This window comes from Pipistrellus kuhlii, unplaced genomic scaffold (genome assembly GCF_014108245.1).
Source record: "Pipistrellus kuhlii isolate mPipKuh1 unplaced genomic scaffold, mPipKuh1.p scaffold_m20_p_6, whole genome shotgun sequence".
Taxonomy (NCBI): Eukaryota; Metazoa; Chordata; class Mammalia; order Chiroptera; family Vespertilionidae; genus Pipistrellus; species Pipistrellus kuhlii.
In genome coordinates, this window is record NW_023425562.1 from 64,968,564 (window position 1) to 65,112,742 (window position 144,179).

General features: G+C 42.9%; 1 protein-coding gene and 1 long non-coding RNA gene across 3 annotated transcripts; one reads left to right on the forward strand and one right to left on the reverse strand.

Annotated features, from left to right (window-relative positions):
- The first annotated feature begins 5,248 nt into the window (after nt 1–5,248).
- Nucleotides 5,249–78,780, forward strand: ISM1 (isthmin 1). Of its 2 annotated transcripts, XM_036417755.2 has the most exons (6): nt 5,249–5,388; nt 54,389–54,628; nt 63,727–63,991; nt 72,211–72,354; nt 74,648–74,737; nt 77,064–78,780. In XM_036417755.2, exons 1-6 carry the CDS (start codon nt 5,251–5,253, stop codon nt 77,579–77,581), a joined length of 1,395 nt encoding a protein of 464 aa, XP_036273648.1. In that variant the 5' UTR covers nt 5,249–5,250; the 3' UTR covers nt 77,582–78,780. The 2 variants fall into 2 exon arrangements, with proteins under 2 accessions (XP_036273648.1, XP_036273649.1); XM_036417756.2 differs by lacking the exon at nt 74,648–74,737.
- A 10,807-nt stretch (nt 78,781–89,587) lies between these two features.
- LOC118707459 lies at nt 89,588–103,492 on the reverse strand. The gene is made up of 2 exons (XR_004984293.1): nt 103,110–103,492; nt 89,588–89,769 (listed from the first exon to the last, which is right to left on the reverse strand). It is a non-coding gene; the product is annotated as an uncharacterized LOC118707459 (long non-coding RNA).
- Between the last annotated feature and the right edge of the window lie 40,687 nt (nt 103,493–144,179).

Below are 144,179 nucleotides of genomic sequence, written 5' to 3' on the forward strand. Positions count from 1 at the left end.
CTTTATATATGGAATCTGAGATGAGGTGGTGGCTTGTGTCAGTCTGTTAGAACAAATACTGGCAAACTGAATCATATGGTCCAACACAGTTTTATTGAAACAGCCACACCCATTTGCTGACATATTTTCTTTGAATGCTTTCCCACTGCAGCAGCAACAGTGGGGCTGACCAGCTGTGATAGTGACCTCAAAGCCCACAGAGACAAAAAGCTTTGCTATCAGGCATGCTACAGAAAAGATTTGCCAGCTCCCTCCCAGAACAGTACTAGCATATATTTGTGAGAGTAATGTAAGCTCCTGTAACAAAACTTACAACCTTGGTGGCTTAACACAAATTTTTTTTTTAAGTTTATTTCTCAATCACGCAATAGCTCAGCCAGGGTGTTCTGGGCAGAGGCAGGGCTGGGGTAAGGCTCTGCTCCTAGGACCCAAGCTGATCATTGATCTGAGGCAGTGGCAGCAAACTCATTAGTCAACAGAGTGGCAAACTGCTGCTCATGAGCCACATGTGGCTCGAGAGTTGCAGTTTGCGGACCACTGGCCACTTAGGGCAGAAACATCCAGGCAGCAGACAAGGTGAAAAGAGAGAGATCATGCACAGGACACTGTTATGGGCTAGATATGTAAATGACATGCATCACTTCCACCCACATTCTAGTGGCCAGAACCCAGTCACATGGCTATATCTAAATGCATAGGATACTGGCAAATATAGTTTATCAATATGTCCAGGATGAAGAGAAAACAAGTTTTGATGAACATATAACAGCCTCCACCATAATCCCTGTTAATCACTTTATACCACCCCCCCAAAAAAAAGAGTCTCTAGTTTTGACTTCTCAAAACTGTTTTAAACCTCACATTCAGTAGGCATGTGTTTAATTTTAAAACATTTTTATGTGTTTAAGTTTGTTCTCATTGAACCTGGGGAAGTTCACCTTTACCTTTTGAGATACAAGTGAAATCATATGATGTCATGGAATTGCTTCAAAATAATCTCAGAGGGAGGAACTGTATGATAATATAGATGAGACAAGATTGGCCTTGAGTTTTGTTGAAGTTGAGATATGGGTCTGTAATAATTGATTATATTATTCTCTTTACTTTTGTATATATTTAAAAGCATAATATATATTATAAAAAGTTTTATAAAGATTGTACTAACACTACGCTTTGCTGCTCTGCAATTGATTTTGGGGGAGGAGGGGAGTAAAAACAATGAAATCCTCACTATAAGGTTCTCTTCAATGATATTTACTACAGGTGTTATGGTGTGTTAATTATTTTTACTTTCTCCACGTATTCCAGTCAAATAAGCTTGTCTGCAAGATTAAGAGGCCTCTAGTCAATAATAAAAGACAAAACCTATGAGGGAATAGTACAGTCAAATGACAGAAGAGTTAATATTTGTAGGTCAGCCACTTATAGTAGGAACACTCTCAAGAGAATTCATTCATCAAGTAGGGTCTAGACCACAGTCATTACATTCATTAAACAAACAGTGATTGAGCAACTACTAGATGGAAGGCCTTGTGCTCAGGTCTAGAAATATGTTAATGATAAGGCAGGTGTCCCTGTGTGAAGATGTGCTACTTACTTGTCAGGACTGGTGATACAGTACTAGCTGCCAAAGCCAACATCCCAAAATCACAGTGCCTTGAACAACAAAGCTTTATTTCTCACCACGCAAGTGTAAGTGAAGGCATTCCTGGTCCAGTCATTCTCTTTTGAATCATAGCTCAGAGAATAGGGCTCCTTACACCTCAGAGTCCTTCGCCAGGTAGAAAGATAAGAGGAAGTAGTGTGTAGATGGTCACTCAGGATGTTTCATGGCCAGACATAGAAGAAGGACCAGAATTCTTCCCATCCCACCTAGACTCAAGTGTTGCTGAAAAAAAATGTTTCTTTAGCTTCGAACCCGGGAAGAAGAAACTGGATACCAGAGGGGTGGAGAGTGGGGTGTGGGTGGGAGATAGGCTCTGACACGTTCCACATGATCCCGGTCTGGTAGGAAGACAGACAAACGATCAGACTTTTTACTAGGCAGTAAGATCAATAATAAAGACATAAGGACGGTGCCGTAGGAACGCTGAAGGAGGTAGGATCTTTAAGACATTCATCAGCTATTGGTAACATTTCATAAATATACTTGAAACTTAATTTGTTTAGGCTTTGAAACGTGTCATTCTTTTCCCACAAAAATTATAAGCCCGTGCTCCCCATCTCCTCAAAAGCAGAGCCCTGCTGGCCGACTGGTTTGACAGCTCAGTCACAGAGCAAGGACATTTACAGATACTAGTTATGGGTGCTTACTAGAACATAAACTCACCTGGAATTTGGATCTCACAGTGTGAAAGGGTTTTAAGAGCAGTTACCCGTGCATTTGTTCAACATTTTACAAAGACGTCTGTCCCCAAAATTCAATTTAACAATTTTACAACATCTGACAGACTTTGATCTCCAACTCTCCCTTTACAAATTTATAAGAATTTACACTCACTGCGAGAATTTCTTTCCAGAGGGTTTAAAAAAAAAAGTTATTTTTCCTTAGGATCCAACAATGTTAACTTGAGATGAGAGGAGAGGCAGTTGAGGTTCACATGTGGGGACTGTGTGTGATGAAAACGCAGGACACAGCAGTGCCAGGATTCTAATTTAGAACAGCCTGCCTCGGGCAATAGGAAAGTCATTTGTCCCTGCGCGCCACTTCACAATCTGGCACTCAGGGGCTAGAGCCAGCCCTCAGCTCTGCCTAGTTTGCCTTCTTAATTTATATATTCCACCCATGTGCTGACTCTCCCGCCCCGCCCCCTCTAAGTGATTCTAATTAAAAAACACGCTGGAGGATCCTTGTGGGACCCTCTCTTTGATCTTCCATCTGAACCACGGACAGTCTATTGTTTCAAATTATCCCCCAGCGCTCCAGTTGACAATTATTGGCATTTTAGAGCCTGGAGATTGCAATAAGTTGCCTCACAGGACTGACCGCCTAAAAATCCAAAGCAAGCACTCCCTCCAAACATCCCTCATCCCCCCTCCAAAAACAAACACTGAAACGGAAAATAAATTTCGTGCTTAATAAGCAGCTGCCAATTTATTAACAAGATGCTAGAACTGGTTAGAATTTTAAAGATGATGAAGGCATCTTTAAAGTGGCAAGGAGCCCTTCCTTCCCTGGACATACATAAACCCAACCAGCACTGCTATTTAAATTCTGCAAAAATGCCACCTCCCAGGACCGTGGAACTTTTGTAATGTTGAAGATGTTTCTTGTCTTCATTTGGGTAAGAGTTGGCTGAGGTGTCTTGCGCATAAAAATGTTCATAAAATCAGTTAAAATCGTTGAAAGGTGGCTGAATTAAGAACATTTCCTTCATTTGGGGCACAGGGAGCAAGAGGGCAGAATCCGGGCGGATTGGGGGAAAGTCAAACCGGCCAGAAAGGTTTGTTTATTTATTTTAATATCTGTCACCAAGGGAGCACGGGGAGGACCTGGGTGCGAGATGGGCTTGGAACTTTGCGAAATGCTTGTGCGAGGACGCCAGGATGGAGCCTCCGCGTGCGGGAAAGGAAAGGGCTGGGCGGGCCGAGGCGCTGAGGGGAGGAGGAAACCCGGCGGGAGGCGGGGGGAGTTCGGTATAAAAGGCACCGGGAGTGCAGAGTGCCTGCCACTCCGAGCCGCTTCTGGGAGGCTGGAGCCACTGCAATACCCGGAGGGAGAGAAACGCGCGGTGCCACTGCAGCGATCTGAGCCCACCACCGCTATCTGAGCCCACCACCGAGGGACCCAGTTTGTTCCTGCATCATCGGAGGAGAGGAACCCGCACCCTCCGCCTGACCCAAGCCCCTCCACTCGCCAGCTACCCCTGCGAGGAATGAGCGGGCCGTGGGAGCCCGGGGCTGCAGAGCGGTCATGAGGCGGCGGCTCGGGAACGGCGGCGGTGCGTCTGCAGCCCCCAGGTTGTCCCCGGGCACGGCGCCTCCGGGATGAGCCCCGGGACCCGCGGCTGCCAGAGCTGAGCTTCACCCGCAGTGCCCACCTCGGTTCTGCGCGCGGGAGCCTCCAGCCCGGCCCGGGCAAGCAGCTCCCCGCCGCGACACCTGCGCGCTGGACCGGACCCACGCCCGCCCAGCCAAGCCGGATCGCCGCCCTTCCCAGGCTCTGCGGAGAGACGCGGGTGCAGGAGCAGCTGTGCACAGGAGGCGGGAGGCCCACCGGCCCGGAGCGAGTGTCAGGATCCTTCTGGAACGACTCTGTCATCCCCCCTCGTAGGCGCGCCAGCTTCAGGAGGGGCGCACAGTTGCAGACAGACACCTGGCTGGCCTTGCGCCCCCTCGGTCCTCCATCACCACAACTCCAACTCCACTTTGTCAATAAAGGTTTCCAAATCCGCCCAGGCACCCCACCCACCCACCCACAGCCCCGAGCTGCAGTGCGCATAGGGCTGTGCCCTCGAGGGCCACCGCGACTCAGGCAGAGGTGGCGCCCGCTTGGCACATCCCGGCAGTTGGACGCGGACCCCGGAAGGGCGCCCAGGTCCCTTCCAAATACTGACAACCCCTGTGTCCCCGGGCCCCCGTTTGAAGCCAGTTCACCCTAGCACTCCGCGGCCCCCTAGTAGCCCGGGCAGCAGGGGAGGTGGCTTGTCGGATGAGTGGCTCCGGGCGGGAGAGCCCAGCGTGGAGGTAACTCCGGGCCGCAGCCACTGAAGCCCTCCTCCTCCTTCTTCTCCTCCTCCTCCTCCTTCTCCTCCTCCTCCTCCTCCCCGCGCTCCTCTGGCGGCCGCTCCAGCTCCAGCAGCGGCGCCGCGGCCACATCTGGGGCGCCCATGTGCGCTCGGGGGCTTGGCTGCGCCCGCCCCGCCGCCGCCGCCCCCGCTGCCCCCTGTCCGCAGGGCAGTCCCCGGCCCGGCCTGGGTCCCGGGCAGCCCCCCGTCCCCGCCGCCGCTGCAGGGAAGCTCCGGAGTGTGCTCCGCAGCCGGCTTGGACGCCCCCGGCCCCGCCGTGGCTCCGCCGTGGTGCGGCTGCGGCGGAGGCGGCGGCGGCGGCGGCGGCGGCTCCTGCTCCCCGGGCCCGGCGCGCCCCGCCGTGCCCAGCGCTGGCCCCGCCGGCCCGGGGAGCGGGGGCCCGGCGGCGGGGGCCGAGGCTGGAGCCGCGCTGCCGGGCTCGGGAGCTCCGGCTCCTCCTCCCCCGGCGCCACCGCCGCCGCCGCCCGCCGCGCCGGGTCCTAAAGCCGCGCGTCTCAAGAGGATGGTGCGCCTGGCGGCCGAGCTGCTGCTGCTGCTGGGGCTGCTGCTACTCACGCTGCACATCACGGTGCTGCGCGGCACCGGGGCCGCCGACCGGCCGGACGCCGTCGCGGGCAACGCCAGCGGGACCCAGCGGCAGGTGAGTGCAGCCGGCGCGGGGCGCGTGGCCGAGGGAACCTGTGGCTGGGCGCCGGGCTCGCGCTCGATGGATGCGAGGAGGCGGTTCCCCGCCCCACCCCACCCGGGAGCAACTGTTTTGGCAGCCCTTTTGCCGGGGCCACCCGTCTCAAGCTGAGGCGGAGCGGGAGTGCGTGTTGGGAGGCTGGACCTGGCGCGCAGATCGGACGGACGCGCGCCCCCAGGTCTGCATCAGGGGCGCGAGGCGTGCAGAGGGCAGAGGAAGTGTGGAGCATGGACGTGTTTGCTTTGGGGGGCCGCCAGGCTTCGGTGGCCCTGTAGAGGCCGAGTACTGTTACTCTGGGAGGGGAGAGGGGCGGAGGTTGCGGAAAGAGACTTTATAGGATAATATCCCTGAACGAGAGCCCTGGGGAGTCTGCCTCTTCTGAGAGCAAGACCAATGCCAAAGGTGAGGGGATCATTTCCCCGCGGAGAGTGGCCAGGCATCCTCTCTGCGCCCGCGCGGTCCCGGCGGGTGCCTCCGATGTCCCGCGTGGGCCTCACGGAGGCTCCCTCCCCACTGCGGTCTCGGCCAAGGGCAGGGCGCGAAGTCCAGGCACCTGCCATGCTTTGAGATGGAGTTACTCAGGGTTTTAAACTTATAGCAAAGACTTCTTCCTAGCTCTCTGCCCCTTGAGAAGGGGGTTGTAACGAAGATCGAGTTTAGCTAGGAGCCCAGGGAGGGGTGGGGGAGTCTCCACGGGGTGGGGTGAGTTGGGGGCGAAGTCATATAAAAGGTGAGTTTCGGTTTCCTAATAAAGGATTGCCCAGGTAAGGATTGCCTGCTGCTACCTTGGAAAGCGCTTCTCCTTGGGTCTAGTGATGTGACAACTGTCAACTTGGAGGCATGGGTAAAAGTCAGCAGGGATTTCCTCAGAAAGTAGAGGGAAGTCTCTGGCTTCTAAACATCTCCTCCTCCAGTTAGCCCTTCTAAAGCTCTTTGCTGTCCAAGGCCATACCACCCTGAACGCGCCCGATCTCCTCTAAAGCTCTTTGCTCTGCAATGTCCAGATAAGTGTTGTCTCCAAAGGACTTTACAATCGTCGCTTAGTGTTTGCCTCTTGATGTACTTTGTTGCGGAAAAGTTTACTGTTAGAGAGAGAATTCGCATCTTTAAAACAGTGCTTACTGTGCTACTCTTTTAAGTGCTTTACAAAAATCTAACATTTTATGAGGTACTGTATTATTACTATCTCCCCTTTACAGAACACACACACCAAAAATAAATAAATAAATAAACAAACAAACAAATCATGAGGTTCAGAGAGGTTAAGAAATGCTCCAAAGTTCACACATTCCAAACTCTTGATGAATTACACCCCATTTACTCTCTGCTGGGGTGTCATAGCCTAAAGCAAGGTGACCCTTGTACACAGGCAAAACCAGGAATGGGAAAGTATTCACCTCAGAGCCTAAAGTCCTCTTAATTTGGGGGCCTTTCTGAAAACGTCCTAACTTTGTGGGGTCCGCTCGCCTTCTCCTGTGGGCAAACAGGCACAGAGACACACTGATGGGCTTCCTTTAGGGGAACTGGAAGATACTGCCATTCTATGGACTGCGGCACACCCACCCATCATGTAGGAATCATTCTTAATATCTTCAAGATTTCCGGGAGTCCTATTTTATACATGATGCTTTCTTTCTCGTGGCCTCGCGAAAAGCTGCAAAAGTGATGTTCCATGGAAAAGTAAATTTGGCAGGTTTTTTAATGAGGTGCTTGCTATCATTAGAAGAGCCTGGGGCCGGCCCTTTGCTGCCTGAACAGTAAGGTAATGAGAGAAGCAGCTGGTGGAAGTGGCAACTGCAGAGGGGAAGTGGATTACATTCTCCAAAGCACCTTTGGCTGAAGCACTGCCCCCAGAGAGCGGAAGAAACGGGGTATTTAGAAAGAGCAATGCCCCTGGGAAATGCTTGCTGATATTCCAGCTTCAGTTTACCTTGTAGTATGTTCGGTTATTCTGTCCACTCAATGCCCATATCCAGACAGAATGATGAGTTTAACAGTTTGGTTCATAATTGTACCCTCCTTTGTAATTTGTTAGTATAAAAGTTTTATAGTCTTCCTGACGAAAGCCGTTTCATTGGCCCTCTGATTCCCCAAAGTCATTCTGATTCCAGTGGAGAATGTATGTTCCATCAAGTAAGGAGTTCTGCAAAAGACATCGAGTAGCCTGTTGTATTCTGGCCCTAGGAAGTAAAGGCACTAGGAGCAGGTGTATTTGAAAACAAAACTGCAGGTGATGCATTCTTTCTGCTTACTGGACATTTTTAACCTGCCTTAAATCCTTGTATTGGCTCTGTGTGATCTTAAGCTGCTAACATCATTCTTTGCAACTGGAAAGTGTATCTTTATATTACTTTTTTTTTTTTTTTGTAATCTCTGCTTAAAGCATTCTAAAATAGGAGGTTGATGTCAGAAATACAAAGTGGTAGGTGAATTTACCCAAATTGTAGTATATGTTTGGATCATTTAAAAGAGATACACTCTTATATTTAAGATCTGGTGATTTTGTCATATCAATGACACCCGATAAAATAGTAGTGAGAATAACAACCATAATAGCTAAGATTTGTAAAATGCCTTCATGTGTCAGACACTGTCCTTAGCACTTTAAATATAGTAGCTTTTTAAATGTCTGCAAAAATTCCACATGAATTAGGTATTGTTACCCCTGTTTCAAATGAAAAAAAAAAGGGGGGGGGAGATTAAGTAACTTGCTCAAGGTTGCACAACGAGAAGCTGCTTAATTTGTTTTTGTTGTGTTGTAGTGTAGAACTCTTTGAAGAATATTTGTATTCTAAATTCTTAGAAAAGTCATCATGCTGATCATGAGAGAGAAAGCCTTTTAACAATTTACATTTTCAAATTTCTTGACGGTTTTATTGTGTCAGCTATGAACATATCTACAATATATCTATATCTAGATAGATAGATAGATAGATAGAGAGATAGATAGATAGAAAGAGGCAGTATGCAAATTAGCCGGGACATCGTAACAGCCACAACTGGCTCAGGAGGAGGCTGCGCGTGCAGATGGGTGGATGTGGTGAGGAAAGCCACGGGTGGCGAGGCCCAGAGTGGACACACACGCAGGGGGGGCCTACCCAAGCTGCCATGGCATGGCTGGAGCAGGCCTGAAGCGGACACAGGGCAGTGCACCAGCAGTCCTGCCTCTGGACATGAGCTGCAGAGAAAACACCTTTTCTGACGGCTCGTTGGCTAAGTAAGATCCCTGTCCACCACTCGCAGTCTTCTTGGTAACTTGGGTAATAAGAATACAAGAAGGTGATCTAGGGTTTTTCCACCTCACTCCTAGAGGAAAAAAAAATGAAAGTCCACTGCTTAAGGGGCTAAGAAACTTCATATCCTGCCCTAGCCAGTTTGGCTCAGTGGATAGAGCCTCAGCCTGCGGACCACAGGGTCCGGGTTCGATTCTGATCAAGGGCATGTACCTGGATTACAGGCTTCTCCCCGGCTGGGGCCCAGGTCAGGGCTCAAGCAGGAGGCAACCAATCGAAGTGTCCCTCTCACTTTTATGTTTCTCTCTGTCTTTTCATCGCTCTTCCACGCTCTCTAAAAATCAATGGACAAAATATCCTCAGATGAGGATTAAAAAAAAAGAAAGAAAGAAATGTCATATCCTGTGAAAGAGACATCTTGAAAATGCCTAAAGAAAGTTGTAATTTTTTTCATGGTGAAGTACTTGAGTTCGTGTTGATGAAAACACCTTGGCAGCTTTGGCAGCCAGCAGTGGCAGCAGCAGCGAGGTGATGGGGGTGGCAGGAATGGTCTCCTGGACTGTGAGAGGGGGCAGGCTAGGCTGAAGGACCCCCCCCCCCAACCCAATGCACAAATTTCTTGTACTGAGCCTCTAGTAAGTATATATATAAATACATTGATACATCATATATGCCTACATACATAAACATGACTTAACATGATTTTTTTGGTAATTTCAGCATCCTTGGGGATAGATTTTTTTTTTTTTTTTTTTTTACTCTGTGACTCCCTGTGCTGGCGGTATGCTATGAGGAGGCAGTAAAATGCTTTGAACAGACTATCTCTATTGAATATGTGTGGCTCATGTAAACAATGTTAATCTTTGTACTATTTTTAGTATTTTAAAATATCTATTGATACTAAGAAATTACACAGTTGTTTGCAACAGGTGCAAAAGATGCAGAGACTAACTTTTTTCACTTTTGAATGAAATCTTATCTCCTCATTGAAATAAGTTTAGCTCATGTTGATCAGATATGCAGATTAGTTCTTTCATATGTCTGTAATTTATAATAGTAAGAAAACAATTATATAACTAGAGGCCCAGTACACAAATTCCTGCCTGGGTGGGGTCTGGCCAGCACAGCCCCAAATGGTGCAGATCAGGACTGGGCATGTCAGGATGAGGAGATGGTGGGAGATTGACTGAACAGCCCACCTTAAGTGGGGCCTGATCAGTGCCAGCCAGCTGGGGGAAGGGGCTGAGGGCAATTGGCAGGAGGGCCCGCCCCCTGATTGGTTGGGAGGGCGATCAGGGGTGGGGCCAGCCAGGGGGAGGGGCTGCAGGCCCATGGGGTAGTGGGGGCCCATTGGGGTCAGAGCCAGCCAGGGGAGGGGCTGCAGGAGGTTGGCCCGCTGGCCCCACCTCCTGATTTGGCCAGTTCGCTGGCCTCAGTGGGCATCATTCCAGTCACTGGCTTTTTATATATATAGATAAAAGCAGCCTGGAAGACAGAACATTGCAAATTCTATAACCATAGGTAATAATAATAAAAATATTTTACCTGAAATTCAAATAAGTGCCTCTTTACTAAATCTCAGTCGGATTTAGAACCATGAATTTCTATAGATTTTAAATATTAAAAGTAGAACTCATTAAGACAATGACATTTAAGCAAGTGTTATAAAACATCAAATTGGTTATTTTTACAGTAACATTAAAGCAAACCAAACTCTGAAATGTAACTAAATGTCTTTGTTCTCTAATTCCTAACTACAATCTTATAGGCACTTCCTCTCTTTTATTCCTCTACTTGAACTCAGTAAACCAGCTTAGCTTCTTGTACTCACTGATTCTGTGGATTCAAAAGTTCACCTGAGCTGTTTATAGCAATAAAAGCAAAAGATATCAACTTTATTCACTTTTGAATGAAATCTTATCTCCTCATTGAAAGAAGTTTGGCTCATGTTGATCAGATACACAGATTAGTTCTTTCATATGTCCTTAAATTTATAAGAGTAAGAAAGCAATTATATGTACCAAACATTTATCTGTACTTGATACAAGTAAGTTTCCTTACAATGTCCCTATAGGATAGATAGTATTTATATGCCCACTTCAGAGACGAGGAAATTGAGGCCTGGAGCAAGTTATTGCCCAAGGCTATGTGGTAAGGCAGAGCCAGGATTCAGACCCAGGCCTCAAGTGGAGCCCAAGTTCTTTTTTTTTTTTCTTTTTTAAAAATATATTTTATTGATTTTTTACAAAGAAGAAGGGAGAAGAATAGAGAGTTAGAAACATCTATGAGAGAGAAACACAATCAAGGTACATGCCCTTGACCAGAATTGAACCCGAGACCCTTCAGTCCGTAGGCCAAAGCTCTATCCACAGATCCAAACAAGTTAGGGCAGAGCCCAAGTTCTTGTTTCAGTCAATCAGCAAGACTCCTCCAGCTCTGACTCAAGGCAACAGCCATTGTTTCTTGTTTTGTGACTTGCCTGCCCATTTCCCAGGCAAACTGCTTGCTCTTATCCCTAAAATTCTTTATAATTGTGGTAACCGTCCCACTTAGCTACTGCTGCATAACCACCCCAAAACTTAGTGATTTAACAGCCATTTTGTTTGCTCATGACTTTGTGTGTCAGCAACTTCTCTGGACTCACCTGGGTAGTTCTGCTGATCTTGCCTAGGATTACTCATGTGGCAACAGCCTTCTGTTGGCTTGACATGAGCTAGGATGGTCCAAGATGACATCATATGTCTGATGGTTGGTGCTGGCTGTCACCTTGGCTCTCTATCCACATCATCTTTAATCCTCAAGGAGGATTTAGCCGCATTTCTTTACATGGTGGACTCAGAACAGCAAGAGGCTAAAAGCAGAAGCTGAGAGACCTCTTGATGAACTTGTACAATGTCCCTTCAGCCACATTCTATTAGGCAAACAAATCACTGGGTCAGCTCAGATTTTAGGGGTTTTAGGGGGAGGAAATAGAATCCTCCTGATGGCAGGGCCAGCAAAGTAACATTGCAAAGAACCATATGCAGTGCTGTGCAGGGGTGGGGGTGGGGGTGGGGGCGGTGAGGAGGGGGGAAATAAGAATTACTGTGGCCAACTTTGCTAATTATCAACCATATTGAACTTTTGCCTCATGAACTTTGTAAATGTTTGGACCAATCTTGCACTCACCTTTTAACATTGTTTATGCTGCCTTTGGCCATGCAGAAACTTTCCATTTTAAATGTAATCAACCCTGAATCATTTCCCTTATGACTTTTGATTTTCTTGCCTTATTTTAGAAAGTTTTCATAAAATAGAGATTGTCAAAATATTTAAATATATTTTGTTCTAACACTTTTAATTTTATTTACTTATTTTTGTTTGTTTAAGACTACAATCTACTTTAAAATTGTTTATGTGTGTATGGTTTAAAATAAAGATACAGCCCAGCCGGTGTGGCTCAGTGGTTGACCATCAACCTGTGAACCAGGAGATCATGGTTTAATTCCCAGCCAGGGCAATTCCTGGATTTTGGGCTCCATTCCCAGTGTGGGACATATAGAAGCAGCCAATCAATGATTCCCTCTGATCATTGATCTTTCTATTTCTCTCTCCCTTTCCTTTCCTCTCTGAAATCAATAAATATGTATTTTAAAAGAAAAGATAAAGATATAACTCTGTTTTTTGTCCAAGTGAATAGCCACTTGTCCTATTATATCTGTTAAATACTTCATTCTACATTCATGGATACAAAATAACACTTTTATCACATAAGTAAAATTTTCACTTTCACATAAGTCTTCATTTTATCTATTCATTTACCAATACCACACTAGCTTCATTTTATGTACTTTCATAAAATTTTTTATGGCAAATTTTCTTTCATTTAAATCTCTGATTAAAAATTCACCTTATTCCGGGGTGAGTAATCTATTCAGACAATGTAACTTTAGTCAATTTTGATAATTTATGTTTTTTCATACATTTTAACTGAATTTCAACTTTATCAGTATAAAGTTTGTACATAGCACAAACATATTTTGCAAATGCTTCATGACTTCATGTTCTTTATGATGAATGAAGTCTTACATATTTTTATAAGACCCATCTGATCAACATGTTTAATTATATAATATTAGGTAAACCCTCTAAGTCTTGATTTTTTTATTGTCTACTAATCTGCTGATTCCTCAAAGAACTTAATTGTATTCATACCCTACCTTTGTGGATTTGTCTGTTTCTTATTATCCCATTAATTTTTGCTTCATTTACTTAGAATTCACAAATTTAGGACATAAAATATCCTTTTTATTGGATAAATTTTTATTTATATTTTTATTGACTATTATCTGAAATACTTTTCTTATTTGATATGAGTATTGCAACTGCTGTTTTATTTTTATATTTGTTGAGTGTCCTTTTCCAACCTTTCTTTTTCAAACTTTCTCGGCCTTATTTGATTTAAATATCTCTCATTAATAACCAATAGCTAAATTTTCTTTTTCTATGCAATACATCAATAATCTTAACACATTTATATTATTATGATTACTGGTAGATTTAAAAATATTTTTCCAATATATTTGATGTTCTTAATTTGTAATTTTTATATTGCTTCACACCCCCAATTTATCTATGTTTTCTTTGGCAAAAGAGTTAGCTCATGTCTAAATTTTCTCATCTATTAAATAAACATATAATAACTATTTCCTAGTGTTGTTATAAGAATTTAAACATTGACTACATCATGAGTACTCTATTAGATCTTGGCATTTAAATATTTAATAAATATTTAAATAAGGTTTGTTTTCCTCATTTTCACTAAATTTTGGAAAGACATATTTATGTTACTTTTAACATACTAACAGATTTGCATTTGCATTTTTCTTTCAGTGCTGAGAACCAATAAATATTTGTAACATAATCTCTCCCCCCAAAAAAGATAATATTCTGACATGCTTTTTATCTCTCATGACTACCACATTTTCATCACATTATCCAAATAATTAGTGCTATATTACATCTTTATTTCTGTTGTTGTTGTTTTTATTCTGTCTTTCATTCTTTCTTTTTCAGTATAGTTACCTTAGGAATAATTTCTTAACAGTTTTATTATGTTTCCAATAATTACTTAGTAATTCATTTGTTCATTCCCAATATCCTGTACTCTCCTTCTGAAGCTCCTATTAGAATTTGAAACTAATATTGGAATTTCAAAATCTTTCTTTGATGTCTCTCACTTTTTTCTCTCATATTTCTCTCTCTTTGTGGTTTTTTAGTATGTTTTGTGTCATGGCTCAATCTTTCATGGTTTACAAGCCCAGAGCTCTCTCTTCCACTTCTTGATCAGTAGTTCCCTGTCCTCACTCTTTTCTCTCAGCTTTGATAGTCTCTCTTTTCTTCTCTTCATTCCTCTTCTCTTCCTCACCTTGTCATTCTCCTCCTCCTTTCCACTCTTCTGCTTCGTATTATCTCTTTTTCTCTTTCTCCTTGCATTTAAAAAAATTAATAATAAATAATTTACATACAATAAACTTAATGTGGCTGAAAGGTTCAGTTCCATTTTTGACAATTGTATATGTCCATGTGGCTACCATCAAAATTAGGATATAGAACATCCCCATAATCCCAGATAGTCCTCTAGTGTACCCCTGTACACAACTCATCTCTGTCAGAGACAACCAATGTCTGATTCCTATACCATAGATTAATTTTGGCTATTCCACATCTTCGTATAAATGGAATCATACTGTATGCATTTTGTGTGTGTGTGTGTGTGTGTGTGTGTGTGTGTGTGTTTGGGGGTATGTCTGGCCTCGTTTGCTCAATATAGTATTTTTGAAAATTGTTAATGTTGTTGTAGATTTCACTTTTATGGCTCTGTGGTATTCCATTGCATAGCTATACCACAACTTACTTGCCCATTTCCCTATTGATGGAAATTGGGTTGTTTCCATGACTTTGGATAGCTATATATATATATATAAAAGCCTAAGCGACCAAATAACTGGTCGACCAGTCACTATGGCATGTACTGACCACCAGGGGGCAGCTGCTCAACAACTGCTGTGGTGACGCAAGCTTCTCCCCATTGGGATTGACTGGGCACAAGCCTGCAGCAGGCGCAGCAGGGCCAGGATGACGAGAGTGGCAGGCAAAAGCAGCATGCAGCGTTGGACTGCTGGTTTCAGCCATCCCACAGGCCATGCTAAGCAACCCCCACCAGTGCAGGAATCCGTGCTCTGGGCCTCTAGTTATGACTAAGACCATGTCAATGTTCTTGTACAAGCCTTTCTGAGCACATGTTTCCATGTCTTGCAAGTAAATACTGGTAGTTAAACTAACACAACCTTTATCCTAGATATTACTATGGGAATTCTTCTGGGGAAATTCACTTTTTTTGAGATCTTTCTTTCACTTTCTCAACTCTGTAATGTTTCACTTTCAATGGGTTACATTTGTTTTATATCTACCAGAAGTCATTCCTTCTTCCATGGGCGATCCCGTTTTAGCTTTCCTCTTCTGTAGTGATTAATTTTTATATTTTATCTGACGCTTCAAGAGAATTTGAAGAGGGGAAAGAGGTCAACAAAAATGCTTGGTCCACCACCTTGAACTGAACCATTATAATTGTATTTCTTCATTTTACTTTCCTGTATACAAACCAGAAGGAAGTTATATTATTTGTACAACCTCTTCATTCATATTCTTTCACCCATATTCTAGAAGGCATTGATCTGTGAGGCTGCGGGGAAACCTCAAAACTCATAAGAACGACCCGTTCCATAAAGAAGAATCTGTTTTGGTTTTAAAGCCTGCACAGGAAAGAATCCCACAACCTTCTATATACCATCAAAGTGGGGTTTTTTGTTGTTGTTTATTTGTTTGTTTGTTTGTTTGTTTTATAGCCTTCAGAGTCAGAACATTCTTCCTGTTATGTCTCCTTTAAATCTTATTTCATGTTTGTGTTTTTCTTCCCAGCATTATGAGCAAGTGATTTCTTCTTTTCAAAAACATCTCTTGCAAGTCTTGAAGGTTATTAGTTAATAGTTCCTGTCTTTTCCAGATTTGATTATCTCGGTTCCTGTAACTTGTCTTCGTTGGTCTTATCTTACAATGTTTTAGTGGTTTTTGTGGTTCTCTTGACTCTCTTTCATCTTCTGAGAAAGTCTTTCTTTTGCAACCTTGGCTCAGGACTTTATGATTTATAAAGAAAAGATGGTGATGAAGCCTTTTTCTTCAGTGATGGCTCAGAGCACCCTTCTGTCTGTATTCATCCCCTAAAAGACAGAAGATTACTTAGGTCATGGGATCTGGCATCAGACTAAGACCCAGGATTATATGCAATGAGTTTAAGAAACAGTGAGAGAATGTGTATTGAAAAAACACACACACACACACACACAAAAAAAAACCAGATTCCATTCCACATTTTATTTAAACTGTCTGTATTCCCTTTCCATGATAACTTCATAAGATGCCATGATCATAAAATATATAAAGCTGAACTTATTTCTTTGTGTGCCGTGTCAGTGCAGAGGTTAGGTGGAGCACCATGCTAATAATGTCACCAGGCTAATGCCCAGCATTTCTCTTGGAACTAAGCACTCACTCACTCACTGCCCATGATAATCACTCCCTTGATAACATGACCTTTGGGCCCTTTCTTTTCTCTGCCTTCTTTCTCCTCCCCCTCCCAGTTAACCGGGATCATTTCCCAGGTATACTGCTTGCTCTTTGTCTCAGGTTTTGCTTCTGAGCACTACAAAGCACTACATCATGGCACCTGCTGCTTCTTGTCCTTAACCAAGGTGAAGTCTGTTCGCATCTGAAAGGGGTGTGTTGTGGGCAGCAACTCAATCAGGCCATACCAGTCTGCCAAGAATCTGGGAATTTCAAAATTTTAGAAATGAGAAGGTCAACCCTAGGCAAAACCTACACATTGCTGGTGTTTGGAGAGCTAACTGATCATCTTTCTCCTGAGAGCCTGATCTGGTGCTTGTTTGCTATTTTAGGTGGGAGGATGAGCTGCAGTGGAAAGTCATCAAAAGTGTGTCATCCAATGCCTGAAAAAGGCAGGGGCCACGGTGCCTTGGTAAATATAGCTTTACATCAACTCCCCCAGCACAGACCAGCATGTATCACTGGAAAGTTGTCTCTGTAAACTGAGGAGAAGTAAAAACAGTAGGTTAACTGCCCCTTCTTCCTGTTAGCCTAACCCATGCACACGTTAGTAAACCAAGACATCATTCATAGAGCACTCTCGGTGGCTGGTGCCCCTCTGTAATAGAGCAAACCCTTCCCCCGGGAAGAGGCCGTGCTGCAGGGCCCATGGAGTGGGAGCTTTCTAGCTTCAAGTTTGGGGCCCTGGCTGCCAGACTTGTAGTTTGGGGCACCCCCAACCCCCAGATGTTTAACAGAAGGGGCCTGGAAAAAGGAAGAAACACTGTGAATGCAATAGACCATTTCCTGCTGGATACTACATCTCTATTTTCAAAAATAACAAGGTGTGGCTGGAATCTATATGAGGGATGCAAGGAAGCTGGAAATGATGTCATAGGCCACCTGGCGTTAGCTTACTCCCTCAGGCATCCAGATAGAATATTCATGCCAATGCCAATGAGACACATAACAAACATGCCTTAGCTCCCAGCCATCCTATGGAGATAGAGATGGGAAGAGAATGAGGGGGAAATGGTAGTGTGTTATTATTTTTTTTTTATTACAGCTCTATTGAGCTATAAATGACATACATTGAACTGGAGTTACATATTTAAAGTGAACAATCTGATAAGTTTGACACTCGTGGAACCATCAGAACCAACAAGATGTTGAAGAAACATATTTCCAAAAGTTTTCCATGCTCTTTTGCAGTTCATCCCTCATTCCCAGCAATCTCTAGGCCACCATGGATCTGCCTTTGTTGCTAGATTTTTATATAAGTGAAATCATACAGAATGTACAGAACAGTGACCTTTTTTGCAAAGATGCATCCATGTTATTTTGAGCATAAAGAATTTGATCCTTTTACTTTCAATTGGTATTCCATTGTATGCAATTACAATATGCTTCTCCATTCACCTATTAAAGCACATTTAGATTATGTTCCAATTTGGGCCTATTAAAATAAAAGTGCTGTGAACACACAGGTGTATGTCTTTGCATAAACATATGCTCTTATTTCTCTTGTGTGAATATTTAAGAGTAAAGTGGCTGGGTAATATAGTACAATAGATGTATGTTTAGCTTCTTAGGAAATTATGGCAATCTTTTTAAGGTGCTCACATAACATGTTTAGAATCTATAACAACCCAGGGACATCATTGGAAAACTTCAGAGAATTTGGAAGTTGAATCCCAGGATTACCTTTCTACAGTTAAAATATAGATGTGTGAGCTACAAGAGAGTATGAAAAACTAAGAAAGAAGGTACTGCCTCCTTGGAAAGGATTCTCCTGTTTTTGTTAGCATGCCCAAAGTACAAACATATCACGGGGCCTGATTCTCCAGGGAATGGTGGCGATGGTGGTGGTGAAGGAAAGTTAGGTGCTGGGCAGGAAGACAGGTTGGAAAAGTGTCCCCGCAGAAGACTCGGCTTCCTTGAAGCTCCCTTTCCCGAGGTCCTACCTGACTGAAAAATTAAGGAAATCAGATACAGGGGTCGTAGCTCCTGCCTGGGGACTCCATTACATTGTGGCTTGGAAATATGGTATTGGTTAGGAGCCCAAAATGAACTGGAAGTCAAGTTTATTGCTGGGCACCTTCAATTTTCAGGAAGTAGATAGGACAAAAATAACGGGGGAGATCTCATTAGGTGTTTCTAATTCTTGGCCCAGGAAGTGGGCTGAGGAAATGTCAACATGAGCCAACTTCCTGGCCACTCTGGTTATTAGGAGAGGGCAGATTATTAGACTCCCACAGCGTTCTCACTGGAGGGCAAGAACTGTCCTTCCCTTATACATAGGAGGCCCATCCTCTGCCCTGATGTTCACCAGGTGCAGCTGTGACCCAGAGATGCAGGTGAGAAGCTCCAGAAGACTTCTCCACCCTTGTACCCAGAGCGTGGTCTGTGGAGCAGCAGTGGCAGCAACTCCTGGGAGCTCCTTAGAAAATGAGAATCTCAGGCCCCACCTGGAACTATTGAATCAGGATCTGCATTTTTAACAAGGGCCTCAGGTTAATCATACACAATACAGAAGCACTGGTCAAGATGCTTGTTTTTCTTGCAAGTTACAAGTCTCAGAAAGTACTTGATACAGATCAGGTATTATTTAGCTACTAGAGGCCTGATGCATGAAATTCGTGCTAGGGCTCGGCCCTCACAGCCACAGCTTCATCCAGCAGGTCGTCAGGAAGAACGTCCAGGAAGTCATTTGGCTGTCTGGTCTAATTAGCATATTATGCTTTTATTATTATAGATTGCCCAATTATGCTGCATGGCAAATTACTCCAAAACTCAGTGGCCTATAACAGTAAGCATGTATTCTACACTTGTAGGTTTGTGCAACCAGCAGGTTACCTGCGATGCATCTCTCTCATGACGATGAAAATGCACAGAAAGGTAACCGAAACCGGTTTGGCTCAGTGGATAGAGTGTCAGCCTACGGACTGAAGGGTCCCAGGTTTGATTCCTGTCAAGGGCATGTACCTTGGCTGCGGGCACATCCCGTCCCCGGTAGGGACTGTGTAAGAAACAGCTGATCGATGATTCTCTCTCATGATTCTCTCTCATCGATGTTTTTAACTCTCTGTCCCTCACTCTTCCTCTCTGTAAAAAAATCAATAAAATATATATTTTTAAAAATGCACAGAAAGGTAGAGGTGAGTCCAAATAGATTGCTCACTTCAGCTTTTGCTTGGGTCACTCTATTAGCACCCCATCAGCCAAAACTAGTCACAAGACCCAACAGAGTGGCCAAAGGCATGAGCTATGGATTTGTGTCAATTTCACTTCTGCTTCTCACTTACATGCGTGCCCTTAGGCAAAAGCCTCCTGCTTGTCTGTGCTCTTTGTCCTGTTCAGTAAAATGGGACAATAATAGCTACCTTGCTGGGAGGTTATAATGTTGTGAGGACCGTCGTTGGTGCATAGGAATGGTTTAACTCATAGAAATGGTTTAATACAGAGTAGCGTGACCTTGGGATAATAATTTCAACCCACATTTCATTTTCTATATCTAAGAATAGAAATCCTCATGAGGTAATTCTACTAAATTTTGAAGTTTATCTTCAGAATTGATGATAATGGCCGAAACAGGTTTGGCTCAGTGGATGGAGCATCAGCCTGCGGACTGAAGGGTCCCGGGTTTGGTTCCGGTCAAGGGCATGTGTCTTGGTTGCGGGCACAACCCCAGTGGCGTGGGGGCGGGGGGGTGCAGGAGGCAGCTGATCGATGTTTCTCTCTCATTGATGTTTCTAGCACTCTATCCCTCTCTCTTCCTCTCTGTAAAAAAATTAATAAAATATATTTTAAAAAAAGAATTGATGATGATGATGCAAAAGCCAAACACTGAACTTTTATTCTGTGCCTAGAACTGCTATAAGGACTTTATATGTATTTACACTTTTAAACTTTATCCCCAATGGGGATTATCTCTATTTTGCAGCTGAAGAAACTGAAGCAGAACAATGTCAGGAAAACAAGGTTTAACATCTGATTGTTCTGAGCACCTCACATAGAGAAGTGATGTAGCCCAAGCTAGCTCCATGAGGCTGACACACATTCTGCCTTATGCCAGTCGGTGATGCCTCTAGAAAGGCTTGTCTCTCATATGGGAGAAGGAAAGGAGAGGAGCAGCTCAAGAGAAGAGCCTAGGGAAGCAGCTGGCCCCCTGGTTGAGCAGAGTCTCCAGCTCCACTCTGCCTGACTATGTGACTATATCCCAGCAAGCAGATGTCCAATGAATGTGCTGAACATTTCCAATGCGCCCCAACCATGACATAGGGCTGTGTTGTGGAGCTGTATAGTACAGAGTCAGTTCGAGGGGAAGGATATAGCCCAAAGGATCCTGCCTCTGAGAAATGAGAGCTGGAAAAGGCTGTGGAATGCCCTGATAGCACAGGACTCTGCCCATCAGAGATTGTTTCTGAGTCAAGATACGCATATGCCTCTCTTTCCACCTTCCTTCTGAATGGTCTCCCTTGTGTATTTTCACTGCTGAAAAATCATGCGCTCCATGGTAGGGATGGAACTGTGCCCACCAATATGTTACTCATCACCGTGGAGCTGTAACAATGTACGCCTGCAACCACTTTCACTGAGGAAGGGGCAACCTTTCCTACCTTCCTTTCTCAGATGTAACAAGGGAAACAGGACATGCCTGGGACAGGAGTTCCACAAGCTTTGTGAGCTGGATATTCTGCTTTTTAATCATTGTTGCTGGCCAGAACATCTTCCTTGTGACTAATCAGATGTCTCTTTCCTCAGTTCATCCCAAGGTCAATGGTCAGAGTTTTTTCAATGTTTTCCATAGTTCCCTGTCTTCTTTTTTATTTATGGCATTACAGTGCTATTATCTAATCAGCTTGTGGACCACTTTGGTTCTAGATCATTTTCTGTTGTTCGTGTTGAGTTCCTGACTACCATGGACAGTCAGTGAATTTGATCCTGTTTTGTTTTATTTGTGATGGCTTGTGCTCCACACACTTCAGGGATATTCCACAATGCCCTCTCTTCTGTCCCCTTTGAACCCCAAATGCTGAGTTGGAACCAGTCTCATTTTAAGTATCTTAATAGCTTATTAATTTGGTAAATATCACAAAAGTGAGCACTGATGGGTAGATAGCTAAAAAATAAATTTTAAAATGTATCCCCACTGAAAATATGAAAACAGTCTTTTATCCCATCAGAATGACAAAATGAAAAAAAAAAAAGAAAAAAAAAAACTGAAGACACAAAGGAATGGTGTGAATGTGGAATGCCTATAGGAAAATAAACTGATATGAACACTTTTGAAAATTGTTTCTCCAAAGTAATTACTGAAACAGAATGTAATGTGTACCCTCTCACACAGCCATCCTAGCCATCCTGGGTATATGCCCAACAGAAGCTTTTTCCTGTCTGCACTAAAAGACCTGGAAAAGAATGCTCATAGTAGCACTATTTAAAGCAGCCCCAAACTGGAAATGGCAGAAATGCCCATCAACAATAGGATGGATAATAATGCAGTAAATGCCCATACTCGGAATGAACAGATGACAACTACGGCAACAGGTACAACTTTATAAGTGTAATGTTGTATGAAGGAAGCCAAGGACAAGAGAGTACATGCCATGCATTTCTGTTCCCATGAGGTTCATAACCAGGAAAAACTAATTTATGCTGTTGGAAGATTCATCAGGACAATGGTTATTCTTGTCAAGGAAGTGACCAGCAGGGTCTACAGGGGTTATGTTCTGTTTCTTTTTTTTTTCTTTTTTTAAAATATATTTTATTGATTTTTCACAGAGAGGAAGAGAGAGGGATAGAGAGTTAGAAACATCGATGAGAGAGAATCATCGACCAGCTGCCTCTTGCACACCCCCTACTGGGGATGTGCCCGCAACCAAGGTACATGCCCTTGACAGGAATCAAACCTGGGACCCTTTAGTCCGTAGGCTGACACTCTATCCACTGAGCCAAACCGGTCCCGGCATGTTCTGTTTCTTGATCCAAGTATTGGTGACACAGGTGTGTTCGTTTGTGAAATCCCACTTAGCTGTATAGTCACGTATGTGTATATGCCCATATGTGTGTCATACTTCAGTTAAAAAATAGAGTAAAGAACACAGCATGCAGGGGAGATGGTGCAGAAGAGATGGCCATTTTACTCTGGTATCTGCCTCCCGCAGCCATGGAGCCCACTCCTGGTGCTCCCTGATGCGTGCTCCCCTGCACGCGAGTGTCCGCATTTTAATGAATGTGGACTAGTTTTGATGATGGGGATCTCCCCTGCCTCCGAGGCCCTGTGCTATTGTTGCAACATCAAAGACCAACTGCTGGTTAAGATACAGTCCATATGAAAAGAGTGACCAGCAAATTTACTGCTTGACTTCATTCCCTTTAAATGGAACTGGCCCCATGGTCCTCTTTCAAAGCTTAATTATGGACATATATCTTCTTTATAGGACACTGTGTACAATAAAGAGCAGCAGTAACTTAAATTTTATTTAAAGAATACCTTTGAGGCAGCCGTGAGATGGGCATTCCATCACTGTGGTTACATGTGCCCAACACTCCCGAAAGTCTAGCCATTGGCCTTCTATTCAACATGGTGACTTTTGTTTTAGACTAATGGAGTTATATTTTTATGCTCCAATCTTTTCCTTAAACTTTGCAAGGTCTTGGAAAAGTTATTAACAAGAGGCAATCTACTTCAAACCAGAGAGCCACCTCATGGAAATCAGGCAACATGGTGAAGTTCATATGTCATTACTCATTAACTTAGTTGGGGTTGCCCTTCATAAAGTAAACATTAATTAAGGAGAGAGGCCAGACTAAGGTCCTGGATCAGTTACATGCAGCTCTCCCCCATCTCCCCCCACCCCCCTCCCCCAATATCTATGTGGACAGCATCCCTTCACTCAGCCCTGCTGTAGAAATCTCAGGGAGTCACTGACATTTACAAATACTAGAACTGGGTGAGAAAAGAACAGAGTTGTTTCTATGACTTCCAGAAAATGAAGGATATTATGACCCTTCTAAGAGGGAAAACAGTTCTACAGTACACAAGTAAAATTGCTTATCACATAAAGGATGTCTTTGACTCAACTTGGAGTCTGACCCAGGTGCTGGAGAAAGAGGCATCTAAGATAAAAATTACCAGTCCAAACAGTCTAGAATGATCCTTTCAATATGCAATCACTTATTACAGCAGTGAACCTGCCCCCAGGGGGTAAAGCATTTTAAAGAGTTGTCCAAGCTTCCACTGGCTCATAGCTTCCACTTCTGTTTACTCTATTGCTCTCACATAATTCAGCACTCCGAGAAAAGCCTGACTCCTGCCTGTATCTCCTTTCTGCTCCCCTCACTGGCACATGTAGGAAGACACATCAACCACTGAAACAGTTACAATTTTCTTGCTGAAATTTGATTATGGAAAAAGACACTTATGAAATGAGATAATCTTATTTATAAATAACAGTAAGCATCAACTAGAAAAATCTATGGAATCACTGGAAAGTGACTCTAAATACTTGAACAGCAGGTAGAAATAATGGGACCTGGGCTCTTCTGAAGGTACCTGTAAGATGGCTTTTCTATTCCAAGTCAACCCTGCTAGCCTCGTTGCCCTGAGGTGCAGTCCAGTGCAATTCCTGTGCTGCACAGTGGTTCACTCAATGCTTTTTCTTCAAAGGCCAGCCCAATGCCAAGCTCTGGGATAACCCACAAAGGAACATCAATGTCCTTGGCCTTAAATTTGTACATAAATGGGGAAGAAGAAAAAGGAAGTGGGCCAGACCAGACCCACGGAACTCAATTACAGAATGATATGGCACCAAATAAGTAGAGGATTGTGCACCATGGTACAATTCCCATTTTCCTATCATGAGTGAAGAACAGGGATCGAGGCAGAGGGGAAAAAGAAGAGAAGAAATCACAGCTTTAAAGAACTGCCCTTTAATTAAGGAGAGCATTGCTTCTCTGGACCTCTGAGTAGTTGTTATAAGATTGCTCAAATTATTAACTCAATTTACTTTACTTTGAGGGCTCCTGTGTGTCTCTATTGTTTCTTTGGGTTGGAGTTTTTTATGCCACTTAGGATGCGGTATAAACAGAAGTGCTGTGGAAACCTTCCAGTGAGATGGAGCCTGCCCAATTGGCCAGAGCTGTCTGCAGGCTACGCAGACTCCCTTAAAAGAAAAACTCTGCACCTACAAAACCCCAAGTGTTCAGCCTGAAGCAACATGAGGGGCCATCTGTGGGCTCCCCATTGAGGTCCAAGGAAAGGTGGATGCTGGCCAGAGGTTTTCTGTGGCCGAGCCCCTGAAATGTCTTGTTCCTAATGGCCTAAGTGGAGTGCCTTTTGTGTCACCAGGATGCCGGGGCACATGACAGGTGCTCATACACAGAGGGGTCACCACCATGGCTGCAGGCGTGGTCACTATAGGTGTGGTCACTGTCCTGCTCACTGGGCCTAACCACAGCTTCATCTAAGTGCTACACCACCCCCGCAGCCACGGTGAGGTGTTCTGCTTAGAAGGCAGGCTGTGGACACTCACCAAATCCTAGAATTTTGTTGTTGCCAAACAACTTGGAAAACTAAGTTCCAACTTCTCATTTTATATGTGAGAAATCCAAAACCCAGAAAAATGGAAGGACTTGTCCAAGGTTGTACTCCACACAGTTGGCTGACTTGCAAGCCAGTCCTCTTTCATGAAGCCATTCAGAGTCCTATATCTGAACATCTTTAAGAGTTTTCATCGTCTTTCTTTGCTAAAAAGCATTGCAGCAAGATGTACATCTAAAATGTTCAGACTCTGTGACGTTACAGTTGCTGTTGGGTGGTTTGGGGATTTAAAAGAAATTTAAATGAATATGAATCATGTCTCTTTTATTTCAGAGACAATCGGGTTGCAGTCAGATAAAAAAATGTACATTTAAGTATAGAGTATGGCCCCACCATATAGTAGCATTCCACGATGCATTTCTTCCTTTCAGCCCTTACATACTGAGTGTCTCTTAGGTGCAGGTGTTGGGCTTGACATTGGATATTCAATAGACAACAAGCTTATGTTCTAGAAAGAGAGATTGATTATAACTAATTCATAAATAAAGTAATTATTATAGACCATTGTAGGTGCTTAGCAGGACAATAAAAGGAAGCAGAGGTAAGGAACACCTGGGGTACATACTAAACCAGTTGTCCAAGTAAGGACTTGATAGAAAAGTGACTCTTAAGTTTCAAACTGGGGAACAGGAAAAGGCCCACTGTATAAAGAACTAGGAGGAGAGCAGGTCAGGCAGATGGGTCAAAAGCACCAAAGTTTTGAGGTGGGAGTGTAGGCAGATGGTCTTACCATTAGAAACTTTTATGAAAAGTTTCTAATATCAACAAAGCCTAGAAAAAAGCATATACACAATGGCTCCTGTTCCTGCAATGAAATAAGCAGTGAGGACAATGAGGAAGAGTAGGAAATTTGGAGAGAGAAGACATGAAGTAGTTATCTTGGATACTGGAGAAGGCGAGATTGTGAGGGAAGGGCAGTTGATTTTGGAACAGAATGAGTACTCGTTTGAGGTTTGAGAACATGAATCTAAAATTGAGCAGTTTTGGGCTCTTTGTTTTTATCACCAATCTGCCTGCCTGCCAATCTAGAGAAGTTGGGTCATTAGGTTCAACCAGAATTGAAGTTTTACAAATGAAATAGATCGGAGGGAGAGAAGTTGGCAGAAGGGTTGAAGGAAGTTGCAGAGGAATGGTTATTACCAGGGAACATATGAATAAGAAGGAAAGTCAAAGTTAGAGAAAGCTGACGGTTGGTGAGAAAATGTGCATAGACTGAGACCTCACAGAGTTTGAAAACCAGAGAAATGCATGAGCAGAACAGGAAGCATCTTTGTGTAGAAGATTTGCTGACAAAAGGGCTGAGGGTTGCTAAGGTGCAGAGGAGGCAAAGTCTGGTGGTGATGAGGTCAAAGAGCCTGAAAGGCCATCTACATGGATGTCCATTTGATGCTGAAGTCACCAAATAGAATAAGAGGAGACTAGTGAATGAGACTGAGACAGAAGCTTAAATTTTCAGTGAACGAGAGAGAATGAATGGGAGCTGCACATAAAAGTTAGAACATCCAGCATTCTGAAAGGAGCAAGGTGGGTTTTTACCCTAATTTTTTTTTTTTTTTTTTTTTTTAGAAGAGGGGAAAACTGGTCAGGAAGCCGCTATCAGGACCAGGAAGTCTAGAAAGAGCTTGAAAGGATATTCAGAAAAGAGATTGAAAATGAAAGGAGATTGCTTATCATGAAGTGAAATTCGTGGAAGGTTCAGTAGGAAAAAGGTTTTGGAAGGTGGAGGTGGACAGGTTAAGTCCAATTAAATGACATTCAAAACGTTGTGAGGTGAAGAGCCTACAGTTATGGAAGATCTCCTCAATGGCCACTGGACAAACCATGGTGAAAATGGTCTTAAGCTTCTCTTGAATGAAGGTGCCACCCTTTGCTCAGTGGTAAGGCGGTTTTGTACTTTGTTTTTCTCACAGCAAGAAGATTGGCAACAAGAATTTAATTACAAGTAATCGCATTTCATATAAAAATCCATTGCAAAGGTTTAGCATGAAGATTTATTCCACAGTTCACAGGCATGGTTATTAGCTTTGCTGGATAGCACCATAATTCAAGCATAAATGCAGAGATAACGCAGTTTCTTAAAAATCCCAGGCTAACTGTTTTGTTAACTACCATTCAAGTATTTTGGAGTTGTAAATGTATTTGTAGGATGACTTGTTTTATATTGGGAGAATATTTCCCCCCTTCCCAGGCTCCTAAAATCAAACTACAGATGAAAAATCAAAGGAGGGTAAGATGTACACAAAGGAAAGGTGTGTTTCACCCATGTGTCAGATTCAGAAGCATCTGCCTTGTCCGGCGTGCATGGCATTAATTTCCTGCCAGTTTTCTATTGGAATGCCCCCCTGAGTCGCTTGAAATTGAAAATCAAGTCATGTTTTATTAATCAGCTCTAGGAAATGGTGAAAGAGGTGGCAGAGAGGTTTCTTTTTATGAAAAGTTTCTAATATCAACAAAGCCTAGAAAAAAGCATATACACAAATTTGGGCCATGAATCTGGGATTTTAATCTCAAAGAACATTTGTCCCCTACCATCTTCATGTCAGTAAGTAGATAAACTTTCTGGGCCTCAGTTTCTTCATCTATAAAATGAAAATAATGCTATCTTCTCAAATGTGCTGAGGACATTTGGGGAAGCACAAGTCCCAGACTTTAGTGAACACGTGCCACATGCAAGGGTTATACCACTTGCCCTGGGGTATAAAGGGGAGTGAGAAGCAAGCGACCATTCCTACTCTCCCTGTATGAGATATCTTTAGTTCCAAAATTTAGCAGCTTAAAAAGCAGGCGTTTATTATCCCAGGATTCCTGTGGATCAGGAAATCGGGCAAAGCTTAGCTGGTCACCTGTGGTCCAGGGTCTCTCATAGGCTGCAGTTGAGTTTAACTTATGGGGCAGCAGTTATCTCAAGAGGACTAGCTTCCAGGTTCACTCACTTGGTTATTGGCGAGATTCAATTCCTCACAGGCTCTTAACTTGAGGCCCCCAAAGCTCCTTGCCCTGTGGGTCTCTCTATGGGATGCTCACACAGGGCAACTGATTTCCTCAGAGCAAACAGGGGGGTAAAACCAGAAAGAGAACGTGAGACAAAAGCAGGCGTCTTCAAACTACGGCCCGCGGGCCACATGGGGCCCGCAGAGGAGTCTGACCCGGCCCGCCAGGTTTTTTGGGCAGTGAGCGCAGCCGAGGTGTTACAGTAGGAATTAGTAGTTCATATAGTCCGGCCCTCCAGCTCTCTGAGGGACCGTGATCTGGCCCCCACTTTAAAAAGTTTGAGGACCCCTGATGGTCTTTTGTAACCTAACCTCAGGGACACCCCATCACTTTTGCCAGCTCCTATTTGTTAAAAGCAAGTTGTTTATTTCATCCCACACTCAAAGGAAGGGGATGGCACCAAAGTGTGAATTCAGGAGATGGAGTCATTGAGGACCTTGCAGAGGCTGTCTTCCTTTCCCCCTCCACACGTATGTGGGTTCCTGATCAGTCCTGTTTGCTTCACTGTCTGGTGGGTGATCTGGGCCCTTACTTTCCCAGAACTTGTTAATTTCAATTCTAGTCTCTCTCTTCATGTCCATTCAAAACATAATATTCAAAGTCATCTTCTTAAAAATGCTGCTGTAGCCCTAACTGGTTTGGCTCAGTGGATGGAGTATTGGCCCACTCATGAGCCGTGGTTTGCTGCTCTGTTGACTAATGAGTTTGCCAATCACTAGGATAGGGGCTTAATCACAAGGAACAACAGCCTGTAATTATTGGAATTGAGAGTCTACATCAGTGGTCGGCAAACTCATTAGTCAACAGAGCAGCAAACTGCGGCTCACGAGCCGCATGTGGGTTCTGGGTTTGATTCTGGTCAAGGGCATGCACCTCAGTTTGCAGGCTTGATCCCCAGCCCTGGTCAGGATGTGTGGAGGGAAGCAACCAATCATTGCATCTCATATTGATGTTTCTCTCTCCCTGACTCTCCCCATCCCTTCCACTCTGTCTAAAAGTCAATGAAGAAAATATCTTTGGGCGAGGATGAACAACAACAACAAAACTGCTGCCCTCCCCTGCTTAAGAACTCCCAACAATTCCCTCATTCCTTGCCTCAAAACAGGTATTGAAGCATATACCTGGAATCAATCAACTTTTCTGGCTCTTTCCTTTATTAGCATTTGCAGCCAGATGGGACTGTTACTACTCCTTGAGCCCACCCCATGATACTTTCCCTCCCTGCTCTGGCACTTGCCTTGGCTAATATGGCCTTCCTCTTTCCTGCTGCAAACATTCTGGACAAGCCCCAAAAGCTTTCCTGTGAACTGTTGAGGAGGACGTGGGCCATATCTAAACCCTCATGGCATTGTATGTCCAGGATGATTGCACTCTTTCACATATATGATTATCTGGAGGTACGACACATCCCTACTGACCACTCTGCCTGCCAAAACCGAGCCAGGGGCTGGAGAATAGGAATGGTCGCTTGCTTCTCACTCCCTTTTATACCCCAGGGCAAGTAATATAACCCTTGCATGTGGCACGTGTTCACTAAAGTCTGGGACTTGTGCTTCCCCAAATGTCCTCAGCACATTTGAGAAGATAGCATTATTTTCATTTTATAGATGAAGAAACTGAGGCCCAGAAAGTTTATCTACTTACTGACAGAAAACAACAGCAGAGCCCAGCTTCATTTCCCTGGTTCCAAGATGTCATTTAATCTCCTAAAGCACAGGCCTCTAAGAAGGAAGTGACTCCATTCATATCTTTTTTTTTTTTTTTTTTTCAGTATAGAATCACCTAACTTGACCTGATTTTTAATAACATAATTCAGTCACTCAACAGCCCTGGCATGTAATAACATTCCAACTCTTGGATTTATTTTTATTATTATTTTTTGTTAATCTTTACCTGAGGATAGTAGGGAGGGGGAGAGACACAGAGAGAGAAACATCAATGTGAGAGAGACATATCAATTGGTTGCCTCTCGCACACATCCCAACTGGGTCCAGGAATCAAACCTGCAACCCAGGTACATGCGCTTGCCTGGAATTGAACACATGACACTTTAGTATGTGGGCCAAAGCTGTAACAAGCAAACCCAGTGAGGGCTATTTTTATTTCATTGCTTATTTTTCATTTTGTTTTACATTTTAAGTTAAAAGAGGGAATAGAAGAGTGAGTTTTTATAAATAAATAAATAAATAATAAGCAAGCAAGCATTAGGGCAGGAGAAAGGCCTGGATATGCAAGTTTTTGTTACTCTGTGTCTTAAACTTTTTAACTAGCTGAAAAAAGCAGCTGTAGGAAACATGCTTTGAAATGCCACCTTGTGCGTCTCTTGCTGTCCCCTGATTCACCCTGACCATCTCATGAAGTTATCATGCAGTTTGTGGCCTCCACAGGTCAAGAGGATTCTAGTGACCTGTGACACCTTTGCCAGATGCCTTTGTTGGAACTACAGGCATTTCTGTCAGGAAAGTGGTGTGTAGTATTTTGTGTGTGTGTGTGTGTGTGTGTGTGTGTGTAGGAGCAACTTAAAAGATTCAGGCAAAGGGATAATTATTTCTCAAAACCCACTGTCCAGACCTCTGTAGACAATATTCTGAATTCAAAATGACTTTCAGCACAGTCGTGTTTGCACCTGGGAGCTGTGAAAAGCATTGAAAGCTTCATAAAGGAGATGAAACTTGACCGCGACAGGAAGTGATTTACAGCCCCGAGGCTCAGATGTATTGACATAAGGTAGTGAAGTCGGAAAGAATTATAGTTTTCAAAAAGAAGTCAGATCCTGGTTTCTCTTTTATCTCCATATGATGTGTGTGTCCTAGAATAAAACCCTCTAACCACAGTGCAAAAGTGACATTCATGCAATAGGCGTGGTCTGAATCCCTTGCTCTTATGGGTCTGACACTGAGGAAAGTCTGAATTTCCTGTGACTTGTTCATCATGTGGTTTCCCAACACTGTGTAAAGCTGACTTTCCATGTTCCAGGTGGCCTGTGTGGGTGATGGCAGCAGACGAAGTGCTGAAGGAATTAGCTGCAGCCACTGGGTCACTTGGAGATTGAGGCCATGGCTGCCAGACGCATGTTTCTTTTGTGCACGACTTGTCATAGACCTTTTATGCTCTAGCATTCCTTCACTCGGTTCTCCTTTAAGAACATTTCTTACTGATCCTTTTGATTAGGGGTCTGAAGATCAGCAGCCAGTGATTATCCACAACATTGAGTGTGAACTGCTTAGCTGGTGTGGGAACTGACTCGGTGGGGCCATGATCAACTGGAAAATGAGATATAAATTTGGCAAAATGATGGATTGTCCTCTTAGCAATGAGATTGCTATACTCCATAGGAAGGTGTTTTGTAATGTAACATTTTGCCAGACACTCTGCTTCGAGGTCAATCTCAGGTGCAGTGAAAGCACTCCGTCATTTCCCAGCAGGTAACTTCTTAACGGACAAGGCCATTGAACTTCACCTCTTGAGCCAGATCCCATAACACTGACTCCTCCCAGTGTTCTCATTTTTTTCTGGGTTAACTGCACTAATTTTGTTTCCCCTTTCAGTCTACTTCTTTTTCCCCTCCATCACCCCGTACCCAGTGTTAGAGCAACAGCTTCAGAGATTGTCAAGGGATATTGCATGCTGACTTGATGTCACTCCCTTGATCTCATGATCTGCATTACCTGTTGTTTGAGGTACGGGGGATAGTGAAATAAGTCTATTTTTATCTACAAAGCATAGTTCTGGCTTTGTATTTAATGTGGAGATGAAACTGGAAGACAGGATCAAAGTATATGATGTGAGGAAGAGAGCTGATAAACCCGAAAATGGTAGAAAGGACTGTTATTTCTTGAACTGCTTGTAAAGGAGGAAAAGCTGTTTATATTTGGGTGAGATTGGCTAAATGCGATGGGCCAAATTCTGGTCCCAAGTACATGTGGTCAGCCCATAAGCCCTGGAAAGAATCTGGCTTTGCCTTTATCCAAATATTAGTCATTGCGGGGTGGATTTTTGAGGATGATTTTTGAAAAGATAAACACAATAAAGACACCAAGACCTGGAAGAAAAGCCAGACTTCACAGGGAACAGGGATCCAATGCCCTTCTGCTCTTCTCAACGCCCAGAGGTACTGAAACAGGTGTGAGTAAAAGCCAGGGGGGAGGCTACCTGTTTGCACAGATGGACCAAGATGTGGGAGTTGGTGCAGCAGGTCCAGGCCCAGTACCTCCTGCCTCCCACCTCTGGTTCTGTCTGGCAGACCACTGTCGCCAGACATGAAACAAGAGCAGAGCCAACTTGAACCCTTCTGTACCCTGAGTGGACAAACTCAGCGGGACCACACGGAGTCCATTCTTCTCCAGCAAAGCAGTGATGTGTTCCAGGCAAACACACAATCTGGGATGTTTTGGCCCAAAGGAAACATTTACAACCAAATTATACACCTCAGAAAATAAATGAGCTTTCATTTTGGAAGGAGACCCTGCCAGGCTCTTTATTATTCGCACCACAATCATAAAGTTGGTTTTAATCTCTGGAGTGGAATGCCTCTGGGTTGGCCAACTGGCAGGCTCTAGTGGTTTGAGTGTGGACCACTTGACCCTTAAGAACGCACAATGGGAAACAGGGGGGAAGTACTTCTCCTTCAACATTTTTCTCAGGATCCATCATTTTGGGGTTTTGTACTTCTTTTTTTTTCTTTCTGGCCTGTTCATTGCAACTTCAAAGCAGACTCCTTTTCTCATTCTCTTTTCTTTTCTCCTCACTTTTGAAAATTCCTGGGAAAGACTTAATGTAATGTTTCCTTTCTAAATAGACGGAAATCCAGGAGTAGGTCCAAGAAAGTCTATAATGAATTTCCATTGATCACTTGAAGGGGAAAGGGATATATAAAAGCTCAAAGAGAACAGAGGAAAAGTGTTTATCAAGCAAGTTCTTTTTTTCTACCTTAACATGGGAACCAGGTGATTAAAACCCACTGGGAAACTGTAGATAGGGCAGCTAGGAGGCTTGGGGTTTCTGGGTTGGCCTGGGGTTAAAATATTTTATACTGTGATCAGATTAGGGGCTGGGTAATGTATCCTGCTTTAGGTTTTGGATAAATGAAGTCACCGTATCAGCGTTTGAGTATGTGACTGGTACTTTTAGTTAGGAAACTCTCTCAGAGAACTCAGAGTGGATTAAGCTTACAGAAAACTTCCCACTTACACTGAAAATGTTAAGATGAAGACCTGGTGGGCACGTGGAGTTTCAGAAAGCAGAACAGCAACTGCTAAGGTGAGCCGGGGGCAAGATGTTGGTGTTCATTGATCAGGCCCGTCATGGAAGCACAGTTAAGAATCCTGAGTGGTTCCCAAACTTTGCTGTACTTGGGAACCCTTTAGGGATCTTTGAAAGTATGGTGTGTGGATCCTACCCCAGCACCTTGATTATGTGGTTTAGGGTGTGACTTGAGCATCAGGAGGGGCAACAAAGTTTGGGAGCTGGAGACTATAAACTCCCTGAGGGCAAGGACTGTACAGGTCTCCTCACCATTGTATTCCCAGCTCTTGGAATGGAGTAATTGGCTCTCTTTAATTATATGTGGGATGAGTAAATGAATAAAGGTCCTAAAGTTCATCTGCCCACACACCATCAGTATGAATTACAGCTAATTAAATGATTTCAGCTCATAAATATTTGGGGTGATGTAGGGTGGAGTGTGGCTTAAGTTCTATGTCTCCTCTACCCCCATCTATTTTATTCTCAGCTTGTCTCTATTTCAACCGTCCCAAGAATGACTTATAACCTCTTTATAGCCCACTTTTAATATCTATGACCCTACAATGTCATAACTTAGGACCGCTAATGGCTTTGTATTTGCTGTAAGTCAGGAATGTACACCTGAGCTACCCTGCTCCTTGGGTTCTTCTGTCCCTCTCTGCGATACGATACCCCCACCCCCTTTATTCCCAGTTTCCAGTTCTATAGTTTCAGTTACCCACAGTCAACCATGGCATGAAAATATCAAATGGAAAACTCCAGGAATAAACAGTTCATATGTTTTAAATTGAGCGCCGTTTTGAGTAGTGTGATGAAATCTCACTCTGTCCCGCCCAGGACGTGAATCATCCCTTTGTTCAGCATATCCAAGCTGTACATACAGTACAATAAGGCGTTTTGAAAAAGAGAGAGAGACCACATTCACAGAGTTCTTCTTACAATATATTGTTATAATCATCTTATTTTATTATTAGCTGTTGTTGTCATCTCTTACTGTGCCTGCCTGCCTTATAAATTAAACTTTACCACAGGTATGTGCCTACAGGAAAACATGGTATATGTAGGGTCTGGGACTATCAGCAGTTTCAGGTGTCCACTAGGGGTCTTGGAGCATATCCCTGTGGATAAGGGGGAATGACTGGACTTTGGAGGTGGATCAACCCAGCTCTTTGCCAGCAATGCCTTGGGGCATCCTTCACTTGGCCATTGAAGGCACAGCACTTGTTCTCATCTTCTGATGCTGAAGTTTTCCACTTCCCACTCCTTGCCTCCATCCCACCTCACCCTTTCCTACAGACACCGAATGCTGGCAGTGGATAAGTCAGCTTTGATTGTAAAAATGTTTATGGAGACTGTCAGTTCTTAACCTTAAAACTGAACCATGCTGTTTGTATTTTTCCAAGTGATGGAGAGTGTGAAGGACTAATGAAAATGGAGCGTGAAGAGATCAAACACGCGTCGTGGAATCTTTGTTCAAGACCTGGAACGGGAGACATTCCCTTGGTGTAGGCGGGGGGCGGGGGGTGTGAATTCTGGGGAACAGGATCATCTGTTCATGGGCTTGAGGCCTGAGATCATGATCTGGCATGAGATAAAGTGAGGATCGAGGGGAGCGGGGGAACCAGCAGTGGCATGCAGGAGGGAGGGATCTTTGGGTGCTTCTCTTTCTCTTTTGAAAAGCAAAACACACTTTGGTCAGAGAGTCAGAGAGCAAATTTACTTGTAATAAACTATCTTCTGACCTTCTCGAGTCTGCTTTCAAAAGTCGGGATTTTGAAAGAAATCATTCATAAGTGTGTATAACGTGGTATGTTGGAGAGCTTTCTGGTTCTCTTCATCTTTTCTGTAGACCAGTGGGGATGGGGTCCTTGGGAGCTCTTTGTGACTGAACAACCAGGGCTTTTGGCACTACCCAGTCTTCCTATCTGCAGATGTGGAGAACGAATAGGAAAGTTCAAGCAAGGGAACACATTTTCACGGAACCAGGTATAAATTTGCTGGAAGAGAGCAAAGCTCTGGTTGGTACATGAGCCTTACCAGTCCGGGCCTGTGTGACTTGTTTGAAGAAAGCATTTTCTTGGGTTGAATTCCTGGCAACCATTGACCTTGTGTACAAAGCCTTCAGACACATGGATGTGAATGCCTCCATGAGGCTGCTCTTTCCCAGTCTCCCTGGCAGATTTGGGAGCAAGCCTGCAAAGGAGATTGAGAATGAGTGTTGGTCAGGGTGTTCTTTCTTTGGAGTAGGCACGTTGGACATTTGGTTTTGATGGTGACTGCTGTGTATGTGCTGGGAACAAATAGATGTTGCTTCTTCAACTTCATACATGAGTCATCGCTTTAATCTGTAAAACTGCAGGTTCAATGCAGGGCAACTTGAGATTTATCCTCGCTGATGGGGTTGCTGTGTGTGACCAGGGAGATTTCAGGTTGAAGAGGAGCCATCTTCAAACCCTGGGAAGAGTCACTTGGCATTTAGGACGCCTGGAGAAATTCTTAGTCCAACTCTCTCTTCTGTCTCCCATCCTCGTTCTTCTCACTTCTGTCATAGGTTGATGGGTAATTTCTCTCTCTCCCAGGCCTTGCTTAATCTTTTGCCAGCACGCCAAGCTAGGAAAGTTGATCCAGCAGCCAATCAGGACCCAAGCCTGTCCTTCCCCATGGACCTGCATGGTTTTTTAGAGATAGGCACAGGGTGAGGGAGCAATCAGGTAGAAACTGTTGGCCACCCCATTTGGGACCCTTCCTATCTCAGCAAGTGTGCCGAGGCTGGGATACATTGATGCTGGGAGTAGCAGGAAGTCTTATAGTTCACCCTCCAACCGTGGGTTATCTTTTCACCTCATGGGCTGACCTCTAATGTCATCTGACTCAGCAGCTACTTCCTTCACCGAAGGACCTGGAGTGTGGGGAGCTCTGCCCTTCCCCTCGCAGTGTCCTTTTTGTGGGGGGTCCCTAAGGAGTGGGAGACTCCCCAGGCCAGCCTGGATGCCTTGGGGTTCATTTGCTATTTACCTGATTACATTTCCCCAAGATGAAAATACACAACCATTTCCTGGAAATCTTTCCCTTTGCTGAAGTAACCCTCAGAATAATAGCTTGGTAACTGATACTCAGCCACTTTTCTTCAGAGATTATGTCTTCTCTTGGTTAGATCAGAGGTTGTCAGATGATAGCCCCCATCAGAATCCCGGAGAGGGCTGGTTAAACCACAGGCTGCTGGTTTAACCCCACAGACTCTGATTCTGCAGAGGGCCTGAGAATCAGCATTTTAACAGGTGCCCAGGTAACACCGAGGCTTTGAGAACTAGGTTAAAGTGACAACTCAGCTTTCATAGCAGGTTTCTGTGAGTTTGTTTAGGATAAAGGGGATGCTTAGGAGATATTAAAATCAAAACAGAAATTAAAGTTTAAACACATATCCATATACATATATACACTTATAAATCTATACTTGTGTATAGATTTTATATATACTCAAATTGATATTTATATATATTTGTATACACATACTTACAAGTATGTGTATGTATAAATAAATATGTATGTGTATAGGTATATAGAGTTATATATACCTATATACATAAATATTTATGTATATAGGTATATATAAATATGTATGTATATAGGTATATGTATGTATATAGGTATATCTTATTTGAGATTGAAGAGAAGCAAGCAGATTCTGAAAATGTTCAGTATCAGAATTGAATGCAAAAGAACAAAATATCTTGGTCCTATATCTCAGCTCCTCCTGTGTCTCCTTCTCCCCCTGCTTCAAATCCCCGCCATCCCATGGTGTCCACCAGGGCTGCTCCTTGCTGTACTTGCTGGGCATTAAGTGGTGAATCAGTCCAACACAGATAGTTTCCATCATTGGTACCTCCAGAGCAGGCTCCCCTTTCTCCTCCTGGACATTACTGTGCCATGGCACATTGTGCCAGGACTTGGGGTCACCATTGAAGTGAAGATCAAACCAGAAAGTGAGCCAGAGACTTTTTTCCACCTCTGCCAGGCCTTCCCCTCATCCCCCCACCTCACCCCCACACACACATCTCAGGACCCAAATGTGGTTCCAGAGATGTAGGGTAAGTCCACAGTGCCCATGCCCATTAGGCTTTGAAATCCTGCTTGTCCATTCATTCACTCCTCTGTTCATTCATTTAGTGAAGTCTTATTATGTGCCAGGTTCTGGGCTAAGATCCAAAGAGACAGAAGTGACAGAACAGACATAATCTCTGCTCCAAGGACCTGACATCCTGGTGGAGGCTTACAACAAAGAAAGAAGAAAGTCCATAAACAGAGTCAGTTCAGCTTGTGATAATTACTGGAAAGGAAATGAACAGGGTGATGGAGGGAAACTGCTCAGGGAGGAGGGATTCTCTTTATAGAGGATGATCAGAGAAGCTCTCCTTCTGGGTGATACCCAGGCTGGAACTTGAAGGAGAGAGTGATGATGGTCACCTGCACTGGGATGATAGCTGAGGAATTCCAGAAATGGACAAAGTACTCCTCTGTTGTTAGCAGTTATGCATTTGCTCTAAAATGTTAATGTGGCTAATATAATTTACCTCTTGGTACAACTGAGTTTACTGTTAAATTACCTTCTGTGTGCCTTTATTGGCCAGAAATTGGACAGAAATGAATAAACACCTAATAATGTTTATTTATAGAATAAAGAAGTATTATAAGCCGAAACCAGTTTGGCTCAGCGGTAGAGCGTCGGTCTGCGGACTGAAAGGTCTCAGGTTCGATTCCGGTCAGGGGCATGTACGTTGGTTGCGGACACATCTCCAGTAGGGGGTGTGCAAGAGGCAGCTGGTCGATGATTCTCTCTCATCGACGTTTCTGGCTCTCTATCTCTCTCCCTTCCTCTCTGTAAAAAATCAATAAAATATATTTTTTTAAAAAAAAGAAGAATAAGTATTATAAGATACAGATGTAATGCAGAGCAAGCTGAGATCAGGGAAGGCTTCATGGAGAAGGCAACATCTAAACAAGGTTTTAAAGAACACATAGGGATTTTCTATGTTAATAAAGGAAGGAAAGTAAAGGAGACAGAAAGAGTTGTGGCGCTAGGGCATCTTTACTCACCCCTCTGGGCAGACCACAAACCTTCCTCCAGTCTGAATTTCTACCTCCATATGCCCCTCCCCAGGCTCCTTTGTGCCATTCACAAGTTACACAATGCACATGGCAGCCCTGAGTGAGGCCACAGAGAGTCAATTGTGCCCACACCTGTCGGCCTTGGAAACCCTGTTTGTTCATCTATCCATCCGTTCAGAGGGTATTTACAAGGTCCAGATATTTTGATAAGACTACAACTATAAAGGGAAAAGCTAACTTTCTGTGATTCAATCGTGGAAAACCATGGAGGGCAACAGGGCGGTGCCACCAAAGTAGCCAGTTTTATAGAAGGAGCACCAAGCTGACATCAGGGCCCTGTATTCTGGGCCCAGGCCAGATAACCCTCTCATCTCCTCTGGATCATATTCTATAAAAATATGGAATTTAATCCAAAAACCCCTTGTGCTTGCTCCTGTGTCCACTGGTTAACTCCTCCAGCTCCTACCAGTCAGCCAGATTCCACAGGCTTGATAAGCCCTAGCTGGACCCTTTGTGAGCTGGGCAACTTTGGTAACATTCTCAACTTCACCTTTTCTCCTCTGTACAATGGGCATGATAATAATTGTATCCATCTGATAGGGAGCTTTGGGAGGAATTGTTTGAGATGAAGCATGAAGAGTGTTTGGACAAAACTACCACAGAGATGACCCTTTAAAAGATGGTGGAGGTGGAGGTGGAGGTGGAGGTGTGGTTATGACCAGGGAATGTAAGAGCTGGGCCTGAGGTAGAAAATATTCACAAGGAAAAAAATAGCATCAGTCTTCTCCCCACCTCACCATTTTATTTCTGTTTTTATAAGTTTTTTAAAAATTCCACAAAATAGTGATATCACACAGTACTTACCTTTCTCTGTCTGACTTATAATACTTCACTTAGCATCATGTGCTCTAGGTCCATCTGTGTTGTCACAAATGGCAGGATTTCATTCTTTCTCATAAATATATCGTTGTAATATATATGTGCCACATTTTCTTTATCCATCCGTCCAGGATAAATGGGGTATGCAGAAGGAGAGGGAGTTGTGAAAAACAGGAAAAGAGGTTACATATGTGTGCTCAATAATGAATAGTGAGAGTGCCTGCCATCCCAGAGGCCAGGGAAATATATACATATATATATATATATATATATATATATATATATATATATATATATATATGGTTTTATATTCTGGAGGGAAAAAAAAACAATATAAGAAAGGCAAATTAAGTGAAGGGAATAACAAAGGGTAGAAAAGAAGTGATTTGCACCACAGAGATGCTCCCCATTTTACAGATAGAAAACTGAGCTGCAGGGAAATAATATGCCACAGGTGGAGTCCCTCTTTCTTCAAATGCTAGGTTCCCCGCACCCTTTATTGTTCAGAAAATAGCGGTAACAGAGAAGCTTGAGGTCTTTAAGAAATCTCTGTAACCTTGCTAATTGTCATTTCTCTCTGATCTTCTTTTCATTTTGTCATTTCTCTCTGATCCTCTTTTCATTTTCATTGGGCAGTTATGTAAGTTCTGTATGCAAATAACATGCACACAGAGGGAGCACGGGTCATTCATGAATTTTCACAAAGTGAGCAAACCTGTAGATCAAGAAACAGAACGTGGCCCTTGACCCCAAAGCCCCACCTCACAAGGGCTCCCTTCTAGTCACTAGTACCTGCAGGCCTCTACTGTCCTGACTTCTCACAGCATTGGTTAGTTTTGCCTGCTTTTGAACTTTATATAACAAGAATCATTTTTTTGGTCCTCGCAGGTTTGGTTCAATTGATAAGAGTGTCGGCCTGCAGTCTGAAGGGTCCCAGATTGGATTCCTGCCAAAGGCACATGCCTGGGTTACAGGCTCAATCCCCAGTAGGGGGCATGCAGGAGGCAGCCAATCAATGATTTCCTCTCATCATTGATGTTTCTATCTCTCTCCCGCTCCATTCCTCTCTGAAATCAACAAAAAAATATATTTTTTAAAAAGAACCATGTTTTGTTTGTATCTGATTCGCTTTGTTCAGCAATACGTTTGTGAAATTCATTGATTGTGTTTCATTCTGTGACAATTTTATGCATACATTTTACTTGCACATTCTACTGTGCATGGCCATCTAGGCCCCTGTCCCATTCAAAGTTCACCCCAGATGTTTAGCAGGTCTGAGGAAGCATGTGATGACCCTGGACATGAATATCCAAAGTAATACATGTATGCATGTTTAGAGCCTGTCTCTTAGGGCCTACTTTCTGTGTTCTCTGCCTCATATGGCCCACTGAAAACTCCCGTAATGTCCTAATGAAGTACAAAGTGCCACTTTATTTCTGCTTCTTCCCTCATGAATTAGTCACCACCCATTTTATTTCATGCTCATCCTACCAGTTGTTGTTGTTTTTTTTTTTGTTGTTGACCAGACCTAACTGGCCCTGTGAAGTCTTCAGTCTGTACAAATCAAGAAGCGCTGGGCAAGTAGAAGTTTTCCTAGGAAAACGAGGCCACACCCAAGTGGCCTGGCTCAGTGGCTGAGCATCGACCTATGAACCCAGAGATCATGGTTCCATTCCTGGTCAGGACACATCCCCAGGTTGTGGGCTCGATCCCCAGTGTGGGGCGTGCAGGAGCCAGCCAATCAATGAGTCTCTCTCATTATTGATTTTGCTATCTCTTTCTCCCTCTTCCTTCCTCTATGAAATCTATTTGTCTGTCTATCTATCTATCTATCTATCTATCTATCTAACTATGTTTGTTGTATTTTTATTTATTTATTTATATATTTTTTTAAGAACGAGGCCAAGACGCCTCACCAAACAAAGAGGGAAGCAGAGGCTTGGATTCAGTCAGTGCTATACTTCATGCCAATGTCCTTGAGCCAGTCTCCTTGGAACAGTCCCCACAACTAGGCTGCAGCTGGGGGAGAATGGGATCTCATGGTGGCTGCAGTCTCTCTTATTCTCCATAGCACCTCCAGGGAGAAATGAGGACAGCAGGGCAGTGGAACCTCCTTACTATCCCAGGGGCCTCTAAATCTCCTCATCCCTGGAATAGAATGCTCAGGTCCACCTCAAATGGATACCATGATGATTTGATTTAACATCCAGTGCTGGCAGGATAACACTGTGGTTTCCTCCAGACACATATGTAACCTCTGTGGTGTCCCGTGCGACCATATCTTCTGTTTACCTCGCTAGATCCAGTGTTTGTGCTTCCTCATCCTAATGTTGCCTCAGGTGCATAATCTGTATGTGTTATGTCAACAGGCTCCCGGGCTCTCCAGCTTCTGATTGGATTTGCCAGTGATACACATGGCAGGAGATAAGAGGAAGAGGAGAGGGAGATTGCAGTTTCTAATAAGCTCCCTATGTGCATGCGCCCCCGCCCCCTCCCCTGCCACATACTCACTTCTCCCACTTTGTTTTTGTTTTGTTTTTGTTTTTAACATGTTTTTTGTTGTTGATAGTATTGCAGATATTTCCCATTCTCTCCTCCTTTACTCCCTGACTCCCAGCCCTTACTTCCCCCCCGCCCCCTCAGGTCTTCACCACCCTATTGCCCATGTTCATGGGCTATGCATATAAGTATCTAAGTTCTTTGTTTTATCCCTCTTTGAATAGTGGTAACCTCTTCCTTGCCTTGCATCTTCATGCCTGGGGGATGGGATCTTCCTGGCTTTCCTGGCCTGGGTTCTGTAGCTTCTTTGGTGGTTTCTAGCCTCTTGCCCAGATATCTGTAAATTGTTCCTTTATTAAGCTCTCCTCACTCATCCAGGAGCTCAGTGCCATCCATCTCCTGCCAATTCAGACTGATGCCCCAGTACTATGATGTTAATGCTGGGGAAGTCATGAGTGTGTGCACCTGTTCTCGTCACACCACCCTTCATGACCACCTCCTAAAAGAAAGCGTCTGAGAAGCTTGCTGCTACCTCTTCTTGTACCTCAGTCAGGATAATTCTAGTGGGAGAATTATTTTCATTGAGCACAAAACTGGGTGTGTTTTGTCTCCCTGGGGTCAGAGTAGGAAACTGTATGGGGGCAGGAGATGCATCATGGTTGAAAGTAGGGTGAGTGCCTTCTGACATCTGGCACTTGGCCTTCTGTCCTACCCTCAGGGACCCTCAAGAAGGAGGAAGTGCCCAGCTGGCATGGCTCTGTAGTTGAGTGTCAACCTATGAACCAGAAGGTCATGGTTCAATTACCAGTCAGAGCACATGACCGGGTTATGGGCTCAATCCCCAGTGTGGAGCCTGCAGGAGGCAGCCGATCAATGATTCTCTTTCATCATTGATGTTTCTTTCTCTCTCTCCCTCTCTTCCTCTCTGAAATCAATAAAAAAAAAATTTTTTTAAAGGAGAAAGCCAAGAGAAGCCCTGCTCACAAACCATACTTCGCCATAGCTGTTTCAGCTTGTTAGTGCAATAGACCATAGCCAGAGAGGGGTCTTTTAGTGAAAAAGAGAGGACATACTGTGATGGCATTAAAGATTCAGTAGACAGTGAGTTGTGAAATCATAATTAGGAGTTTGCCTGGTTTTACTTTCCTTGCTTTGAAAATTTGTACTGCTAAAGAATTTTCCACTTTCTACTTTACATTTTATAGTTTGGGAGCATTTCCTAACTTCCCCACAGGAGTCTGAAATCTTTGAAGACTAAAGCCTGTCCAAATAGGATTTTTATCATGTTAAAAACTTGTCTCATGCAAATGTAAAAAGGAATATATGTCAAAGGTTTATTTAATTAACCAGAGAACTAGGAAGATGCTGGTGCTGGTTCAGAGCATTTGAGGAACAAATATTTATAAAATTAGTTGGGAAAATCCTGAGGAAGTAAGTTTGTAAGTGGAAAACAAAACTGGTTAATGTCCTAAGGGCAATAAGACAGTAAGCTTTGAGTTATTGCTTCCTTTTCTTTCTAGTTTTATATAATTGACATATAACATTACATAAGTTTTAGGTGCACAACATAATGATTTAATATATGTATTTATTGTGAAATGACCACTGCAATAGATTTAGCTAGCATCCAGCACCTCACATAGTTACAATATTTTTTCCTTTTGATAAGAACTTCTAATGAATTATTGTTTCAACTGGACAAAAGCATTTGTATTTCTACAGGATTAAAACTATAGGTGAGCATGTAACTTTTAGTCTGGGCCCTAATCAATCCTATATAATAAAAGGCTAACGTGCAAATCAACCAAACAGCCAAATGACCAGTCTCTATAATGTGCACTGACCAACAGGGAGCAGATGCTCAATGCATGAGCTGTCCCCTGGTGGTCAGTGCACTCCCACAAGGGAAGAGCCACTCAGCCAGAAGCCTTTCCCACTTCCAGGCAATGCTAAGGATGTCTAACTGACAGCTTAGGCCCATGAGGAGTAGGCCTAAGCTGTCAGTTGGACATCCCCCAAGGGCTCCCGGACTACAAGAGGGTGCAGGTCAGGCTGAGGGACTGTCCCACTCCCCCCCCCACACACACACACACCCCTGAATGCACAAATTTTGTGCATCAGACCTCTAGTAATAAATAGTAAGGGAGCCAGGCCAGCATGGCTCAATAGGTAAGCATCAACCTATGAATCAGGAGATCAGAGTTCAATTCCTGGTCAGGACACATGCCTGGGTTGTGGGATCAATTCCAGTGTGGGGCTTGCAGGAGGCAACTGATCAATGATTTTCTTTCATCATTAATATTTCTATCTCTTTCTCCCTCTCCTTTATTCTCTGAAATCAATAAAAATATTTTTAAATAATAAGAATTTGAATAAATTGCCAAAGCCGGTTTGGCTCAGTGGTGGAGTGTTGGTCTGTGGACTGAGGGGTCCTGGGTTTGATTCCAGTCAAGGGCATGTACATTGGTTGTGGGCACATCCCTGGTAGGGGGTGTGCAGGAGCCAGCTGGTCAATGTTTCTCTCTCATCGACGTTTCTGGCTCTCTGTCTCTCTCCTTTCCTCTTTGTGGAAAATCAATAAAATATATTTTTTTAAAAGAAAAAAAGAATAAGAATAAATTGAAAGAAAGGTACATACATTCTCTAAGAGAATTAAATAATCTTGGACAGGCCTGCATACTGTGCCCCAAGATGAACTGATAAATTTGCCAACATCCTTTCGCATCATTTTCAAGTTTTGGAGAGTTTGTCTTAATAAGTTATGTGCTTTTGAACTGTCTCATTCCAGCAGACACCTGGCACAAAGCAGACACCCCGTGTTTGTTGAGTGAACCCACAAGTAGAACAAGCACCCCAACCATGAATAAAGAAGGTTAGCCAAGCTAAGCCAAGGGCCCACAGTCCCATCGACAGGGCTGCCAGCTTTTCAAGCAGAGATCAAACAGTTTCCATGGAGAGAACAGAATAGCAGTCCAAATAGGAACAATCTGTACAGGCAGATGGGGAAGGGAACTGGTCCTGGTGGCTGCAGCTTTTTCTTCACCTCCAGTCATAGTTGGTCTACGATAGGTCTATAATTGTTTTATGGTGTTAGTAGGGGTTCCCTAATAAATGAGCCTTACTAGTTTCTGGTGGCCCACAAGGCTATACAGGTGCCTCATGAAAGTGTGAGGGAGAACTGTTAAAGCTCCACTCAGAATATTTGAAAAACTGTCAAGGAATTGTTAACAAAGCAGCACATGTAAATGATAGAAATGGTGTGTGTTGAGGGAGTGGAGGTGGAGTTCAAACAGACTCTACCCACCTTGGAGTTAGTGAGTAGAAGGATAGGAGAAAGGAGAAGGCAGATCTCTGCTCATTGAAGACAGTAGTTACATTTCATGTATTTAGAACTATCAGGTTTTGTTTAATCTCCCCATTTTCACTTTGATGCTTTCAGCATTTAGGATAGTGTTAGGGGGAGAGGGGGAGGTTATTGTTGGAAAATAATTTCTCCTGAACAATGTCTCTAGAGGGTTTTAATCCTAGTGTGTCAGAACTAGTGAATTGAGAGGTTTTCTGCAGTTCCCCTTCTTCCTCACCACGCCTATTTTATAGGAGAAATAACTGAAGTCCTGTATCTTTGCTGTGCAACAAACCATTAAGAATGTGTTAGCGTAAAACCACACACATTTATTATTCCTCATGATTCTATGGGTCAAATGGGTGGCTTTTGTAGTCTGGGTTGGCTCAGCTGGGGTTGGACAGTCTAGGATAATCTAGGATGGTCTAGGGTGGTCTCTATTTGAGTGACTGGTCATTGGATGGCTGGTTGGTCTGGGATAGATTGTCCTTGTTTCATATGGCTCTCATCACCCAGTAGACTACCTCAGCCTTTCACACAGTACTCTCAGGATTCCAAAGAGCAACAAAAACAGGCAAGCCCCAAGGAACAGCACTTGTCTGTGCTTACAGTTGTTATTGACCAAGGTCAGTCATATGGCCAAGCAGAAAGACAATGTGGGAAGCACCTACCCAAGGCATGGGCATTTAAAGTATTAATAGACACTTTTGCAAACCAAAGGTACAAAGGTGCAATAACATGCATAAGCTTGCAAAACTAGGTAAGCATAATGCTGGGACTGAGACTCGGGCCTCAGACCTCTGGCCCAGGCCCCTTTCACAATACCATGAGGCCTTTTCCAGGATTCCAAGGTTAAGATCCAGCTCACTTTAAAACCTATTTTAGAGTTACTGGAGCAGAGGTTTGTGGTAGGTTTCATGAGGGATCTTGATTTGAGGTGGTGAGGGAAATCTATCTTCTTAATTAAAATACAATAATAACCTGGGCAAGGGTCCCGAGGGCTGACCCGCCCCAGGTCAACCTCTGAACTTTGCCATCCATGGTCTTTTGCTTGCCTTCCTGGTTGTGCCTTCCAATAGGAGAACACCAGCCTTGACCTAGACCTTGGGTGCCTCCCATCCCATGTGGGGAGACACGGAATCTGTTAGCTTCAGGGCTTGTTAGATATAATCTGTCCTCATTCTGTTCCACACACTCCCCTGTGATCAAGAAAGGACTTACATAGTTGAGCCATTTAGGCATGCTAATGATTTGGTGCCTCTTCAGACTGAGTGCTGGAAAATGGGTCCCAGGTAATTACCACTCTGTCTTTGCCAGAAAGGAGAAAGCACAACTTGAAAAATCCTCAGTGATCCATAGTTCTGAAATATTTGCTCCCAGTTTGATTTAGGAGGCTGAGCTCTACATGGCCAAGGAGCAAGGTCCAAGGCCCCCTGGTGGCCCGCCTGCACTTTATAGCCCAGAGCAAGTTAGCTCTGCCCTCAAATTAAAATCCCCCTCACAGCAAAGCCCTCCCTCAGCACACTCTTGAAGAGGGTTTGTCTCACACCCCAGGAGATCTATAAAGTGTTCTTTCTAGGCAAACCCACCATTTCCCCTGAGAAGAATTCTGGAAAATATAATTTTTTTTCATCCTCTTATATTTACAAAGATGTTTTAGATGATGAGCAAAGTTTTCTTTGGCCAGTGTGGCTTTCCACCCTTGTATTCTACTTCTTACATGTTTTCTTAGACTTGAAAGACTAGTTCATGTTTCTTTTCTGTTCATTCTTTAGCCTCACAGGACATAAAGGAAATGGGTCCTGGAGACTTCCCCCCTCTGTTTTCTTTGCCAGAAGTGGAGAAAGCACAACTTGAAAAATCACCAATAATCCACACATTTTCAAGATCAAAGCTGTTTACAGAAGTATCCCGGGCGAGCCAGTGGGGTGTTGACTCCCATTTAGTCAGCCTTCAATTAAGAAAGAAGCATAGGGCTGGGTGGCCCACACTAGTGGCCCCTTCCCCTGTGAACCAGCTCTCTGCCCGAATGCAAGGAGTTGACCATTCTTCATTCCTTCTGAAGTGTCCACTGAGATCATAAGCAGGGTCATTCCCAAGCCCTAAAATAAACATTCGTATGATACATTCTGCCACTCTAATGAGAGATTCCTCAGCTATTAGTAACAGAAGGCTCCATGGCCAACCAAGACGCAAGCCTCCTGCATTCTTGACGCATGATGTGCCTGTGTCACTGGCTCCCACAATTGGCTTCAGCTTCCCACAGCAAAGACTAAAGCACATTTCTGGCCATTTCTCCTTTGCCAGGGGTTTGCATGACCATCTTTTCTATAAAATAGAGCCATTGGTATTTGCTCAGTGATTCCATCACACACAGGTGGAGAGAGCAGGAGGTGGCAACCTTGCATCTGTGTATTTAATAGTACAGGGTTCTCCCCATGGCTTCTGCTTACTTCTATGCAGAACGAGCCTCCACCACCCGCTACTGCCACTCCTACGTGACGGTCCTGGGCCTTCAGAACAAGTGTGCCCCCTGTGAAAGCAGATGTTCTGGTCTGCAATTTATTTTGTTCTCTCTCCTGGTTGTCTCCTCCTAGGGGCACTTGCTCCCCAATCATGTGTAAAGATAATCAGCATGCCCTTTTATTCTTTTATCTCCCCAAACAGAGAAACGTTTGCGCTTCCCTTTGAAACACCACCAATGGCATTCTTGAACTTATTTTTAGACATATGGAAGTGTTCCAGACGAAAATCGATGCCCGGCACAGATAAAGCCCTGAGTGTGTTTATCGTGGGTAGAAGAAAACAGAGTGTTTTAATGTGGAAGGAGCACAGCCATATGCCTGGGTGCAGTATGGCTTCCTTTAATCTGGAAAAAGGAAACAAGCATTGTCGATAATAATATGCAGATGTCCAGCCCCAAATGAGGACATATTGCTAATTAGCTATATTGTTAGTATGTTTTAAGGAGAGAGGCTGCAGTGACGTTAATTATAATCTCTGTTGTTTGTTGTTCAAAGTCTATGAGACCAAAAGCATTGCTAATAATATCTTCTTTAATATCTTCAATAGAGGATTCCGGATTTTTTTTCTTCTTCTTTAGAATCCCACATAAAAGCCACATGAGGGGTAATGAGGCCTATAGCCTGAGTCTAATTAAAATAAAATCTAACTAGGCCTATGGCCATCATTATCATCAACTAGTACTTATTGGGTGCCTCCTAAGCTTGGGGAATTGGAGGGTGTGGGGTTTGAGATTGCAGATACCAGCCTGTTCTTTAGCCTGCAGAAGAAATCCGCCATCCTGTCTGCCTCCAAGAAGTCTGCCTAGTTGTGTTAATGTGGTAATACTTACCACCGCTGTATTTTAAGAAGCACTGAAACTGTCCTAGGCAGCCACACGTTGTTACTAGTCTGTGCCTCTTCTGGCGGTTCTGGAAGTGATCCGATCAGGCCTGTTTCCCACACCAGCCTATGGTTGCTGAACAGGGCAGTTAGGTCCACAGAATGAGAAAATGATGCTTAAAGCACTTTTCCCAAAAATGGATGTCATGGCCTATTTCCTGCTTGATCTCACCCCTGGAGTTGATCACCCTAATTTGTCCTGTGGCTTGGTTCTCCAAAGACCCCCTCCTTCTCCCTCTATCTGTGCCAAATGACTAGCTGGGAACCCTGACCCTTGTGACTGCTTTGACCTTGATATGGCTGTGGTGATCTACCTTGGTCACAAGGATAGCCAAAATGAGCAGCTCCAGCCATGCAGTGGCTGAAGGCAGTGGTTGGGCATCCAATAAAGCACCTGGGTTTGTCATCTTAAAAATTGTACTCAGTCTACAGATGACAGGTTTTCTCTTTTAGTTCATCTTGGCGGGGCTTCCCCGTGGTTTATTTAGGGCCAGCTGTTGAGAGCGAAGGAGGGAAGAGATCCCAGCACAGACAGCTTCAACAAGCCTCCAGTGACTCAGGGAATGCGACCAGGAAAGTGGTGGCCTCGTGGAAAAGTCACAACACACTATGATAGGAGCTGTCAAGATGTCGTGTTGGGCCTGACATTTATATTCTTTAACTCAGTGATCTCTTACTATGACAGCAGAGTGGCCTAGGCCTGGCCATCCACTCCATTCCAGCTTTGATATCCTTTGGGTCCCTGTACCAGGCCCTGTCAGGTCCTGGGGAGTTTGCACCTGCTGTATCCGTTCACACACAGTATTCACTGGTCCACTGTCCTCTGCTCTGTTCTCTTCATCTGCTTCTTTTACTCATCTTTTCAACCTCAGTTCAATTTTCATTTCCTCGGGAAAACCTTCCTTTCTTGTTAATATCAATGTTCAGTGTAACGAGTATTATCATTCCTACCTTGAATGGTGAAAATAGCTTTTCTGTCTTTCTCTCTTTTGTAAGTATCATAGGCTCAGGTGTTTTCATCAATTCAAGGTGTGCTAGTCAACCACAAACTTTTGTGTTGAGGCCCAAATTGTCTAATCTTTATGCAGTGGGGGCCCCTTTAAGCCTGAATTATTTAAAGAGGACATTGTTAGTCCCTAAAAGCTTCTTTACCAATTAAGTATCACCTATACTTTCCTACCCAAACTCTGGAATCTACCATTTATTTTTCCAAGGAGCTATGGTTCCTTTTAGCAAGGGCGAACTTCTTGAAATGTAATGATAGTATTTTAGGACAAAATGAAATATTACACTGCACAGTGAGTAATAGGTTTGAGTAATACAATGTCTAGATGCTGGAACAGTGAGAAGATTCTGAATGTGTATGGAGAAGGGTATAGGTGGCTGAGTTGGCATAGGGTATTAGGGAAGTTAGCAGCAGAGCTGAGCATCCATAGCCTGCCTGCCATGGTGAAGTTCACCAGGATTCACTAACAGCAGGATTCACTAACAGCAGGATTCAGGTCTGCTCTGTCAGTTCCTCATCAGCTGGTGATTGTGTCCCATTGCCAAGAACGCAGACCCCCACCTTCAGTCACTTAGCTAAACAGGCTTCTCCCTTTTTTATTGATAGTCAAATTAGAGTTAGAGTCACAGTAAGAAACTGGTACTGGTGTTATAACATTGTCAAGGTTAACATTAGTGTTGATGGTAGGGGTAAAAGAAATTCAGAGGTCACCATTCCAGGACTGGTATGATGACTCTACAATGCCCTCAGGGACCTAGACCCCTCCATCTTTCCCTTCAGACTTCATCCTCATTCCATTCGAGCATTTGTATCCACATTTCAAGCAGGAGAAAGTGGAAGAGAGAAAAGTAAAAGGCAACCTGACTCTGCCTCATATTCAGCAGTACCATCCAGCACCTTCCACTTACATCTCATTGGTCAGGATCGTGTCACATGGTCACCTCTGGATGCAATGGATGCTGGGAACTATAGTTTTAACCAGCACTTTGCCATCTAAACAAACACTGAGGAAGAAGAGGAGGAATGCATATTGGGTAGGCAATTGCAATGTCTGCCACAATATTGCCATCTATGGCAAAATACATGAGCATGGAGCCTATGTTATTTTTATTGACATGCTATTATTAGCTATTCCTATTTTATATAAGAATAAGCTGTAAAATAATGCACAGAGATGGGAAGCATCAGCAGTGGCTGGATAACTTGGCCATTGAACATCAACGACCTCATCACTTGAACAGTGCCTTTGTAGAAACCATAAAATAGCTTTAGTTCTTCTGTTTCTCTTTTTATTGGCAGTCACAGCTCTCAAATTAGAGTTGCAGAGAGAACACTGCTACTGGAGCCATAGCACTGTCACAGATTAAAGGTCAAGACAAAGACACATTGTGGGTAAAGAAATGTTTTCCTAAACTAAGCAAACCACCCCCTCTTCCCCATGTCACTTGAATTTAGGTGAAATGAATCCTGCAGCACTTTGGAAAGAGTGGTGGCATTTCTTTTCTTCAGTTCTTAGACTTTCCTAAGCTATTGTCTTCAAGAAAGGATGTTTGCTTTCCTGAGTAAAACACAAACTAGTTAAATCTTTACTTTGAGATATGCGCTTCCTGAGGATCTTCACTCTGATAGTATCATTTAAGTGGAACACCCAGTGAGTGAGCTTGGTGAGAGATGAATGCTGTCCATCAGCGAAGACCTCCACAGGGACCTCTGGAAAGAAAATGTGCAGTGTGTCCTTAAGAAACGATGAAAGCCCTAGCCAGTTTTGCTCAGTGGATAGAGTGTCAGCCCTCAGACTGAAGGCTCCCGGGTTCGATTCCAGCCATGGGCATGTAACCGGTTGCAGCCTTGGTTGGGCCATGTGCCAGAGGCAACCAATTGATGTGTCTCTCTCATATAGATGTTTATCTCTCTGTCTTTCCCTTTCCCTTCCACTCTCTCTAAAAATCAATGGGAAAAATCCTCTAGTGAGGATTAACAACAAAAAAGAAAGGCTGAAAAGACCTTTCCCTGCATTGTTGGTAGATCCTGTCTGTCATCTCCCACCCCAGATTTAAAATCTATACCATCAAAATAATGGCTACTCCAGAATCTTATTATTAATAGAATATAGTTGAGTTTCATTTTATGTGAGCCATGCCAAAATACCTTCCCCATCCTAGGACTTCCAATCTCTGAAGAGTCTGGGGGCATGCAATTGCAGGAAACCAGGGTTTCTAGATAAATATATTTTGGTAGAGATGCAAGAATAATTCAATAGTCAGAGAATGTGATTAGTATTTCTTCTTACTTCCCATCTTCCAAATCTTTTATAAATACTGAGCTTAGGGTGGAGGAAGGCAGGCAGAGAGAGGGGAGGATTGGAGAGAAATGGAGAAAGGCCACAACTGCATGCCTAACTTAAGCCAAAACATACTTTAGCTCCAGTCTCTTCCCGGCAGAGGCGCTTGTGGCCTGAATTGTCCAGCCAATCGCCTAACTCTCTACTTCTCTTTTCATGGGTAGATACAACCCAACCTGCGTTATCTTGCTCATCCTGCTGGGAGGATGCAAGATTCTTCATATAATTCGCTCTGTGTTACATGGGGGATCATTGAGCCACAGAGACGTTGAAGGATTTTCTTGGTCCATGACTGAGCCAGGATCATTCTGTGGTGGAGTATCGCATATCCGGAAAAATTCCAGAGCCAGATCAAGAAACCAGTCAGATGCGATTCTTGTTTTATCAGCTATCTGAGCAAAATGCCAAATAGCAGCAAAAATACTATTCTTATCTCTTCTTCTAAAATATGTGCAGCAGGAGGAAGAGTACTTCATCACAGGGAAAAAGAAAGAGAGCTTCATTTTTAACCCAATGGAGGAGTAACTTCCAGTTGCTGCAATGCAGTTCGGGCTAGGTTTGCCAGGGATTCCCCAAGCAACTGGCAAGCAAATCCTGGCCCCCTTCTGAGACTTACATTCCCAAGTCCTGTCCTGTGTAATACATTTTCCTTGAAAATCCACTGTCCTCACTAACACTGTTGGGGGGTTTTAGGGTTAGAGAAAAGCAAGGGAACAATCACATTTACTTGAGGAAAGACAAGTAGTATTTCTCTCTCTTCTCTCCCTCCCTCTCTCTCTCTCTCTCTCTCTCTCTCTCTCTCTCTCTCTCTCTCTCTCTCTCTCTCTCTCTCTCTCTCTCTCTGTCTTCTGCAAAAGCCAGGGCAACTCCCTCTTATGAGGATGTGCCAGGAGACAAAAACTATGGCAGAAAGGTGGCTGAAAAGGTTAACCAAGACAATGCCCCCGCCCACATCTCCTGGGCAAAAGAAGAGGGCAAGCAAAAACATGCTGTGAGCATTCAGCAAACCCTCTGCAACTTCATGTTGTTAAGAGGAGACCGCAGACATGCCGTCTATCCCAATCCTCTTCTTGGCCTCTTGGAACATCCACAAAGATGGTTTCTGTACCAGCGAGTTTATTTCTCAGTCCCATTTCTGTTGGAGATACACAACAATCCCTTCCATCACGTTTGCTAAGAAGATATTTATCTGCTGCATGAGTGTCATCCTCAGGCCATGCTTGACCTTGGGGACTCAGCGTCAGGAGTGTTTTGATACCACACATAACCCTTTGGCTGGGTCAGAAGCACTGTGGTGGGGGGAGGGGAGTGCGTGTGGAGACAGTGTGCTGGAATATACGCTCCAAACCCCAAAACATGCCCAAGAATAACAAGGACATTAACCACTGACCCAAGGGTTGGTGAAATTCTATCTTCACATCTCCCTCCACCAGTAAACATGAAAATGCCATCCCCAAAGGGATGGAGGGAGCCTCCAACACAAGGTCCAGAGAGAATGTGAGGAGAAGGGCTGGTTTGGAAAAGAAGTCCAGCAATTTCTACACTTTTCAGTCACTGGGAAAATGTCCCCCAAGTGACAACTAAATAGAGACATTTTTCACTAGCTGGGAAAAATGACAGACTTGCATTTTACAGAATAAAGATGTTAAAATTTTAGAATGCCATTTTGTCAATTTTTCCAGCTACCTCCATCTCTTCATCTTCATCTAATACTGTTCTCCCTTTCTTCGCTCCATACCAGACTCACTGGCCTGCTTTTTGTCCCTCATATGAGCCATATTTATTCCCACCTCAGGAACTGTCTTGCTTGTTATTCCTTCTACTATAATAGAATGTCCTCTGTCCAGATCTTTGCAGGATACCTTCTTCTCTTGTTCAAGTCTCCTGCCAGATGTCACCTTCTCAGAGACATCCCCCAGCTACCTACTAGTGTCCCCAGCTGCTCTCTATTATTTTCTTCTTTCTTTTCTTCTTAGCACTCACCACTCTCTGATCTGATTTTATTGATTTCTCCATATTTTAATGTTTATATCTTTCAACTAGATGTACACTCCAAGAGAATAGGGCCCTTGTTTGTCTTGTTTATGGCTGTTATCTCCTGTGCCTAACATGTGGTTGGCATTTGTTGATTGGATGAATGGAAGGAAGGAAGAAGGGAAGGAAGGAAGGGAGGGAGGGAGGGAGGAATGAATGAATATAAACAATGATTTGGCTCAAGTATTTTACTCGGTTTGGTCAGATCTTTTGCTCCATGACCTGCACCAAAGAAACAAATTCTGGACAATATGATGATAACTTAAGCAGGAGTGGTTAATCAATTGAAGCTGTGAAAAGAAAGCCATAATTTGATTTCAATTCTAAATGAACACCTACACCTTCAAAATAGTGCTTTTGTGTTGATGTGCTTGATGTTTAATGCATAGCCCATAACTCATTTACCTTCAGAAAATTCCCAAGTAGCAGGCTGAAAGAAACTTCCTGGTGATTTGACTAATTGAATATGGAGAAATTAAACCACAGGTGATGAAAATGAGTTGGGAATACCATCCTGGCTTAATTCCAGCCACTGCCAGTGTCCTTGCTCCCGAATTTAATAGACTGCTAAGGATGATGTTTTAAAATCATGCCCTACTTATTCGCTCATTTTCTTATTTGTGTTTAGAATAACCTCAATGTGGAAAGTGACTCTACGTCAGAAAGCAGCTTTCCTTTCTCCAAAGAAGCACCAGGGGAGCACCTGGACCACCAGGCTGCACACCAGCCCCTCTCTAGACAGCGATTCCAACCAGAGGCTGGGCACCCTTCATTGCAAAGAGATGGTCCAAGATCTTTCCTCCTTGATCTACCAAACTTTCCAGATCTTTCCAAAGCTGATATCAACGGACAGAATCCAAATATCCAGGTAAGGCTGAAAGGTGTGAAAAATGAAACAGTCCATCTCTTTCTTGCCTGATCTGATTTCAAAGCAACTCCTGCCTTCCCTCACTTTTCTTATTAACTCTTTAATGAATCCTGCTTAAGGTAATGTTATCATTGTAAGAATAATGGTGTATTTTATCTATGTAACATCCTTGATTGTGAGATACACCATTATTTGATAAACCACTAAAAAAAAAAAAATAACCTAAAAAAAAACATTGTTCATTAAATTATGACACACAGAAATCACTGCATGCCCCAATTAATATGTCTGATGATTATAAGATACAGTCTTATATTAGAGGCATTAAAATGTAAAAACCAAACAAAATAATATGCCCTGAAATTGAGAAAATATGGGAGCTGAGGAAAGGGCCAGTCTAGCATGTGAGTAAATGAGGCAAATCATCGCATGATTTCACATGTGCCCAGGAAGGCCCTCTCCCTCACATGCCTCTCTAGCTTGTCTTGGACACCAGAAATGCCTTCAGGAGGTGACAACACTTCAGTGGCTCTAAAGTGTAAATGACTGATAAAGAGATTTTTATAAGAAGGGAGGTAAGAACAGACATTCCTATGGGAGAGATGAACACACACCACTAAGGTGGAATGGGATGGAGCAAAGGGAAATAGGAAGCTATGCAAAGGGTGCCTGGGATTGAAAAAGACAGTATTGACCTCCACCAAAATGGCACAGTAGACTATAAAGCAGATGTTGATCAGATTTTACTCTCCCCACCCCCTTATGAAGCACATGTCACTCTTTCAATACTGTCAGCCAGGCAGGCAGACCTCAGGGAAGTCACTCTGGTATGCCCAAGGTCACATGGCTCATAAATTATAGTTGGGGGCTCAAATTCAGGCTCTCCGGCTCTTCACCCCACCAATTGGTGTTTCAGGGATAGGCTTTTAAGTTTCCATTCTGCTTGGATCTCCCTCTGCTTCTTCCCACAGATGATCCCATGAAATGAGAGAGGTGCTTTCTCCTGAGCAACCTGGTCCAATGTAGCTCCCATTCTCTTCTCTCTTGCCTTCTTCCCTTCTCTTCAGCTTTGCTCTTAATTCTTTGCATTTGTGGAGAGACAGCTTTTCCTTATTCTTTCTCTCTGCATGAATTTACATGGCAGAAGCTTCCTGATCCTGACCCCAGAGGAACTGCTTCTTAATTAAGTTAATTGTCTCTCTCCCTCAAGATGAACCCTCTCTACATGACACCATTGTAGATCAGGTTTCCTTGACCAGAGTTGCTTTGCTTATAATACCAGTGTCCTGGTGACTACCAAATATCCCTGGGAATACACCTCAATTAGGCCAACCCCTACTGCATTAAAAATGCTGGGTTAGGTTCTGAGAAATGAAGAAATGTAAGGCCTTTTTCCTCCAGGAAATGACATAGGTGTGAAAATCCCAGCTACCACTGAAGACTGTGTAGGAGACAAGGGATCATGGGGACAGAGGGGAAAAAAATCACTATGTTCTATGGTGCACAGACTGAGTAGATGGGCAGATGTAGGGCAGGGCAGTCAGGGTTGATGGTACAGAGGTAGACAATGGTTTGGAGGTCACTCTTTGACAACCCATGCACAGAAATCACTGCATGCCCCAATTAATATGTCTGATGAGTCTTGCATTGTGCTCATTGATTAATTAGAAAAACAGGCCTTTTGCTCCACTGCCCTCTCTCCAGGAACTGGCCACTTGGCTCTCTGCTAAAGAACAAAGGATCCACTTGGGGGAGGTGCAGCTTGGGGAAAAGAAAAAAGCCCAGACATATCTTTATTGTTGCTCAAAATCACTCCCCATCATACATTTATCTACAGGAAGTGATTTTTCCTTGTTTATAGATTTCATGGGACCAGACTGCCCTCACCCACAAGGTGCTTAGGCCATGCCTGGAATGACTTTAGACTTCCTATGGCTCACACTTTTCCCCCAGAGGTGGGAAATGTCACTGTGGATCTTATTGCTGAGGGCTGAGCTAGGAGAGTAATAGATTTAAAAATGACTAATGTAAAGTTATGAGAATATACTTGGATGCAGGGGAACCCAAGTCCTTGGGAATGCTTCCCCTCGCAGCAATGTTGCTAAGAGCCAAATTTCTCAGGATCCCTTTTCTCTCTCCCAGATAAATTCATCCATCAGGAAATCCCCATATTCCACCTACATCGCACAGGGACTCTTTTAAAAATATTACCCAAATGTTAGGGAAGAGCAATGGTGTAAAGGCAGTTGGGAAACCCACATTACTTTTCCAAAAATAAGAAAAAGGCGACTGCATAATGCTGAGCCCTCCGCAGCTCCTGTGACAGAGCTATGCGTGATCTCCAGAGAGCAGTGGAGGTTGCTATTCATTTTGATCACCTTAAGCTGTGTTGTTTAACTGAATCGGAGGTAAAGAATTCTTCAGAATGGTTTCCCCCCGGCTTCCTGAGGTCGGAGGGGGCTGCTGGAGCTCACAGGTGTGGAGAAAACCTGAGAGACGAGGAAGCAGAGAATTGAGTGGAGGACGAATTATGAGAAGGCCACACGTGGTTCCCTCTGGCAAGGGCTCTTGGACTTTTATCAAATGCAGCTTCCCCACATGCTGTCACAAAGCTGTGGCTGCAGAAGTAGTACCAATGGAAATTATTTGCCCTCCTCTCCTCTGAGACCCCTGGCCACCTGTTCATATAGACTTAGAACAGGTGAAACGAAATGTAACAATTGGTGCTTTGTTCTCACTCTGTCTTACCCCCTTCACCCTCCCGCCCCCCAGCCCGGGAGCAAGAAATTCACCTCCAGGTGCTGCTTCGGAGAGAAATGCTTTGGAGTACAGGGTAGGAAGAGGAACAGTGCCACACCTAGGAGGTCCCAGTCTTTTGAGTTACCCTTTGAACAGCAAAACTCACCATGGCCCCAAGAACATAGGTTCCCCATAGCTCCAATATCATCTTGCTGGCAGAACGGCTTAGAAACTAATGAAACGCTAACCCAGATACCATGAAAGTGAAAAAATAAAAATCCCGAAAGAGTAGGCCAACAGCATCTTTTTGCCCACTGTCCAGCTGAGGGAATGCCTTTCTCTTTGCACAAACCCTGCTTCTGTTAACCTTCCACAGGAAGTGCAAAGAGTGGGGTGAACTGTGTTTTATTGATCAAATGACCTGTTGGCCCTAGAGAAAAAGAAATGGAGCTACCTTACTGGCCTTCTCTTTCTAGACTACAAAAGGTTAATGTCGGTCACTCAAAAAAGATGGTCAAAGAAAGAACAAAGCAGCTGCTACCCGTTGGAGTTCCTGCCCTTGGTCTGCGTGGAAGTGTGTGCGCGCGCGCTCACACACACACTCACACACACACACACACACGCACGCACGCACGCACGCACAGTGCTGGCCCCATGCACCACTGCCCTTGAGTAAACCAATTCCCTGGTGGTCTTTTAAAAGATGAGGTACTTCCTAAAAGGGGGTGATGGTTTCCGTGTTGGCAGCCCTTACCCCTTCCTGCGAGCACTCTTCTTTTGTTGAAATCCACTGGTTTGACACGGGCTGATTCAGCCAAGCAGACAGCCCTGCTGGTCACCAAGGTCCCTTGAAAGCATTTTCTCTCCCTGGGGAGCCGAGTGAAGACAGGTGAAGGCCGCTTCAGTGGGTTGGCCTCTGCTGCCAGGGCCCCGGGCCTGTCTCCCCCTTCCTCTGGCAAACTGCCCTTCACCCCCACCTCTTTATGTCTGACTGGAGCTGGGTAGCTGAACAGGAATTCGATACCCCTCTCTCTGAACCACCCCCAACCCCTCCAGTGTCTGGAAGCATTTCCCACGCCCCAGGGCTGGGGGCCACTGTCCCTCTGGCCAAACAGCCCACACCTTTCCGAAGTGACAATGCTGAGTCCAGGCAAAGGCCACATCCCTCTTGGGCCTCTTGACTTTTAGGAAGGGAAGTGCTTTTAAAAAGCCCTGCTTTGTGCAGCCTTTTTTTTAAATGACTGTAAGCCAGGAGGCCTCCATCCCAAGTGCGCCAGGCTCTCTGTTTTAAAGACTGGCTTCAGGCTGTGGAAATTGGGGGGTAGACAACCATGTGCAAAATAGAAAGAAATAGCCTCAATCTCCTGAACCCAATCTCCATAATAAATTTAAAACAATGCTAGAGGTTGGCTTTTGTTTAAAAAATAAATAAATAAATAAATCAGTCAGGAAAGAAAAGATATCCCCCAGGACAAGTTACACTTGAACTTTCATATCCTTGGCTGGGCTTCAGTCTGTAGCTGATGGTCAGATAGCAAAGACAAAAATCTCTAAAATAAACTCATTATTAGGCTTACTGCATCAATTCATTACCATGGTAGCTAGTCACAAAAAACTATTTCTCTTTTTTGGATCGAGCTGGCATTAGTAGTCATTTCAACCAATATATTTATTTCTTTTCTTCCATTGAGAGAGAGTTTAAAATAGTCATCTAAAGGCCTATTTTTTTTTTTTTTCTTGCACAGATGTATTTACATAGCCATGGGCCTCTTGAGTACCACAAGATACAATCAAATGAGTTGGACAGGGCTCTAACTGTTGTATGGGCTTCTACTTCTGATTTCCCTTCCTTCTTTTTCTCTAATATACTCTTGGAATGATAGGTTTGGCTGAGTAACAATCAAAGAAATTTCTGTGCCCAAAGACATGGTCCCTTACACCCATGGGGACAAGGTTTTTGTTCAATTCTTCATTGACCTCTGTGGTTTCATGCAGGTTACTCCACTCTCTATGCCTCAGTTTCCTTGCCTATAAAAATTAAAATGATTATATATATATAATTAGAAACCCAGTGCATGAAATTTGTACACTGGAGGGGTGGTGTGCCTCAGCCCAGCCTGCCCTCAGCCCAGCTTGCATCCTCTCCAATCTAGGACCCCTCAGGGGATGTTTGACTGCCAGTATGGGATCAGGCCTCATTTGACTGCCAGTATGGGATCAGGCCTCATTTATTAGAAACATTTATTATACTTTCTCTGAAAAGCACTTTCTTAGGAAAACAAACCTAAGTCTTACTGATAATAAACTACAATATACAAAAGACTTGACAACCTGAAAAAGAGAATCTTCTAGCTCAATAGTCCTGTAAGCCTTGTGAGGTCTGATCCCACAGGGCAGTCAGACATCCCTCTCACAATCTGGGACTGCTGGCTCCCAACTGCTCACCTTCCTGCCAGTCTGATCACCCCCTAACCACTCCCCTGCAGCCTGATTGCCTCCAACTGCCCTCCTGTGCTAGCCCTGTCACCCCCAACTTCCCTCCCCTACCAGCCTGATTGCCCACAACTACTCTCCCATGCAGGCCTGGTCCCCACCAACTGCCATTCTTCCCCTGAAGGCCTGGTTGCCCCCAACTGCTTTCCCCTGCTGACCTGGTCAACCCCTCCCCGCCTGGCTTGGTCACCCCTAACTGCCCTCCCCAGCTGGCCTGATCCCCCACAACTGCTCTCTTCTACTGGCCATCTTGTAACCACATGGGAACAGCCATCTTGTATGAGGGCATGATGGTCAATTTGCATATTACCTCTTTATTATATATGGGGGGTGTGTGTGTGTGTGTGTGTGTGTGTGTGTGTGTGTGTGTTACATTGTCAAGGAAGGAGGCTATGTAATCTGGGGCCTAGTCCTTTGCTGGAGACTGTCTTACTGTCCCTGGGTGCTCTGTGTTCCTATGGAATCAATTCACCTCTCAGGGCTTATTTTACTGTCTGGGAAATACCGACTCATGCCCGCCTAGTCATCAAGCTCAGAAGGCTTATAGGACCATTGAGCTAGAAGATTCTCTCTTATTCAGGTTGTCAAGTTTTTTGTATACTGTAGTTTATTATCAGTAAGACTGAAAATTGTTGGTTTTCCTAAGAAAGTGCTTTTTAGAGAAAGTATAATAAATGTTTTAACTACCCAAAGGAAGAAAGAAAGAAACTGGTAGTGCTGCCTATGATCCCCACATCTGGATTTTGGACAGAATTACCCAAATTGGCAGTGATATAGAGCTCTGTTTCTTGAAGCTGATGAGACTCAGCCAGAAGTTGGGCTCGGATATTTTGAAAGAGTTTTCTTTCTTTTATTGTCTTGGTTCATGGTGTGGAAAGTCCAGAAAAAAACAAATGTACTTATATACTTCAATTATGTGCATCAAGGAAAAGAAAGGACAGTAAGATCTCAAACTTTATCAGCTTGGAAATCTGCTGTGCTCACTACCACACCTTAAGCTCATCACATCGATTATTGTTCAAGACATTTTTATAAAAGGACTCTTTGATGCCAAAGAACATATAAGTTGAACGAGAGCAATAGGAAACATAAAACTAATCCCCATCATTTGAGAAGTCATTGATCATTCTCATTAAGTCTTTTTAATTGTATACCTATGAAATTTCAGGTTCAAGATTAGATTTCTGCTTTTGATATCAGTATGAGGTTTCCACATTAACTGTAGGGAAGGGCGGACCCTAAGGTTTGTGTGGGGTTTTTTTTGTTTGTTTTTTTGTTGTTAATTCAGTTGAGGCAGTGGCTCGAAATTAAAGGGGAAAAAGAAACCTCTAAACTGTTAAGATTCAGTCATCGATATAGTTTTTGGAGTAAATTTGTATTTTGCTACTCATTGCCTGGCCAGGCAACAAATCTATTTTGTTTGGATCTGAGCACCAGTTTGGAAGAAAAAGAATTATATTGACGGTAATAGCTTAAAACATGAAATTGTTTTTATTCCCAGTTTGGAGAAATTGCAGAGCATGTTTTGTTTAGGCAATCCCTTTGACTCCAGTCTGAATACAAATGGAATACCAAAACCATTGGGCATGTTCCCCCTTATCTCCTACCCAGAGACTGATTTCATTACCATAATTGCAGGCTTGCCTGGCTCTTGGCAGCTTCTCCCCTCCAAGACCCTTAACAGCCATGCAGACGATTGTTGAGGCTCAGTTGTTCTGTCTGCAGGCAGAGGGGGACGGGACTGCAGAGGAGAAAGGTTATGCCTCCAAGGCTCAGTAGCCTGTCACTCCCCAGCTGTGCACTCCTTCTGCACTTGTCCTTCCAGGGTTGTGTGTGGGTCCCAGTCACTGTCATTTACCAGCAGCCATCCATCCTAGTAAACAGCAATGAAACAAGATATATGATGCATTCATTTTCTTCTTTTTTTTTTTCTTCTTTTTGGAGGATTACTAAAGATTTCATCATTATTTATACATATGCAAACGATGCTTATAAAACTGGGGTAATAGTGGTAGCATGGAATAAGGCATCTAGGCATCCCACACCAGAGGAACGATACACTTGACCTGCCGCAGCCCAAGTATACTCTGGTATTGAAGGTCACACTCTTGGTCTTGTGTTTGGACCACACCAGGCCACAGCCCAGGCTCACCATCAGCTGGGCAAACTTCCTTGGCATGGTAAAGTGAGCAGAATGCAAACTTTCCCATTCCTAACACAGAAGGAAGAGGCTGTTGTCTCAGGATGGGCACACCCTGGTGCAATTTGGCAGAGCATACCAGCAACTCTCTCAAATGTCGGGTTAGGGCAAAACTAAAAATCCATCTGCCCAGTACATCTTGCGCTGATTACTTGGAGCACGTGTTTCTGATTCATTTGCACATAACTCATCCAGGGGGTGTTGCAAGAGCTATGCGATGGCCAAAGGAACCCAATGAGTTTTTATTATATTTTTGAAACAAGTTTCTCTACGTTGATTGTCTCTCAGAGCCAAGAAGCTGCATTCTTCCAGCCCCGTGACTTCCAAACGAGGCTCCGTAAATTAGAGAGCAAGTTCTAACCTTGGCTCTGGGACTATCTGTTTTGAACCTGAGGGTTGGTTGAGGGATGTATGTGCTGGGTCTGGACCTGAGGGCAAGTGAAAATCCCAGCTGTGAAAGCCTGGACCTTGAGGACCTTGTGTTCACATCTCTACACAACTTGTGACACCCAGCATCAATGGCTGTGGCCTCTTTGCTCCTTTGGTTGCATGAGGGGACAATACCTCTGTTCCTTACTTGTTGAGAGGGGCAGTGTGGCAAAGAGAGTGGGCTCCGGAGCTACACTAGCCACGTCTGCCAGATATTAGCTGTGTGACTTTAGGCAAGTTGTTAACTTCTCTGTGTGCCAGTTTTCTCTGTCTATAAAACGCTATCTATTGCTGCCTGACAACCACCCCAAAACTCAATAGCTTGAAATAGCAACCATCGGATTGCTCTTGGTCCCTATAGGTCAGGAATTGGAGCAGGGTTCAACTGGCAGAGCTCATCTCTGTACCACATGATATCCAAGGGGATGACCCAACCGGGCTGCAGGATTCAAGATGGCCCCCCTCATATGACTGGGACCAAGGAGCCTCAGTTATCTTCTCTGCGGCCTCTCCTTTCATGTAATCTCTATGCTCACAGTCATCTAGGCTGGGCTTCCTTACAGAATGGTAGAAACATTCCATGAGCATGAAAATGGAAGCTGCAAAACCTCATGAGATTTGTCTCATTGTAACTACTCCACAGTCCACTGGACAAAGTGAGTCATAAGGCCAGCCCAGATAAAAAGGGAGAGGAAGTCAACTGCACCTCCTGATGGGAGGTATGGCACACATGTACAAGGATGGGAGGGATTATCTGGACCAATATTGCAGATCATCAATCATAGGGGCCAATCAACCAAACTTATAAGGTTGTCATGAGGATTAAGTAAATTAATATATGGAAGAGCATTTAGAACCATGCTTAGTACAGAGATAATACTAAATAAGTGCTCAGTTTTATTATAATTATTCTTGAGTCACTTAAGAAACATATATAGTACATGTTTACTCCTTGAATTAGAGACTTCCCAGCTATGTAGTCTTCAATAAATCAGTGACTCTAGTGATGAATTGTCTCCTTCCACCCAAGGCCCATGTACTTCATTCTCTCTAATCGTGGGGTTCATTTGGGCCATCCCTGGATGTTTTCCATTCTGTATCACCATGCAGTCTCTGCTGTCCTTCATAAAGGACACATCCATCGTTTGCCTCTGGTATCCCAGACTTTCTTCCAAGGGTCACCCAGCTTGGAGGCTATTGACTCCTCATTGACCCTGACCTGTTCTGAATTCTTCAGGTCACCATAGAGGTGGTGGACGGTCCTGACTCTGAAGCAGATAAAGATCAGCATCCGGAGAATAAGCCCAGCTGGTCAGTCCCATCCCCTGACTGGTGGGCCTGGTGGCAGAGGTCCTTGTCCTTGTCGAGGGCCAACAGCGGGGACCAGGACTACAAGTACGACAGTACCTCAGATGACAGCAACTTCCTCAACCCTCCCCGGGGGTGGGACCATCCGGCCCCAGGCCACCGGTCTTTTGAAACCAAAGAGCAACCAGAATATGGTGAGTTTACCACCCAGTAATATAAAATTGGTGGGGAGAATAAATGAGGATGATGAGGAAATGGATCCAAGTAAAACCCAGTTTACAGTATGTGGCTTTTGGTCTTCTATGAGGCGTACCTCATAAAGACTCTATTCCGCAGAAGCCCCAAGGAGGCACCAGCAGCCACATTTTTCTGGAAAGACTATAATTTTAAAATCACACCAATTATCCTAGGAGAGAATTTTTTTTTTTTTTTTTTTTTTTTTTTTTTTTTTTTTTTTTTTGGTCAGGGGTCTTTGAGGTTCTTCTTTTTTCAAAAAAAAGTTTTGTTTATAAAAAGGAAGAAATCAGCAAATCAGTTCTTTTGTATATTTTACTGTAAAAATGTATATTGAAAAATAATTTGGTAAAAGAAATGAATCGGCTTCTTTTTTTGACTAGGCCACTGTTATGTTTGACATTGGCAATGGTGAAGCCCTTGAGAATCCAAATGAACATATGCTTCAAGGGTTGTCCAAATGAGACCTCCCCACCAATAAATTTTAAGACCCCAAGTAGGGAGTTCTACTGCCTCATGTTTTAGAGTAAGGTGAAGCAACAAAACTTTCAAATTCAGTAATTTAAATAATAGAAGTTCATTTTTAATTTGAAATGGGAGACAGGATTTGGGGAACTCAGCTCCACTCAGTCACTCAAGAACCCAGGCTCCTTCTATCTTGGCACTCCTCCAACGGTTAGAGCCTCAGAGTTATCCAATGGATACTCTATATCTAGCTCAGCCAAGGGGGAAAATGCAGCCGGAAAAAGGTACACATGCTATTAACCTACTCAGCTTGTAGATAACACACATTACATCTGCTCACATTTCAATTGCCATGACCTGATGATATGGCCACAACTAGCTGCAAAGGAGGCAGGGGAATGTATTCTGTGTGTCCAATAAGAAGAAGCAGCCTTTGTGAGAAATCAGACAGTGTGTCTTTTGCTATAGAATATTTGCAGTCTTATAAATACATCCATCATTGGGGTATTCTGTGGCTTTACCATCAGCAGATGTAGGTGCAAACACTGTATGATGAAGATGACTTGTCATGAACTCTCATCCTTACATCTGTGTTTCAGCAGAAAGTTTTATGTTGGAGACTTATTTATCCCCACTAAAAAACTTCCAAAACAGCAAGATAATTTTTTCTAGCTGCATCATTTATTTGTTCAGCATATATTTATCTATCTAACATCTATCTATCTATCTATCTATCTATCTATTTCCTCACCTGGATATATGTTTCTATTGATTTGAAAGTGAGAGAAACATCGATGTGATAGAAAAATTGATTGGTTGTCTCCCACACATGCCCTGACTGGGGTCAAACCTACAACTTAGATATGTGCCCTGACCAGGAATTGAACCTGCAACCTTTTGATGTATGAGACAATGCTCCAATCAACTGAACCACCAGGTCAGGGCTCAACAGACATTTATTAAGAGCATATCTTGTGATCAATATTATGTTAGGTGCTGGGAATAAAAAAATGAGTAAGACACAGTCTTTCCCTACAGTGGGCATCACCTATGTGTGGACAAGGGGAGAAAAATTAACTGATTAAGCAAAATAGTGCCATTGTGGAAATATATATCAAATGCTAGGGGAGCTGAAAGAGAGCTCTAGCCAGGAGACTCATGAAAACTTCCGCATTCCCAGAGGAAGTCCAATTTATCTACTTTCTAGGAAGAAGGACTTGGAATAGTAGCAAACATACATATAGCCTTTAACATGCACCAATCCTTCTTCATGACATCTAACATGTAGCGCTCATTTAATAAGCTCTCTGAGCCATGTACCCCATTTTACAGATGGGGAACCTGAAGCCTAAGAAATTAAGAAACTTGACCTCAAGGATTTATCTCAGTCAGTTGGTCCAAAGTCTGTCCTCTTAATCACTATGTTATTTCTGCCTCTCTTGTGTGGGGATAGGGGGGAACACATCCTTTAGGAGAGAAGAATGGATCTAGAAATGGTCACTTGGATTTGGAAGATATAAATTAAAGATTGGAAAGTACTATTGAACAAAGAAACAATGCACACAGAATCCTGGGCACTAGCCTGACATTGCACAGCTTTGTGGCTAAACCTGTTTGCCCAGCCCACACAGAACATTTTTTCTATGAGTGGGGCCTAAACCCTTTGCATCAGAATTTCTTGGTTGCATGTTGAAAACACACACAAAAAAACAAACAAACAAACAAAAAGAAACAAACAAACAAACAAACAAAAAAAAACACGCCAATCCTAGCCCCAACCCCATCCCTCTATCCTAATGGTTCTCAAAGTGTGGTCCCTAAACTGGTGGCATCAGCATTATCTGGAACCAGGATAAAAATGCAGATGTGCAGTCTCCTAGGCCCCAGGCCACCTGAATCAGATATTTTGGGTGTGGGTTCCCAATCTATGTTTGAACGAACTTTCCAGAGGCCTCTGGAACACTGAGTATTCAAAACCAACAGTTCTCAGTTGCTCATTATGCTCACCTGGTGAATTGTTTGAAACCCTAGTGCTCAGATTTCTCTCACCAATAAGTTGGGATCTCTGAGGTGGAGCCCATACATCTGAGTTTTTAAAGCTCCATGAGTGACTCCAATGTGCAGCTCAGGTTAAAGGCTACTGCCGACTTTCTATTAAACCAGAATGTCCAACAGCGAGACGTAGGCTCAGTCTGTCTTTGTTTCTTTTTCCAACCAAGGTCAGCAGGCTATCCCCATGCTCACTGAATTTTGAAGACTACCACTAGAAACAGCTCTTCCACTAAAGCTTTTACAGAGCACCCTAAGTTGAATTTATGAACATTAAAAACATCTTCTATTTCAATCTTGAGGATAGAATTTGCTTCTGTTGGAGCAATTATGATGGCTGCCTCAGCCACCCTCACCCCAGCTTTCTGGGCCTATGATACCCACAGAGTGCCTTGCATCTGAATCTTGCAGCATCCCTTGGCCATGAAGAAACTCAATCTTTTGTGATTTTGGAGTCTCTCTTAGTAACTTCCTCATCATTAGACTAGATATCAGGATTGCTACTTTATAAAGAAAAATGTGTCCCTTGTAATACTTCTAAATCAGTGCATTTTAGACTTCAACATGCACACAAAAAACCTGGGGGTCTTGTTAAAGTGCAGCTTCTGATGCCGATGTAGAAAAGGACGGGAACTCAAGTGAGGCTGACACCGTTGGCCTTTGAGCCACACTTGGAGTAGTAGACTCTCAGCATGTCACAGATGCTCAGTAGTATTTGCAAAATGAGTGAAGTATTGCTTCTGAGACTGGCTCACAGGGAACATGTGATTTTCAGAATTCCTTACAGCATTGGCTGAGCTGAGTCCTCTTTTATTTCAATCAGCAAGAAACTGAGTCCTCTTTTATTTCAATCAGTGCCACCCTAACAGGTTTGGCTCAGTGGATAGAGCGTGAGCCTGGGGACTGAAGGGTCCCAGGTTCAACTCCCATCAAGGGCATGTACCTTGGTTGTGGGCACATCCCCAATAGGGGGCATGCAGGAGGCAGCTGTTTCTCTCTCATCAGTGTTTCTAACTCTCTATCCCTAACCCTTCCTCTCTGTAAAAAATCAATTAAAAATATATTTTTTAAAAGAAACTACAGTGCCATTTCCAAGTATGTATCCCTAGATTAGATGCTGTGGAGGATACAGTTAGTGAGGACACTGCTCAGGAAGGAGAGACTCATGCAATGACAAAGCAGCACAAGTCACTCTACCTAAAGTGCCTGCTCTCTTGTCTGAGACAGGCTGAAATTGCTACAGGAATTGGTCTTTCTATAGGATCTTGTTTTTTAGATTTTTGAAGGTAGGATTTTAATAAGAATTTAAATGTATGTGGCCAAAAAGTATTTCAAAAAATTCTAGGTGAAATAAATAAAAATAGAATGGCATCTTTAGAATAAATTATAAGGTACATAACAGAAGTTAGTTAGACCTAACTTGGGATCATGGAAACATGAGTAAGCTCAACTTTGGACTGTATGTGTTTGAGAATCGCATTTTAAATACCTTCTGTGTAGATACGGAGAGTCTCACCCAGGCAACAAAAGAGTTCAAATAAACGCCTTTCTGTTAAATAGAAGTATACCATTCCCAAAGCTGTTCAGAACAACCCGAAAAAATAAACTTAATGGGCACTGCGTATTGTAACCGAGTTTGAGACTCAATTCTTTGCAATTCTTTAACTGATCATGATCCTATTTTAATGGATTTCAGTGGGTTTTTTTTTTAAGGGCTTTCCTTTGTAATGTTAAATTGTGGCCACATAAGTGGGCATCTTAAAGAAAGGAGGCCAATCTGGGCCAGAAGTAGAACTGCTAGAATGCCAGAATATAGAACAGGATATTAGAGCAGGAGCTGACAGACCTCAGACCTAATCCCGCTTCTGCCAAGTTTGAGCTGTGTGGCCCTAGACAAGTACCTTAATGCCTCTGAGCCTCAGTTTCCTTACCTGTAAAAGGAAGCTATTTCCACCTACTTTGCAGGATTGTGACAGAAGTTAAATCAGTGTGTTAGGCAGGGCAGCTGGTGAAAGCAGGCCCTCAATCATTGGTAGCCACTATATCTACTAAGATTTGTGGTGGAGGCTTGCCAGGAGCTGACTCAAGACCCAAGTCACTTCAGTTGCCCAAACATCATGACTGGGCCACTGAACTCTAGTGTTTGAAACAGTATAATGACTACTTTAAATTTTCAAATGACATCCTTGAAAACCAGCTGTCACTCACTGTAGTGTGCATTGCTTTCTTCCCTCGCTGAGCAATTGGATGTCACAGATAGGGGCTGTCAAATCTCAGGGATTGTTTTTTACTGTCATTATCGCCATCTTTGCAGTTGCTGCTGCTTATGTTCAGTTTCTGCTCTGAGCTATGCTCCCTGCCTGGTTGGTGAGTGAATGAGAACTAGTGTTTGATTCTAGCAGAAAGGACTCCTGCCCTCAAATCTTGGTTCACTGTGAGAAGTTCCCTTTCTATCTTCTGAACACATTAAACAAATAGAAATCCCCAAGGAGAGGGTCTTTGCTGGGATATTCATCTGAGATAGCATGCTATGGAGGCCTAGGATTGTGAGCTGACATACACACTTTCTTGGGAGGTGGTTTATCTCATTACTAGCCCTTTACAAATGACTAAATGCCTGGTGATAGAATGTTCTGTGCCAAACTCTGAGGGCCCCGTATAAAAAATGTTTGGAAGATAAATGACTTCGTGAGCATCTAAAATAAAGGCATGAAGAACCCACTTGCTAAGATGAGAACTTCTTCATGGTTTTGGACTCTGCTAGCCATCAAGAGAATGTATCTTGGGGAAAATGTGATGGTATATGTATTATAGTTAATATTTGTTGCTTCAGAAAACACCCCAAAATTCAGTGCCTTACAAGAACAAATGCATTACCTCTCAGCAGTTTGCAGACTATCCGAACTGCTCTTCTCTACTCTGGGCTAGCTGGGGAAGTGGGGGATGGAAGAGAAGGAGGGTGAGGTTGGAGGTCCAGGATGGCTTTATTCACAATTCTGGCACTCCAGCTGGGCAGCTGGGGAGTGAGATGGCTGGGCCTCTCCCCAACTGCTTCCTCACCCTTCAGACCAGCCCCAGGCTCTTCACATGGTAGTGGAAGAGTTCCCTGCAACAAGAGGCCAAGCCCTAATACAGGAGCCCTCTTGCAGCCCCTGTTTGCATCATGTTTGCTGTTTTCCCATTGGCCAAAGCAAGTTTGGTGGGCTGGGCTAGGGTCAGTGTGAGAGCAAAGCAAAGGGAAGTGCAATCATGGACATCATTTTTTACATAATCTGACAGTTACTGATACCCAATGATTTTGATCCAAGAGCCCCAAACAAGAACATATCTAATGCAGAGGTTCTAATATAAGCATCATGGTAAGTTTAATGCCAAAATCTCAAAGTTCAGGGTGACATTGCCTAAAATCAGCTCTCCGTATTACTGTCACACTGAGGAAAGGTTGCATGAGATTTCTAGATGGTTGGGGCCCTGTTGCTTCCACTGAGTCAAGCAGGACACCTCCTGGCATCATGGGACTGAGTCCTGTGCCTGTACCATCCCACAGGTGACATGGACCCTACCTTTGTGGTATAATAAGCTTTTTCTGTTTAACCCACTGCCCCCTTCCTATGAACCTAAAGACATAATCTCTGCTTGTGACTCTGTGGTTGTTCCCTTTAATAAACCTGGCATCGTAGGTACATGTAGGTTGTGGTTGAATGCGGTCACATGTGCATATAACCCTTTGCTCCCACTGACAAGAGTGCAGACACATGGTTGTTCTGGGCACCCTCTGGTGTTCCTGGTGAAATTAGCAAGAGATCCCAGACTGCAGAATCTCGGAGGGAGCAGCAGCAGCCTCTACCTCTGTGATGTGTCCCTCCAGAAGCATCCAGTTCTGCTGTTCATGCCTCGTAAGAGAGGGGAGTGAGGAGGAAGACTAAGGCTGGGGAAGCAGGCCCAGCCCTGTCACACCAAGCAGTCGTTTCAAACATCTGCTTGGCCATGTGGTTGGAAAACCATTTCTTAGAAGAAAATCGAAGATTGGAAAATTTTGTTTTGGGAAGAGAATAGAAATGAACGGGGGGTCCCTGAGGGCAGGCGATGTGTGAGCAAATGCTCTACTCCGGGTTAGGGAAGAGAACTCCATGAATCACACCCCCCCCCCCACCTCTGCTGAATGGGCTGAGGAGACTCGAGGGCCCTGTGTTTGCCTGAGGAGTGTTCAAAGTGAACGCCATGTAAACAACAGCCTGGGAGGCTGGCACAGGGCCCGCAGTTCAGGTAGAAACATGTGTGGCCTGCATTCTTGCCCAGCCTACATAATAACAATCACCAGGACCTGTTATGAATGGAGAGAACCCCTTCCCTGCAAGGCACATGCCTATACCTCTGTGCTTGGCACCCACAGAGGCCCAAGGCTCTAGAAGCATTTGGCTAACCCAGGAGAAATTACGGCTGAGTGGAGATTCTTCAGAAAGAGTCAAGCTTTTGAGATTAAGAGTTTAGCGCTAGAGCCCAAGTGTTCCTTTCTGTCCCCATTATGACCTTAAATAGTCACCCAATCGCTCCAGGGCTCAGTTTCTTATTTTTAAAAAGAAGAATTCACTGTTGATAATACACAAGCCTCTCACAACCTCTCACTATCCAGACCCTCCTACCCTGATCTGCTTCTCCTTTCATGTCATTCACAGACTTCTAATCTGCTGTATAATTTACTCATTTTTTTGTTTACTAATTATTGGCTGACTCTTCTCACTAAAATATTAGTTCCACCAGCACAGGGAATCATTGAAAGTTTTGTTTAATGATACATCCTACACACACAGAATTGTGCCTGGCATGCAATAGGGGCTCAATAGGATGGATGCTGAGCAATGACCTCAAAGAACCATGTAGTGTCACCATTGGTTATCTGTTGTCTACTCCTGTGTAACAAAACATCCCCACACGCCATGGCTGAAAACAGCAGCACTTAATTATTTCTTATGACCCCATGGCTCGAGAGTTCAAGCAGGGTCACACTGGGCAGTCCCTACACTTCTGAAGGCATCAGCTGCATCCAGCTGTCCATTGCAAAGGGCTGGAAGTTTCATGAAGGCTTCATTCGCATGTCTAGTGTTTTGGTGGGCCTTCATGTGGCTTCTCTCTTTCCAAGTGGCATCATATAATTCACAGGTTGAGCCTCAACTGGATTCTGCAGAGCAAAAGTCAGGCCTCCTAAGGCCAAAGCTAGCACAGATTCTAGGGGACACAGCCCTCTCTCTCTCTCTCTCTCTCTCTCTCTCTCTCTCTCTCTCTCTCTCTCTCTCTTCTTATAAATGTAGGCACAGGGAGGTAAGGAATTAATGGTGGTCATCTACATACCTATCATATTATTTCATGATCCTATGCTCTGCAAATGTATGCATTCTCAATAAGCACTCACTTGGCACCTGTTGGAACTGTCAGGCCTTAGTCATGGGCTGACCACGTCAGTGCCCAAATCCTCAGACTGAGTCACTGCCTGCATGAGGTTCATTTCTAAAATGAACCCTGAAGCTATAAGCCTTTTGACTCCAGCAGGCATCTAGGCCCCTCCAATAGTGACAGTGATGCAGGGGGACTATTGGCAGGCTACTTGTTGGGTGAGTTTGGGGACTCTTTTGATGAGGCTGTGACCGTCTCTCTGGCTCCCTTCCAGATTCCACCGATGGGGAGGGCGACTGGAGTCTCTGGTCTGTCTGCAGCGTCACCTGTGGGAATGGCAACCAGAAGCGGACCAGGTCCTGTGGCTACGCGTGCACTGCCACAGAGTCTCGGACGTGTGATCGTCCAAACTGCCCAGGTGGGTTTATGCAGGGCTGTGGCTCCAAGTTCAAGTTCAGTCTTGTTCAGACTTAGACAAGAGACGAGTAATGAGCTTACTGGGTGAAAGATGTTGGAGGTGAAAAATGATTGTGACTGTCAGTAGCAGTAGTCGTCACACTCCAGCCTGTTTTTGTGTGGTTCACACATGTTTAAGGAGACATAAAGAAGAAGGAGGGGAAGAAAAAGAAGTAGAAGAGAAGAAGGATAAAGAGAAGGAAGAGTATGTGACCAAGACCATATGTGACCCACAAAGCATGAAGTATTTACTAGTACTCTCTGACCCTTTACAAAAAGTTTACCAACTTCTGGTCTGTAGTTTTACATTCACTGTGTGTTCCCCACTTCTAAGCAGAATACCAATCTATAATAATAGAAGTGTAATATGCTAATTAGACCAGACAGCCAAACAACTTTCTGGACAAAGTGGGGTCTGCACGGGCCAAGGCAAGCTGCCGTGGCTGCAAGGGCTGAGACCCTTGCACAAATTTTGTGCATCGGGCCTCTAGACTAAAATAATATCTTATCTTAGACTCTCCCAAGAAACCACATATTCCAAATAGCTTCATCTATTTTCAAAAAAATTCAGGCACAGAAAAGTTAATTTCTGCACCCAAGACTTTCATTTCCTACCCCTGAACTCTGCTCTCAAATTGTAAGGCTGAGATTTGGACTAAAAGAGAAGTGAAAGAGTTCTAGAAGATTTGGCTCGGTGCATAGAGCATTGGCCCACAGACTGAAGGGTTCTGGGTTCAATTCCAGTCAAGAACTAGAGAAAGAGAGGGGAGGGGGGGTATCTACCTAGGTTGCAGGATCAGTTGGGCACATGTGGGAAGCAACCATTGTATGTGTCTCTCTCACATCAATGTTTCTCTCTTTCTCTCCTCTACTGCCTCTAAAAATCAATGGAAAAATATCCTTGGGAGAAGATTAACACTCACACACACACACACATATATATGGCTAATATACAAAGTGTCCCCTCAGGAGTTTGACCAGGAGACTGGGAGTTCAGTTGCCGCCATTTTTAATATTGCCTCCTCATTTTCTCTCACACGGAGAGCAGTGTGGCTGGCAACCCTGCCCCCACATTTTCTTCTCATCAGACCTTGCCTTCCTTCCATCCTTTCTGCCTCTCTGTTCCTGGCTCTTCCGGCTTTTCGGGACTCTCTTGGGACATGAAGGACTTTTTTACAGGATTTCTTTCCTTATTTGGTATGTTGATTCTCAACTCTATTGAAAAGAATCGTGGGGCAGTTGGTCTCCCTGGCCTAGTAGTAATTGCATTATAAAAGCTTGTCCCATAGGTAAACCCTATAAGTAAGTTCAAAGGGCCTCACCTACAATCAAAGAGAGCCTCTTAAAGGAAATCAATTCATGCCTAATAGGCAGCCAATGATCTCCAATCTGTCTACATCCCACAACTTCTGCCTCTTTGACTGCCTCAGCTTGCACAGGATTCCTGTCTGTAAAGGAAGCCGGGGTGGGGTGGGGTGGCAGTTTGGAAGGGGAGGAGAGCCAAGAAGTTTGAGGCAAGCTGGGTTCGGTCCCTTCGAGCAAGTAATGACAAGCCAGCTTACTCTTTTTGAAGCATTATCAACAATGCTAAAAGTCTCAGAATAGGAGATAGCTGGTCTTTGGCTACTGCATCCTCAAAATGAGCTAGACGAACATTCAAGGAACAACAACAGCTAACTCTTGCTACTTACTACTTAGTCTAAGTGCCTTCTTTACACATAACTCATTTAATTCCTTCAACTCTGTGTGGTGGGTCTTTATTTCTCCCCATTTTACAGATGTGAAAATAGTTACACAAAGGTTAAGTGGCTTTCCCAAGGTCACACAGCAAGTAATGATTGAACCCAGTCAGTCAGTCCACCCTTAAGATTGGTATTGACCACTTAGACTGGTATTGGCTACTGCCTCTAGTTTAGTTTGTCATCCTTACACCACCAGGCAGACAACCCTTTTGATATGTGTCCCCCACTGCCCCAAACTCCACTCTGGGACCTAGTGACTGAGTTCCTTAGGACTTGGTCAGGCACATTTGGATCTGATTTCATGCTGCACATGATATCTGGGGTTTTAATATATTTTATGCTCTGCTACCTGCTTTTTACTGTTTCCTCTGTTGGCAAGTTTCTACCCATGAGTAGTAATGAACACAAAAAAAGGCTTTGTTGAGGTGTAGATGTTTTTTTTTTTAATTGATGGGGTGGGGGTGGGGACTTTTTCCATATAACTGATGGGAAATGAGCCCTGTCTGTCTTTAGGAATTGAAGACACCTTCAGGACAGCGGCCACTGAAGTGAGTCTGCTTGCTGGAAGCGAGGAATTTAATGCCACCAAACTGTTTGAAGTTGGTAAGATTTTTTATTATTTTTTATTCAAATATTGATTTAGTATTTTGGACATTCCTTTTGCTTTTGCAATGTCATCCTCAGATCCATTTAAATGTTTCCTTTTCCTCATATGGAGTCCAATTCTCCCAGCATATTTCTTGCACAAGGTTGTTTCTTAATCCAGTACTGCCCCCGTTTTCTGATCTGTGAAATGGTATGAGGAACTAGTGCCTACTTTATAGAGTTGTTGTAGAATTAAATTAGTTCATATTTATAAAGCGTTTAGAACACATCCCTCACACTAAACATCTACATAAATTTGATGAATAAAAATAAGTCAATGGATATCCTTTAGGTACATGACTTTTGATGACCTGCCACCCTGGAGGGAAAATACAAGGCCATTTTCTGGAGCTGCACTGAATTTTGTTTCTGAAGACCCTGCCCTCTGCAGGAGACCCCCACTGACTTTGCACACACACTTCCCAGGGTGGAATCTCCACTCTCTCAGCTTCTGCTCAGTGAGGGGCTTGAGCTGGAATTGTAGAACTCAGAACCAAAAGGAGCCTCAGCACACCCCTGTCCTCTCTGTGTTCCCTCCCATTCAATCCTCATCTCACTTCATGAGACAGACGCTGTTACATCTTCCGTTTGGCGATGAGAGAACTGAATCACAGCGAGGAAGGATAGCTTGCTCAAGGTCACAGAGCTACTAAATAGTAGATTCAGGCTTCGATCTTAGGCAGTCCAGCACAAGAGCCCCTGCTTTTCAAGGAGGCCAGTCCTCACTGAGCTCCTGAGAGATGTCCCATCTCACTTCCTCATTCCACTGAAGAGGACCCCGAGCTCTCCTCCAAGCTGCCTGCCCCCATCCTAGCCACTTGATTTCCACTCAAGACACCATCAGCCTCCCAGGCACCTGGGTCGGAGCTAGTGAGTCATCTTGAATGTCCTCCTCCCATTACCCCCAAGCCCACCAAGACCTAGCAGCCTTCTTTCTCTGTTAGTCACACTTGCTGTTCCCTCCCTGGACTCTTACAATTGATATCAGCACTGAATATATCTTCTGACTGTACAGCTCAATTAGCTCACTGTGGCTCAAAAACCTTCAGTGGCCCAGCCAGTGTTGCTCAGGGGGTAAGCATTGACCCAGGAACCACTAGATCACTGGTTCCAAACCCAGTAGGACACATGCCTGAGTTGTAGGCTTGATTCCCACAGGGGGCATGCAAGAGGCAACTGATCGGTGATGTTTTTCATTAATGTTTCTACTCTCTATTCGTCTCCTTTCCTCTTTCTCTAAAAAATTCAATATAAATATAGTTTGTTTATTTTTTAAAATCTTCAGTGGTTTCCTGGTGCCCTCTGAACAAGCCTCACCTGCACTGAAGACGACCTGATACACCTGCTTCCCCATAACCTTCATTGAAACTGACTGTGTTCCCTACAGCCAGACAGCCCACCAGATTTCTTTCTGCTCAACTTTAGTTTGCCCAAATGGTCACTGTTTGCCTGTTCACTCAGCCAATTGTTCCCATAGACTCTGGCATAGAGCAATGCAGGACCAGCATAAACATATCTTTTGGTTTTTTAAACCAGGAAGCCATATTAATCCATGGAACCACCTGTTTTAACTGTTAGCGATTAATTCACTATTTTTCATACTGCAAAGGCCAAACACAACTATGGGGGTGAGTTCAGGCTCCAGCCTTAGAGGTAAGGGTGCCTCTGGCCTAAGTGTTAAGTTCCTTAAAAGCTGAGGCCACCAGCCAGCTATTTCCACTTAGAGGCATCTTTTAATATGGATTTGCATACAATAATTGTTGCCATTTAGTGCTTAAGGTTAAGAGTTTAGGGCACTAGATCTAGTTTTAATTGGTCAGTGGCTGGCAGAAGTATAACTCTATCCTACAAATGTTACTTGCAAGCATTTTCTACCCCTTCACCATGCATTAAAAGAGAAGATTTAAAATGGCCCTCTGAATTATTGTTAATTTTCTTATGGGTGATAATGGGGTATGGTTAGCCCCCCAATATCCTCCTTTTGTATTTGTACTTTTTGTAGATACCTACTAAAACTTAGACTCAGGGATAATAATATATTCCAAAAAAATTAAAAATGTATAAAACATATACAGTATAATTATGGTTAAGTCTAGTGATGGCGTATAGTTGGTCAAGTTCAAACTTCCCAAGTTAAAGGGAGGTGAGCTAGGACTCGTGGTTCCAGGGGCTGCAGGGTTTGGCTGGTGGGGGGAGATGGGGTTGCGGGATGGGTGGTAGATGGCAATGTCACCTGCTGTCTGCTTTGCATGTGGTGAGAGGGTTTCTCTGTGGCCTTTTTCAGACACGGACAGCTGTGAGCGATGGATGAGCTGCAAGAGCGAGTTCTTGAAGAAGTACATGCATAAGGTCCTCAATGACCTGCCCAGCTGCCCCTGCTCCTACCCCACCGAGGTGGCCTACAGCACCGCGGACATCTTCGACCGCATCAAGCGCAAGGACTTCCGCTGGAAGGACGCCAGCGGGCCCAAGGAGAAGCTGGAGATCTACAAGCCCAGCGCCCGCTACTGCATCCGCTCCATGCTGTCCCTGGAGAGCACCACGCTGGCCGCCCAGCACTGCTGCTACGGCGACAACATGCAGCTCATCACCAGGGGCAAAGGGGCGGGGACCCCCAACCTCATCAGCACCGAGTTCTCGGCCGAGCTGCACTACAAGGTGGACGTCCTGCCCTGGATCCTCTGTAAGGGCGACTGGAGCAGGTACAATGAAGCCCGGCCTCCCAACAACGGGCAGAAGTGCACCGAGAGCCCCTCGGACGAAGATTACATCAAGCAGTTCCAGGAGGCCAGGGAGTACTAGAGAGAGGCCACCACCGGGATGGAGGACACACATGCGCTGCACTGACTGCGACCGGGAGCACCGTCCCTCTTGGCCGCCTTCGTGTGTGTTGGCACGGACCACATGCGTATGTCTTTCTAAGTCACACTACGGATGTGCACCAGGCCCGGGATTTGCCATCGGAAGCCACCCTTGCCATCGAAGATGCCCACAGACCTCCGTGCAGCTCCTCCTGGGGGTGGTGTGGGAAAGAGGATGAGGACGGAGAAGCCAGGAGAACCTGGAAGCCACAGTGGGTGGGATTCAGTTCACACCCCCAGATCCAGAGTTTCCTAGCGAAGCAGAGGGAGGGAAAGAGACTGGAGTTTGTAAACATTATAAGTTTTTATCTATAACTTATTTAATATGAATGTGACTTAAGCATAACCTTTTCTCTGGAGTTGTCACCGGGAGACTGTTTCGTCGCTTCTGGGAGCGTGCAAGACAGGGCTTGGGGAGGTGGAGGAGAAAGGGAATGTGTGATGATGTCTTTAAAAATAACTCAATAGAAATATATCCAAACAAGAAAACACCCACCTTAAACCAAATATTATTTAACCATGAGGCACCTTGCTGAAGTCTCAGTGTCCAAAATGTCCTTGCCTAACTAAGAAAGGGGGTGGGGGTGTCAGGCAAATGGATGTTTTAGGCAAAAATCTGAGGCCTGGTTTTAAATAGGCTTTTAAAATAAAAGGCCAATATTAGCCTAATGCTTTGATTCTACTAAAAGGCTTCAGAATGGCAGAACTCCTGCTCATGCCTTAGTAAGTCCAGAAGGCTGCAGGAAAGTCTGACATAAAAACAGGGAATAGCACTTTTTCCAATGATAAGAAAGCAAGATAAGCAGGAAAATAACATTAGACCCCATGTCATCTATTTCATTTTAATACCATCTTAACATTTTTTCCCTTCACCAATATATTCACAGTAAATAAATATAAAAAGAGGAGGAGAACTCAAGTCTAGGAAATCCTAATTTTTTTATGTTTTAAGTGGGAAAATAACTACATTATTTTTGTAAAGTATTTATTGAGTCATTGAGTCTAGTGCATCAAGCAGTTGTAATTTGACCTGGTTCTGTGGTGTGGAACTTAGGGCAAATAAAGAGTTGGTTATTATGCAATCTTTACTTGCAAAACTCCAGGAAAAGAGAATATATAATAAAATCATAATAAAATGTGTTACCTACATAATAAATGTGTTACTGGCAAATATTTATGATGCAAATACCATGAAGAGCTCTGCTGAAGCAGGGCTGTAAGGCAAGGGCGAGAAAGGTTCAAGCCAAGTGGGAATAAAAGGCTCATTGATTGGCGTGGTGGTGGGTGGTGTAAGTCTTAGCATCTTTGGCACCAAGAACGTCAGTCCAGCCCCAGGAGGATGAAGCTCACTGACACAGGTACAGCATTTTGCCCACCCAGAGGTAGAAAGAGCTATGAAGACCAAGCCAGAGCGAAGGCTTAAAATAGCCCAACTGAGTGGGGCTGCTTCCAAACAAAATCTGCAATTATGGTGATAAGTAGAACTACTCATAATGCAAGTCATTCTTTTTCCAGATGACAAAAGCAAAGCTGACATAAAATAAACCACATAAGACCCTTCTTTCACATCCTAGCCCAATGCTCTTCATACTACATCAAATATTTAGTGTCCTCATATTCCTGGTGTCTTTGGTATTCCAAGTGATCCTACCCTTAGGTTTGCCTAATAAATTCTTGTTCTCATGGAAAATCTCTTATCAGTCTTTTACACTTTAGAATTAATTATTCATGTATTGCCCACTCTCAGTATGTTTATATTTGAGGCTTATTTCCAATTATGAAATGAGAAGCCTATTCACATCCGGAGGAATTTTGAGCAACTGAATCGGTAGGAAGAGAATCAATAGATCTATATATCAAGGGAAGCAGATTTGGTTTCTAATACTAGGTAAGCTATTTTTGCAAAGAAAGATCATTGCAGTGAAATGTATTACCTTTGAGGTGGTGAGTTCTCTGTAGGACAGGTATTCCATTAGAGGGTAGAGATGAAACACATGAGAACTTCAACTGAGTGAAGAGGAGAGATAAAAATGTATATCAATAACTCCCTCTAATATGTGTTCTATTAACAGTCAGTGCAAGGTATGATGGGAAATAGAAGCAGGAATCTGATAAGTACCTGTTGGTCTGATGGAGAATTGATATTTCATAAAGCAACAAAGGGGGAGGATGAAGTGAATGCATTTTTGAGTAAAAAAAACAAACAAAAAACAACAAAAAAAAACCCACAAAACAAAACAAAAAACAAAACCACTGTATGGTCCAATACAAGCAACTAGGAAAGAGTGTGGTGTTTCCTGAAGGCTAGGATGTTTCGAGTAATGAGCAGAGAAACAAGAGTGACAAGTTATAGATCCATGGCACAAGTGTTCATGTTAAGGATTTAGAATGGAAAATTAAAGGTACCAGAGCTCTTCCCTCCTACAGTGAGGACAACTGAGATGAGTAATGGTTCCAATGAGCAATTTTGATTCAGCCCTTGTTGATCTAATTAACTGAGAGCTGGAAGATAGGCTAAATTGGGAGCAGGGGAGAGGTACTGGACTCTTTGCCTTCTGAGAACACACCTGGCATTTTGTACCTCATGAGGATAGTCTCACACCTCTGGAAATTTGCTAAACTATAATCTGTCTCTATCAGAATAAGCTAGTTTTCACTCCCAAAGCTCTAGGAGGCCAATGAGTGATATACAGGGTCCCAAACCAGCCCCAGGGTAAACCCCAAGTAATTAATTCCCTCATGGGAAGTTTGTCAGCAGCAGAATAGGCTCTCTGCACCCTCCCCTGCAGCACCTGGAACTGTGACCTCACAGCCGCTGCTCTCATCAAATGCTGTGCTCCTTTACCTCTCCCTGCAGAAAGTCCCATTTCTAGTAACCCACTGGGCCTCTTGGGTGCCACTTGTGAGCAAACCTATAGTGGCAAACAGAGATGCCCAAGGCCCTCTAGTGGCTACACGTGGGAAGGCCGAGAGAGAGGCTGGGTAGGTGCTGAGCTTTCTCTTCAGCTGGGGTGTGTGGCCACGATTATAGCCTCCCAAGAGTTTCTGTCTTCATAGCTCAGTGGCCAGGAGGGCTGAGTTCTCCATCCTAAGCCGGGGGATCAAAGAATAACTATTATACCAGCCACTCTTCCTGAGCACACACTCTGTACTTCTGTGCTAATCACTTTACATGGGAGGCAGGCATATTAAATCCATTGTACAGAAGCCCAACAAAGCTAGTGAACTGGCCCAAGGTACTAACACCCCCACTGGCTGAAACCAGTTCTATCTAATCACCAAACCCACGTTCCTAACCGAAACCCCTTGTTCTACTCTCTTCCTAACTCTTCCCAAGACTCACAGGGTTGGTTGGTTGGTTGGTTGGTTGGTTTGTCTGCTTGTTATTTGTTTTGCTCCCACTTACACTGCCTTTGCTCAAATTGTTCAAATTTTCCAAGTATCCCTGTACCATTGTAGTATCTCACATTGGAGACAGAAAAAATCTGGCTTCATTTCTACATATCTGCTTTGTTCTCTCATTATACAAGAGAACTTTTGATCCTGTAGCTGAGTCCTAGCTTAGATTGGGTAGGTAGCAGAGCTCTAAGATAAGAACAGAGACTGTCTGTTTCCCCCACTGCACATAAACCTATGCTGTTGCCTGTTGAGTAGACCTCATGGGTTGGTGCTATGCCTCAGCTTTCCTATAACCCCAGCTCCTAGCACTGCACCTGGCAGACTTTATCAGACAATGTGCCAAGGGTGTAAGAGTTTGAGGGTTGAGTCAAACAGCCTGGTTTCCAGTCCTTGCTCCCTTACTTGCCTCCTGGGTACCTCCCTTATTAAATCTCTAGGCATTTCAGTATCCTCATACAGTTGTTGTGAGGATGAACTAAGATAAGAGACAAGAAGTTCCTAGAACAAGACCTGTAATGTACCATCTCAGTGAAGGTTGGGCAATGATAGAGAGTGACTAGACAACAATTATTGAGCATCTCCTAGTTACCATGCATTGTACCAGAGGCCAAAGATACAACAGTGTACAAATTCAATTCTTCCTGTTAGAGGATAGACAGCCAATAAATAAATAAATACATAATCTGAGAAAATGGCAAATGATATAAAGAAAAATAAATTATTTGATCACATGTGTATGTTGCATTAAATTTAAAGTAATGCTAGTTACTGTAGTAGATAATCCTTAAAATCACAGTGGCTTACCACAATAAAAATCCAAAGAGTATGTTTTTGGTCCAGTGGCTCTCCTCTAAGTGACAACCCAGGAATCAAGGCATCTTCCATATTGTGGCTTAGCCATCTACAAGTGTAACTCTCTAGGGTACCCTGTGGGTCATCTCTATTCTAGCCTACTCGGAGGACAAAGAGCAGGTAGAATATGCATAAGGGATTGCATAGGTCAGGTAAGTAAATATTATACATCACTCCCACTCAATTGACACATATCTGTCCACTGAGCTTCTCTGCAAAGAAGACTGAGAAATGGAGTCTAGTTGGAGGCCAAGAAAGCAGAGATGGGCTGTGTGAGTACCCAGCCAGTCTCCACTGCAGAGGTAGACCTCCCACTACCTGATTACACAAGGCCGGAATGAAAGCTAGTGGAAAGGGCTTTAAATGGTCCAAAGTTGGTGACTAAAGAGAAAGCTCCTTCTCATCCCATCAGCCCCTTCTACTTGGTATTATAGAGCTAAACCAGATCTCAATTTACTATCGATAAATTAGATAAGACCACCCATCCTACCTGCTCATTGGCAGGTGCTTTTTTAAAAAATATATTTTATTGATTTTTGTATAGAGAGGAAGGGAGAGAGATAGAGAGTTAGAAACCAACGAGAGAGAGTCATTAATCAACTGCCTCTTGCACACCCCCTACTGGGGATATGCCCGCAGCCAAGGTACATGCCCTTGACCGGAATCGAACCCCGGACCCTTCAGTCCCCAAGCCGACGCTCTATCCATTGAGCCAAACCAGTCTTGGCTGGCAGATGCTTTTGATGTCCTTCACATCTGCTTGGCACTTGCCATAACTGTGTACACTAGCCCAACTTTCAATTGGAAGCTTCTGCAAGCCTTATCTTGTGGCTTACTCTAGCGAGTGGGGCCCACTCAGCCTGCACAGGGGCAGACTGAGGTGCAAGTGCCTCCCAGGAAAACTTAACATTGACAAGCAGAAACTTGGAAGATCAAAGCCCAGATCCCTCACCCCTCGAGTGGGGCCAGTCTCAAGCACATTGTATACCATTCCCAGAGCTCCCAGGGGGACTGAGCTCCAGTTGTCCACAGTGGTCACCTGCTTGTTTAAGCACCATTTATTGACGTTCTTCCCCTCCTTGTCTTGCATTTACACTTTCCTACTCTTGCTCACTGGAATCATCTCCCAAACCCAGACATCACTTTATCCTTTAATACTCACTAAGCAATATTTAGATATAATCTTATTATTAGTGTCATCATGCTAATGTGGAGATGAGGTTATGCTGGTGATCGCTCTACCAAAAAAAGAAACTTGAATCTCATTCTGAGCAGAGACAAGAGCTCTACTAAGTTTCAATACCATTGAATTATTACCAAAAAATAAACTCCTAATTTTTACGATTAGATGCAACAGATAGAAGAATAACTCTGCAAAATACCTCTAAAAGCTCCTGAACATCTTTTCTTAATTTTTGAGTTCATCTCCTTGCTGGCTATAGACCAGTCCTACTCTGTGAACCACACTTTGAGCCACGGTGAGCAACACCCCTGTGAGCAATGATTCTGGCCTGATGTTCAAAAAGTCTAGCAAAAGCTCCTCAAGAAGTATGTGTGGTGAGGAGAGAGGATGGGGTTTTCTCTTTGTCATCCATTTACAATTTCCAATGGAAAAATGTGTGGGTTGTCACCATTATGCCTGCATAATTTCAGACTAATTAAAGGCTTGCCTCAGTAATTACTGGGTCAGTATATACGGAAACATATATCCATGTATACAGACCCTGAATACAGTAGTGTAAATTAGGACAGAAATCTTACAGCCAGTGTTTTTCTGAAGCTTAGTATTGATTTACTCTATGAGATTAGAAGAAAGACATTTTCCTCAATCAGAAGGTAAGACCTTTCAGGAACAAATTTATGGGACTAGCAAATCATTATTTTTAATTCTCCCCTGAGGATGTGCTTTTATTGATTTATTATTATTTTTTGTAGACACAGAGAAACATCAATGTGAGAGAGAAACATCAATCATTTACCTCATGCGCATGCCCTGACCAGAAATAGAACCCACAACCAAGGTATGTGCCCTAAGCAGGAATCAAACCCACAGACTTTTAGTGTATGGGATGATACTACGACCAACTAAGCCACCCAGCCAGGGTGGGGCTAGCAACTTTGTTGAACCCCAGCAGAAGAACAAAGATTAGATACAGATTTTTTTGATTTTTTTTTAGATCACTGTGTAGAGATTTGGAAAGCCAACACATTAAGACCAGTGCCTTGCCTGTAATGGCAAAAATAACATCATCCTTAACCATTTTAACAGCAGGGGAATTGGGAGGTTAGGAGGGGGTGCATGGTTGAGACACAGCTGCAATAGCAAAGCTGGATATGTGTTTTATGACTTTGCTAATTTTCTATCTGTTCTGGGAGTAATAAATGTGCCCTTATAGATATTCATGATTGCCCTCAAATTTGAGGGGAAAAAATCTTTTAAATGATATAGAAAAGCCTTTCATTCTTGAAGCATGTAATTCATGGATGATTTTCAAAATGTCATGTTTGAATTGGGAAAGAAACATTTCTTGAATTAATCAGCCAATTGCTTCGAGGATATGACTCAAAGGATATAAAAATTTCAAGGCTGACTTTTAAAAAATAAAAGATATTTTTTTTAATGTGGCTAAGTTTACTTTTCATAAAGGTCATGACCAAATATTTTATAGGCAGTGAAAGAGAACAGTCTAAATGCAGTATACCTTTAATTCCTTAGTGAAAGGGAATGGTAGCAGATCTTAACAAGTACCGCTCTAAAATGACACCATAGACATGCAGTTTCACTCTGTCTATCTGTGCTCTGCTTTATTCCCCTCCCACCACCACCTTTGGAGAGCTCAGCATAGGGAGGAGAAAAGCAAAAAAAATAAATAAATAAAAAATAAAAGAAGCGAAGCTTGGATCTAATACTCTTTGGTTATGTTGTCAGCATAACTAAAGTGAAGTCTTTATAAAGAGGAGGCTGAAAAGACCTATACCACTGAGGCACCTATTCCCAGGAGCCTCCAATCCACCCTACCACCCTCTCTTCCCCTCCCTCCCTCTCCCCCCCTCCGTTCCCTCACCACCACCACCACCACCACCACCAGGGATGGCAAGACCAGGAACTGATCTCCAATGGACTCCCAACTCAGAACCACATGACCATGATTCTTCCAGTCAAAAGAAAACAAGGACTCTGTGCTGATTGCTATAAAAGGCAGAACTTTCTGTCAAGAATGTTTTAGGATCCTCACCTGGGGATTCTACTGGTGAGGCCAAGGTCACCTGCTCCATGTCTCAGAAAAAAATCTACCACTGAGCCATTCTTCAGTGATTCTTCTTGTAGTTATAGGATGTTATAAAGAGGGGGAAAGGGAAGACAGCAGGGATCCAGTTCTGGAAGATCAAGTCTGGTTCACACCCCTTCTCCACAGCAAGTGCATAAATCTAAGGCTTGAGAAAAAAGTGCAGACTGACTTTCTGTTCCCTCTTCTTTGATATTCCATCTCCCCATTCCCTTTGCCACCCAACTGATGATCTTGTAGCCATTCTTTGGACCAATTTTTTTTAAAAAATACTCTTGGAACATTTTATTGGTGAGTAATATGTGTGTGTTGGTTTTTTTTAATGCTTGTGTCATAAGTGTGCAGCTCAATGAATTTTCACAAAGTGAGCACATCCATGTAACCAAAACTTATGACCAAGGTCAAGAAATAGAACATAAGGTCACAAGGGGCTCTCTGGGGTGATAAAAATGATCCATATCTTGATTATGGTGGTAAATACACAACTGTATGTATTTGTTAAAAATCTTTGGATTGTACACTTAAAATTGAATTCCATCATATGTTCATTTTACCTCAATACAAGATAAGTAAGACATTACCAGCACTCCTGGGCCCCCTTTCACTCAATACCTATTTCCCACAAAAGTATTACGATTTTTAAAAATATGTTTACATTGATTTCAGGGAAAGGAAAAGAGAGAGAGATAAAACACCAATGATGAGAGAGAACCATCCATCAGCTGCCTCCTGCACACCCTCTACTGAGGATCGAGCCTGCAACCCAGACATGTGCCCTGACTGGGAATCAAACAGTGACTTCCTGGTTCATGGGTCAACACTCAATCATTGAGCCACACTGGCTAGACAAAAGTATCATGATTTTTAGGCTAGGTTCTTTCTGCTTTATTTTGAATTTTAAGTTAATGGAGTCATACAACATATACTCCTTGAGGTCTGGCTTCTTTTGCTCAACATCACATTGTGTGGGTCTTCCATACCCGTTTGCAGATATAGGTCATTCAGCCTCTTCACTGTCCAGTATTGCACTTTTCTATTTAACTCTTCTAATAGGCAGGCATTTGGGTGGTTGCCATTTTGGAGCTTTTATACATGTGCTGCTGTGAACAGTCGAGGTGTCTTTTAGTGCCCATATACACACACCTCTACTGGAAGTGGAGTTAACAGGTCATAGGGCATGCACAACTTTAGTAGACACTGCTCAAAAATCTTCTAAAATTATTACATTGGTTGACATCTAGGAGTTTTTGAAGGTTCTGATTCTCTTAGTCTTCCCTAATCACTCTATTCTTTGATCTCTTCATTGTTTATATTTAAGCCACCACATGTGTACTGAGCACTTACTATGTGTGTGTCACCATTTACCCTGCTGGACACACAGAAAAGAATGAACAGAAACCCTTGTCACAAATGAATGGTTCATGGGGCTAACTAACTCCAATGACAATCATACAATGTGACAGCTAGCACTGGGTTAGATGAGGGTGTGAAGAATTACCACGGTTTTATTTAATAAACCTGAGTTGCTCCATTTTGTTAAGGAAAACAAATCTGATAATACCAAGTGATGGCAAATTGGTGAGAAAACAGAAATGCTTATTCCACTGTTTGTGGTGATGTTAACCTAGAGAATAATTTGACCATACCTAGTAAACTTGAAGTTGTCATGGCAGAACTCCACTAATTTCACTCCTGTGGGCCCTTTTTTGTATTATTAAAAATAAAAAAAAATAAACTTAATTTGTCCACCAACAGAGGAACAGCCAAATAAACCATGCTGTATTATTGAGACAGAATGTCATTCAGCTGTTAAAATACATAATCTAAAGCTATGAATCTTGTCACAGATGTGTCCTAAAAGTATAATGTGTAAAAAAGCAAATTTCAAATAGAATTGTAAAGTATTATACAATTTCAATAATTTTAAAACTCACAAAACAATACCATATGATGCCTGGAAACTGACGTAGGTAATAAAGATACTAAATTATGCATGGGAAGGCTAACCACCAACTTCAAGATAACATTTTCTTCTGGAAATGGATGGCAGTGGGTTAGGAGATGTGGGAAACTTTAAAGGAAATGTCTTATTTTCTAAACCTAAAAATATGTACACAGCCAAATGTTAATACTGGTTGAATCTGATTATTGGGTAATGTACAATTGTTTTATTCTTTTTGGTATAGGCAATATATTTTAAACTATTAAAAGTGAGCAAAATTGAAAAGAAAAACCAAATGATGTAGTAAGGTTGGATGGCATCATTCAAGGTCATTATTCTAACACCCCTTGGCACATGTGAGTCCACACACAGAGGAGGGTGCGCAGGCGACCTGGGCTGATGGTGGTCGGGACACCTGGAGTCACCTGTCCCAGGTGGTAAAGCCACTCCTACTAGCCACCTTGGTTCCTCCAAGAGAAGCATGCACTGCCTCTCCCAACTTCTCCCTCTTTTGTGTGCACAGGCTGGGATAAACAGAGCCTCTAGCCAGCCCTCACCTGCTGACTCCTAGCTCCCTCTCCCCTGCAGCCCTGCCTTTGGGGGATGGGAGTTGCGGGAGGAGCTGGGAGGCAGCATGAAAATGCCAACTCTCAGCCTCTGGCTCCCAGTTCAGGCTCAAATGCCCGCTTCCTGAACATCCCCTGCATGCTGGACAATGGATCAGAAAAACACCTCCATCACCGGTTGAAATGTCCCAGGTGAGGACCCCGGAGCTCAGAGAAGACTTGCCCACCATCATAGGAGGAGAGCCATATTGAAACCTGGAGATGTGTGGCTCCAAATCCATATTTCTTCCTTCTCTGTCTGTGCTTTGAATGTGACGATGGTATCCCTAATTATCTCTGTTCCCTCTGCACCCCTCCCCTGCACCAAGTCAGCCGCTAGGTGTGGGGGCAAGGGAGTAAGATCCAATTCTCCTCTGAGCACCTTCTGAATTCAAACAGGGCCCCCTGAAATCAACGGGTTTCTCCCTGGCCTCAGTCCTTCTGGGGGCCATGCCTCACCATCACTTAGCATTTGAGTCTGTCCACCATTTGCCCTGAAAAAAAATTAATTGCCAAAACCAAACAGCAAAAGAACAACTAGACTACCAGCCATGGCCGGCTTTGGCTGGATGAATCAGATGTGAGCGTGGCATGCCAGGTGAGTCAGAAACAGGAGCCACAACAGATGGCTCAGGCACCCCATTACTTCTGGGTGTCCCAGAGCCAAGGCTAAGGAATGCGCCTCACTTAGTCCTAACAGGGAATAGTCACTCGGAGGGCAGAAGAGCTAGAAAGCCACAGGTCAGAGAAAAGAGAGAACTAAAGAGAAAAAAGAAAGGTGAAATGACGGCTTGAAAAATCTAATAGCCTACCTCATTTATTTGTTCAAAAGAAAGGGGGTTGGTTTTCAGAATTCTACGATTGCTATAATACCTACAGGAAAAAGACCATTGCAAGTTAAATTCATTCTCATCCCCCTACACACACACAGGAGAGATAGGTTATGATTGATGATAGATAGATGGATGGATAGATAGATAGATAGATAGATAGATAGATAGATAGATGATTGAAAAATAGAGAGACAGAGAGAGAGAGAGAAACCCCTGGAGGGGTATGGCATCCTGTCATCCCTGGGCCTGATGCCCAGCAGGGCCCCTGGCACACAGTATGGCTGGAGTCTGGTTAAAGAAATGGGCTCTCTGACCAGCCTGTGTCCCACAGAGTCTGTGCAGGGCTCTGCAGTGAGCAGGAAGTCTCTTCGGTGCTGAGGGAAGAAAGCATGGGCAGTTCTGAAAAGTTGCCTAAGAACAGAATCTGCCAAGCCTGCTCTAGGAGGTGGCCTGGACTCCAAGGTCTGGGGCGGGGGCAGCAGATGAAGCTTGAGGGAAAGGCCCAGCTCCCCTCCCTGTGGCACCACTTTCCATGCCCTGCAGTGAGGGTCCCACTCCACCCCCAGCACTGAGAAGGGGCTCAGGGGCGCTAGAAAAGCACGGAATGTTTTTGTTTGTTTGTTTGTTTGTTTGTTTTACCAGAACCTAAGGCTCAAATCCATGGGAAAAAATGGTAGAGCATGCATTAAGCAAATATATTTCCCAAATTCTGAGAGAGTTCATACTGCTGTGTGGAATACTTACACTAGCTTTGTGTTTGAGGAGGCTTTTTAACCCTAAAAGCAGTGGCAGCATCCTGTGTTTGCAAACCCAAGAGCAAAACTTGGAGATAGATAAGGCTCAAAACAGGAGAACTTAACAAGTTAACTTAAAGAGAAAAGAAACATACTGGACACACATTAGGTTCTTTACAAAGATTCAGATAAAATTCAGAATAAAACCACATCACCTATTATTTCAGAGAGATGCTGTATCAATTCGCATTAGGTTTAACTACATTCGGTTAGAGAAAAGCATGATAACCATGGCTTAAGAAAGATAGATGTTCGTTACTCTCTTGTGAAAAACAAGCCTGCAAGAGATAATGCCAGGTCGGTATGGGATCCAGGTTCCTTTAATCTCTCTGCTCCACATTTCCCTTCAAGCCATTTTCAGTTCCTGGTCTAAGATGACTGCCAATGCTCCAGCCATCACATCATCACATTCATATCCTTGTCAGCAAAAAAGAAAAAAGCAAGGAGTGAAAAGGGGCTTTACAGAAGTTGCAGACACCACTTCTCTTTGCATCCCATGGACCCAAACTTAGTCATGTGGCCACACCCAGTTTTCAAGAGACGATGAGATATATTACTTTATCTGAGGCAGCCAGGTGCCTCGGCTAACAAATAATGATTTTGTGGCAAATAAAGAAGATATCAAAGAGAAAATTGGCAGTTTCTCTCACAAGTGTCTAACCCATGTGAATCCTGACTATGACAATTGTAGGCAAAATCCTTGTGTCCAGTGTGGGCAGAGCAGGTAAGAAGTCCCTCTGTGGCTCACCGCCCAGAGTAGGGCTTTTCCTCTCGGGTGAGCAATGATTGCTACTTGGGTCCAAGGAGGAAAAGGCTGTGTTCCAGGAAGTTCCAGGACCTTGCTCACAGCATCAAAAACCCTCCCTGCATTGCAGTGTAAACGTATCCCTTGGCCTCTTGGTCCAGGCCCGCTGCCTGGCCGCCTCAGCTTCCACACAGGGCCCTGGTGTGTTTCAGGCACCATTCACCCCAGCATCTATCTCAGGCCTGGCACACACAGTGAGCGCTCAAAGAAATGTTTGTGAAACTGGTGGATAAACCTCTACATTCACCTGCCTTTTGCAAGTGACTATTTCTCATGTGTGTGTAAACATTTTTTAAATATTACTGAATTCATAAATTTATAACTTCTTTCCATGTGTATTTTCTTAGTGATTTTCTAAGTGTGTGTGTGCATCAAGTTGTGGAGGGTTGGCAGGCAACAGCGTCAGATTCTTGGGCTATTCTGCCTGGGTTTGAATCCTTAATCTGCCACGTGTTTGCTGTGTGACCTTGAGAAAGATACTTAACTTCTCTGTGTCTTGGTTTCCTCGTTTGTAATATATGATTATCAAATGGTATACTTTTGCTCCGAGAGAGTGTCATGAAAATTTAATGAATTAACAATGACATTTTGTAAATTGTGTGTGTATCACTTTGAACAGTGGTCAGCACAGAGGCTTAAGTAAAATAAAACATTTGCAAAATCTCGTTTTTGTAATGTCATAAAGAGATTCTCCTCCTGAACAAAGCTAGAAAGCTGTGGCCTGGCCTAGAGGATTTTCAATTTGGCAACTCTTCAGGTTCAAGCATTTCTTAAAATGACCCCACTCCCAAGAGCAAGTCAGCTTCTCATCACCAAAGACAGTTTCTGGTAAGTCTCCTGGGTGTCCCATCTAGATTAGCGTTTCAGTGGCTCTATGAAAAGAGAATCTCCCCACCCACACATACACCTCACCCCCCATTGTCTCCACTGATGAGCCTAGGCAGGGACTCACTATATTTCTCGCTCCAAACCCTCCACCTGCCGACAACTCTGCTCGTAGCATCCCAGCCGCTGGCCATGTTGCAAGCAGAGACCAATTCCCTTTGATGCCCAAGACCAGACGAGGTCCATATGAGCCTCTCAAACAAAGCCTCCACTTTGTTTCTAAACAACTTAAGAAGAATTAAAGGGGAAATAAGAACCTTATTTTCTCAGGCTCCTTTGCCTGCTCACACAGAGAGAAAAGCCCAAGGCCCAGCGAAGGACCCAAAAAGACAGAGAGAGGCAGACTTTGGGAAGGAGACAGGAGCCCGCGATGCAGAATGGCTGCAAAGCTTTGAATACTTCCTAAAGGGTGGGGGTGGGGGATCCGTGATCTTTATCTAATCAGACAGTCTACCCAGGAAGTCCCTGAGATCAAAGCAAGGGGCTTTTTATTTAGCCCTGTGTCAACTTAAAAACAGCCCTGGCAAAGCCACAGATCTGGACAAGCTCACACCTCTCCCCACCCCCATGGCCCTGACCTGTCTCTCCCATCTGAACCCCCTTAACATTCCATTTGGAATAAAACCCTGGATGAAAAGAGTCCCCAGGATTACTGTAGGAAGAGACAACATATGACAGCAAGGCAGGAAACTTGGCAAAGCCTGTTTTTTGCTGACATCCTAGAACAGCTAGGTGTATGCTCTGGGATGGGTGCCACCATCTTCATGTCTCCGAGTAGATGCCCATCACCAACTATTCCCCAGGACCAAAGGAGTCCCCAGGAGGAAGGTACACAGACACTTCCCCCAACCTTCTAGACATTGTATCGAACAATTCAGAGCAAAAGCAGGCAGTATGAGGGAGCAACTGGACCGTGATGTGACATGATGAGAGACAGAGACCAAGAAAGCAAAGATATAGTCCCTGGATCATCTTAGGCTCAAAGAATGGGATGGTGAGCAGAGATAGGGGGGTGCATATAAAGCAGGAGAAACACAAAGGCTGTCCTGTTGAAGAAAAGACAGGTGCTGAAGGAATTGGGGACTGGTTCAAGAAAAGGAGGTCACTCTTTGGAAATTCAGTGGCTCAAGGGTCTCAAGGCAGGAAACTCAGAATCACACTACAAGGGTAGAAAGAGCTCATGTTACAGGAAATATATATATATATTAGAGGCCCATTGCACAAAGATTTGTGCAAATAGGCCTTCCTTCTTCTGGCTTCCAGCACTGGTTTTCCTCCAGCACTCAGAACCCAGGCCTTTGCTCAGGCTGCAGCAGAGAAGCCAAACCTTGAGGCTAGGCTTCTACACTCCTGCTGCAGTCTTCAGTCTTCAGTCTTCTTTCTGTGCCTGTGTATGCAAATTAACCCAACATGTTGGTTGGGTTAATTTGTATACTCACTCCTGAGTGGCTGGTGGTTGACACAGAGGTATGGTCAATTTGCATTTTTCTCTTTTTTAGTGTAGATACTATACATCCCCCCTATAAGAAAGTTCCCCCTCTTTAGAGAAAGCTTAGCATCATTTCTCTCCCAATGCAGTTCATTCCTCCCATATTTTTCTTCCAAAAATCATATAGGGCTTCCTCAATATGATGCTCTTCCTAAGAAACTATGACTTCTTTGTCATTTACTTCATTAGGCATTTAAAACACATATCCTCTTACTTAATCTTTATAAGTACTTTAGAACTCACATTTGATGAACTGGGTTCATCAGTTTGGATGATTTTTCTTATTCATGCCATGGATTATTCTTGAAGTTGATTGGTAAAAGAAAATGTTAAGGGTATTTAACATTCACCTTGAATGAAGATCTTGGACCTTGTTCTTCAACCCTGAAAGTTTGGCATAGAGGCTTCCTTATGGCAAAATAGACAACTGTTTTTCTGTCCTATACTTCAAACAAATACTGTATTTTTTAGTAGCCAAATCTATGAGAATTACACTATTTATTGTGATTTTTTCTGGATTTCTATGTAGTCAGTTCATCACTTTTAAGATGTGTTTTTCTCTAAGAAATGTTGTCTTCCTTCAAATGAGGACAACAAATTACACGAAGAGGAATTATAATTCTAATCCAAGAAACATTGGAAGTAATTGTTGATGTTCTATAGGAAAGCACTTTCACTTCTAGGTACCATCCTAGGCTCTGGCTGTGAAATCACCTTTACTAGGACTCCCTAATGTTATATGGCCCTTTACAAAGCATATCCCCATGGGACCTCTGACTTTCAAAGCTCCAAAGGTAAGGAAATGGACGTAGAGAGCAATTAAGTAGCTCTGCTTAAAAATACTGAAAATACCTTTTTATCTGTAAGACATAACTAACTGTGAGATGTGCTTTGAAAATACAACTTATAGCTCCAGGACTTAGCAAGCCTTAAACTGAGGAGGGACCCATACGTGTGAAAGAGGGTCATGCCCTGGAGTATTAGCAGGAATGTAGGATTTAAATTTGCATCTAATAACTCTCCCAAATGAGTGGGTGTTAATAGTGATTGGAGGGGAGCCTTTGGGAAGGAACTAAACTACGCTTCGATCGGCTTTCATTATGCTCTAATCACGATCGATCGTCTCTCTGAAATGTTATGGGAGCTCATGCTCCACAGAAAAGGCGAAATGATGGAGGTCATGACCTCTTCACATTTTCTTCCATTTCTCAGGGCTGGTACCGGCAGGTGGCAGAAATGGCATCCAATACCTCAGTAGAAGATATTAAATATATAGATAATAGATATTAGCTCCGTATAAAGCCGAAAGCACACTTAGAAATAACCTAGCTGAAGTTTCCTATTTCCCAAATGAGTAAAGCATAGGGCGGGGGAGGAGATACAAAAAACCTTGCTAATGCAGCTGAAGAAAAATACAGGGACTCTGAGCTCTGATGATCACCTGTTAACACCATTTGGTCAGAAGATACTTCATTTTCTGCTGCTGCTTCTCTTGGTGGTCAGTTATTTCTTTCTTGCTGATCATAAAAACAAAATGAAACAAATCCGAATGTTTCTTTTAATTTTGCACCAGTGTTCCAGCCCCAGAACTTCTGGATGCAAAGAACAAAGAGCCACTCCACCTGTGACCACCAGGGGGTGCCCACAAGACAGTCTGACAAATGGGGGGTGACCCTGGAGAGTCTCCCTTCTCATGGGAAACACATGTGATACCACAACTGAGACTATTATCTTTTGTTCTTAGCAAGGGGTTAGAGGTCTCAGGTCCCTTCTGAAGAGCGAGGTTGCACATCTGTCCTGGGAAAGAAAATCTGCAACACATGCAAGCCTCGTGGGTAAGATGTATTTGTTTAGAGCTCTCGCTTGCTCCTCTGATGTCTGTCTCCATAAATAAAATCGGGAAAATCCTGTCGCTTTGATTTCCATACAAAGCAGAAGAGAGTTGTGATTAGATGTCGTGAGAGGGCTCACAATTTTTGCTGCAGGAAAGATGGGGGAGGGGGGTTATGCAACTTACCCCTGCCCAAGCTGTTTCCTGGAACAGCCATCTGGTTGCCTACAAAGATTTGACCATGGACAAAACCCCTCTGCTTCAGAGACAAAGTTCCCTTCAGGAGAAAGGCAGATCCAAAATGCCCAACTCTTCAGTGAATTCCACCTACATCAAAAAACTGACATGTGAGCAATAGGTACTCCTTCCTCTTTCCCATTTGAAGACCTGGGTTCATGGGGGGAGGGGGGAGGACGACACACATTCTTTCCATTTGAAGACCTGGGTTCATCTATTAGGGCATGATTTTCCACAAATATATCATAAACTACTTGTACAGCTGATGATTAAAAGAAATTTAATTAAAAGAAGAGTAATTAACATTCACCTTGGAAGTAAACCTTGTTCTTCAATCCCAGCAGTTTCAAATGGAGACTTTTTTATTCCTAACTCTCCCCACAACGCCTCCCCCCCAAAAAAAACAACAACAACAACAAAAAACAAACAAACAAAACACTTCTCTCTCTTACCACTTGTTGTAGTCATAGGCTGTGCCTTCTAATTCCTGACCCCTGGCAACCACTGACCACCATCAATTTGTCCTCAAAAGTCATGTAGGAAGGAACATACAGTATGTTCTTTTGTGGCTGGCTCTTTTCATTGAGCACAGTGCCTTTGTGATTCATCCAAGTTGTTGGTGTGTGGTGTGTGTGTGTGTGTGTGTCAATGGTTCATTGCTGGGCAGTATCCCACTGCAGGAATATACCACAGTTTGTTTATCCATCACCTACTAACAGATATTAAAGTTGTTTCTAGTTTTGGGCAATTATGAAAAGTGCTGTAAATAATTGTGCACAGGTTTTTGTGTGCACATAAGATTTTATATCTCTAGGGTAGATATTGAGGAGTTGGGTAACTGGGTCATATGATAAATAAATAATTGACTTTGTAAGAAGCTATCAAATGATTTTCTGGAGTGCCTGTGCCATTTTTTAATTCATACCAGCAATGTAGGAGCATTCCAGTTGCCATTCATTAGCACTTGGTAGCGTCAGAATTTTTTATTTTAGCCTATGTGTCTCATTACCTTCTTAGTTTGAATTTTTTTAATAGTTAATGATGAACATCTTTTCATGTTTATTTGCCTTCCATGTGGCCTCTATAATGAAATATATTTTGCTCACTTTAAAAATCCAGTTGTTTGTTTTGTTACTGTTGAGTTTTGAAAGTTCTTGATGTACTCTGGATACAAATTGCCAGGTATGTTTTTCAAATATTTTCTCTCAGAGTGTAGTTTTTCTTTTCATTTTCTCAAAAACATCTTTGGCAAAGCATGTTTACTAATTTTGGTGAATTCCAATAGTTTTCTTTTATCTATATTGTGTGTTTTCTTTTATCTATATTGTGTGTTGGTGTCATGTCAAATCCCATGGCAGTAAGACTTTTCTCTGTTTCTTTTTTTTTGTCTTCTTTTTGAATTTTTATATAATTCTACATTTTATTTTGAGACCTATGATTCAATTTGAGTTAACTTTATATAAAGTGTGAGGTTTAGGTCAAGGTTCACTTTTTGGATAGAATGTTTAATTATTCCAGCATTTATTGGGGGGGGGACACATTCTTTCTCCTTTTAATTGTCTTTGCACCTTTGTCAAAAAGTCAGTTAATCTAATTTGTGTGGGTCTTTTTCTGGATGATCTATTCTGTTTTATTGATTTATAAGTATATAGCTTCTCCAATATCTCACTGTCTTGATTACTGTAGCTTTAAGGTAGTCTTTAAATCAGGTTGAATCCACCAACTTAATTCTTTTGCAAAATTATTTTACTAATTTGTTTATCCTAAATGTTTTTCTAATTTTCTTTTTTTATTCTAAATTCTTTATTTTTTATGTATATTTTAGAATCAGCTTGTCCTTATCTATAAAAAAAAATCCTGATAGCATTTTATTACAATTACAATAAAACTTTAGGTAAATTTGGGTAGGATTTACATTTTACTATGTTTAATCTCATAATCCACCAACATGGTTTGTCTCTCCATTTATTTAGGACATCTATGGTTTTTAAAATAATATTTTGAATTCCTTAGTATACAGATTTTTCACATAGGTTTTTAGATTTATAAATTATTTCTTTTTCTTTGGAGCTATTGTTAATAATTGTCATGGGCTGGATTGTGTCTTCTCAATATTTATATGTGCAAGTCCTAACCTCCAGTTACTCAGACTGTAACTCTATTCAAAGATAGGGACTTTAAAAAAGGTAGTTAAGTTAAAATGAGGTCATTAAGGTGGTCTCCAATTTAACCTAACTAGTATCCTTTGAGGAAAAGGAGATTAGAACACAAAGACAGCCATCTACAAGCCAAGGAGAGAGGCCTCAGAAGAAACCAACTCTGTCTTTGATCTCAGCTTCCATGATTGTGAGAAAATAAATTTCTATTATTTAAGCCACCCATCTGTGATACTTTGTTATGGCAGCCCTAGCAAACTAATACAATTATTTTGCCTTAAAAACAAACAAAAACAAACAAACAAACAAAAAACTGTTTCAGTTGTTCAAGGTTTTTTTGTTTTGTTTTGTTTTGTTTTGTTTGGGGGGGGGGGTTGTTTTGTTTTTAGAGATTCCTTAAGATTTTCTACCTAGACGAGTATGTAATCTGCAAATGGAGACAGTTTTTATTTTTCCTCCCTAATCTGAAGGCCTCTTATTTCTTGTTCTTGCTATTAAGATGGTTAGGACTTCTAGTTTAATGTAGAAAAGGAATGAATAACAAGAAAAGACATTCTTGCCTTGTTCCCAATATTAGACCTTAAGTATGATGGCAGGTGTAGGATATTTTAAATGTCATTCTCAAGTTGGGGATGTTCATTTTAAACATTGTTTGTGGATAATTTTCACCATGAATGGGTGTTAAAACTTGTCAAATGTTTTTTCTGTATCTATTGATATGAGCATGTGGTTTGTCCTCCTTCACCTGTTAATATACTGAATTGAATTGATTAATTTTTGAATATTGAATCAGCTGTGCATTTCTCAATAAGCTCATTAGTTTTATACACTGTTAAATTTTATTTTCTAATGGTTTTGTGGATTTTGATCTGTATTCATGAGCAATATTGGTCTGTAGTTTCCTTGTAGTGTGTTTAACTTTGGTATCAGAATGATAACGGCCTCATAAAATGAGATTAGAAGTGTTGCCTCTTCTTTCTTTTCCCAAGGACATTGTATAGAATTAGTGTTATGTCTTCTTAAAATAATTACTACAATATTCCAGTGAATAAGATTCAGGTCTGGAATCTTCTTTAGTGGAAGTTTTAAACTATATATTCAATTTATTTACCAGTTATAGGACTATGCAGGCACCTATTTTATCTTGGGTAAGTTTAGGTGTTTGTGGTTTTTGAGAAATTGTTTCATTTCATCTATGTTGTAGAATTTATGTGCACCTGATTATTCATAGTGTTTCCTTACTATTGTCTAAATGTTTGTAGGGTCTCCTTATTAGTGTTTTTTGTAGAGTCTTCTTTTTCATTCCTGACATTGGTAATTTTTGCCTTTCCTCTTTATCAATTATGCTAGAGTTTATAAATTTTATTGACCTTTATAAAGAACCACCTTTTAGTTTAATGGATTTTTCCACTGTTTTTATGTTTTCAATTTCATTGATTTGTGTTCATATTTATATTATTTCTTCTGCTTGCATTGCATTTGTTGTACTTACCTCTGTTACTGGTTTTTCAAGCTTGAAGCTTACATTGATTTGAGACTTTCTTATTTCCTAGCATAAACATTTAATACTTTAAATTTCCCTCTAAGAACTGCTTTATTTGCATCCCACAATCTTTTTTTTGTAAGTTTTTATTGATTTCAGAAAGAAAGGGAGAGGGAAAGAGAGATGGAAACATCAGAGAGAGAAACATCTGTTTGCTGTCTCCTGCACTCCCCCGACTGGGGATCAAGTCCACAACCCAGTGTGTGCCCTAACCAAGAATGAATTTGTGACCTCTTGGTGAGTGTGTCGATACTCAACCACTGAGCCACACCACCCAGGGGGCATTCCACAGTCTCGATATGTTGTATTTTCATTTTTGTTTAGTTTAAAACATCTTCAAATTATCTATATTTGTTCCTTTGTTTTCTCAATCCCCTATTTCTACTTTCCTGCCTGCTTTGGATTGTTGAACTTTTTCGGTATTCTGACATTTTTCCCAAGTCTCAGGTTGACTTTTCCAACCATCCAGTGGTGCTGTTTTCCAGATTCCAGACACAGCCACAAATAGCAAGAGCATTCAGGAATCTCCTGCTTTAAGAAAAGCCATCATGCCAACATTTTAAAGTACCTGTTCCAATAGAAACAGGAGTGATTGTTTACATCAATAAAAGGTTTATTTAAAGATTCTGTAGTGGAATATTCTGTCCCTGTTCTGACAAAGTCACCTTAGTTTTCTTTTGGAGAATCACCTCTGTCCCTCTCATAGTTCACATGACTTGGGTTATTTAATCTTCCACTTGTTTTATTTTTGAGATGGAGGTTGTTGTTTTTTTGTTACTTACAATGGGGGTGGAGGAGGTTCTTGATGACTAATAAAAATTCATTTAAGTTGTTTGTGTGGCCCTAGCTGGTTTGGCTCAGTAGGTAGAGCTTCAGCCTGTGGACTAAAGGGTCCCAGGTTGATTCCAGTCACATGCATATGCCAGAGTTGTGGGCTCTATCTCCAATAGGGGGCATGCAGGAGGCAGCCAATCAATGATTCTTTTTCATCATTGATGTTTTTATCCCTTTTTCCCTCTCCCTTCCTCTCTGAAACCAATATATACATATATGTATATGTATACATATATTTTTAAGTTGTGTGTGTGTGTGTGTGTGTGTGTGTGTGTGTGTGTGTGTGTGTTATTCCCTTCTTTGTTACATTCCATGACTCTGGTCTCTGAATTCCAAAAGGACAAGGACTGTGACTGTCTTGCTCACTGTGCAATTTTCTATGACCAACATATAGATATGTGTGGAATGAATAAAGGGTCACTGGTCTTCAACTCAGAATAGTTTGTGTCAGGGTGCAAAAGGGTTGGTTGACTTAAATGTAATGAGACTGGAACATGTTTCATGACTATGAGTGAGTTGATCCTCAGGTAATTCCTAATGTGGCTTTCCCTCTTGGGCCCTGGCTGTCATGGGCTCATTGACTATGTCCCTGGAGATCACAAGACATGTATCCCACCTTGGACAATCCCTAACAATGTTCTTTCTAGTTTTTCAAGAAGAATTTACTATCCTTACTTGTCTGTAGGACCAACCATGTAATTTTTGGAACTCCGTGCAAAATGAAAATGCAGGGCCCTTGTTCATAAAGCAGGGGAAAAGTGTCATTAAAGTTACTAAAATATAAAGCTGTTTCCTCCCATAGTTTCCTTTTTTACTTGTCATAATGTTTTTTATCTGCTATTCAATGTTCTAAGTAAAGGACAACTGAAATAAAATTTTAAGTTATTAGTGTGAATTTTACCATTCATCTTTACATTGTGCAACACCAGTTTTAAGTGCAACTACAAGATCATTTAACTAATGGGAGGAATCACCAAAATTATACAATTTGTATTTCATAATTTGTATATGTCCAGAACAGATGAAATGCTGCAGAAACGAACTCAAATGTTTTAATTTTACTTCTTTAAACACTCACAAACTACTGACAGACCCTACTTTGGGCTTAGTGATAATGTTATTTTCAGCAAACATAATCTGCTAATACAGAATATAAGTTTTCTTGATCATTCATGTTTTTATAAAATTGTTTTCTTCTTTCTGCCTTGGAAGCAAGTTCTGGTCTGAACAGAAAGTGTGGCCTCCCAGGGCTGTAAGTGCTAAAGTTTCCTTTGCATGTTGTAGACATACAACCTTAATAATTGCATTAAGTGTAACGCTGATGTCATTACACCCATGTACCGGTGTACATGCATGTCTTGCCAAACCTTCATGCATCACAGGTCCACAAGAGCCCTGTGCTCATGGGCCCTGGCAAACACCACCTGCAAATGGGCAGCCAAGAACAGCAGACCCACATATTGTACATATTCCTGGTGCACATATCTCGATTGCCCCGTCAGACTTCACTTACACAACACAAGTTAAAGGATAAAATTATTAAAAATGTCAAAATAGCCAAAACCAGTTTGGCTCAGTGGATAGAGTGTTGGCCTGTGGACTGTGGGGTCCCAGGTTGAATTCTGGTCATGTACCTTGGTTGTGGGCACATCCCTAGTAAGACGGTAAGACGTGTACAGGAGGCAGCTGATCGATGTTTCTCTCTCATTGATGTTTCTAACCAGGAGGCAGCTGATCAATGTTTCTCTCTCATTGATGTTTCTAACTCTTTATCCCTCTCCCTTCCTCTCTGTAAAAAAAAAAAAAAAAAGTATGTCAAGATAACAACAGCAGAGCAGTCATCCAAGCACTTGGCCCTTCTGAGCACCATTTGTGCAAATTACATTCCCATGAAACTGGCCCAGCATGTCTGTGTGGAAACCACCAATACAGCGATTCTGCATTTTATATTTGTTTTACAGTTCTACCCACACTTGACTTCCTGGGAAATCTACAGAATGCAGTGTGACATTTTGAGATCATTAACCACTTGACAGGGGAGGAGAGAGAAATTTAAAGCAAATGTGTCAGGAGTCACACCTAATCAAAGATCAATCTAAAGCAAAGATAAAAGCACCTTGGAAATTGCAACATGAGTCCATGGCCAGATAGGGTTTGATCCCAAATATTTTGGGAACAGGTCAGTGATGTCAAGGAACACATAGCTGTTCTCCAAAATGCACTAAAATAAAAATATTCACATTTTTTTTCCACCTGCCACATCCCCTTTCCATTGCCTCCTTTTAAAGAGACTAAGCTGATGTCCCATCTGTAAGCTATAATGTTCAAACCTAAACAGCTTGGTGGTATAAAATGATTGTTGTCCATGTGGAAAAAAAAAAAGCCTCATTGTTCTATCAACAAGAAATAAATTTTATGATAAATTGAAGGTAATATTGCCCTTTATATATTATAAAAATTTATTTCTTGTTTCATTTTTATTATTTTTGAAATCTTAAAAAATGTATTACACATTTATCTTCTTAAACAGAATGCACAGATTCTTATTTGACCTTTCCTTCAGAACTAAGGATGATCATTTGAAACATCAATTATTGTATTTTTTTTATTGGGTTCAACAAAGTTATTCGGGAGCATTTACAGACAAGGCATTATGCCAAGATTAATGTCTGTCTGGATCAGTGTGGGCTACTGTAACAAATACATCATAATCTGGGTGATGTATAAACAACAAAAATTTATTTGTCACAGTTCAGAAGACAGGAACCCTGAGAGCAGCGTGGTTCGGTTCTCGGTGAAGACCCTCTTCCTGGTTTGCAGGCTGCCAACTTCTTCATGTATCTTCCCCTGTGCAGAGGGCTAGTTAGCTCTCTGGCCTCTTCTGATCAATGTACTGATCCCACTCTTGAGGGCTCTACCTCATGAGCTAATCTCCTCCCAAAGATCTCCACCTCCAAGTACCATCACATTGGGAGAAGGGTTTTAACATAAATTTGGGATGGATACATTCTTCTCTTTGCAATGGCCCTTGCCATTTGGTGTTTATGATCCTGTTGGAGAGGTAAGGCAGGTGCATAAGTTCAAAATTCTTGGCAAAACACAGTTCTATTATATAAATCAAAACAAGTACTATTGGAACACCGAAGAGAAGGGAGTGAGAGAACATTATGATAATTCAAATGGGTCTTGAAGGATGATTTATGGTGGGCATGCTAAGGTGTGTACCATGCTAAGAAATCCACAGTGCTGAAATGAAATGATAAGTATGAAATAGAGCAGGGTGTTTTGAAACATTGGAACCACAGGTCATATGTTTGACAAAAGATGGAACTTATATCTATTCACAGTCGGAGCCATTAGAAGGTTTTGTAATAAGAGAATGACATCAGCATTACACTTTAATGCATCAATGCATTTTGAAATGTGTAGGATTGTTTGTACCTATAAAAATTGTGGTGCTATTATGTGTTTTTGACTGGTTATTATAAGTTTCTATTACCTTTCAGTTTGCCAGCTATTCTTGATTGTATCAAGATATTTATCTGGATATAGACACACTTAGATCTAACATTCTATTAAAATTCTGCCCCTAGTCTACTAATAGCTAGAAACCAAACAGCCAACATTATTATAATTGCACTTATGTATAAATAGGCTTTGAGAAATAGACTGAAATTTGCTAATTATCTAGATTATTTGCTGTTTTACTTAGTAAACAGTAAGGATTAGCCTAAGAGTAAAGTACATGGGTGTAGACTTCAATGAGGATTAAGGCTTCTGAAGGAAACTTCTGGTTTAAAATAGTGGAATTCACCATGACTATCTTTTCTGCCTACTCAAGTCTCATTACAATGACTGCCAGGGACTCTTAAAAAACAAATTAATCAACAAGGTCAAAGAGAATAAGAGACAATTTGCCATAAATGCTTTCAACAAATTTTTGGGAGGTGAGAAATGGACGGAGGAACGGTAATTACCTTGGCAGAGCGAAGAAAGGAGAAAGCCAATTGCTTGCAGACAAGTGGGAACAGAGCTGCTTCACCCCGAAGAACCTCTGGGTTGCTCAGTGTTTATAAGAAATGAATATTTGAAAAGGAAGGTGAAAACAAAGCTCGCAGTGAAAAAGGGCGTTTGCTGGAAGTTGGCCCACGGTGTGGTTGAGCCCATCACGTCTCCGCTCATGTGTGCATTCATGCAGCAGCCCTTTCCTTGCTTCCTGGCAGAAAGTTGGAGGTTTATTCTTCTGAGTAACAAGGCATGGGAAGCAGGCCCAGAGAGATGCAGAGATGAAGCAGGGTGAAATGCCTACGTGACATACTGTGGACACCCCAATGCCCTTTCCTCACCCTGCTTCCAGAACTCCTCTCTCTCTCTCTCTCTCTCTCTCTCTCTCTCTCTCTCTCTCTCTCTCTCTCTCTCTCTCTCTCTCTCTCTCTCTCTCTCTCTCTCTCTCTCTCTCTCTCTCTCTCTCTCTCTCTCTCTCTCTCTCTCTCTCTCTCTCTCTCTCACACACACACACACACACACACACACACACACACTGGCTAGAGATTCAGATTCTTCTCTAAAACAATCCAGATACATATCCATGGATAATGACATTTGGGAGTTCTTCAATGAATCGGCGATTCACTTCCCCATCACTCTATGGGGAGGTTTAGAGAAATGCTCCATCCTTAGTCATAGTGCAGCCTCCTCACCCTTGACTACAGACTGAGGTTTTCCTTCTGACATCAATCACATGATGTCTTTCCCAGCACCCAACTCTCTGACACCAACTGAATGTCCAACTGTTCCAGTCCCACCAATAAAGGGCTCAATATCATTGTGAAAGAATCATTTAAATCCTGTGAGTATTAATAAAATGTAGCTCAACATGCTTCCTTGTTTATCGACTCAAACCTTGTTTAAGATAAGGAAGGATGACAACTTCACTGGAAATGACTCATTGAAATAAATCTACATTCAGTATGTAGATTTTAGTTGAAAAAAATGTATTTTGATAAGTAGTGATAGTTGTTTCTAAGAAAGGTGTTGCTGGTATATTAAGAAATAAAATCTATTGATCTAGTTATCTATTCTCAAAACCTGCGTGTGTGTGTGTGTGTGTGTGTGTGTGCATGTCCGTGTTTGATATTTTTTAAGTAATTCAAATCAAGCCATTTTCTATGTCTAATTAACAGCTTGTGAAACAATTCCTTAAATACAGCTGTAAAAGGGACACTGTGGCAATATTAAAACATGTTAAAATAAAAATTGCTCAGAAATACAAAAATAAATAAATAAATAAATAAATAAATAAATAAAGGACTTAGTCCCATAAGACTGCCTCACTTCAGATGCTAATCATAAGTCTTCACCACCAGTAGTTCTGACTAACCAGCTGTAAATCAGGGGTTCCCATGCCCTTTCCTCATGTTTGATCATTTGCTGCAACAACTCAATTAAAATATCCCAAGGAAAAGTGATTTACTTAGCATTACCAGTATACTAGAGAGGATACAACTCAGAAACAGTCAAATGCAAGAGAGGCATGTGACAGCTTCCATCTCTGGCACTTCAATGTGTCCACCTACCCAGAAGCACTCTGAGCTCTACGGCGTGCTTATAGGAGTTTCATTGCATAGACTGATTAAATCATTGGCCTTTGGTGATTGAACTCAATCTCCAGATCCCTCTCCTCTACCCAGAGATCAGGGAGTGGAGCTTGGAGTCCCAACCCTCTAATCATGGCTTGGTTTTTCTGAAGACCAGACACTATCCTGAAGCTCTCTAGGAGCCCCTCAGCCAAAAGTCATCTCATTAGCATATATAAAGCACTCTTCTTACTCTGATCCCAAGGGTTTTAAGAGTCCCGTGAGGAGGAAACTGGGACAGAGACCAAATATTTTTATCATACCACATAAACACATCACCAGATAACTGTGAAACTTCTCCAACATGAAAGAATAAGATAAACAAATAGAAAAAAAAGGCAGAAACAAATAAAAGTATTGAAAATAAGCCTGGCGGGGTAGCTCAGTGTGGTTGGACTGTCATCCTGATAGGCCAAGCTTGCGTTTGATCCTCCGAGCAGGGCACGTTATAGGAATCAACCAATGAATGCATAAAAGTGGATAAACAGATCTCTCTCTCTCTCTCTCTCTCTCTCTCTCTCTCTCTCTCTCTCTCTCTCTCTCTCTTTTTCTAAAATCAAGCCATCAATAAAAAAAAATTTTAAGCCTAGTTGGTTTGCTTCAGTGGATACAGTGCCAGTCTATGGACTGAAGGGTCCCAGGTTTGATTCCAGTCAAGGGCACATGCCCGGGTTGAGGGCTCAATCCCCAGTAGAGGGTGTGCAGGAGGCAGCCGATCAATGATTCTCTCTCATGATGTTTTTATCTCTCTCCCTCTCCCTTCCTCTCTGAAATCAATAAAAATGTATTTAAAGATAAGAAAGAGCTAAAACTGGTTTGGCTCAGTGGGTAGAGCATCATCAATGTTTCTAACTCTCTATCTCTCTCTCTTCCTCTCTGTAAAAAAAATCAATGAAATAGATTAAAAAATAAAATAAAAATAAGAAAGAAAAGGGCAATAGGATACAAATTGCTTTAAAAATTTTTTAGAATTATTGAATATATGATTAGTATTCTCAAATAAGTAATAACCATAATGGGTCAAAATAAGAATAGGTTGCTTTGAAAAATTAAAGAGAAAAAATGAGATCTTGTAAATAAAAATATATGATGGTGGAAAATTTTTAATCTAATAGAAAATTGACAATGTTTAGTACAATTCCCCAAGGGAAGAGGCAATGAACATAGAGAAACTAAGGAAAGAAAGGAAAACAAGTTAGAGAACTAATCAAATATCCAGGAACAGCAGTTGCAAGAAGAACAGAGAAAAAGGAGAAAAGTTATCAAAGAGACTGTGCTAGACAATTTCCCAGAGCAGAAAGACAGGGGTCTCCACACAGAAAGTTTTTTGAAAGCGCCAGATAACAAATGAAAATTTACACCAATGTGCACAGTTGAGAAATTTCTGAATACTAAGGTTAAAAGAAAGATCCTAAAGCTTCCAAAAATTCACAAGTTACATAGAAAAGAATGGTAACCAAAGTCATCAGGCGAGAGCATTCCAACAATAAGATATCCATTAGTTTGTGCTTTGCCTTCACAATCCCAACAGAGAATGTATTTCACCAGGCTTGGCTTCATTGGTGTGCTACAGGGAAGTCACACAGGGCCCTCACCTCAGAAAGGGGTCCTGCACTTGGGTTTAACACTACAGTCACCATTTTAAAAATCTTAATAATTTTATCTTTGATCTCGTATTTTGTAAGTGAAGTCCAATAGGAAAGGGGTGCGTGAGCAGTGCTGGCTCCTGTGGCCTCCTCACCACCGCGTGGCAGTGCTCCTGGCTACCTGCTCCCCAACCCCCACTGAGAGGCTCCCTCTTCCCTCTGCCCCTGCCCCCACCCCCATGGGCCTGATACAGGTGCAGGGAGGGTTGGGGTTGGGCATGCACACCCCCCATGCTTGGCTGCCAGGATGGACTCTAGGTGTTAGTGGAGGTCTACACTCACCCTATAAGTATCCCCATGACTGACGGAATGTGACAACTAAGAATGAGGAGGATTTCCTTCCCTGGGAGTTTTGAGAGGAAAAGAGATTCCTGCTCATCTGGATGGGCAAGGTGTGGGCCAGCCGCAAAGGGCAGGGGATGAAGACTCAGAAAGCCTCTCTCGCCACCTCCCCCAGCTCCTGAGTCTCTGATTTTTATTGTCATAGACACCAAGGTCACTGCCAGCTGTGAGCATAGCCAAGTCTAGACCTGGCTTTTAGAAGTGAGTACTGCTACGTGCTTCACACAGATCCACATTTTCAAAGTGCTTAATGCTCCCCCCATCTTTCCCCTGTCTGCCACCCCTAGAACTGCAGACCTCACTGGATTTGGTGACCTGACAACTGCCCTTTGCACAGGGATTTGTATCGTAAATTGCCACTAAGAGGCCTCTGATACACGTCTTCCTCACAAATTTATGCTGTCGTGGTTTTCAGACAGAAACTGGCATGTACACATGTGGCAGGCTCGAGGCTCATCAGACAGGTTCTATTGATTTGGTCGCCAGGTGGTAACCATATTATTTCATGTTTCTCGGTAACTTTTGTGCAACACAATTACCTTTGACAGTTCTTGAGTGGGACAGCAATTTTCAGCAAATGTTTTCAGTAACCAGAGGCCAGCTGAAAGGAAACGTGAGTGCTTGCTTCGGGGAAGCTTTGAGTGTGGCTCTGACAGCTCTTCAGCACCTCCGTGGTCTTATAAATAGAAATTCTGTGGAAATACAGGCCCCGGGAACTTAACCGAAGGGAGCTGAGCAAGGTCGATGGTTTCCACTGTATCAAAGAAAGAATGTGCCCTTGCACAGGATAAATTCTCCACCCTGAAGTTCTTCCAAGCTCCAGAATACAGATTTCTTTTCCTGGGGTTGAATGCTTTGTCTTCCTTCATGCTAATTCCACACTGCGAAGGGCATGACTTTCACTTCTTGAACTTGCTTGAATTTATATGTGCCTTCAGCATTCCTCAAAGTTATCTAAGGAAGAGGTAGATCAATTCAATCTCCACTTATTCGTTTCCAGTTTGAAGAAAAAGATACTAAGTTGTCACAGATGGGCTGTTCAAAATCTGATCTTAAAGAATGGGAATAAGAAAGTGAATTGCTTTTCCACAACCCCCCACCAGCATATCTCTCTGTCTCTCTGTCTCTCTGTGTCTCTCTGTCTCTCTGTCTCTCTCTCTCTCTCTCTCTCTCTCTCTCTCTCTCTCTCCCTCTCTCTCTCTCTCTCTCTCTCTCTCTCTCTCTCTCTCTCTCTCTCTCTCTCTCACACACACACACACACACACACACACACACACACACACTTTCTAAGAAAATATAAAACAAAGTGCCTGCAGTCTCTAGTCATCCACCATAGGAAAAGAAAAGAACAGTGTGTTTGTTCCCCCAAATCATCAGGAGTTAAAAGGACTGATACACACAATTGATAAATCTGCAGAGTTGTATGGCTGGTGGGGTTGAACATGAGGTCACGTGCCACGACCACATCCCAGAGAATGTACTGTGACTCACATCCCATTGGCGTGGTGCGGAGCAAAACTTCCCTTGGACACACGGAAGAGAAGAACCTACTCTTTGCTCCAGTTTCATTAGCAATGTTTTGCAGGCAAACTTTCTTTTGATCTCCAATGACTAGACACATTATATCATCAACTCTAAATCAAGCCACATTTTTTCCCCTCTGCCTAAAACTGGTCTCATTGGTGAGGACAACACCAGCTAATCTGTAACATGTTGCAGATTGCAACATCTCCTGGTGCCATCATTTGTCACCTCCTCTATTTGCTAATCAGCCACTTTGTCAATAACAGTTGCTGGTTTTTCTCCCAGACTCAAAGAACAGGATTTTGATTATAAACTTTTCCAGCATACCTCATTCCGCCAAAGTTTTTAAATCAGCAATGACTGCTTTTGAATTTGTCTCCAAGTGTCTCAAGCTTTTATTCCTTTCTTATAAGTGATCTCTGGCAGAGAACAACATCCAAAGGTGATCTATAGGGGGTATAATATAGAATAACTCAATTAGACATGATCCTTCTTGCCCCAGAGTCACAAGTGGTGGTTTGCCAACCTTTTTCACTTGTTGAACATTAATATTTTGCTTGTTTTGGAAGACAAGAGGAGACACCACCAAGAGGCAACACATGAATAACCAAACCATTTCTGTATCGTATTCAATATGCCAACAGTAGCTTGAGGTCTTTTATTTGATTATTAGAGACCCAGTGCACAAAATTCATGCACAGGATGTGTGTTCCTTAGCCCAGGCCGCACCCTCTCCAATCTGGGACTCCTTGAGGGATGTTCGACTGCCCATTTAGGCCCGACCCAGCTAGGATAGGGCCTAAACAGACAGTTGGACATACCTCTCACAATCCAGGACTGCTGGCTCCCAACTGCTTGTCTGCCTGCCTTCCTTATTGCCCCTAACTGCTTCTGCCTGCCAGCCTGATCACCCCCTAACCACTCCCCTGCCAGCCTGATTGATGCCTAACTGCTCCCTTGCCAGCCTGATTTCCCACAACTGCCCTCCATGGCAGGCCTGAGACACCCCCCCCCCCCCCCACCAACTGCCCTTCCCTGCAGGTCCGGTCACCCCAACTTCCCTCCTCTGCTGATCTGGTCTCCCTTAACTGCCCTCCCCTGCAGGCTTGATCACCCCCAACTGCCCTCCCTTGTAGGCCTGGTCTCTTCCAACTGCCCTCCCCTGATGGCCTAATAACTCACAACTGCCCTCCCTTGCTGGCCATCTTGTAGTGACTATCTTGTGTCCACATGGGCAGCCATCTTTGACCACATAAGGGCAGTCATCTTGTGCTTTGGAGTGATGATCAATTTGCATATTACTTTTTAATTATATAGGTATTTTAAAATAATAGAACTTAATAAGTTTATTATACAAACACACAACATGTCTGTTATAAAAATATCAGGATGTATGTGCAAGAAAAAGTAAATAAATAAATATGCAAATTCCCCCTGTGGGATCAGTGTTGCTTAGTTGTGCCAACACATTCACAAGTATTTCCTTCTTGGTTGTCTCTACTAAAATGCCTGGGAAAAGTAAATCCTGTCCAGATTCCCTTGCAGCTTAGGTAGTTATATGACACATTTTTAGTCAATGAGACCTAAATAAAGAACAAACAAATGCAATGGGAGTTTCTATGGAAACTCTGGGTTCTCCCATCTTCCTCCCTGGATTTGGAATTGTAGCAGCTATTCTGAGACCATGAGACAGTAAGCATGAAGATGAAAGCAAATATGTTAAGGGTGACTGAGTGGGCACCTGGGCATCATTGAGCAACTGAACCAATGCCAGCAACCTCCCATCTCCAGACTTCTTACCAGGTAAGAAAATAACTGCTTATTTATTTAAGTCACTGGTAGATGCATATTCTTTTATATGCAGTATTTCTAACTAATACATCCAGCCACATAGAAAAAAGTCATCATATCAGTGTGCTAAAGTGTTCTAGGTGTTCTAGGAACTTTTAGTTTTGAAAGAGGTAGGATACATGTCTTTTATTTAACCCAGAACTTTTAAAATTTGCCATTTAAATAAACTTCAGTAATAACTTTACTCTTGTAATACTACTACTAATAATAATCTCTATATATAAAACTATAACATGCAAATAGACTGAATGGTGGAACAACCAACCAACCAAACAACTGAACAATTGGTCGCTGACCACCAGGGGGCGTGCACGGAACATGGCGGGAGTCAACCTGGGCAGAATGGTGGGACAGGTGAGTGGGGTTGCCACACCAAAGTGAGGCACCTGTCACTGTCATTAGGGCAAGCCTCTGGTGGTTACTGAAAATTCTTTGCTCCCACGCGCACGGTCTGTGCTGGCAGAAGGTATGAGCAGCGGCTGCCAACCCTCATCACCCCTCAGGGCTTCTCCATCTCCCCTTGCTCCTGAGGGGTGATCAGGGCAGCAGCTGCCACTCACATCTGCTGATAGCACCAGCCTTGCTCACACACACTGCTGGCACCAGCCCCAATTGCTCCATACCATCAGTGGTTTTGAACGAGGCCAGTGCTATCAGTACGTGGGAATGGTGGCAGTGTAGTGGGGCTGCCAGCAGAGAGGGAACTGGGAAACATGGTGGGAGGGGCTGGGCCGGGGCACAGAGGATGGGCCAAGACCTGCCCCTGTGCACATCACAGCCTCGTGGCTCACAGTTACAGTGGTGCCTCGCATAAAGAATGCCTCACACAGTGAACGCTGCACACAAAGAACTTCATTTCATGATTCATACAACGAACTTCATTCACACAATGAAGTCGCCCGAGCTTCCACGACCGCTTTGCCCGAGCTTCCACGATCGCTGCCGATGTATTGCATCCTTCCGAGCAGGCACTGCAGGCAGTCGTTAGTCACTGCGCTTAACTTAAGCACGTATCGCAGCAATCGTTCTTCATTACGAATTAAATCACGCACGTATCACGGCAGTCGTCCTTTTAAGTTAAACTCAATATTTTTTTTATATCATGATGTATCTAAATAAAAATAATAACAAAAAATTTATCTTTTTTATGTCATCTTAGCATATTTTATGCTACAGAACGAATTATTTTTTTTAACATGTATTGTTATGGGAAAACACGTTTCACATAACGAAGTTTTCGCATAACAAACTTGCTCCTGGAATGAATTAAGTTCGTTGTGTGAGGCACCACTGTACTTTCAAGGTCCATGAATTCATTCACTGGGCCCCTAGTAATAATAATAAAATAGTTGATATTCTTATGATACTTTAGCTTTTATTATCTATCTCATTCTTTTATCTACATTTTGAAAGTAAGACAACTGTGATTATAGTTAACAATACTGTGTCGTATATTTGAAAGTTGATAGAAAAAAAAAACAGGGAAAAAAAGTTGCTAGAAAGTAGATCTTAAAAGTTCTCATCACATGAAAAAAATTGTAACTATGTGAGATGATGTGAGAGATGTTAACTAGACTTTTTATGGTAATCATTTTGCAAATATCTATGTCAAATGATTATGTTATACCCTTAAATTAACACAATGTTTTATGTCAATTATCCTATATAATAAAAGTGTAATGTGCTAAGTGTTCAATCCATTGGTCGACGGTTTGGTCGACTGCTTGACCAGTCGCTATGATGTGCACTGACCACCAGAGGACAGATGCTCTGACTAGTAGGTTAGTTTGCTTCTGGGGTCCGGCCAATAGGGACTGGGTGAGATGGGCCCCAATCGGCCCTGACAACCAACCAGGCCGAGGGACCTCACCATTCATGGATTCGTGCACTGGGCCTCTAATATCTCAATAAAACTAGGGGGGAAAAAGGAAAGCAAGAAAACTGACGTGCAGAAGAGACTGAATTTGCCCAGGAAAGAAAGGGCCAATGGAAAATAAATGACAAATAGAAAGGTAATTTAAGGTTTACGGTTGTAAATACTTGCCTCTTTCAGTCATATTAAATGCTAAGACTTCTCTAGCGAGTTCTAGAAAATACTCAAACCTTCAGCTTACAGGCGTCTTCAAACTACGGCCCGCGGGCCACATGCGGCCCGCAGAGGAGTCTGATCCGGCCCGCCAGGTTTTTTGGGCAGTGAGCGCAGCCGAGGTGTTACAGTAGGAATTAGTAGTTCATATAGTCCGGCCCTCCAGCTCTCTGGCCCCCACTTTAAAAAGTTTGAGGACCCCTGAAGGCTGGGTAAACAGGAACTCACCTGAGGTGAATTCTAAAAGCAAGCTGATATCAATTATATGCACAGGAAGATTCATCTGCTAACAGGTCCCTCATACAGTGCCTAGTGGTCCCAGGGCTCATAGCTGTGCTAAAGGTAGGGTGTGCTTCCTGCACTTGAACTGATGGTTTGTGCCTCCCAAATTCATATGTTGAAACCCTAATTCCAATGTGATGATATTCGGATATGTGGCCTCTGTGCTAATTAGGTCATGAGTGGAGCCCTCACGAATGAGGTTAGTGCCCTTGTAAGAAGAAACCAAACAGCTGGCTCTCTCTTCTACTATGTGAGAACACAATGAGAAGACAGCCGTGTGAAAAAACAGGAAGAGGAATCCTTACTTACCAAATTTGAATCCCAATCTCAGACTTCCAACCTCTAGAACTTTAAGAAATAAATGTTCATTTTTTAAAAATGCCTTGTTTATGGTATTACTTATAGCAGCCCAAGTTGACTAAGGCACTTCAAATGTCATCACAGAACGAGAGGAGAAGCATGCTAACTTTTTCTAGTCCTTTGAAAACAGAATACTTTCACCTTTTCTAAGAAATTAAGCCCCATGCTTAACCTTGGGGCCCTTGGGAAGAGTAGAGCTAGGATTTCAACCCTGGTCTACGTGACTCTAATGCCAATAGACTAATCCACTAGGCCAGTGATTGGCAAACTCATTAGTCAACAGTATAATGATTGAAATTTCTTTTGAGAGCCAAATTTTTTAAACTTAAACTTCTTCTAATGCCACTTCTTCAAAATAGACTCGCCCAGTGGTATTTTGTGGAAGAGTCACACTCAAGGGGACAAAGAGTCACATGTGGCTCGCGAGCAGCAGTTTGCCCAACACTGCACTAAGCAATACTCCCCAACTACAGTACTGTTTGGCATTTTCAAATAGTGTGAACACCCATTGTGAATTTTGGGGGTAGGGGAATAGGACCCCTACAGAAAACTAGACTGGTCAGGAGCTGAGTCTCCAACCTGCCACTCTGAGAATGAGACTAAGCACCTTACCTGTCCTCTTTGAACTTTGCCTATAAAATTAAAATTGATGATAAAGCAAAGGAGATAATTTATATATGAGAAGGTTAAACAAACCATTATGACAACCCCCTACTAGAAAATCTTTTTCTCTCACCTCTCCCTTCTTCCCACCCTTCTCTTGATGATGGATTTGTTGGTGTATCAGTTAACTTTGGTATATAGCAAACTACAACAAACTTAGTGGCTTAAAACAACCACCATTTATTATTTTGAAAAACTCTATGGATGTGTTGGGTGATCCTTCTCATCCATCTGGGATGGCTTGGCTAGACTCTCTCATGTGTCTTTGAGCTACTGGGGGGTCAGCTGGTCGCTGGCTGCTCCAGAATGGCCACAATCACATCTGAGTAACTGGGTGGCTGTCGGTCAGGCAAGAAGGGGACTAGTCACATGTCTCTCACCTTCCAACAGGCTAGCTTGGACTTGTTCACCTGGCGGTCACAAGAGAGTGAGAGAAAGCGTGCAATACCCCATGAGGCCCAGACTCAGAAGTGGCAGGCTCATTTCTGCCACATTCTATGAGCCAAAGCAAGTCACGGGCCAGCCCAAATTCTGTGGGTGAGGAAATAAACAGATTCTACCCCTTGATGAGAGCAGCTGCAGAGTTAAGGGAGCTTGTGGCCATTTTAGCAATTAATTACAATACTCAGCCAGTTTTCTGGAGCCACACATAGGAGCCAGCCTACCCAAACCTTCTTTACCCGAAAACCCAGACAGTTTGTTTTTTTAGTGGGGCACAGAGTGCAGGTCTGGACGGGTCGTTTGTTTTTCTGTTTGTTTTGACTTTTAGCTATTTCCAGGATGTTTCTCTCAGAGAGAAGAAGGCTCGGTTCTGTCTGCCATGTGCATTAAGATGAGCTGTGACGGAGCGTTGCTTTGTGGTCAGGGGCCCTGGAACCTGATGGGGAGTAGAGTCGGCAGACCATGACAGGCCCTGCGGGTAGTGGAGGCTGCCCTTCCAACATCAGAAAACAGTCTCCCTTCTGAGGTGCTTGGAGCAGCCTGACAGCCAGGGTTGTGCAAGTCAAAAGCATGACCCATGTTGCTCAGCCCTGCCAAGGGTGACAGGGGAATTCACTTCCCCGGGCTCATCGGAGACACTCCCGGCCTGATGAATTTGTGGAACTCCCGGCCCTTGGATGACAATATCTGGCTCGCACTTTCTCTGCTTTCAACTTTGGAGATTGCACAAGGGACATGAAAGGTTTCAGAGGGCCTTGGAATGTCCTGTTTGATGAAAGTACACAAGGGCCCCCTTTGGATGGGAACGAGGGGGGGGGGGGGTCACATAAACCCGACAGGGTGCCCCCTGAAGGCACGTGGGTGTGGGGAGTGGGCGCTTGCCCAGCTTGGGTCAGTCACTCTTGCCATCAGGGGCTGGCCAAGAAGAAGCTAAAGGATGGAGCTGGCAGGGATGCAGGAACGAATGTCTCAAAATGAGCAAAAAATTGCTCTCATGCGCCTTGCTGGCAGAGCCTCTGAGAGGGAGCTTTCTCCAGAGGAAATATTGCAACACAGCTAAGATGCTGAAGGGTCAGGAGAGGGTCCCAGCCAATGGGGGCAAGTGTTCCTGCACTGGTCTCTCTTACCTCAAGCAGAGGCCTGCTCCATGGCATTCACATCTTTGGCAAAATGAGAAATTCCTCTTCCAGCCTCTACGCCCACATGTAGCATTAAAGGAGGCCCAGGCCCACATGGGGAAGCCAAAACCTCCACCAGAAAGACCCGCTCTCCCATCAGTCTGCTGGGAGAGCAGGGGCCGGGCAGTGCCTGAGGGAGGCAGCTTGGCTGGGGAAATGGCCCTGCTGGCTTCATTCCTCGGGTACCTGGGCTCTAGAGACAATACTAATTTCACTTCTTACCCTTGTGAAAGTTTCCAAATCCAAAAGCCAAGGAGACTCCCGCAAATCACACCTGGACTAGGGAACAAACAAAAGAAATCCATCTCCTTTCTTTCTATGTTTCTCCCTAATGGCCCCGGGCTGTGGACCTGGGCCAAGCAACTATGGTCCATGCCCTACTTACTAGGAAATTCCTAAACCACAGATGGCTCACCCCGTCCTGAGATGGGGGTGGGGGGAAGGCTCCCAGGGAGACTTTCTTACTCCCCTAAGGCCTCGGTGAATTGCATTTCCACCCTCTTCCACTCTAGTCTGCTTTAGGTCTCCCAGCAGATGGCCACAGCCAGCCTGGAGGAAGAAAGACAGGAGGGACCTCACCCTGTAGCGTTCACTCCTGAGGATTCCAGAACCTGGGAGAATTCCTAAGTCTAACTGGGCAGCCCCATTTCTGAGAGTGGACAATAGAGCCAGGCTAGCCTTGCCGTCGGTCCTCCTGGCCCATGGCTTCTGCACACATCCCACTAAAGAATGTTCTTGCTTTTAGCCCTTCAGCTTGTCCATGTCCTACTCCACCCTCTTCTCAACTGCTCCACCCCAGGCTGATCCCATCGTTTTTGGTTTATGAAGGAGGATTTTCCTTTCTGGCATTCAATGTACATTAATTTGGTTGTGTGACACTAGCAGGAATCTTATCCTGAAGGGAGAAGCATGACCTGTGAAGGGTAGGAAGTGCCCTTGGTCTTGACATCCAGGCTCTGGGGAGTGATGCTGTGATTTACAATAACAAATACATATACACGGATGTCTGGCTGTCTTCCCATTTCTGTCACAGAGCTTCTCAAGCCCTTGAAATTCCCTTCAGTGTTTCCCAAACTTTTGACATATGTGTACCCCTTCTATAATTTTCGTAACGCTGAGTACTCCTCGTACTCATGAGAACGCAGAATTAGGCGCAGCTAAGCACGGTGCAGTGCATATCCCCACCAAACTCCGGTGCAACACGTACCCCCACCAAACTCTTCCCGTACCCCTGGGGGTAGGCGTACTACACTTTGGGAAACACTGCGCCTAAGAGATGGGAAAAGAGTGTCTTTGTTCATGTTCATGTGGTGAGTTTTGGAAAGCACCTTAGGAGGGTGGATTAAGGGGCCTGGTTGCCAAGAGAACCAACCATGGAATTAGGGGGTTGTAACTTTCAGCCCCACCCACATGCCACTTCCACCTGGGAGAGGGAAAAGGAGCTGGTGGGTGACCAATCTCCAATGGCCAGTGATTTAATCAATTGTACCTAGGTCATGAAGCTTCCAAAAACCCCAAAAAGATGGGGTCTGGGAAGCTTTCAGGTTGGTGAGCATGTGGAGATTTGGAGACGGTGGTGTACTCAGGAAAAGCATGGGAGCTCCATCCCCTTTCCCCGTGTGCTGCCCTAGGCATCTCATCCATCTGCCTGGTCCTGAGCTACAACCTTTCCTAATAAACTGGTCATCGAGTAAGTACACTGTCACTCTGAGGTTCTGTGAGCTGCTGTAGCAAATTAATTGAATCCAAGGAGAGGGTCGTGGGAACCTCTGATTTATAGCCAGTAGACCAGAAGTATAGGTAAGAACCTGGACTTGGAATTGGTGTCTAGAGTGGGAGGCAGGACCTGACCGGTGTGGCTCAGTGGATAGAGCATTGGCCTACGGACTGAAAAGTCCCAGGTTTGAATCCCATCAAGGGCATGTACCTTGGTTGCAGGCACATCCCCAGTAGGAGCTGTGCAGGAGGCAGCTGATCGATGTTTCTCTCTCATCAATGTTTCTAACTCTCTATCCCTCTCTCTTCCTCTCTGTAAACAATCAATAAAATATATTAAAAAATAAAATTAAAAAAAAAAAAGTGGGAGGCACTCTTATGGGATTGCATCTTTAACCTGTGGGATCTGATGCTCTCTTAGTAAATAGTGTCAGAATTGAGTTGAATGGTAGGACCCAGCTAGTATGGAGGAAAAAATAGCCCCAACACACACACACACACATACACACACACACACACACACACACACACACACACCTGCCCAGACTAGATTCCCAAGCCCAAAGTTTCCTTCAACAAAACATTTAAAATCAGACTTTTCAGATTTTTACAAAAGTGTGCAATTAAGTAAATGGTTAATTTTTTTTTTTTTAAATGAAGTGAGTGCAGTCCATGGGAGGGGGTGGATCTATACATGAGATGGGAAGTTGGAAGTGAAGAGATGATGAGATTCTTAAGGTTTCACAGGAATATCTGCCAGGAGTCCTCTGTGTCCAGAGGGAGGTCCAGCACACACTTCTGCCCAGAGTGCCACAAGGCTGGCACCTTGTTTTCTGGAACAAAAGCTTTATTCACTCAGTGATCTCCTGGCTGCATCAGGGAGGGAAACGCGAGGTTAGCCCATAGGGTCCACACCAAGTGTGAGAGAGGATGTCCCTGAGGCCAAGTTCCTGAAAATTCCTTGTTTTTCTTTCTCGTCTCCGTCTCCATCTCCGTAGGCCCTTGTCTTTTCTGCCTCCCCCTTACCCCTGGCCCACTATGCTGGTCCTTCTCCATCTCTGCAACTCTGTGCTCAGTCACTCCAGCCTCACTCAGGGGCTGACATGATGGATGGGCCACGGCAGGCTCAGGAGACAGCCCCAGTGGCCTCCAAGATTTCCTTGGCTGGAGGCATAGCAGAGGTCTTAAGTCTCCCAGCATCCTCCTGTGCTCCATTCTGTGTAAAAATAAATAAATAAATAAATAAATAAATAAATAAAAACTAGGCCTCACACAGGTAAGCTCCCTCCCCCACCCACTCCCAGAACCCCCACTGCCTCCCCAAGTGTATGTGTGTTTACACACATTCACTCGACCAGATGCCTTGAAGAGTAGCCCTGCCCTGTACCTTTGAAAAACTGGGGAATATGTTAATATTATTTCTTTTCCACTTTTTTTAAAAAAATTATAAATAGAATAGAACCACATTGCAGAAAATGAAGAAACCAGAGTTAAAATTTTTATTTCTGTTTGGTACTTATTTGTTTGCATATAGATTTTTTTTTTTTTTTTAAACAGTAGCATGTAATCAGAATGTAGGGAATGTTGTTGGCTGACTTCGTTTCACACCAACTTGCCCTTTCTGATCCTTGAGGCCTCTGGGCACCAGAATTCACCAATGGCAGGCAGTGCCCAGGGAGCCTCTCAGGAGGCAGCGTCTCAGGTCCCAGGCTGGCGCTGCACTCCCCTGTCCTTCCCCCAAGACCACGGAAGGCGCCCTTGACCTCCACGGGGCGCCAGGAGAAACATGAGTCACCTCCCTGAGCTGGACACTCCTGCGTGTATGCAAGATCAGGTCTCTGGCCCTGCTCCCTGGCGGGGCTCCGTTTTGCAAGAGGGGAGGTCGAGCACGCACCTCTTCCCAGCGGAGTGATGCAAGGCTGTGCCCCGCAGAACAGAGCCGTCAGTGTCTCCGGAGGATGAGCCTTGGCACTGGACTCGGGGCGGGTGGAACACTGGGGGTTTGTGCGCTGAGCCAACTCCATCGGTACCTCTGTCTCCCCAGACCCCGTGGGTTTCTCCAGCTTGGCCTGAGGTTGAAAGGGGGGCAGCTGGGGAGGTTGAGCAGGACCCCGGGAAACCGGCCCCTGCCACTATCACAGCCTCCTCCGTGCCCAGTCAGTCCCTTCCCATGAAAACATTCAGCTCCCTTTGAAACTGTAAAAAATCGAATTAAGAGCAGGACTGTTTGGCCAACACACGGGCTAAGGGAAAGCTTGGAGGCCCGTTCGACAGGGGCCATGCTTCCAAATGCAAATATTAACCTTGGCAGTCTGGCTGTCTCCTGCTCTACAACGTAGACGGTGTTTTTTTGGGGGGTCCTGTTTAAGTTGGGGAAGAGAGAAAAGACGGATAAAAAAAAAAAAAAAAAAGTAAAGTCTCCTGGAACAAAGCCAGCTTTTGATTTCTAGACAGTATTTAACCAGGACTGGTGTTTGAGATCCACCCTGACTAAAGGATATTTTTCTAGGAACTTCCAGAGCCGAAGGGATCGCATGGTCAATTCTAGCAGCTCTTTTTGAGGGGGTCCTCAGGCTAGAAACATGACCATAAAGATATCAGTGCCTGGATGATTGGTAAAGATGGAAAAAGTGCTCAGGTGACAACGAATCACCACAACTTAAGGATGGAAGCCTTGGGAACCAGTATCAGAAGCCCAAGGACCTGTATTATATCCTTTATTGAGACAGTCAGCAGGTGTGGTCACAAGAGAAGACTGAGGAGAGGCTCAGAAAACACAACGTTTATTATCTCACAGATCTAGGGACAGGACACCGGGCACACCAGGCAGAACCACATGGGAAAGACTCAGGAATGGACAGGAGGCAGAAGGCAGGTGTGAGGGCACTGCACAGGCCAAGGCCTTTATTGGCATTTCCCCAGGGAAGGCAAGGCAGAGCAGGGTGAACAGTGTAGGTTTGGCTCGTTGGAGTAATTTAGGTGGGCTTGGGGCTACAGGGTGCTCCCTAGTTACCTGGCACCTGGCCCTGGTCCTGGGATGATCAAGGCAGAGGAAGACTATCTCCTGGGGTGCCCTGCCCAGATAGAGGAGGTCAGGATGTAGATTAGTTAGTTTGCATATCAAATGCATGCTCCTGGCTAGTTCCTTTATTATCTCTAAAAATTGACTAACCCAGGAGAGGAACAGTCTCTTCTCAGCCAGAAAGATTTTTTTAAGATATCAAAACAGTGCAGCTGGAGTGGCTCACTGGTTGAGCATCCGTCCACCTGTGGACCGGAAGTCACAATTCAATTCACAGTCAGGGCATATGCCCTAGGGTTATGGGCTCCTTCCTCAGTGGGGGACCTGCAGGAGGCAACCAATCAATGATTTTCTCTCATCATTGATGTTTTTCTCTCTCTTTCTCTCTCCCTCTCCCTTCCACTCTGAAGTCAATAATATATATATAATATATTATATATAATATATATTTATATATATATATATATTTTTTTTTTTAAAGGATGTCAAAACATTATAATATACAGAAAATTAAAAATATTTACAATACACATAGCCATCTCCAGTTGAGTCCTCAGCCAATGAACAGGCACCTACTCTGATCAGGGATGCCCAATGCAGAAGCCAACACTGGTGCTGTCCACAGCACAGAGCCAATGGCAAATTGCTATGGTGTGCCAGGGGTTCAGTGCACCCAGAGGCAGGAGAGGAGAGAGTCCAGGGGACCTGGGAGCTGTCAGCTGCTGGAAGGTAGTAAAACCCACATCAGGGTTCCAACCTTTGAAACTGGAGGCCTCAGATTTGTGCAGTCATCTGGATGTCAGAGAAGCCAGGAAAATATACAGTGCATCTGTTAAGTTGCCCTTCCTCCATGTATGCCCTAGTTCTCTTAGCTCCTAAAGCTATATATAAATCGGGCCCTTTTATAGGAGGGCACTGCAAGACACAGTGTTTGAGCCAATGATTCCAAGTCTAATTCTGTGCCCTGAGGCCATAATCAGGGACAAATGTGGTCTTAACCTCTTAGAACTTCAAGTGCGTGCGTAATAGAAAAAATCTGAAAACAACAAAAGTCAAAAGTGAAAAGTGAGTTGGCTAAGTATGTTAAATGCAAGCAAACAGTATGCAGCCATTTAAAATTATATCTTCTATAATTCAATGTGAGAAGTGCTGATATGGCAACGGTAAAAGGGTTATAAAACAATATGTACAGTGTGATAGTAAAAAGGCTACAAAACACTGTGTACAGTATGGTACTGTTTTTACTTAAAATATATATGCATATTTATATACACACAAAAAATATGCATGTGGGGGAGTCCTTTGCCTACTCCCCACATTTCTGCCTCAACTCATAGGTGCTCTTTCCAACTCTGTGGCTTTCTCCAAGGGCTGAGGAGGAAGTGCCCAGCCATGAGGCCAACCCTCAAACTGGACAGAGTGGCTTATCTTAGTTGGCATATTGGTACACAGTAGATGGTGGGACACTGACCTCCAAACCCTAAAACAGAACCTCCCCCTTTTCTGGCCTCTCAACCATAGGCTTATTCCTGCCTCATACAAGCCCAACCAGACCTCTTCCTTCGGGTTCCAGCTTCTCAGATTGCTTTGCATGAGTGAACCAGCCACACTCACCTGAGGTCAATCCAGTTCTTCACCTTGAGCAATTACCAAAGCTGATAACATTGATTCCATTTGGCTCAGTTCCCTGTATTTACAAATGTCATGTATTCTCTTGGAGGTGAAAAGGGGTGAATGATAGAATTTAGTCAACAAAACCCACCCTTGAACTTGGAATGACCTAGGGTGGTGGTCGGCAAACTGCGGCTTGCAAGCCACATGAAGCTCTTTGGCCCCTTGAATGTTCTAATGTCACTTTTTCAAAATAGACTCGCCCAGGCCGAAAACCAACTTCTGTGCATGGGCCACGAAGTTTCAATTGCACTGTACAAGCGCGCCCACACATGGTATTTTGTAGAAGAGCCATACTCAAGGTGTCAAAGAGTCACATGTGGCTCGAGAGCCTCGGTTTGCCTACCACTGACCTAAGGCAATTAGGGCCAAGGAAGCTTTTGGCAATGTCTGGACTCACTTTTGGATGTTCCAACAGGGCTGGGGAGTCGGAAGGGAGCTGCTGATGGCTCTTAGTTGTCAGAGATGCTGCTAAATACCCCACAATGCACAAGGCAGCCCTTCACAACAGAAGTTCATCCGGCCCAAAATGTCAATAGTGCAAATGTAGAAACACCCTGATCTTAAGGGTATATACAGAATTGACAATAAGTTGTTTTCTATTTTCTGTATCTTCTCATGTTTCTACAGTGTATGTATGTTGTTTTAATAATAATAATAAAAAAAACTAAAGTTACTTCACACCTATAATAATAAAAGCGTAATATGCTAATTAGACCAGACAGCTGGATGACCTTCCAGATGAAGCCAGAGCTGTGAGACCTGAGGCAAGCTGCAGCGACTGTGAATTTTGTGCATGAGGTCTCTAGTTTTCATATACAGTGGTGCCTCACACAACGAACTTAATTCATTCCAGGAGCAAGTTTGTTATGCAAAAAGTTCGTTATGTGAAACGCGTTTTCCCATAACAATACATGTTAAAAAAAATAATTCGTTCTGTAGCATAAAATATGCTAAGATGACATAAAAAAAGATAAATTTTTTGTTACGTAACTTGGGTCACCCAGGCTTTTTGATTGGACTTCCAATGGACGGGCAGTTTGGACTTAATAACGTTATTTTTCTTGAAAATTCTTGGATTTTCAGAGTGATAAACCAATAGAGTTTGATCTTGAGGTCTCCGCTGGCATTAGATGAAAACATAAGGGTAAGTCTGTCCTTCATGGCTTTGTGTCCTGGCAATTTCTTCTCCTCTTTTGTAATGAAGGTTCTGCTCGGCATTCTTTTCCAGAAAAGACTCGTTTCATCGGCATTGAACACTTGTTGTGGGCAGTATCCTTCATCCTTAATACATTTTTGAAAGTTAATAGAGAACTTTTCTGCTTCTTTCTTGTCAGCACTGCCAGCCTCACCATGCATAGTAACGCTGTGGATTCCACACCTTTTCTTAAATCTAAAAAACCACCCCCTGCTGGCTTTGAATTCTTCTTCATTATCTTGATTGCTGCTACTTCCAGGGACGTTTTTCTTTAGATCCTCATAAATTCTCTTGGCTTTGTGACAGATAATATCTTGGGTTGTTACGTCACCTTTCACCTGCCTGTCCTTAATCCAAATCGCTAATAGCCTCTCCATTTCCTCGTGGATTGAAGACCTATGTTTTTCATGAAATAGTTTTGATACTCCTTTGGCTACTTTGGCTGATTTGATTGCATCCTTATTTGTCAAAATGGTGAAAATGGTGGTCTTGCTGAGGCCAAACTCTTTGACGAGGTCACACTGTTTTACCCCACATTCACTCCTTCTAATTATTTCCTGTTTCATTTCAACAGAAATCACCTTCCTGCTTTTTTTAGAAGCCATGATATAAAAAAAATATTGAGTTTAACTTAAAAGGACGACTGCCGTGATACGTGCGTGATTTAATTCGTAATGAAGAACGATTGCCGCGATACGTGCTTAAGTTAAGCACAGTGACTAACGACTGCCTGCAGTGCCTGCGCGGAAGGATGCAATACATCGGCAGCGATCGTGGAAGCTCGGGCGAAGCAGTCGTGGAAGCTCGGGCAAAGCGGTCGTGGAAGCTCGGGCGACTTCGTTGTGTGAAACGAAGTTCGTTGTGTGCAGCGTTCGCTGTGCGAGGCGTTCTTTATGCGAGGCACCACTGTAAAGTGACTGTGCAATAATTAGGATTTATCAAATAAATGCAGGAAAGATGGTAGAAGGTAACATGGTTTCTGGAAAGGGGTAGTTGAGACTATGAACTTCTTGGAGCAGAGGTGTCTATATTTTCATACTCTGAGCACCTAAATTAGTAGCTGGCACATGGTAGGTGCTGGGTAATTAGAGATGGATGAATGGATGGATGGGACCTTCCTCAGGAATACCTAAATGTGTCATATCGATAGTAATCATTTTGCTATCTATCCATTATCTATCTATCTATCTAATCACATTGTATACTTTAAACTTACACAATATTATATGTTAATTATATCTGAATAAATCTAAAAAATAGGGGAAAATCACAAGAAACAGCAGCTGTAGCATGTCAAAAGTTCAGGCAAAGCCACATGTGCTGAGTATTTATTGCAAAAAAATTAAAACCTGGTTCCAACCAGCAACTCCAGGCATTCTTCGGCAGCCCCTCCTCCCCTCATAGAATGGAAATTGTACCTGAGAGGCAGAGATTGGATTTGACAGAGTCCACTCATAGCTGTGCATTACTATCAACAAAACTTGGCAAGTCAACCCACCCCTAGGGACCCAATGGATTTCATGTTGACTTTCTTTTTTCCATTCAAATGATGTGAATTTTTAGCTACTGACACCGTTGGATGGGTGGTGTCATGCATGCCAGGCAGCATGGTCATAAACCATAGGTTTATTATGGCTGGTCAGTCCTAATTAAAAGACTCCCTCGTCTTGTCTTTAGGACTTCCAGGCATGGCGCCTGGGCTTTATTTTTGGCTCTGAGCATCTATGTTGCTTCCTGTTTTCTTGCCAGATTAATAACACACAGCCTGAGAGTGAAGACAGCCCAAGAGAAATATTCTCTCACCTTTCTTCTTATTTCCTAACAATAATTCTGGACTGACAGCAGATCAAATGCATCGCACAGGAGCCAGCAACTCTGACGTGCAAAACACCCATGTCCTGCCACCTCCTGCGAGTTGGTATTTTTGACAGTCCTCAATTAAAGCAATACAGTTAACTTCAGCCTGTCATTTGTGTGGGCTAAGTTGTTTGAAAAATCCTTGATGGGTCAGCCAGTGGTGGGAGGACCATTTTCCTATAAACAAATGATGGAACCTCGATGTCTGGAAGACACCAGCCGTGGTTTAGTTCTGGGGGCCTTTTGAGGAACATAAATGTCAGCCCGTTCCTCTTGTCTCCGCAGGCTGTCTCAGTCCTAGGGCCAGTGCTTTTCCATTCTGTTATCAGAAGCCCCTAATGAAACCTCTGGACCACAAGGATGTCTGGTTCCAGTTTCACTTTATCATTACTGGTGTTAAAGATGCAAATTTTACCTCCAAGTAAGTATGTAGAATAACCCATTCGAGGGGGTTGCTGAGTATGAGGTTATAAATCCTTGCGAACATCTAAGAAAGCTGATTTCGGTTTTAGAATAGTTAATATTTCAGAAAGACCGTGTCACCAAAACCACTTTTGCCATAAAACCACTTCATTGAGAGAATACACTAAGTCCTTATAATTAGGGGCATGGGAGGAAAGCATGCTGATGATCTAAAAGGAGTTTCAATCAGGTTGATAAAAATAAAAACATGAATATTTTATAGGACTTATGAGTTGAATTTTTTATCTGATTTTTAAAAGATTGTTACCAAAACCCAAATAGTAGAAAGAAGTCTCTGCCCATCATGATAACATGATGGCTATTCTATGTAGAAATTTGCAAGGAAGCTACAAAAAAACTTTTAGAGATAATAAATAGCTATTATTCAAGGTCACTGAATGCAAGGTCAATATTTTTAAAACTCAATCATATTTATACATACTAGCAATCAACAATTAGAAATAAAAAAATTAATGTATTTAAAAATAACTCAAATATGACATAATTATGTATAATTCTAAGAAATATGTGCAGAATATGTATAATAAACTTACAAAATATTAATAAAATAAATCAAGGAAGATCTAAATAAATGGAGAGACATACCACATCCAAGAACCAGAGACTCAGCAGATTTAAGATAGTAATTTCCCTTCAAAATAATCTAAGGATTTGACTACATTTCAATCTCAATACCAGTAGTATTTTCTTTGGTATACACAGTAACACTGGCTCTAAAATTTATATGGAAAAAATTAACTGGAACAGCCAAAACAATTTTGAAAAAGAATAATAAAATTAGAGAAAACACACCATATAAGATTTATTATAAAGCAACAATGATCAAAATTTAAAACCTTTACTCTGTGAAAGTTACTATGAAAATAATAAAATGTGAATTACAGCCTGGGAGAAATATTTGCAAATCACATGTCTAACAAAGAACCTATAACCAGGATATATAAACAACTTTCAAAACTCAACAGTCAGAAACAGTCTAATTTTAAAATGGGCAAAAGATTTTGGTAGGCACCTCTCCAAAGGAGATATACAGATGGAAAGAAACACATAAAAAGAAGCAAAAAAAAAAAAAAAAAAAAAAAAAAAAAAAAAAAAAAAAAAAAAAAAAAAAAAATTAGCAATTTATTAGGACCTGTAAATTAAAAAACACAACAAGATACTTACATACATGTATTAGAATGACCAAAAGAAAAAAGCCAAGGCCCAATATTGACAAATAGGCAGAGCTGCCACAACACTCATACTGTTGCCATTCGGGGACATTGTTGGGCAGTTTCTCATAAAATTAAACATATACTTAGCACATGACCCAGTAACCCTGAATATTTACCTTAGAAAAATGAAAACCTATATTCACACAGAAACCTGACCATGAATGATTTAGAAACTGTATTCACGAGTTCCCCAAACTGGAAACAACCAGGATGTCCTTCAGTGGGTGAATGGGTAAACAAACTAACTGTGGCAAAACCACAATACGGAGTACTTTTCATCACTGAAGAATGTACTTACAACAAATTAGATAAATCTTAAAGGTACTGAGCTATGTCAAAAAAAAAGCCAGTCTCGTAGACATGCTTGAAATCTATATAATCTTATTAACCAATGTCACCCCAACAAATGTAATAATATAAAAGAGAAACCAGTCTCAAAATGTTACATTATTTCATCTATAGTAGGTTCTTGAAAAGGTGAAACTGTAGAAACAGACAATAGATGACTAGCTGTTCCGGGTGGTAAGAGGGTTTGCCTCTGAAACGATCACCTGGGGGAATCGGGGGGGGGGGGGGGGGGGGGGGGCTCTGAAACTGTTCTGGGTCATTGCGATACCGTTGAAAACACAAGACCTTGGTTCCTGTCTTCAATTGGACATTTTAGTCAAGAGCAGCAAAGCAAGAGTTTCTTGGTCGCTGCAAAAGCACACTCAGGAGGTTGGAAGGAGAAAGGGCAAAGTTAGCATAGAAGAAGCAACAGAATGCCTAGGCTGGTTGCTCTGGCTCACTGGGAAGTCAGAGAGAAGAGAGCCTTGGAGACAGGTTAGGGGGTTAGCCCGGGATGAGCTGCCACTGCCCATTGCTCCCCTGCTCAGGGGGTCCCTTCGGTTTTAGGAGGTGTGTGGGGAGGGAGGGCAGAGGGGGGAAGAAGAGGAGGAAGACAAAGTCACCGTCATGCTGCTGAGGAGGAGAGGGCACGCTGGGTCCCTGTCCTGAAGGTTTTTATCTCTCTTACAACCGGGAATCTTAGGGGAGGTGTCAGGGGATGATCTCAATAGATAACTCATTGGTTTTCCAGGTGCGTCCTTTCAGGGTCATGGTCTCTGCCAACTGGTTGGCACCAGCACAGGGGGTCAATGCTGGTGGTCCTGGCATCACCCACCTGTTTTGCTGCTTTTCTGGACTGGGAGCTTAAATACAATGGAGGCCTAGCTGTTACTTCTAGGGAGGAAAGGGTTAAGGGAGTCTAAATAGGCAGATGCTTGGGGAGGAAAGGTTACCCTTGTTTTCCCAGTTTTGCCCGTTGCTAGGCACCCAGGGTTTTCTGCCTGGTGACCTTCTCTACCTGACCCATCATCCTTGCTCTGCTCTTGTCAGTCTGTCTAACACATCAATGTGGTGGTATGTTCTTTTTTCTGTACTTACATTAAAACTCAGAATTGTATACACACACACACACACACATCAATATTACAGTATGTAAATTTAAAAGACTTTTTTTTTTAACTTAAATGTAGGCTCTGTATAAATACCGGATCATTATGTCGTACATCTATAACTAACATAATGTTATATGTCTCTTATATACAAATAAAATATAGGCTTTGTGAAACCATAGAACAGTGCTAGCTAAGAGAACTTTTGATCATGAAGTTGCATATTGTGATATCTAGGATTATAGCAACTGGTCCCATGTGACTGACTAGAAAGCCCTTGAAATGTGGCTGGTGTGAGAAACAACATTCATTCTGGACAGTGAAGTTGCATAGCAACCCTGGAATTGCTATGCTGTGTTCCCGAGCTTATTTAATTGGGCAGATGCAAAAAAAACAAAAAACAAAAACAAAAACAAAACAAGAATAAAGACAATGAAGAGAAATCCAAAATTCATTACATGTATATTCATTGATAATGTATTAACTTAGATTTTACAGCAGATTTACCTTTCTGGTTAAAGTTTGAAGAGATCTGTGTTAAAATAAATTTATGCCCTACCCGGTTTGGTTCAGTAAATAGAGTGTTAGCCTTTGGACTGAAGGGTCCCAGGTTCCATTCCAGTTGAGGGCACGTACCTGGGTTACAGGCTCCTCCCAAGTCCAGGTTCTGGCTTTGGTGGGGGTTCCTGCAGGAGGCAACCAATCGATATGTTTCTTTCACATCAACAATTTTCTTTGTCTTTCCCTCTCTCTTCCACTCTCTCTAAAAATCAATGGGAAAAATATTCTTGGGTGAGGATTAACAAATAATAATCCTATCTAATAAAAGAGTAATATGCAAATTAACCATCACTCTGCTCAAGCCACACCCACCAGCCAATCAGAGCAAGTATGCAAATTAACCCCAACCAAGATGGCTGCAACCACAGAGAACAGTTGAGAGGCTTGGATTTCCCCGACAATAGAAGAAGCCAAGCTTTCCACCAGCCCTGGCCCACCTAGGCTACAAAGTTTCAATTATAGAAGATAAATAAAAGCAAACAGAAATAGTGCCAGAGTGAGCAGGAGGCTTGGCTTCACTCCAGGCTACAAAGTTTCAATTGTAGAAGGTAAATAAATCCCAGATACCAGGGCCTCCGCTTGGATCACTGGGGGGGCGTGGCTGGCCTGCAAACCACCTCACCCATGCCACCCCACACCCTAAGGGAACCCCCACCCTGATCTGGGACACCCTTCAGGGCAAACCAGCTGCCCCCACACATGCACCAGGCCTCTATCCTATCTTATAAAAGAATAGTATGCAGATTGACCATCACTCCAACACACAATAACTGTCCCCATGTGGTCAAAGATGGCTGCCCCCATGTGGACACAAGATGGCCACCATAAGATGGCCAGTAAGGGAGGGTAATTGGGAGGCATCAGGCCTGTAAGGGAGGGCAATTGGAGGTGATCAAGCCTTCAGTGGAGGGCAGTTAGGGGTGGCCAGGCTGGCAGAGGGAAGTTGGAGGCAAACAGGCTGGCTGGGGAGTAGTTATACATCAATCAGGCCAGCAAGACAGTGGTTAGGGGGAAGACAGACATCCCTTGAGGAGTCCCAGATTGGAGCGGGTGCAGGCTGGGCTGAGGGACACCCGCCCCTCCCCCTCCCCCCGCCACCCCATGATGCACAAATTTCATGCACCAGATTTCTAGTAATAAAAATAAATAAATAAACAGACAAATAAATAAACAAATACATTTACATTCTCTCAGCATTCAATGACGTGCATGAGCATACGTGCTGGGTGTGGGTGCAGGTGCGGGTGGGGGGCTGGAGACACACTAACAGCTTGCTGTGTGGCAGCAGAAAGCTGCCTGTGTCCTTTTCAAAGGCGAATCATTACATGTTGACTTTGCTTGGGTCAGTCACAACAAGCAACCTTGCTTCTTCTCAGACCAGCCATGTACAACCATGGAACCAGTGCTTTAAGAAAATACATGGTCCTTTATAATGTGGCCCCCAACCACCTCTGACCACTGCAGACACAGAGGGACTTGTAATCCCCCCACACACACACACCAGCTCTGTCCCTTTGCCTTGGCTGCCAGCTCCATCTCTCTTCAGGTAGTAACAGATGCCTTCCTTTCTTTATGACACTGTCTCCAAAGCATCAGTCATTTGAGTGACTCCTTCATGATGTGTTTCCATGTACCATCAGTTATCTTAACACTTGAAACTTGATTCACTCTCATTTACTTCATTTCTCTTAAAGCGATAACATCACAACATCATGGTGTTACTTATAATTTTGTGTTACTTATAATTTTGCCAACACACACTAAAGCAAATAATGTTTTTATATTATACATCATTGTATATTGTCTATTATATACTATGTATTAAATACTATATACTATGTGCTATATGCTATATGTTATATATTAATTATATATTATATACGTAATAAGAAAAAAGGTTTAACCATTTTTGCCCTAATGTTGAGAAATGTGCCACTGATGACACACATGCAGCAGCTTGGGTAACGTGGCTTCTGTCAGCAGCTCCAGCACCTGCACCTCCAGGAAGGTTATGCACTTCACTTTCCCTCCAGTTAGGCAACACCCCCAACCCAGGAAGGTTAGAAGACTCTTTTTAGTCTTTATTGCTGAGAGCATTACAGAATCCTCCCCCTTTACTTTGCCCCATTGCCGCCCTTTACCCACTGCCTGCCCCACCCCAAGCCTTCACCATCCTATTGTTTGTGCCCATGGACAATGCATGTACCCATATAAGTTCTTTGGTTAATTTCTTCTCACCCAGGTTTTGACATTTGGGAGTCTTCCCACAGAGTAGCTGGCCCTCTGTTTGACTTTACTTTAAGGTCAACCCCAACTTTGACATAAAGTTCCAATCATATTGTAAGTAATTTACTATAAATAGGTGCAGAGAGCCAAAGATCATCAGACATTGAGGAATGGCTCCTAACACAAGTGACAAGAGACCAAACAAAGAAAAAGGAGAAAAAGAGAGAGAAAGACATAGAGATAATGGGATCAGAAGAAAATTTCAAAATTGCCCCGAAGTTAATATCCTTAGATTGAAAAGAGATGTTGCTTCCATGAGACAGGAACAGAATACTATGAAAAATAATAGAAAAAATAAGAAGGAGGAGCTCAAATTTAGAATAGGATGGTTAAAAAAATGTTAAACCAGTAGAAGGTTTGGAAAAGAAAGCAGATAAAATTTCTCAGAAAGTAAAATGAGTAGAAAGAGAGTTTCCTTACAGAGTGATAAGAATCTTGGGGGATTAATCCAGGATACACCAAATCCAAATAATAGTTGTTCCAGAGATTTAGAGTAAAGAGGGGAAGGAAATTATCATAAAAATAATAATATAAAAATTTCATAACTGAGGAATATACCTGCACTTTGAAAGGGGCCATGGAGTGACTAGTAGTCTGAGGCTCATCAAAATAAAGAAAAGATTCTAAAAACTATCTGAGGGAGAGAGAGAGAATGACATTTACCAATAATTGGAAATAAAATTTCTTTTGGACTAGTCACAGAAATATGTGAGCAATATGTGTGTGCTATAACATGATAAAGCAATTGAGTTTCAACCAGGAATCTATATAGTACAGCCAAATTAGAAGTATTAATAATTGTAAGAGGGAGAATAAAGACACTTCAGATATATCCCTGAACTGAACAATAATTGGGTCCCCTGTGTCCTTTCTTAGGAAACCATTGGAGAAGATAATCCTACAACAGGAGAGAGTAAGCCAAGAAAGTGGAAGACATGGAAGTCCAGAAACAGGGCCTCCAGAAAGGTAGGTCACAGGTGACATAAAGAAAATTTCAGATGACCATTGTGCCCCAGCTCTAGAGACTGTAGAACAGGACAGAGGGGCCCCACAAAGAATCTCTAGTGGGGAAAAATGTAGAACAAATACATTAACTGATAGTTCAAGGTTTTGAAAAAGCTATCAATGGGCATTGATTGATGAAGAAAAAAAATAGGACCTAGAAAACTCTGGAAGTAAGAAACAATAACAAAATAAAGCATTGCACAAGAAAGATAATCACAATTCCCTAGTTGGTTCTGCAGTAAACCTTATCTGCAAATCATATAAAGAATGACAATTAATTTAGGTAAAAATCGCAGTGTAATTCTGAGAATAGGGAGAGAGGAGGGAGTATGTAAAGGTGTTATGTCTTGATTAAACACAGCAAGAGGTCAATCCACAGGCCTAAAATGAATAAATCCAGAAGAGTATAACCACATGGAGATAAAATACCAGAAGAAAGAGTTGAAAAAGATGAAAGTGGGTCTTGGGTAATGGGACCTGGAGTTAAGAAGGGCAAAGGCCCCTGCTATTTTTTGAGACATTTAATTTTTAAATCATGTTCATATAACTTATGAAAAAAAAGTAACTTTTAAAAAGGGAGAGAGGAATTACGGATGCTGGGCTGCAGATCAGAGAGCAGAGATTTAGTTGCTGAGAGGAGCCATAAATTGTAGCACAACCAACTTTCTAAAGGCCCCTTCTGCACACATTACCTACGGATGATGTGACGATATTACACAAGGGAAGAGAAGGGAAGCCATGCCCAAGCTCCACCCTCTCTTTTGGGAGACTTTTGGCTCAGCTCACAATACTGAGTCTTTGTTTCATAGTGCTTGCAGGACTCTACTCTTTCGAAGGTGAGATGTTTACTTTCCATGGCTAGAAATTTTCCTACATCCCTACCCACCATACATGTGGTAAGGAAGTGCACAAGCCTCAGAATGCTTCCTCCAACACTGGTGCGTCAACCTTGGCTATGAATTCTGTGTAATGTGATAGCAATGGTGCCATTGGAATGCTTTATGGACTGGCTCTGTCTTCCAGGTCAACTATTAGGTGAATAGTTACTGATGTAGCCAGGGGTCTGATTGGTGGGGAAATGGCACTTACCTGCCTCTGTAACTCTTTCTGCTGCTCTCTTTCCTCCTGACCTCCCAGTCCTGTTCATCTTGGTCAAGGAGATGCCCCATCGCCAAAGAGTCCTGTGGAGATCTTAGTGTTCCTCACATTGGCAACAAAATAGCCCCTAAAAGATGAGACTTTCTTACAAACACCCACTATTAAACTAACATATACTAACATGCTATTGGTACTTCCTCTCACTCATCATTTCCACTGGATTTTTGACAGGGAAGTTAAACTTTTGTCTAGTAAAGCAATCATAAATAAAAGCAATAAAGGAAAGTCAGAGAAAAGACAAAAAGAGAGAAGCATCACAAATCTATACCTTGATTCCAGGACTTGCTGTTTTATATAATAAAAGGTTTTATGGCTCAAAGTCAATAGGTGAGAATGTAGAGTTAGTATTTCAGTCATGCCTACAAATTTCCCCACGTTTAACAATCCACAATATGAGCAACGAGAAAACCCAGTCTTTTTCATAAAAATATCAGAGAAGTAATCTGCTTTCCCGAGTCTTAACTCAGGAAACTGGGTTTTAAGACTGGGGAGCTGCCTGCAGCCTCATAACTTTACTAACAGAAGTAAGCTTCCATGAACCTGACTTAACTCTTTGTTCCAGAAAATTCTCCCAGTAAAAGACTTCAATGCTTGCTCCAAGAACTTCCTGAAAATTTATTTTCAAACAATGGACTACTCAACCAAACCCCTCTCTCAGATGAACAGATTGCTCCACAGGGCAGATCTTGCTCTAGAATGCTTATTTTGGGTGTCCATCAACACTAAACTACTCGATAATGAATTTTGTCCACTCAGGACCCCTGTCTTAAATCACTCAAAACCAGACCTAAAACCATATACATCTCTGCTCTTAAACCTTCCCTTCTAAGCTACTACTAAGACTTTGTCAAGGTGGAGTTCTCCTTATTTCAGCAGGTAATAAACAGCTATGCTTGATCAACAGAGTACTGTGGTCTTTTGGGGGAGTTGGCAGTTGACATGCACATGTAGAGTTTCAAACAATTTTGCTGAGTCACATCTGTTGGCTTGGAAGCCTTGTTCTGTTAGGCTTTCCCAGTTCTTTCATTCATTTATTCACTCATTCAAATGTATCCAGAGGGATATAAAGAGATTTGGTTCCGCTCCATGAAGTAAGGAAGAAAGACACTAATAAACTAATTCCAAAAATATAAAGGACTATAAATTGTGCTAAGTGCTATAAATGAAGAGTATGTGGTGCCAAAGAAACATTTACTAGACCTGCTGGAGAAATCTGTAAAGCATTAGGCCACTGGGGCTGAGATAGGAAGAATGAGTAATCTCCAGGTAAGAATCTGAAAATGAAGAATAAAAACCTTCCAGGCTGAAGGAAAAATTCGACCCTATTAGGCTAGGAATTCATTAGCCTTCTCTTCAATTCCTTTATTTTCATGATTAATAAGAAATTTTATTTTCAAATTAAGATTTCTTATTTTCATGATAAGAAAACTATTTTGTTTCCTCTGACCATTTATCTTTAATAAAATGCAAAACAATAACTTTCAAATAAGAAGATAAACTAAGAAAAAAACATGTTTTTTCATTGTTAAATTCCTTTTTCTCTGAAATTCTTTAAATCTCTGCTAAGAAGCAATCATGGCAAAAATGGAAGCTCAACCTCTCTGGAAAACAACTGGCAATTTCTTATGCTTATATTCGTATACAAATTTAAAATGTCATGTAATCCAGAATTTTCATTCCTAGATACTTACTCAAGAGAAATAAAAACTTATGTCCACACAAAGACTTAGACATAAATATTCTTATCCTAAATATTCTTAATAGCCCCAAACTGAAAACAACCCAGTGCTCATTAACAGTAGAATAGATAAAATGAATTCTGGCATATTCATTCAATGGAATATTATACAACAGAGAAAATGAATTAACTACTGTTACATGCAACAACATGGATGCATCTCTCAAACACATTAAAAAATCCAGACACAAATAAATATATACTGTATGATGTCATTTATATGAAATTCTACAAAAGTCAGAACTCATGTATAATGACAGAATCTAGATCAGTGGTTGCCCAGAGCCAGAAGTAGAGAGCATGAGGGAAGTATTTGGGGTGAGAGAAATGTTGAATATGTTGATTGTGGAGCAGTTATACATATACACGTTTTGTGTGTATATATACATTTGTGTGTGTGTATATATGTGTGTGTGTGTGTGTATATATGTGTGTATGTGTGTGTGTGTGTGTGTGTGTGTGTGTATAAAGTATAATATGCTAATTAGACCAGATATCCTTTGGATGAAGCCGGGGCTGTGAGGGAATCCTGGGCCCTAGAAAGCTGGTGCTGGTAGCCACGGGAAGGAAGGCCTAATCTTGCATGGATTTCATGCACCTGCCTCTACTATATATATATGTATTTCATTGGACTATAGACTCAAAATGGGTATATTTTATCAGAGTAAATTTTACCTAGTGAAGTTGAGTTTTTAAAATGAAATAGAAGAATTGCGTTTCCACATGAGACCATTGAACTCTGCTCCAAATTCTACCACAGTCATAATTCCTAACAACCTCATGAGGGAAATGTTATTACCATCATCTTACACATGAAGAAATGAACATGCAGTTTCCAGCATCCAGCTGAGGGGTCAGAATGATTGTTTGTCCTTCCTGAATCCTGCCAGAGCTAAAATGTATGGGGTGGATGGGCATATGGGTTAGGGTTAAGAGGGGTTGGAGAAAAGAAGTCTCAAAGCAATCAGCCCAAGTAGGGAGGAAAGAAGCGATGGAACTGACCACAGAGAGGAGATAACAGGGAGATACTGAAGAAACCTGTGTCGTACAAGCCTTTGAAAGAAGGGGACTTCGGGCACAAGTTTCATATCTTCAAACAGACTATTTTTTTTTTTTATTGTTGTTGTTCTTATTAACCCTCACCTGAGGATACTTTTTTCCATTGCTTTTTAAAGAGAAAATGGAAGGGAGGGAGGAAGGGAGAGAGAGAAACATCAATGTGAGAGAGACATAGCAATTGGTTGCTTCCCACAACTCAGGTACATCCCTTGACCAGGAATGGAACCCACAACTCTTTGATGCACGGTCAACCACTTAGCAATACTGGCCAGAGTTCAAACAGACTTTTCACACAGAGTTCATTACAAATGACCTTTCTCTGATCATCAATAAAGAAAAATATTTATTTTCAGACTGGTGGAGAAGAAGTAATGATTTATAATATTTTAAAGAGGTCAATAGCCATTATCTTTTTCAATTTAAGTATATGCTGAAGTATATATTTCTTCAAAGCCAAGTTACCATTTAGCTTATATCCATTCCTAAATAGCTTCTCTGTGAACTAAGCTATGTTCAAAGACAAATGTATCAAGTACTTCTCTTCAACTTGAATAATATTAATAATAACGATAATAAAAGAATATCCCATGACTGTTTCTAAGTATAATTAGGACTTATGGTATGAACCAAATAAGCAATAAAAATGCTTAAGTGTGTTTCCCTAGTTTTATTTATTTTTAAAAGGAGAAGGAGGAGCAGGAGGAGAAGCAAGAGCAGGAGCAAGAGGAAGAGGAGGAGGAGGGAAAGAAGGAGAAGAGGTGGTGGAAGAGGAGCAGGAAGAGGAACAGGAGCAAGAGGTGTGTTTCCCTAGTTTTCTTTGGGTGTAATTAAAAATACATTATTCAAGCATTGGGCTAAAATTTCCATGCTGCCTTGCTACTAATGAAGTTAGAACTCTCTACTTCATCAGCCTTCCTGAAAAAAAAAATCAATGAAATATGTCTTAATGTCCATTTTTTAAAGATGAGATGCTGTATGCACGTAGTAGGTTGTTTCAGTTATCATTTGCTGAATAACTAATCACTCAAAACTTAGTTGTTTAAATATTATATTGCTGTTCATATTCTGTAGGTTCACCATTTAGTTCTCCTGTTTCACATGGTCATGGCTGAGACAATGGGACAACTGGAAGGTCCAAAATGGCCTTGTTTACCTGTAGGCTCAGGTTGCTGGCTATAGCCTCACTGAGGCTGTCTCCACATGGACTTCTGTATGTGGCTGTTTGTGCTCGCTCACAGCCTGGCAGCTGGGTTTCTAAAGGAATGATTTCAAGAGAAAGAAAACAGAAGCCTTCAATCATCTTAGGGTTGGGCTCAGAAGTCCCTCACTTCACTTCTGCTCCATTCTATTGGTCAAAACAGTGACGGGGCTAGTCAAGATTCAAAGGGAGGAGAAACAAAACTGACTTGTGCATACAGAGAGGGAAAGAACTGATGGCAGCCATCTTAGGAAACAGTCTCTCAAAGGTTCTCAACAGATATGTGGGGAATAAATAAAGGGGTAGCATGCACACGGTCCACAGCTGGTCAGAAGCAGAATGAAAGCAGAACAGGGATGCAGGTCTCTTGATGAGTATCTCTTCTGTTGTTGAGTCAGTGGAGGGATGGGGACACTGGAATCTAAATCCTGACTCTGCTTCTATGTATTTTACTTTGCGGAAAACATAGAATCTCTCTGTACTTTAAGAAGAATGATAGTTTCTACCTGAAGCAAGTTGTTGTGATGATTGAACTACATAACTCTTAGTATGTGCGAAAGCACTTTATTCATATTACTAATTCAATCCCATTCTATCAGTTTGGTCATGGTGCCTTTGGTGGTGATATGACTAAGACCCATTACTGCCTATACTTACTGACTTAGCAATAAGTATTCCGCTATGTCCCTGCAATAAAGTATAACATAGCAGGGTGCTGGTTCTCAATGTGTACTGCTAACGTCATTTCTAGTAAACATTCCCTGTAACTCCTCAAAACAGAGTCCATGAAAGGTTATCTCTCATGAAAAGAACATCCAAATTTTTGCAGCAGAGGATTTAGGGAATATATTATTAGAATTAAAATAATTTATTCTTGTCCTGGCTAGTGTGGCTCCATTGGTTGGGCATCCTCCTGTACACCAAAAGGTTGCTGGTTTAATTCCCAGTCAGGGCACATGCCCAGATTGCCGGCTCAATTCCCCATAAGAGGCATGCAGGAGGCAGCTGATTGATGTTATGCTCTGACACATACACACACACACACACACATATGTTTTTCTCTCACTCTCCTTCTCACTCTCTCTCTAAAATAAAAATCAATAAAATATTTTAAAATAATTTATTCTTATTACAAAACAGTAAGGTTTCATTAATGGTAGCTTTAAACACACACACACACACACACACACACACACACACACACTTTTTTAGATGATTTAGTTAAGAGCAAATGCCAGAGTTTTATGACAATCTTGCTGCCGGGAAATGAACTATAGTGGGCTAATCCAAGGATTTACTTTTAGTGGGATATTTTATGGGGAAAGAAACAAATAGGTAATCATCGTTAGACTGGATACAAATAAAAATGTCTACTTGAAGATCTTTTAGCATCTTTACTGACAGTCAGCTGAGAGCTTGGAAGAGGAAGAATTGGTTTATCAAATATGGTCTCAATCCCCTCAGAATCCATCAGAAAATTGCTTATAAAATTTTCCAGGAAAGCCAATTGCTTCCTACAAGGACAGTTATGACTAATAACTAACAGAAAGGTTTTATTTTCAAATAAGATGCGAGACTAATTTTTTCTTCCCAATATAAAGGCACTAAAAAGATGATAGTAAAACATTTAAAAATGTTAACTGTTATGGTTATTTCTCAGTGATGGAATTGCAAGGGAATTTGATCTTCTTTTTTATTTGTGTTTTTAAAACTTTGTAGCTTATCAATACATCACTTTTGCAGTTCCAATAATAAGAAAGACATGTTTTTCATCATCATTTAAATAAATTGCTTTTTTTTTAATTAAACAGTGTTTGATTATGAAAAACTAAGGTAAGAAGCTTGGGGAGGACAGGCCGTGTCTTCTCAACAGCACTGTGTGAAGAGGGAAATGAAGTGAGGAAGGAAAGACAACTCCTCAGGGAAGGAAAGATGCCAAGAGAATGAGACAGATGGTACCATGGCCATTGGGGGAGGGACAGATGCTGATTTGGTCTTGGCAGTTCTCCTTAAGCCTTTTTTGCCTGCAAGGACCAAAGATGTTGTTGTACAGCAGCTTGCCCCAGGTTCCTGTGTATAGGCCTACGAGAGCTGGATTGAAACACCCAGTTTTGTAAACAAACACCCAGGATTTGAAATTTGCATCTCTGACCCCCTAGATAGCCCAATTTGACCTCTCCATGGAAACATAAAATAAACTTGAAGTGATCTGAGAATAGTTTGCTGTTTGTCAAATGTTCTACCTGCTTGCTCCTAATGTTATTTTGTGGAGGTTAAAGAAGGAGAGGACTCAAAGGCAACTTCTAGATTTTTAACATAAGTAACTGAGTAAATGAGAACAACATCAGTAGAAATGGTGAATATTTAGAAGGAGGAGTTGGCTAGGAGCTGGAGATGGGGAGATAGAGACTAAGGGTTCTGTTTTGGACTACTATAAAATGCCTTATTAGGTTTCACGGTGGAGATGTCAAGTCAGTAGTCAGAGTTCCATCAAAGTTCAGGCTGGATATTTGGGTGGCATGATATTTAAAGTCATCAGACTCAATAAGATAATCTGTGGAGACAAGAGGTCTGAGTACTAAGCCCTGAGGCCATTAATGTTCAGAGGTGAGTGGAAAAAAAAAAAAAAAACATGAAAGGATACTGAGAAGAAAAACCAGAAGCAGGAGGAATCTGGGAGTCCAAGTTAAGAAAGTCTTTAACTCTAAGTCTTCTATTACTCCAGCTTACCTTTAAACAATCCCACAGCAATGGCTGCACTAGTTCAGCCCAACAACCTGCCCTTCCCAGACCTACTGAAACGATACTATGATTAAGTCTTTGGACCATGGCCCAACATCCTCTCGGCCACCTATGTGGTTGATTTTTCCTCCTCCTGCCCAAGGAAAGGTCAGCCAAAAATAAGTCCCCTGAACAAGAGATTTATTCTCTGGCCTGTATATGAAAGGAGTCTTCCCTCATTAATCCAGCATTGACTGCCCTGTACTAAAAACAGTGTGCATTTAACAGACATGTTCTCCCCATAAGAGATGGCTCCAATGTGTACTCTTCTAGAAGTGTACCAAAATGTATTTTCCCTTTCCTTGCAAACTCTGCACTGTTCTTGGTACCAAGTGGCTATTGTCTTACACACACACACACACACACACACACACACACACACGACTAACTCAGGTCAGGGATTAAAAACATTAAGCAGCTCAGAAATTGGTTTTAGGGGCAGAAGTACCAAAGTTACCACCACCCAGCTCTCACTAAGCTTTGGGCGTTGTAGCTAATCAGTTAGTAACATTGAAAGACTCCTTTTATGGAGGCTTCCCCGCCATCAATGAACTCATTTTATATAAATATTTAGCCGGGCAATAAACTGGACAGCCTATATTACTCAACATCAGCCTCAAAAGACCCTCCCGAGTTATATACACAGCATCTTGGTGGAGCAATACATTTTACACGCATGACATGGTCAGCGATAAATACACCGGGACAGGTCAAACCCTATTTGGTTCTCTGCTTTTAACTGTCTTGGGCTTTGTGTGTTTCTTTAATCAGTTGGATGATTTAGATAAACAATGTGTATTAGTCTTTGTAAGTACAACATGCCTTGAACTTTCTCCAGATATTCATTCCCATTCATCATCATAATAGTTGCTCCCCCTTGGCCATCATTAAGATTAGAAATGTCCTTGAACCATTTAATGATATTCCACAAGACTGGACAGACTTTTCATGCCTTGATGAATTGCGATCACTCAGCTTAGACCAATGAAATCTGATATCCTTTAATGTGCCTGATGACTTTAAGTTTAGGGAAAACAGTTCTTGGGAATCAAAATGGCTTCACAGAATAACCATTGATTTGGGGGAAGATGCATGATTTAAGTAAAAATTGATTAATGAGTGAGCATCTGAGTGGAGAGCTAACTGCAATAGGTATTTCTTTTTTCATACTGCTGAATATGGTTTGATCTATAAATGTTTGTTTATTAAAGAACTCGTTAGAATTCTTAAAGGAGAACGTGGAAAGGAAATACTTTTTTAAACCCCAAGTTAGAATGTCAAAGAATGAGGCTCCTCTAAGTAAAGTGACATTTAGAGGCTCACATTGCTGATGAGGAGAACATCATGAAAACAAGGCTGAGCTAGGATGTATTTAACTACCTTGAAGTTGAGAAGGACTAGCTAGTTGCCTCTACCTTGCTGCTCCTGCAGAACCAGGTGGCCACTATGTGGAATGATGTGTCCCCCAATGTCTGTGTGATATTAACAAGAGCACTTGGCAATTTGTGCTAAAAATATCTTTAATATTTTCACAGATCTTCCTCCTAAGTTCATTGAGCATCCTTAAAATCAGTACTTTAAATTTTGCATCTGGTGGATAGCTTGTTGCCACTTTATTTATTTATTTATTTATTTTTATTTTTATTTTTTTAGTTTTGTTATATTCTTGCACTTGAGACATGTTTCTTTGTCTTCTCATTTTGGCAGTCTCCCTGTATTTATGTCTATGTATCAGATAGATCTGCCATGTCTCTCATTCTTTTTTTATATGTATAAATCTATCTCTCCCCCACCCAAGGATATGCCCTCAACCAAGGTACATGCCCTTGACCAGAATCAAACCTGGACCCTTGAATCCACAGGCCGATGCTCTATCCACTGAGCCAAACCAGTTAGGGCACATCTCCCATTCTTGGCAGAATGATCTTACTAGTACTTGTCCTCTGGGTTCCAGTGGCACAGCCTACCTGGTCACGTAAAATGCACCCGATGTGTCCCCGCCTGTTGCAGTTGAGCCTGGATTGCTGTGGCATGTCAGTGGGAGGAACTGACTCCCAGGCTGGGTGGTTAAGAAGACTGGCTATGATTACAGCAGAGGAGCTCTTGTGTGTGCAGGGGTTGACCCAACAGAGCATTCACTCTAACAGGGCTCTGGTGCTGCCAAGTCTGTCGTTTGGAGGTATCATTTGTTGAGGTAGTTGGGTGGTATTCTTTTGTGATCTGAAGCTGGCCATCAGATGTATTGGTTCTGGGGCCCTTTGAGAAGGTCACAGGTACAGGCCAAGGTCAGCCACTGTCTATGCCCAACCAGGCGCCACCCGGTATAAGCTGTAAAGTGATCTGCAGATAGTTGCCACTATATTGGGTTTGAATGTGCTGGCAGAGTCTAAGCTGCAAACAGAAGCCAGCTGCCACTAGTGCCAGGTTGAGGCAGCTTAGCAAGAGTTACAAGGCACACCAAGGCCAGGTACTACTTGTTTGGGGTTTGTGAACCTTAGAGATTTTAATAAAGACCATAGCACAAGCCGAGATAGGCCATTTGTATGGAAAAGCTGCCTGGATGTGGCTGTTAGGGCCCCATGTTGGATAAGGTGATATCTCAGGGAGACACCAGAATGGGGTGAATGGTTTTAGCCAGGCTGATGGAGACTCAGACTGGGCTAAGCCAGGTGACTTGACTTAAGCAATAAATGTGGCAAAAGTGATGCTGGGCCAGTTCTGGACCTAAACCTTCAGAAGACATGACAGCCTCTGCTTTGTGTTCCTGGCACCTTGGACCACCACGTGCAGAGGGAGAGGGAGCATGGAAATACCATGTAGAGAGGCCCTGTGCTGAGGGAGGGGCCCTGAGCCTGCGTGGAGGAAGAGAGCAGCTCAGCCAGCCCCACCCCAGCCGAGGCCCCAGCTCACCCCACAGCAGAAGGAGCACACGAATGACTACCAGCAAGAGCAGTGGACAGATACTGAATGAGGCCAAGCTTAGTTGATAGAACTGTTAGCAAATAAAAGTTGTTGTTTATGCTTTTAAGGTTGGGGGCCATTTGTTATACAGCAATAGATACAAGAAAAAAGGACCTCAAGAGTTTTTGCCTGGCACCCAGAAGAATGCAGTTACCGTTAAGCACATGGAGAAGACCACTAGTTAACAGGTTTGAGGGGAAGACTTGGGTGGATGGGTTAAAATCTTACTACTTCATGCCAAAACCGGTTTGGCTCAGCGGATAGAGCATCAGCCTGTGGACTGAAGGGTCCCGGATTTGATTCCAGTCAAGGGCATGTATGTTGGTTGTGGGCATATCCTCAATGGGGGATGTGCAGGAGGCAGTTGATCGATGTTTCTCTCTCATTGATGTTTCTAGCTCTCTCTCTCTCCCAACCTCTCTGTAAAAAATCAATAAAATATATATTTAAAAAAATAAAATCTTACTACTTCTAAATGGAAAAAAAATACTCTTCTTAATATATTAGAAGGTGGTTTTCTAATGCTTAAGCATTGCTGCGTTTTCTAAGGCCAAGAAAGGCCATTTTAGGAGCAACTCTTTGGGTCGCCAACATAATAGCAACAGCAGAGGTTAAAGGAATTGTTTAGCTTTCTTCCTTTCCAGCTTCAGTGGGATCCTCATGGCAGCCCGGTTTTTCTGGCTTTGCCACTGTGGTTTCAGGGCTCCGGAGGCTCTACCATGTAAAGGAGAAACCGCCATGCCTGCCTTCCCTCTCACTTTCCACAACTGGTCACAAAGAACCACCTTGGGCTTGGCTGATGAGCTTCTGGAAGCTGAGTGCACAGCCTTGGACGGGGGCCTCTGCCAGTTTTAGATTTAATCTTTCCTGTGGCCATGCACTTCAGAGGCACAGCACGTGGGAAAAGAAAAACGGCCTGGTCAAGTTGGTCAGCCTGTGGGTCTCTGATGACAGACATCTGGGCTATTACCTTGTGAACTTGAACCCAAATTGAGTGTTGAGGAAAAGCAGGGTATTCCTTAATAATTCCTAACATCCCAGAACACACATTCATGTAAAAGGGTTATTTTATGTTGCCAACCTTCCCCTCACTCATCCCCACCTGTAGCTCGCTACATTCATCCGCCCACACCCCCTCCCCTGTATCCTAATCAGCTTTTGTGGAAGGGTTAGAATAGAGCTAAAGTAAAACAAGTTAATCCCATACACAAAAGCTCGTTTCTTCTGTGTTCAGCCTTTCCTTGGCCAGTGCTCCTGGGAGGAGGTCCTCCTACCCATAATCTTTTTGCAGGTCCTCCACCTCACGGCTCAGCACTGCAACCTGATGTTGGACAAAGACATAGCCCTTCTGGCACAAAGGGATTCTCAAATTTTGAGCCATTGAAGGACTTATGGCAGAACAAAGTTGATGTGTTTGACTTAATATTTTGTTTTTGAAAATGTTGGGAGGTGTTAAAAATTTTGAACCATAAAATGATGTCATGGGTATCCAGGCTTGAGATGACATTCAAGACATGGCAGCCCATGGGGTTTTCACAGTGTGGTCATCATGTGTTTACGGCGTGGGGACAATGGCAGCCACTGTTCTGGTCTCTGCAGATCTCTTGGTCATGACATGCCATTGGCTATGGTTTCTTCCACCTACCATTCCCACAATTCTAGGTCATTTCCTCTAGGGCGTCCATCAATCCTTG

What these genes read in the sequence shown, in the direction of transcription:
- ISM1 (XM_036417755.2), top strand. Translation starts at nt 5,251, where the DNA reads ATGGTGCGCCTGGCGGCCGAGCTGCTGCTGCTGCTGGGGCTGCTGCTA. An exon ending in GACAGAATCCAAATATCCAG is followed by an intron (nt 54,629 to 63,726) that starts GTAAGGCTGAAA and finishes TGAATTCTTCAG; the next exon opens with GTCACCATAGAGGTGGTGGA. An exon ending in TGATCGTCCAAACTGCCCAG is followed by an intron (nt 72,355 to 74,647) that starts GTGGGTTTATGC and finishes GTCTGTCTTTAG; the next exon opens with GAATTGAAGACACCTTCAGG.